Below are 140,069 nucleotides of genomic sequence, written 5' to 3'. Positions count from 1 at the left end.
ATGTGGAGGCCGTTGATTGGAAATGTGGGGTAGTGCGCAGTAGTGCGTAATAGTCAAAATCGCCATTGCGTTTCACACCTTCGACAGTTCTACAGGTTTCGCCTTTTACATTTTCCGCGAAACTTAAAACGATTAACAATAATGCACAAGAAAATGTAAAAAACCGCGCATCGAATGTAGAAGCCGGGCATGTGCCAAGTATCCAAAAGAGGGGAGATCCTTCCAAATCTTGAAAATTACGTATCGGCGTGTCATTTTTTTTCTTCTTTCATTCAGTCAGTAAACTCAGTTCATACGATTCAGCTTTGTGAAAATGCAAAAAATGATACATATATATTTACCTTTCAGACTGTTTGGCATTTGGTGCGCTTCTGGTTCTTGTATCGCAAAAATCGCGATTAGAAACGGGTCTTTAGTTCGGCCCGACTCCCCGGGGAGCCCCGTCTGTGCCCCATCAGAAAACGGATTATGTGCGGGATGCGGTGATTACCGACCACGCTGCCTTCACACGCCCACACCGATACGCTGGATGACAAGGGCTGCTCGCCTTACTTCAACAATACCTCCCATCGGCGACTGAATCATATCATATCGCGCAGCTAGGCACCCGTCCAATTCCGCACTTCTGCGCATGAAATGCACCGTATAGTATCGGAATGCCCAGGCAGACGCCAAGTCCAAGTGCTTGCTATTAAGTACAACCCCTGGGGTTCAGACTTTTACTACCGCGTTGCTGCAATGAAATGCGTCTTTAATACAGACAGCCTTCGCGATTCTACTTCCACGGCTCCAGCAGGGGCTCTGCTGCCGACGCAGACTCGGATCTCGGAGGCTCTCTGCCTGTTCGTACACGCGATGCTTTCGCAACACTATTTCTTTGCAACGCCGTCTACTGGAACGGAGGCTAGCCTATTGTTTCCCGAGTAATTCGCCACACTGAAAAACCTCGTAGGAAGCTCAAGTATGCCATCTTTCGGAGCGACATTGCAGCGCGCTGTTTTTTTCCCCATTTAAGTTTTACGTCACGAAAATATTTTGTTGGGGCTACTCGTTGTTGTAGCCAATATGCAATTTAGAACGCAGAATGCGTAATGCTCCACGTGCGGAATGCAGTGACATATTACAATGATGGCTTCAGTAAATTATCTAAAGTGACATAACCATGCTATTATTATATTTTTTTAAATGTGATTTGTAAAGAGAGTTCACTTGGGTTGATTAAAATATGACTATTTTAAATCAATACCCCTTCTAAGTTTTCTAAAAGGCCGGATTCCGTGTTTTTATATTGCCAGTAAACTGTTCACCAAAGTTCATGGATATTACTTGTTGTTCTGTGGTATTGCTGAGAAAAAAACTAGGAAGGTCTGACTTAATAATTTGACGCGCCAGTCCCCGTCAAAAGTAAAAAGTTATTTTTTCAAGATCGGACGTGATTCCAGATGGAGGGCGGGTAGCCTACGTCTTCCCGAGAGAACAAAGGGCGGAGCGGTGTGTCCGGCCGCATCACCAGCCGTGAAGCCCGCAGAACCATCGCGTTAGACACAATTCTGTACCAAAGAAGAAGAAGCGAGGTAAAACCGCTTTTATGAGCATAAAATCTGACATTTTACGCATTGGACAGTAATGGGATTAAAGGACTTAAAACTTTCCACTACAATATTGGCAAACCATAATATTGTATGTATATTGTATATAACTATCTCAAGCATGGATATGAGCTTATGGTATTCATAGGTACAGGTAAGCAGTCTTATTTATCATTTTCTTTTTCGGTATGATAAGCATTTCACAGAGAGCACGCCCATACATGTTGGGAGCACTGTATATTATTTCTTATTGTTGTATGTTGTGGGTAAACTTAGTTCACTTATTAAACACAAATGTCGCTGGTACAACAGGCAAATTATTGCAGTTAAACGGTACAATGCAATAAGACTATGAGAAAACTAAGAGTGCAATTTCATCTGTACTGGAATGGATGTGGCTTTTAAATAGGCTACTTAAAACAAAACAGAATTCAATTTGAACTAAAACCGAAACCCATAAAATGATGGACAATTTAGCACGTGTCTGTCATGATTAAAAAAAAAAAAAAACAAACAAACATTTCTGTGCAGTTCTACACATTACAATGTTTTGTGTCAGCAGTCGTATCTGTATTCATAACGTTGCATGCAAACTTCCTCATATCGTCTTTCTGTGTCGGGACTTCCTCTGTAAGAATTGTGTTCACTTCCTTTCAAGTGCTGCTCCCAGTTTGACTGGTACGAGGCATCCCAGACGAGATACACTGTACCTATACTCTTCTACATCGCTCATGATCCGATTAGAGAAGAGTTGGCCGGTGTTTGGTGAGTTTCCTTTTTTTTGTGGCTTTACTGATGAGATGTTGAATTGCCTTTTACTCACCAAGGGAAACCTGGTGCGGATACTTGTCAGTTCTGTAGCTGTCCGTGGTGAGTTTGAGAAATGCAGTTCATTCTTCTTCGGTATTCCGAAAACGCATTAAAAATGCAACTTGGCCTTCGAATTCCTCAGGCAGATGTTCTTGTCCTGTCGCAGTTGAGCGATAGGTTTTTCTACATGACATTGTATTGTTCTGTTCAAAGGGAATTCCAGTAAGGCTTTTTTTTTGTTTGTTTCTAACGATTAATTTTTTTTAAAAAAAGTTCCACCCATCTAGTGCCATGTCCTGCTGGTTGCCGCTGTCATTTTCTTTTAAGTAAGAAAACATATTTTCCAGTATGACAGAATTGTTCTTGCATTTGTCTAAAGTGACTATAACAGAATTTCGGCTCTCGGCTCATCGAATTTACCATCTCTACAGATGATTTTTTAAATTGAAATTTGGTTGTAGTATGTGTTCGATCTTTTCTACTTTCATGACGCCAATGACAAGGAATAAATCTGATTTGGCTTATTGACGATGATTTTCTCTCTTCGTTTTTTTATTTTTAATCTGTCAGTTTTAAAAGTTGAGCGGCCGGAGGGGGTGGGGGTGGGGGGGGTGGGTGTGGGCTGCGGCTGATTGCTGCTTCAGGTAGGCGGCAAGGTAAAGCGAACGCTGATTGCGCGCTGAAACAGCGGCTGACAAATGTCGCGAGTATTAGTAATACCGCTACGCGGGGGAGCGCCGCTGCCGCTAGTGACGGTGTCACGCTGCAGCTTTGCTGGTGGTTTGCGTGACTATAGCGCAACGACAGTTGGGACGATGCTGGGCGTTATTTTGTCTCCATCACAGTGTTACTCAGACAGGAGTCATTACATGATTTTGACGCGTAGCTGACGCACACCTGTGTTGCACGTACCGACAGTCATGAAGACTCTGGGCTGTCCCCGAGAGACGTTGACATTAAATGACATAATAACGTTTCAAGGACATCAGGGCAGAATCGTGAAAATAACTGCTAGCTGCCTGCTCTGGCACGCTGCTGAACCAGTGGTCATTGTTTATATATTGTGTTGCCGTACGGTAATGGCCATTGTCGTAAATCATTGTTGTAAGTCAATAGAAGACACTAGATAAATAAATAAATAAATAAATACATTTTTCTCTATACAGTACCTTTTATGCATTTATTTACTTGCGTGGAATGTTATCCATGCAACAACCTCTGTATTTTGACATAATGGGTGTTCTGAAGAGCTTTCTCTCAGTTTTGAAATGCCCTCCTGTGGAACGTCCCTCTTTGGGTAGAGCTTCAAAGACCTGTCAATCAGTGACTGTCAATCAGTGACTGGTGTTCGGCTTGTTCCAACCCGAACACCAGTCACTACAGACCTTTGCTGCTGTTAAAACAAGCACACTTTCAGTTGTCTCTTTTTTTTCTTCCACGAGGGGCTCACAGCTGGTTTGTGCTGAGCTGGGAAGTCCAGGTTAGTCTTCGACTTGTGACTCACTCCATACAGACTGCTGGAATGAACACCAGCACTGTGGGTCTCCAACACTAAATGTAAAAACTCAGTTTGTGGAGTGTGAGACGTTTCTGTTTTTTTTCTTCCATATGGGCTTGATTGAGCCATTTGATTAAATGGGTAAATGTTAAGTGGCCTATCTCCTGCACATAGTCACCTGTGCTCATTAATTCTAATAATTAATCCAATTATGAATAGAAACCGTGATACTTCTAGCTTCTTGGCATCCTGTTTCTCTGTCTTGCTTTCTCACTCTCTCTCTCTCTTTCTCTCTCTCTGTTGCAAATTCAAGATGCTTTATTGGCAGGAAATACATCACATTTGTGTATTTGTGTATTTCCAAGGCAAAGCAGAAGCATGTTTAATCATTAACAGATGAATAATCAGTAAACAATACACAACAAGATTAACTGCGATAAGTCTTGCAGTAACCCTCTCCCTCATCTGTTTCTCTCTCTCACTCCTACTGTCACTCTCACAAACACACGCACACATACATGCACACATACACACACACACACACACACACACACCGCAGTGTAGGTGGGATAAAATAAATGTTTTTTTTTTTTTAATTTGCTGGCTATATACATAATAAATTTATTGACTTTAAAACTCATCATACCCCTGAGCCTGTGCTCAGAGAACGGTCTGGATAGGCATTAAAATAGGTGCATGTGTCTGACTCTCAGTCCTGCAGGGCCACAGTATCTGCTGGGTTTGGGAGGTTTCTGCACTTGCCCACAACCGCTTAACTGAAGTCACTGATTGGCTAAAGAGTCCACACAAGGCCTACATGTGCAGCTGACCCGAAGGAAACCACGGAAACCTGCTGCCATTGAGGCTTTCTAGCATGTTGAGTTTGAGGCCCTTGTATCAAACACGGAAGTGTTGCCTCAGTTGTGTAAGAGGTAATAATCCTGTAATCTCTCTAATACTGAAAATTGGTTCTTCAGTTGACATTTATACAGCGAACCGCATAGAGCAGGGGTCTCAAACTCCAGTCCTGGAGGGTTGCAGATTTAACTCCAGTCCTGGAGGGGGGTGCAGTGTCTGCAGGTTTAACTCCAGTCCTGGAGGGGGGTGCAGTGTCTGCAGGTTTAACTCCAGTCCTGGAGGGTTGCAGGTTTAACTCCAGTCCTGAAGGGGGGTGCAGTGTCTGCAGGTTTAACTCCAGTCCTGGAGGGGGCTGCAGTGTCTGCAGGTTTAACTCCAGTCCTGGAGGGGGGTGCAGTGTCTGCAGGTTTAACTCCAGTCCCAGAGGGTTGCAGGTTTAACTCCAGTCCCAGAGGGTTGCAGGTTTAACTCCAGTCCTGGAGGGGGGTGCAGTGTCTGCAGGTTTAACTCCAGTCCTGGAGGGGGGTGCAGTGTCTGCAGGTTTAACTCCAGTCCTGGAGGGGGGTGCAGTGTCTGCAGGTTTAACTCCAGTCCCAGAGGGCAGCAGTTCACATTTTTGCTGAAATCAAAGTGAACGAGTGGCCGTGGTTTCACAAGCGCTTCAGTGAATCAGGAAGAGGACTGAGAATCTCGTTTTCTGTCAGCCTACCGGAAGTTTTGAACTCTATTGTTTCCTTTGTGTGAGGCCTTTTTATTCCTCTTTGCTTTTGGGAGGGGTCACGCACCCACTGGGAGGGTGTCACTTGGTTTTTCGCTCCTGTTTCTCTCACAATAAAACCCAGTCACTTGCAGTGAACAGAGAAGGAAACCACCATATTAATGTAAGAATGGGTTCTGGCAAGTTCTTGTTTGTGGCTGGGACTTGCTGGCACAAGTGTACACAGTACAGCTGATGTCCTAGCTCTGTGCATTTAAAATGTAATTTGCCAGTAGCATTGTACAGAAGCCCCTGGATTTGAGATGGATGGTACAGGGCGTTCCTATTGACTGAACCCCCCACCTCAACCCCCCCAAAGAACCAGCTGAGGGAGACATGATTTCTCTGTGCAGAGATAGGCTGATAAGCGTTTCAGCACAGACCAGTAGTCTGGTTAGCGATCTGCTGTCTTGCTCTTTGCTTCGTGTGCCACCCTTAGCATTGCGTTCTGCGGGGTGTGAAACCCCTCCCTGTCAGTTCGGCTCAGTCCCGCTGCAAGCCCTGTTGCCGTGGTGATGTTGTTGCAGAGCAGACATGGGCGTATCCCTTATGTTTAGAGTTATGCAGCAAAACTACCCCATGTAAATCTTTACTAAGTACATTTCTACACTGACAAGAGTACCTTTTATTCAGTGTGGACTCCTATTTAAACTCATTTGCATCGCTTTTACATGAATTCAGCAGATTTAGCCAAATTAATCTTGCAGAGAGAGACTCATGGTGTAACAGAGCGTATGCTTATTCACCAGTAGTGCCAGACCAGGCTAATGACATTGCCAGAGTATCAAACGCATGCAGGATCACTAAAGCAGCGATGCAAATGAACCAGGAACTGAGATAAAAGTCCAGTACACATCCACGTACATCCACAATAAACCTCTAAAGAAAGACAAATAAAAATAAAGACCTGGAGCGGAGTTAACACCCAAAGACTTTACTGTTAGCAAACAACAAAAAATTGTTCTCTCCGTCTCCACCTCAAGCTGATGTGTGGTGAGCTGATCTGATGTCTGATGTCTGGCGCACAGTGTCTGGTCTCAGGACAACGCTTACATGCTATTTTGTGTTTCAGCATTCTGAGGCTCTGGACCAATCAGGATGCTGAGTTTGCGTTGTGTTTGAGCAAGCTGAGGCTCTGGACCAATCAGACGGCTGTGTTTGCGTTGTGTTCTAGCATGCTGAGGCTCTAGTCCAATCAGAATGCTGAGTTTGTGTTGTGTTCCAGCATGCTGAGGCTCTGGGCCAAACGGAATGCAGAGCATTAAGTGTGTGGTGGTGGGGGACGGCGCTGTGGGGAAGACCTGCCTCCTGATCTCCTACACCACCAACGCCTTCCCCAAAGAGTACATCCCAACCGTCTTCGACAACTACAGCGCCCAGGTAACCATGACGACAACAAGATCAACCCAGTGTGATGACATTGACGGTGTTGACAATATTTGTTATTAGCTGTGCCACACTGCAATGGCTGGAAATGACGCACTATGTCATCCTTATGGCAGTGTTATGTAGGCTTTATAGCATGTAGTGTAAGTAACGTAGCGTGAAAATGTGTTGCGTGTCCAGGTGACCGTGGACAACCGCGTGGTCAGCCTGAACCTGTGGGACACGGCGGGCCAGGAGGAGTACGATCGCCTGCGCACGCTGTCCTACCCGCAGACCAACGTCTTCATCATCTGCTTCTCCGTGGCCAGCCCGCCCTCCTACGAGAACGTCAAGCACAAGTGGCACCCGGAGGTGACCCACCACTGCCCCAGCGTGCCCATCCTGCTGGTGGGCACCAAGAAGGACCTGCGGGCCGACCCGGAGGTGCTGAAGAAGCTGAAGGAGCAGAACCAGACCGCCGTCACCCAGCAGCAGGGGGCGGCGCTGGCGAGGCAGATCCACGCCCTCAAGTACCTGGAGTGCTCCGCCCTCAACCAGGAGGGGGTCAAGGAGGTGTTCGCAGAAGCCATGAGGGCCTTCCTCAACCCCCAGGCCCCCGCCTCTGGCAAAAAGACCTGTGTGCTCCTATAGAGAGAGAGAGAGGGGGAGAGAGAATGAGAGAGGGAGAGAGAGGGAGAGAGAGAGGGGGGAGAGAGAGGGAGAGAGGGGGAGAGTGGGGGAGAGAGAGAGAGAGAGAGAGAGGGGGAGAGAGAGAGGAGAGAGGGGGAGAGAGAGAGAGGGGAGAGAGAGAGAGGGGGAAGAGGAGAGAGAGGGGAAAGGGAGAGAGGAAGAGGAGAGAGAGAGGAGGAGGAGAGAGAAAGGGAGAGAAGAGGGGAGGAGAGAGAGGAGGGAGAGGGGAGAGAGAGAGGAGAGAGGGAGGAGAGGAGAGAGAGAGAGAGAGGGGAAGGAGTAGGAGAAAGTGAGAGAGAGAAAGAGAGAGAGAGGGGGTGAGGGAGAAGAGGGGGGAGGGGTGAAGGGGGGATGGTACATCTCTCTCTTATGACTCTGAAGTTGAACTGCTTTTTCTTTTTCTTTTTTAAAGAGTGATTTTGTGATTTGTTGAATCTGATTGCTGCGTGCCAAAAGAGAGCAGGAGACAGATTAAGGGAGAATGGTTCATCTCCTCTGTTTGTTGGTCTCTCTCCATCCAAGAAACTGCTTTTTTACAGGAGAGAAAGAGCGAGAGAGAGAGAGAGACTGAGGCACTGACGTGCTAACACTGAGAGACTGTCACTGCAATAATGATTGTTTTTTTTTTTTTTAAATAAAAATGAGACATATTTTTAGCAATGTAATTAAATTACGTATGTGTTTTAAAAATAGAGAGCACAGTTCTTTCAGGGCCCGGCTCATGCTGTGTTTGGGCCCCGCTTCAGAGGAGATCCGCCGACTGTTGACCTTGGACCAGGTTTCCCCCGACCTTGGCCTGACCGTGTCCACTGTGAGCCAGAAGGCCAGACTGATCCCAGATCAGTATGTGGCCCTCAGGGTGGCCTTAGTCAAACGGGCCCAGCTCACGGGCCGCAGCAGAGCGCTGGAGAGGCCCGTGTGTTTGTGTATCGGCCCAGACCCATGTGTCATATAGACGTGGGGTTCCCGCAGTCTGGGGAAGAGGGCGTCCCCCCCCCTTGGCCTGAAGCCCAGATGTGGAGGACTGCTGTGGTGCCTCTGCCTTACACAGCCCCGGTCCAGGAGAACCACAGGGTTCTGCTGGCTTTTTGTTCTCTAATCACATTCAGCAGCCAATAACGATCGCAAGAACATGCGCGATCGGTTGCTTTGATTGGTCAATTAAGTGCTAGAAAACTACAATACCTAGGTGGCCCTGCTGCTCACCTGGTCCAGGGTTGTAGAACCACATTATAAGGAAACTCTTCACATCTGAAACCTGCTCCTTTTTAGTTCTCCCTCACTGTGTTCTGTGCTACATCCTCCACCTTCTGTGTTACATCAGCTGGGGAGAGTGATCAGTAAAACTTTACTGGACCTATACGGCATAAATAAGCATGACTTAACACCTGTTGCAGCCAACCATATCAGAATGCTACAGCTCATGACAAATGCCACATTATCGTCATAATGTATGCAAGAAATAAAAAAATAAAAAAAAGATTTGAAATATATGCTGCAAAATGATTACATGCCTGGCTATGACTCGTGCTATGTCATGCTTATGACAGTGTTATGTAGACTTTATGGCATACAGGGACATATTACATGACGGACCACATGTCCGTAGCTCACTAGACAGATTCTGACACTCCTGGGCATTGAGCTTCCAGAAACGTGTGTGTGTGTGTGTGTGTGTGTGTGTGTGCTTTTTCAGGGACAGAAAAGGCAGCTCCTGAACACTGGATTGTATTCAGGCAACACTGCCCACACAAATCTTCAAAGTTCCGTTCAAATAATGGGAGCCCAACTGTTCAGTTTTATGAAAGATGTGAAGCTTTATAAAGAGCCTCTTTTTCTGCCCCTGTGACGCAAAAGCTCAGACTTTTGCATCCAGTTATTTCATTGAAATAAAGAGGCTTTTTTATAACCGTGTTTACTTTATGAGAATAGACACCATGTTGTGACCTTGCAGAATGAAAGTGATGTACCTTTTCCTGATCTGAAATGTTGCCAGTCATTGTTGCTCTTTGCAGTTTCACTTTGTGATGTTCATCCATCTTGAGCTGGAGCTGAGGCTCTTGACAGGCTTGCATTTTAGGGTGTATCTGGGTCAAAAGGAAACCTACACAACTGCGTCCTGTGCACTGCCTGTCCACAGTCAGTGTGCATAGGAAGTGTACTCATAGACTGTGTTAGAGAAAATGATCTCTGCTTTGTAAACTAGGAAGCTGTTTCTGCTCCAATATGTTATGCGGGTGAAAAAACAACCAGCAAACACACACACACACAATCACACTCTCATATGCTGTGTATCTACCGTTAGGCTCTGAACAAGCACACATTATGGGCATTATACTGTGTTTTAGTGGGTTTACCAGCGAGTCTTCTTTCTACTGCTGAATCGACACACCATCCTTCTTAATATATTTCTATGGTTCCATCTTTTTCAAAGCAGTTGCTATGCCAACGCAACAGCCAGTAAAGTAAATTCCATCCGCCTTAAACAAAGAGATAATGTTAAGTTAATTTTTGAAAAGGTTCAAAAATTGAACTTTCAGTTTGTGTTTTTGAAATAGATTTCTTTTATTTTTACGTTCCATGCCTTTTGGATTAAATAGCAGATGGTAGTGGGGCCCATCCACACTCTAAAAAAAGGCCTCAACGGAAAAAGCCATCTCTGTGTGCCATGCTCAAATACCGTTTGTCCAGATAAAATTTCATCCCCTCCTTTATTTATGATCAGAATTGAATAACACTTTGTATAGGAGGGATTGGTGGTACACTCAAATATAATTGTAAAGATATCCATATAATTATGTACATTTTTTTCATATAAACTGATAATAAACTTGTGTCTTAAACTACCCTGGGTGTTTCGTAAGGAGGAGACCTTATTGTCCCACCACCACTGTCATTTTAATAAGCATAAACTAATCCTTGCATTCTGAAGGAGCTTTTTTTGTGTCATGCGAGATTGTGAAAGCAGTGACCTAATTTTCCAGATTACCGTACTCTGCAAGTGTAAACTCTGCAGGATGTTTAAAATAAATTTTTTTTAAAAACCCCAAAGCCTGAGTGTCCCATCTGTCGTTAGCTAGAAGTCAGCAAGTCAAACAAACAAAAGAAAAAAAATTGGGAACTCAATACTAAAGAAAATCTCTACGGCTGCAACATCTGTCTTAACCGGTTGAAAAGATTCCAGCAAGATGTTTAAAGAGTGTCGAGATGGCGGCAGACTCAGTCATTTTAATGTCCTCTTGGTCCTGCCCCCTTAAAGACTTCCTGTTGGGCAGTGTGTGTTGTTACCTCCTTATGAAAAGAGCACGCTCAGTTCTGCCGAGGTGTAGGACATGGACAGAGGCGACCGGGGCGGAGGGGGGTGTTTGGGGTAAAAGCAGCTGAAGTTTAATTCAGCCGTGGATGTTTTAGCAGCTGTGGCTGTTCATGTTCAGGAGTTCACAGTATGAAAACTGGCAGGAGGAGGAAACTGCCGTCCTGGATTGTGCAGTAAATTTAGCTTCTGTCCTGCACCTCTACTTCCTCTGTGCGTCCCCTGTGCGTAAGTAAACAAATTAACTTCCCCTTCCTCCTTGCCCCCATCATTCCACCCCACCCCCCCCACCCCCCATTCCCAGTCTCAGTCCCAGTCTCAGAGGCCCCGCCCCCCTCGCATGGAGACATCTTTGATATCGACATGGAGACGCCGCCACGGCAACCATTCTCATGTGGCCCGGGCCTAACTGCCATTCAGAAGTGTCAGCACCCCGGGTGTCCATGGCGACCCACCCGATAACCCACAATTCCCTTCTGCCTCACAGCAGAAAACTGTCTCAAAGGTCCCGGGACAGCGCTTCCCAAACTGAGGGTCATGGGGACGGGGAGGGGCACAAGTCTGGCTTCAGTGCTGACCAATCGGGCGGTTTGACTCGGGCAGCCACGACGAAACAAACAAAACCCGCATCCATGGAAACGCAGTTACGTGCCTCGGAAAGATCAAAGGCTACAGCGAGACCAATAATAAAAAGAACGGAGGACGCCCGTGAGTCCACCCCCCCCACCTGGCCCCCGCCTGATTTGCCTGCGAGCAAAATTATTTGGCAGTGAAATGAGAGGGGAACGCGAGGGGGTTTGTCACTCGGACAGAGTCTGTCCCGGAACCCCGCCCCGCCCACACTGTCCCGATGGCCAGCGCACCACCGCGGGGTCCTCATTTCACTGTAAAATGAGGAACCGCTGCCCCCGCGCACCGCTACAAACGCTAACAGAGCCCTCATTGTCCCGAAGCCACAGCACAGATTCTCCACGCAACACCAGACGCTCCGCCTCTCAGCGTTCCAGCCTCCATTTTGACACTTCGTTTTTTGACATCTTTTTGAAAATTCACCAAAAGGCTTTGAAACTCCTGCTGTAGTTTAGAAACTGATAGAATTTAAGCCAGGAGCCCGGCCTCTGTAACTACCAAGTCTGTAGTGTATGTGGTTACGAAATAACATGTACCTTTATTTTGTGTCTGTGTGAAATATGCTCACCTTCCTAATTTTAGGGTATGGCTCCCTTCCTTGGCCATACATCATTGAACAGATACAATTTAATTTAATTTGCACAGTACTTTTCAGAGACCCTGTCAAAAAGACACTATAGAAAAACAGTCATGAGAACAAAATGAGGAAAGACCAAGCCCAGACCCCACCCCCCAAAAGACATCAGCAAATGTAGGGAGAAAAAAGTCCCCAGGGGGAACAAAAACATGCTCGCTCTTGTTCGTGAAGTTCTAATCCAACCAACAGCGCAAAGAATTTTCCGGAATTTGTCAGGTTGACCTTGGCCGTGCTGTGGGGGAGTAGGGTGCCGGAATTCCTGGGATTCCACTACTGGGGGGCGGTGGCATTGGGGGGGGGGGGGGGGTTACATACCCAAAACGCAATGCTGCCTTAAACGCCCCCGACCCAACAGATGAGCCCATACTGATTTACACCAGGTGGGAATAACAACATACAAACAACTCGGACTTCACAAGAGCCTGACATGGACACACACACACACACACACACACAGGGGGGTAAGGGTCTCCATGCTGACTCTGTGGAGACTCAGAGGGGGTTCTGGGTAAGGGTAAAGAAAGGACACAGCTCTCTGTAATGACACATTTATTCAGTGGCCATTACAGTCCAGGACCGTGTGAGTCTCTCAGAAACACACACCTCTACATTTAGCCAGTAGCGTTCGTTCGGCACAAACACTGTGTACAATAATTCACATTAACATACCCTTCAAAATTTCACCACTGAAGAAGCTTTAGTTCTGCGTTAGCGTAAACTCCCCATTTGGTTAAGCGTTACAGACCACACAAATTCACTGGCTGCGTTCTCAGTCTCACAAATGGCAATAATAATTAATTATTAATCAACCAGGAAGGAGCATGGAGAGCTCACTTCTCTTATTCGCTGTCCTATGGACACACAAGGTGGGTGGGGGCTACAATCAACAGCCAATCAGCTGTAAGCATTATGCTTTCTGTAAAGTTCCATGGAGTCTGTACGACCTCGGTTTAGCGTCTCATTGAAAGACAGCATCACCTACAGCACAGTATCCCCATCCCTGCACCCTGGCTTGGGCCAGTGGGAGGAGCGCCCCCTACTGGCCCACCAATCCCTCTACGGCCTGCGACCTGGTTCTCTCAGATTGTCTCTTGTCCAGGTACAAACAAAAGCCCAACTCAATGCAGACTGGCTTACAAAGAGGTATAGGGGCTGGCAATCCACACAACATAAAATCACATCCCATATTAAATGAGGAAATTCCTGGGTATTTAAAAAAAATCCATTAATCACATCTGTAAATTATGAAAAAAAAAGCACAAGCACCACTGTAAATGCTGTTTACATCAGCATAGAACATTGATAAGACTAAATTTCTGTTGAACGGAATTGCCATACTCTTCATGTACAGTCGTGTAATATGATACAATTGCAGGTCATGTAATACGATAGAGTTACAGGTGATACATGGAGGTAGAGAAGCCCATGACACTCAAATTTAGCCATGACTTCCAGCGTTGAAATCTTAGGAACTCCATCATAAATAGCTTCCGGCCAAAAACACGAAAAAAAAAACAAAAAAAAAAACTTTACACTGTACAGTGTACACTGTAGTGACTGCATCGTAAAAGTAGCAGCTACAGGTCAAGAGAACAGTTTTCAGAAAACCTCTGCTGAAATGGTAATGATAATAATAATAATAAAAATAATGGCTATGTTTTTTAAAAACGCATTTAGAACGTCAGTCAGCTTGGCATTCCACAAAGGTAAAAACGCACCTGCCTACACTGCCAGCGGAGAATGGAAACTCACGGCAACCGAACGACCGTGAGCCAACTTCACTCCTGCCCTGGACTGAAATGTAGAAACTCTTAAAATAATTTTAAAATAATGCTCACACTTCGGGATTAAAACATGGCACACAAAATGATGATAATCACAATACTAATAATAATAATAATTACAATTTCCTGAGTTTTACAGATGTGCATTAGCGCATGGCATGAGCAGAGCTGTGTTCGCGTTAGCAGTACGTCTTTACAGACACAGCGACCATTACGGTCAGTTTGACCGTAACGACAGGAGGAGATAGCGGACATTTCTGTTTTTAAAGACCAGCGCTTCAGCGGACCTGCGCGGGATAACCGAGCAGGATGGGACCTAAATGTTAGATAGAGGCATTTTTATTTTAAAAAAACGTGGAGACGCTTAAATTAATTGTGCTGAAAAACACATGAAACCAGCGGCTCTCCAGGGCAGGAGTTTGAACTACAGAAGCCACCCAAAGAAATGAAAGAGGAAGCAACAGAGCGACAGAACAGTTCCACAAAACAAACAAAGCCTGATTATTAAAACCACAGACACCAGGAGCTCTGAGAGAGAGGAAGATATGACCATGAGCCAAATCTTTCTCCCTGCCAGTCAAGACTTTAAATCGATGAGATTTCCATCAGGTCACACAGATAAAAACACGTTATCTTTGACTCAACGCTTCAGCTCCCAACGTGGAGTCACCGAGCAGCAGCCAACCTGAAATGTCACTGAAATAGCATTTTTTTTTAAACAAACAAACTGAAAAACCACATGGCATACGAAAGGATAAGATGTTTGAAACAAGGGACAGCTTTCACAGGGTGGTCCTTTATGTCCTCACAGGCCACCGTACCACTGCTTTCACAACCTTGAGATCAGGGATCTCAAACTCCAGTTTTGGAGGCCAGCAGTGTGCGATAATGGCCAGTACGTTTGAGCACTTAAGTGCTCGATACGTGTCACTGATCGAGCTGGATAACGTTTCCCCTACACATGCCCATTTGTGGCAAATATCAGCATGGTCGACGCAAAATAAAAAGTTGTTCAAAAAGAACCCAAGAAAGACTTCCAAAGTGGACTGACTCCTGGAAGAGGTGGAGTTGGAGCACTCGTTTAAGACGATCCTTTTCTTACGCTCTGGTTTTAATCCATGGAGGAGTTCCTCAGAGTTGCTTTAATAACGGGATTTATGATGAAGAGGCATGTTTGGAGTCACTCAGATAAACCTCTGCAGAATTCTGCCACATCGACATGGCAACGAAAGGTAACTGTGTAACTGTATCTTTATCAGTGATAAATAAAAAGGGTAATCTCCCCCTCCCCAGTCCACGATTCCAATCTCTCCTCCACCCCCTGGTCCATGACCGCTTTTAAAATTACACCTTCAACAAAGTGTAATGGCTATATACAACACGTCATGCTGCCACAGATGAGCTCCTAACCTTGGGGAAACACTGCTAGAATCTACACAACTTATTTTTGATTGAAAGGAAATCTTGTAAACCTGCAGACACTGTGGCCCCCCGGGACTGGAGTTCGCAAATCCTGCTCTATATCCACCCCCCAGAGGAGAACATCATTTCACCATTCCTGTCCATCCACTGCCATCCTTCCTCAGATGTACACAGGTGCTCATGACATCTCTCTAGGTGCAGTGAGGGAGGGGGTGTTTGAAATGGAATGGGACGACCCCCCCCCCCCGCCCCCAATTCACTCCTCAGGGGTAGATGTGGAACACCTGGTCTTCCACTGGCACCTTCCTCTCCGGCCCCGCCCACTCGGCCTTCCCAGGATTCCAAGGACAGGCGCGGGAGGGTGAAGAGCAGGAGGAAGAGGAGGGTGAGTAGGAGGGGCAGGGCGCATCCTCTCCCCGGCCCGCCCCTCGGTTCCCCCGTCAGAAGCGCTTGTCCTCCGGGGGCGTGGCCACCATCACCTCCTTGGTTCCGAAGTCCCAGTAGGCCGTGATGTGGAAGCCGATGTTAGAGAGGACCACAAGGTACTCAAAGAACGCAAAGAAGGTGTAGACTGGGAGAGAGGGGGAGAGAAATGGAGAGAGACGGAGAGAGACGGAAAGAAGGAGAGGGAGAGAGTGGGAGAGAGGGAGAGAAAGAGTGTGGGAGAAAGGGAGAGAGGGACAGAGAGAAGGAGGAGAAAATGAGATGGACAGAAACAGAGAGATGGAGAAAAGGAGAGGGAGAGTGGGAGAGAGAGCGATGGAGCGAATCGGAGAGATGGAGAGCGAGCGAGTGAGTGAGAAGGAGGGAGAGACAGACAGTTCTCAAGTTATTAAATCTACCTATCAAAACATTGTGATTCTTGTTATAAGTTATCATTTTTAACAGATGTACATGTTCGGGGTTTTCAGCTGCATGACTCCCGAGTCATGTCCCATTAAGTTGGCTGACCACATCAGAACAGCTAACCATCCCTCTAGCTCTACCAGCGATGGAGGGAATACCAGAGAGAGGTGCGCAGCAGAGAAAGAGACGGAAGGATAGAGAATAAGAGCCTGAGGGGCCGCACTCACTTCCTGGGTCGCAGTAGCTGTTGTGCCACCGGTAGAAGTAAGCGGCAAACAGGCAGGACATTATGTTGAAGGCGAAGAGCCATTTCTTCCACAGGTACGACGTCTGCTCCTGCGCAGAGAGACGAGGGGTGAGCCGCCTCAGTTCAAATCGCCAATAAAAACGGACAAAATCACCCATACACAAAATCACCATCTCTGTCCAAAATCACCCATACACAAAAACACCATCTCCATTCAAAATCACCCATACACAAAAACACCATCTCCATTCAAAATCACCCATACAAAAAACACCATCTCCATTCAAAATCACCCATACAAAAAAACACCAGCTCCATTGAAAATCACCCATAAACACACAAAAACACCATTCACAATTAGACATGACAGTATATTAATTTAGCAGATGCTCTTATCCAAAGCAACACAGAAGGACCAAGAAGACCAACACAAGGACTTTCTCAGCCAACGGTTCAGATGTGTGTGTGCGTGCGTGTGTAACCTGTAAGACATCTGTGTAACTTGCGAGAGATGCGTTTATCAGTGTAGAATCAGTTTGAGGCGTGGGGATCTTGGTGCATAAAAGCCATCCGTGATGCGGTTATGTCTGTTACATCATCCTCTGTGACAGGCGTGCTCAAACAGGAAGCCGCTCTTGCACTCCGACACTCAAACGCACAGCGGCTTCCTGTTCTCCTGGCTCGGAGGCCCGTCCCAGCAGGGCGCTGGCTAGCCCAGTTTCTGCAGGGGCCAGGCACGCTCTGACACTCTTACAGGTCCGGAGCCTTGAGACACGTGGTCTCGCCCCGCTCGGCTCAGACAGGAAGTCCTGCGCGCGGAGGACGCCTGCTGCAATCTGCACCCCCTTCCTCCCCGCGCCACGCTGCAAGCCTGCAGCGACCGCAACGCAGGCGGCCCGACCGCGCGTCTCCACGGGCGACTGCCGTCAATCGAAGAGCCGGGCCAATCGGGTGGAAGCCCCATCTCCTCCAGCATGCATCTGCAGCACCGGGGACTGCACAGACGCCAGATCAAAGCCAATGCCCTCCATGCACTTCCATAAACACCATAGAGTGCATGTCTCTCAGTGAGAGCTACTGAGGAAGAGTAGGTAACCCGACAAACAATAGGACTTCCTCCAGATAACATTTGTGTCAAACAAGGACCTGCAACCGCATAAACACACACAGAGACACACACACACACACACACACACACACAGGCACAAACACACATGTACACACACAAACACACACACACAGACACATGCACACATATACATACACACACACACAGGCCCAGACACACACACACGCTCACACACACACACACATGCAACACGGACCAACAGACAGACACACTTACACACACACAAACACACGCATGCGCATATACATACACACACACACGGGCACAGACACACGTGCGCACACACAAGCACAAACATGCACTCACACACACAGGTTGCTGTTATACTCATCAATTTGTCACATTTTCATCAGTTTTTATGTGGAGATTCACTGGAGAACCAAGTAGACAGAATGACCCTACTACTGTACCAAGTGGATACCCTTCAGTACTTGGAACTACACTAATTATAGTGTTAGTACACTTAGTACTAATATACTTACTACTAGGACAGCCTTATGAAACTGCTAATCTTTACATGCAAAGATAATAATGGCTATTTAAAAAAACAAAAAACAAAAAAAAAACATTTGGCCACGTTAGCATTTGCAGTAACCTTTAGACTTCAGGCACCTCAGCCTAAAGATGCAATCAGTGATAATAGCTCAATACTGCCCCCCAGTGGTGACACTACTGCCATTTACCGTGAACTTCAAAAAGCACAGCCAGCAGCTGATCCTCCAGCGCACCCGATACCTTCACCAGTGAATAAATTACATCACAGAAACACAAAGACCACAGCGGCCATTGGGATTAGTCCCTCAGAGCCAGTGCCCACAGCACACACAGGTCAGCGTGAAGCTTTGATCTGAAGCTCAACATGGCGTCTGCCCTGTTTTCAAAGGTGAATATTAAAGGGAACCAAGAGGAAGATTAAATGCGTTGTGGGGACACTACAATAGGGCGCACACAATAGCACAGGAAAGATGATGTCACCACTCCTCACAAACGTTGGGACACTGAGGGAGTTTCTGAGACCAACAGTTTTGTTTTTTTTTTGTTTTGTTTAAAAGTCATGCAAAATTACCCGTGGTTCCAAATTCCTGAGAATGCCAGGACTTTTACTTCTTTTGAATACTGGGTCAATCGATTGCTTGAAAAGCCTGGAGGCTTTGTAACGGTTTTTGCGATTACCAACCTCTGCTTTTGGTCTTTTGTGATCATTCATACTGGTTCAGCACTGGGAAGAGTTCTGGGGTTTGAAAGCAGACTGTTCACACCCTGTCCTGGTGGGATCTCAGTCCCAATTAGACAATTAGACGCACCAACAGACGAGCTCACACGGACACACATAGACACACACACACAGAGACTCACGCACACACGCATGCACACACATCCACACACAGACTCACGTAGACACACACACACACACAGATGCACGTACACATATATGCACACACACACACACACCCACACACAGACTCACGTAGACACACACACACACAGATGCACGTACACATATATGCACACACACACACCCACACACAGACTCACGTAGACACACACACACACACAGACTCATGTACACACACGTACATACACAAACACACACATGCACACAAACAGACGCACATACACACACGCATACACACACAAAAATGCACACACACACAGATGGTAGATTACTGTACCTCAGGACTAAATGAGTACTTCTTAATGACCTGCCAGAGCCTGCAGGTGACGGCCATGTGCACAAGCGCGCAGGCGATGAAGATGATGAAGCCGTTCTTGTGCACATCTGGGGACGACGCAGCAGAGCACACACACGTGAGTGACATCACCGTAAAGTCAGCAGCCAATACACACCCAAAAATCAACTTCGGATGAGCCGACTGTGTAATGACCTTATTCAGTGCCGAGTAACAGTAGGGTCTCGTTGGAGGAGACGTAGGTGAGCAGTAGTGTAAACTCACCGTAGGTCTAGTTGGAGGAGACGTAGGTGAGCAGTAGTGTAAACTCACCGTAGGTCTCGTTGGAGGAGACGTAGGTGAGCAGTAGTGTAAACTCACCGTAGGTCTCGTTGGAGGAGACGTAGGTGAGCAGTAGTGTAAACTCACCGTAGGTCTCGTTGGAGGAGACGTAGGTGAGCAGGAGTGTAAACTCACCGTAGGTCTCGTTGGAGGAGACGTAGGTGAGCAGCAGCAGGCCCAGGTTCTCCCCCAGGGCGCTGGCCAGGGTGAGGCAGCTGAGCAGCCACTCGGCCCAGCGCTTGGCGAAGCGTCCGCGGTAGAAGTTGAAGTAGGCGATGGCCACCAGGAACCTCGGGGCGGAGTGCAGGCCGATGCACACCCGCCAGATGTAGCGCTCGGGCGTCTGGCTGATGGAGGCGCTGATGGAGGGGAGGTAGTTTGGGACCTGAGGGGGATAAGAACACACAAGCTTCAGGCCTGAAACCTCCCTTCATTTTCCCCCCCAATACCAGAGTGCCCCAGGAGGTGGGCCGGCATCAGATAACAGGAGTTTACAGGATTATTATTCTCAAAAACACTGTCCAACTCCTCGCTAATCTAAACCCCCCCCCCACCGCCATGCAAAATGGCTGCCGTGCATCAACCTGGTGTGTGGTCGTCACCCTTCTCATGAAAGGTACTATATAAAGGCAATGTATTATCACCATTTGTCAGGGCGGGGCGTGGGAATGGACCCAAAAGCAGAGAGCCAAAAACACAGAACTCCAAAATGGGGAAAACTAGACTTTAATAAGTAAAAAGGGAACAAAGGGAACAGAGAGCCTCGCAGGGCGATACTTACAAAGAAAATCCTACAAAAAAGCGGGAAAACAAAAATACAAAAATCCCCAAAAACGTAGGGAACAGAACAGGCAGAGAACAGGCAACGGGCAGGCAAGCAACAGGTAACAGGCGACGCACAAACAGGTATCAAAACCGCAAACAGGTACAGAACCACAAACAGGCAGGTACAGCATCACAAACAGGCAGGAACAGAACCACAAACAGGCAGGAACAGAACCACAAACAGGCAGGAACAGAACCACAAACAGGTAACAAAGCCACAAACATGCGCAAGAATCCAGCGCCTGAGTCGGGGAAGAGGGGGAGACTTAAATAGAAGTGACGCAGACGAGACACAGGAGGGCACAATGAACAATCAGGCCACAGAGGGGGAAGGGAACACGAGACAATTAGTAACTAATAATGGGATAATGGGAAACAATAAAACAATTAACCGGACACAAAGCAGGGGTGCCGCCATCTGGCGGCCCAACCAGGAATAACAAGGGGGGGAAGACACAGAACCCTGACACTATTATTATTAGTAGTAGTAGCAGCAGCAGCAGCATTTATGTTATTTTCTACTAAAGTGTTACACTAGCCCTTCTGGTTTTTAAATATTTGCCATGCATGCTTGTCAAATGAGTATCAATTGTGTCTGATATCAGGCATTTGAAGTGTAATAGTAGCATTATAACTATAAACTGTCAAATCCTCTCGCAGGCAGATTGGATTCAGATGCCATACTCCGGATAGGCTTATGCTTATGGGGGAGACCAACTAAAGCAATAAGTTACGTTAAAATATAATTAGCTAATGACACGTTATCTCAGGTCGGCAGTCAGGTGAGCTCTCTTAGGACTCTCTTTGCGCGTGTTCACCTGGCAGTGGGTAGCGGTCGACTCCTCGAAATGGTAAAGCAACGAGATGAGGATGCAGGAGACCAACCCGCCGAGCGCCAGGAAGACGGTGGCCACAGCGAAGATCGTGAAAGGCAGTCTGAACAGAGGTTTGTCTCGGTCCAGACCATACGGCCCTTGTAGCATCCTGCCAGCAACGCAAACGCACGGCAGGCATTAGAACGGGTTTTGGACATCGTTACATCAAGGTAGAATCACAGACAACACGAGGAAGACAAAGACTATTCTCAGTCTGGAACATCGGACCACTTAATCAAATGTGTCACCTAATGACATAAATCCGCATGCTATTCTGAAATCTACATCTATCATTAAAGAATACTACTATACGCAAGAGTAGCAAGTTACTGAAATAACCACAGACTTTTTTTTCTTTTGTGACATGACATTTCTCTGTCAGAAGTTAAAGGCTTTGCGGAGAAGTGACTAAGAAATCATGGCAGCTATCCAACACATCTGAGACTGGAGATCAAATCGTTCGTAACCACATGTGAACAGCAAAAGGCCTGATATTGTAGTGAGCCTGTCCGTTGACTCTGCTGGTCAAAAGCTATGACATTTGCCTTGCTATTCTGAATAACAGTTAACATTAGCTGCTAACGCTAACAATACGTTATGTTACCATGTTGACCATCTAGCTTGCTACTAGACTACCAGCTAGTCCAGAGCAACGTAGTCTTACGTTGCTCTGGTTTCCAAGAGTGGTTAAGCATCCATCCATATTATTATTTTTTCCGTTAGTTTAAGTGTTTATTCTAACGTCAGCCAACCGCGACTTAGCAACAGACAATCCCTCGCTGTGTAACTACAGCCAAGTTAGCCAGCGACACGCAGCACAGGTAGGTTCGTTGGCCGTTTGAATAAACGTTAGTGCGGGGTCTTGGCTAACGTTAGCTTGTAGTTCCGTGTAACTTCACTTTTAAAAGAACGTACCACCGAACGGTACATATGCCGGCTAAAAACGAACAGAGCTTGCACTTCATCCAATCGAATAGAGGTCACAGACAGACCGTTACTTCATTTATACCAGTTTGTGTTCTGCGGTATAGGTTCATTAAATTCATAACGTTGTTTAATAGCCCACCACGATGGGCCTGAACGCTAGAGTTACTTATCGTAACCAGCCATGGCTGGACTTACCTTCCCACGGACTGCCAAGCTACGCAATGGGACGAAGATGGGTTAAGACGCAGCTACAAGGGTGTTCCCGGCTGCAGTCTAAGAATATAGCCGAGCTAGCTAGCGATCAAAATCAATAACAGAATGTAAGATAGCATTACACGAAGCAAAGATAGCCTGGTTGCTAGCTGAGGCAGCTGAAAATTAAATATATGCTACATAGGTAACGGTTACCGTTAGCTAATGTTAGTCATGCGAACAGCTAACAGTTTGACCATGCAGCAACAGCTGTTAACTGTGCCAGCTGCAAAACCCGTCATTGAAAGCATTTAACAACTAGCTGGCAAGAAAAATGAATTTTAAAAAATGCTAAGAAACTATGGCATATTTCTGAAAAGGTAGCTGGTACATTGATATTAATGTCCAATTACTGACTTTCTGCTGCAGTCTTCGTGCCGTTACATACCCGGAAGAGAACTGAATAGGGACACATGTAGTAGCCTAGTAACTACCGTTAGGTTTACGATCATCATATTAACCCTTTGAAGTCTAGTTTTTTTTCTTCTCAAAATTCTAAGCCAGTGTTCTAAAACTCCGTTGCTTTCCGTTAACAGTCGTTATACATTCTAACCACATATCTGTGATCTAAAACCTTAAAGGGTTAAACGGGACAGTGTTAAAGAAACAAAGGGAGAATGTAGCCAGAATGTAACCAGTGCGTCCAAAAATAACCCAGCAAAATGAACAAACTACACGTCTTTTCACCATTGCTTTTTGGGAAAAGCAGTGGGCTGCAGCTTCAAATCATGGATGCTACACTGCTATTCTCCTGAGCAGTGAACATTCTCTCACGATGGCTTCAGAATACATGTGAAATCAGTAATGTGCCATAATAAACTGTGTGTTTAAATAGAAAATTGTGTGTTGTCTCCAAATTATTTTCATTTTTATTCAAATGATAAAAGATGCCATTTTGCTGGCCTAAAGCCAATTTTCACATAAAATTTAGACATCAGATGGCATTACACTCTATGACAAACTTTCTCTGGTATGTAAAGCAGTGGTACATGACCAACCTTAAATCATCATAACCCTGATCAATCTAGTGCATTGCATTTTTGTATGGGAATATATATATATATATATATATATATATATGACACATCCCCCATTTCCCTCCAATATGCCTCTTTTTTTGTCATTTCATCCTCCCTGTCCCACATGAGCAAACTATCCTAAGCATCAATATTCAATTGAGGAATGGTCCTTCGGTCTGGATCTAGTGATTAGGTGACTGTGTAACAAAACAGAGCCCCGATCACTTGTAACCCCCAGACAAGAGCACTGATGCCTTGGTTATTTATGTACCACAGGGCAGCAGCTATCCTCCAGGGCAGCTGTCGATTCTCCAGGCTTATGCTCATGGTAGTCCACATGAATCCACAAGAATGCCATCAATAATGCCATCAATAGCATTTTGTTTGAAACAAATGCAATTATGCAATACATGAATAGAGACATTTAGCTTTACTCCCAACTAAATGTGATTTGCTGTCAAGTCAATAATGAAAAGGATTTTGATTAAAAATAGATTCCAATACGGCTGGGTAAAGGTCAACCTTGCATTACTCAGATATTATCAAATATATATGTTTTATGTACAGCAGTGGAGACATGGAAGGATGTAGTTCAAGTCTTAGTTAAACCCACTCAGAAAATCATCTTGCCTGTTTTAATGTGGGTGTGATTCATTGTGACTCACCCACTGGGTAGAAAGATGTGAGTCGTGACTTTCCAGTTAAGACAAAGACATTTGCAAGGGGTTGCTAGCATGAAAGTACTTAGGTGTCCAGCAGAAGGGAAATTTCCTCAGAGATAAAAAAAAAAACGTCAGGATCATAGGTTCCAATCAACACCCCGAAACTGGTCTAAACTGAAACACACCTGTAGTGTCAGAATTGGGGAACATGAAGGCGAGCAAAGATCATAGTTGCCAGGGTTTGTTTTTTTTGAGCGAAGGCTGAATTGACCAATCATGGGCGACGTTTCATGCCTCGCGTAAATTTTGCAAGTCTCGCGTGATTATGTTCCTTAACTGTTCGCTCCTGGCGTCACGAACGAAAGTGAATTACGCAGTTTTCCTCCTCGCGTTACTGCGGGCGAGAAACGAGTACCAGAGAGCTAAGTTGACGTTTCATACAGTTTCTTTGCATTTCGCAAGAGTATACGGAATATTCTCAGCGGAGAATTAACCTGGGACATCAACTGATCATCCAAACACTAGCTACAGTAAGTTAAGCCGGTTGCACGTCGCCGTGGTTGTCTAGCTAGCTGTGTAGCTAATGTATTTAGCCTGATTGTATGCTAAGCGAGTGTGGTTGAAGCTTCATTAGCTTTCAAAACTTAGCTGGCCAGTTTAGGCTGTATTCATTTTAATTAGTTTACTCTCTTGACGTGGTGTCGCAGGTTGTCTGTATGCTCCTAAACATTGCTAACCAGCTAGGTGGCTGTAGCTTCGTAGCTAGTTAATGTATTATGTGTTAGTTAGACGAGCTAGTCTACACCAGCTGTAATGATAATTACATTTTCCGGTTAACGCCAAGTTACTCCAACTTGGCTGGACATTTCCGTATATTTTCACGAATGTTGGCTTGTTAAGTTGGGTAACTGTTGACATTTAACGTTACAGCTCCACAATTGGAATTGTATCTAAGTCTCTAAAATAATCAAATAAAGACGACTAACGTTGGCTCTAAGCATGTAATTTTGCAGCTAACGTTAGCGCCTAGCTAGCTTCTGGTCGCTAACGCTAGCTGTGTTTATCTTTAGCAGTGGATTGGATCACGTTGGCTAAGCTAGCCAGCGTCAGTCCTCTGTTCAGGATAGCTAGCTAGCTAGATTTTTTTAAACCGGTTCTGCCCGGTTTGCTCCAGCTTGACCCGAAATGCACTGGTATAACTAGTTTGGTATTTGTTTTGTGTTTTTGTTAATGGAAATAGCATTTTGTAATTTTCCGTACCAAGTTGCTGCCGTTTTACGTTTCGCTTTATGGCCGATGTTGATCTCGTAAGGCCGCCCGCCTGCATTCTGGCGCCTCTTCTGCCCACTTGCTTGGTCTTTGCTGTCTGGCTAACGATAGCTTATCACGTTTATATACCTGGGGAAAATGTGACAACATGATGAGCTACCTTATATTCTAGTCTTTAAAAGCAGTCTGCTAGACTAACTGTATTTAAATTGTCTTCGGAATTTGCCTGTTTTCCGGTATAAATGTGTAATTGTCTAGATGTCTGCACGTTTGAGAGTGACTGGGATTGTGTGACGTTAGCTTAGCAACCAGCACATGCATGACACGGTGTCATCACACCTGGTCTGCCAGACTAATCCGTTTAGCATGATGAGTAACTGGTCAGCTAAACAACTCGCCATGTTTAGACCGATGACGACGGTTTCAGTGTTTCTGAATAGGTTTTAGGTAAGTCGGCACAAGTCAATATCTCTTGCACGCCTTTTTGTATCCGTCTTTTCAACTTGTTGTCGTATTTGTTGTTGCAGTATATTCTTTCGTATATAGCTAGTAGAATGTAGAATCATTGACTGCTAACATTTTCGGTGAATGTCAGTGACCAATGTATAGCAACAGGCATAATCGGCTATCGGGGGTTGCGTCAAATTAACACCGCTCAAGAAGGTGTTAAAGATTCTGGATGTGAATCGATAAACCGTTACGTACCGACTAATATTATATTTACCATTGTGGTAACTCGGGATCACGTAAAATGTAATTTAGTATTTCTGTTTCCCCATAAACAAAACGCGGCTTAGATTGGATCTTGGCATGTGTGTATATATTGGTTAGACATTAGGGTGGTCTTCCTGTCTGGTTCCCTTGGAAATTGTTAACCTCATATGACCCCCCCCTCCTTTTTTCCCCCCATAGACGCATGCAGTCCGGATAGTGAAAACAGAAGATGTTCAACAAATCTTTCGGCGCCCCGTTCGGGGGCGGCACCGGGGCGTTCGGCACTTCGTCCACGTTTGGTCAACAGAGTAAGTCCGCTTTGAAACAAATGACGTTTGCTAATTAAAGTTACTGTTGCCTGTGGGTTTGTTAGACAGACGGCTTGCTTCTAGAGAACAGCGGCTTTGGACCCAGGAATTCTCCCGAAATCTTTGCTCGATTGCCGTGTTGCAGCCAGAACAGGCAGATTTCCTGCGGCTGCGTTTAAAATTGGAATGGGTCTGGGTCTCCAGCCAACTGTCTCTCGCTTCTTTTAGCTGCGATTTAAAAAGGCAGTTGGTGGCCACCCTGCACTGTCTTGTCGTGTGCCTCTCTTGCAGACACTGGTTTCGGAGCCACGGGTGGTTTTGGGGCCTCTGCCTTTGGGGCCACTAACAGCACCGGGGGACTGTTTGGTGCCGCGCAGAACAAGCCAGGTTTGCCTCTTTCCTCCCCCTCCGGCCAGCAGTCCTGCCAGACGCTCTGCCGAAAGCCGCCATTGTTTTTTAACATTTTTTAAAGGGGGCGGGGCCAGGGCAGCTGCCCGCGTGCAGCCTCTCTACACCTGATGTACCTGCCCTTACGCCTGCCCCGCCCCCAAACCTAGGCCCTAAACCAAGCTGTGTTTTAATTGGCTGCGGCAGCGGCTTTTGGCACAAGCCTGGTGACAAAGGACCAAACCGGCCTTCTGTCAACATCATCTCTTCACCTTCTGTCCCTTCCTTCTGGTTTTATTCGTTTCATCGCTCAAGTTCGGTCTGAGAATTAAGAGTTTTGCCCAGTGGTTGGCGATGGTTGGTTGTTGTTATCATGCTGATCAAAGGAAAAAATCAGTTCTGTTGTTATTAACTGCCTTCTTGTGGGATAGAAAGATGTCAAAAGATTGTCAACAACTTATTTCTGCACTAGATTGTTCAAACAGCCCTTGTGGCCCGATAAATATGGAAAAAGAATAGGCATATATTGTATGAAAAGGCATCTGTTATTTTAGTTGCTAAGGCAAAGCTTAGTGTTCCATTATAAAAATGCCAGTGCTCTTGTAATGAAACTTGACCAGATATTTTACACTTGCTTTGTATTGTCTGAAGCTGGATGCTATACAGGTGTATGATCTGTCATATGCCCATGGTATTTGTGTCTTGTTATCACAGTGTTGGTTTCCTCCCAGACCTGGAGGTGCTGGTTGTCCACATGGCTGTTGCTTTGGCGAAGGAGTGCAGTTCTTTGTGTGCGGCATTGTTTACATGTTATGTATGTTGACTCATTGTGCTCAGTGCATTGAGGTACATTGTGTTGTTTAATGCCAGGTAGCTTTTTATGTGTGTAATTTCCACGTTTGCATTACTCGACAAATTGCGCAGACCTTTCCTTTGTGCAGTTTTGAAGTCGATCTCTGTAGTAGCTTCACAGGGAATTTCAGGTCGCGAATCAGAGGAAACAATGCAAAACCCTTCAGGGCTTTCCCAGGATGCACTGCAAGTGGTTGCTAGGTAAAATAGTGTGGTAAGTCCAGCAAGCTTTCCTGATTGGCTATTGCACTGGGGAATGCACTCATGGAAAACTGCGAAGTCAGGAGGTGCCCCGAGGACAGCAGGAAGCCTAGTTCTGTCTGTAAGGAGTTTTTGGAGTAGCAGCCGATGTGCTACATGCTACGTGTACGCCGCCAAGTAGTTTGCAGAGCCTGTGTTGTGCCTGGACAAGTGGAGGTTTTAGTGACAGACTGTTTGCTCTCCCTGTTTGATCTGTGAAATTTCTGTGTAGCGGGTTTGGCTGCGTACGCTAGCTTTGCTCTCGTTGTGACACGCCCGGGCGAAGCGTTTTGGCGAAGGAGCTGACGGTGCCTTAAAACCAGAAGTTGCAGGCCCCTACCCAATAATTTTTCACTCTGTTGCCTTATTAATAAACACAGCCTTCTGGGGTCAGCACTGCATGGTGTCTCCACATTCTACGGTCGGCCAGTTGAATGAGAAATGGGGTCGAGGTTGGGAATGTTTTGGGTGTTCTGTACTGAAAGAGCGCCCCTGTTGAATGAGGAATGGGGTCGAGGTTGGGAATGTTTTGGGTGTTCTGCACTGAAAGAGCGCCCCTGTTGAATGAGGAATGGGGTCGAGGTTGGGAATGTTTTGGGTGTTCTGTACTGAAAGAGCGCCCCTGTTGAATGAGGAATGGGGCCGAAGTTGGGAATGTTTTGGGTGTTCTGTACTGAAAGAGCGCCCCTGTTGAATGAGGAATGGGGTCGAGGTTGGGAATGTTTTGGGTGTTCTGTACTGAAAGAGCGCCCCTGTTGAATGAGGAATGGGACCGAAGTTGGGAATGTTTTGGGTGTTTTGTGCTTAAGGGACGTGGCGGTTGTGTGATGTGTGACGTGTGGTGTGGCACGAGCCACACGCTGATGTCTCTAACCACCCCTGTAATGCTTTACTTTCCTGAAAGTGGTGACAGCAAACCCTCAGCCCAGCTTCACTGGAGCGGGTCGAGGAGGTAAGCACGGGCTGCCACGCGGGTCACCATGGGGGTGTTCTGGAATGAGCGAGAGAGCGAAAGAAAGAAAGATAGATGGAGGGAGGGAGGGGGGAGGTCTGGGGGAGTGATCATGTAGGCCGGCACAGGCCGCAGAGGCGAACCCTCAAAGCAAAATTCTGCCAGTGTGGGTGAAGTGATGCCAGGCAGATTTTTGATGACCTCCACAACACCTGGTAGCCGTTTGCACACAAGCGATACTGTAGGGCAAGTGCTGCTGGGTAATGTAGTTTTTTGGGTTACTTGGATTTCCCTCACCCGCAAAACCATACTCTGTTCGGGAGCACCTTAATATAGTGAATTAATTGCCGCTTTAACATCACAGGCTTGTGGAAAAACCAGCCAGCTGCTGAGTTCTGTTCACTCGGCAAGTAGGAATAACTGACTTGTTGTAGGAATAACTAAACTTGTTACAGCTACGCTAGCAGGTCAGCCAGTATAACACAGTAGCATAGCTGGTATCGCTCATTTCATTTTATTTTCTTTTGAATCAGTTAGGATTAGTTTGCCTTCATGCTGAAATATAAAGAAAATAAGTGCTCTGCTAGGACATTAGCTGCCCCCCCCCCCCCTTTCTGTCTCCACTGTGTCTACCGTCATAAAACACGTCTTTCCTTTGGTTGCCTTGGCCACAGCCTTTATTCCATGCTATTTTTAGTCCATTGCACGTAAACAAATTTCAGTTTCTGACGTCATCTGCAACAGTTGGCCTCCCCTGCTGAGGATTGATCCAAAAATATGAAATAACGTCCGGAAACCCACTTTGAGAAATTAGAAAATAATATAATTCAGAAGCATTTTCCATTCGTTTGTAAAAAAAAAAAAAAAAACACCGAATCTCACTGCTGTTGGTAGACGCAGCTATGTTCCTTAGGTCCAAATCCAGATGTTTAATGAGCAGGCCAGAAGGAGAAGTGTGCCAGGTTTAGCTGAGTCGTGTCTGAAAGAGAACAGCATCCTTCCTCGGCAGCACACTGGCGTTTATAGACTCCTGTGCCCCTGACCCCTCCCGCTCTCCTCCTCTCCCCGACCCCCCCAGGCGGCCTCTTCGGCTCCAGCACCTTCAGCCAGCCGGTGACCTCGTCCACCAGCACCGGGTTCGGGTTCGGGGCGGCCGGCGGGACGACCAACAGCCTGTTCGGCAGCGCCGGCGCCGGGGGCGGCCTCTTCTCCCAGCAGAACAATGCCTTCGCCGCCAACAAGCCCGCCTCCTTCGGCAGTGAGTTTCCCGCCCGTTTTCACATTTGCATTGCGTGCGCGCGCGCCTGCGGGGTTCCGGATCAGCGCGTCAGACATGCGTCCGGCCCCTTACGCCAGGGGTGGGGAAACCCCGTTTCTCCAGGGGCTGCACACACATTTACATGATCACGTGATGCCGCTGCCTGAATTGCGTGCTGTCATTTCTCCTGAATGACAGCTGAAGGCTCGTTGCGTGTGCCAGCGGGAAGGGTTTTAATGGGGTGGTCTGTGTTGCTAAGTGAGCCGGGGGCGATCGGTGGAAGCAAAGCCCAGAATCCCGTTTGGTCTTCCAGTAAGAGCGTTCCGCACACCCGCTTTAGACACTGGGGAAACTCCTTCAGGGGGCAAATGAGAGGGTTACAGTATTAGAAGAGGAATCTGTTTTCAGGGACTTGCAGTGTTTTTGGGTTTTTACTGGTGCTGAGTAAAGTTAGGAGTGTTTAGACTGTGTCTGTGTCTGTGTCTGTGTCTGTGTCTCTGTCTCTGTCTGTGTCTGTGTCTGTGTCTGTGTCTGTGTCTGTGTCTGTGTCTGTGTCTGTGTCTGTGTCTGTGTCTGTGTCTGTGTCTGTGTCTCTGTCTCTGTCTCTGTCTCTGTCTCTGTCTCTGTCTCTGTCTCTGTCTCTGTCTCTGTCTCTGTCTCTGTCTCTGTCTCTGTCTCTGTCTCTGTCTCTGTGTGTGTCTCTGTGTGTGTCTGTGTGTGTGTCTGTGCGCCCAGCTGGGCTCTTCTGCATCGGCTCACATTGAGACTTTGTTTAGCAGCCTTTGGCACCAGCACCAGCAGTGGGGGCCTGTTTGGGACGACCAACACCAACTCCAACCCCTTCGGCGGGGCGTCAGCGTCCCTGTTCGGGCCCTCGGGCTTCACCGCCACGCAGTCGGGGACGACGCTCAAGTTCAACGTGAGTTAGCGCGCCTTTTCATTCTCAATTTTTTTGGTTCTTGTGGGTTCCCTCGTTCCTGTCAGTAATTTGTCGTGTCGCACCTGTGTCCCAGGGGTTTTCAGTCAACTCTGTTGCTGTTGTCTTAACCCATTAAGGTGTGAGGTCACAAATATGTGATTAGAATGATCTTAGCTGAACATTCTAATGCTGATGTCACAGTCGCTACTGGTAACTGAAGGCAAAGTTCTGGAACACTGGCTTAGAACTTTGAAGAAACATTCTCCTTCAAGGGGTGGCTGGTGTTTATTGTTACTAAGCCTGTGCCTTGCCCCTCCTGCAGCCTCCCTCAGGAAGTGACACGATGGTGAAAGGGGGAGTGACCACCAGCATCAACACCAAGCACCAGTGCATCACGGCCATGAAGGAGTACGAGAACAAGTCTCTGGAGGTTCGTGCTGTAGAGACGCTGGACATGCCGTTGACGGACGGGCCATGATTTTACGCCTTCTCCTTTTTTATACGTTACTTACTAAGTGATAATTTAAAAAATAATAATAATCCTTTTGAAGTACACACAAGTATCTCCCCCAATTAGAGGGCTCAAGTGTGAGAAGGTGAGTGAGAGGGGGACTGAGTGAGTGAGTGAGAGTGAAAGCGTGGGAGGGGCAGTGAGAGAGGGGCACAGGTCATCCTGTTCCTGGGCTGGCAGTGAGACCGCAGAGCCCTGCGAGCTGATTGGCCCTCTCCCTGCTGCAGGAGCTGCGGCTGGAGGACTACCAGGCGGGGCGGAAGGGCCCCTCCAACCCCATGGCCGCCGGCACCGGCGTGCTTTTCGGGGGCGCCGCCGCGGCCACGCCCAGCACCGCCGCCGGCCTCTTCGGCTCGTCCGCCACTAACACGGGCTTCTCCTTCGGCCAGAACAAGACCTCCTTCGGAACCAGTGAGCGCACCTCTCAGTTCCTCTTTGTCAAAGCGATTTTCCTGTTTGAATTTTTAGTTGAATCCACTAAAAGGGGATATTGCGTGACTCGTACTGCCTTTTTCGGGGTTGTCCATGATGCCGGCAGGCTCTTGCTTCGTGTTTGGTCTCGTATCAGTAATGATCTCATATTTGGTATTGCGGGAAGGCAAAACCCCCACGCAAATTGTACAGACGCGTGACCATAAGGGCCAGGAGTCTTCGCCATTCCCTAGGGTTAATGGCGGATGATGATGTCTGATGATGATGGTGGATAAAAATGGCGGATGCGGATGATATTGGCGGATGCTAATGACGATTGTTAATGGTGGACAACGATGGCGGATGCTAATGGCGGACGATGTTGGCGGATGATGATGGCGATGCTAATGTCAGATGACGATGGCGGATTCTGTTGGCGGATGGTGATGGCGGATGATGATGGCGGATGTGTTTCTCTCCCCTCAGGTACGGGCGCGTTCGGCACGGCCACCGGCAGCCTGTTTGGCGCGCAGCCGCAGCCGGCCCAGCAGGCCTCCAGCCTCTTCAGCAAGCCCTTCGGCCAGCCCACCACCACCCCCAACACCGGCTTCTCCTTCGGCAACACCAACACCATGGGCCAGCCCAACACCAACAGCATGGTGAGGGTCCGGAGCATGTGGCGTAATGAGTGGGGAGCACACGTAAGGTGTAAAGTTAGCCATGGGGAGGTGTAAAGTTAGCCAGCGCAAGGTGTAAAGTTAGCCATGGGGAGGTGTAAAGTTAGCCAGCGCAAGGTGTAAAGTTAACCATGGGGAGGTGTAAAGTTAGCCAGTGTAAGGTGTAAAGTTAGCCAGCGTAAGGTGTAAAGTTAGCTAGGGTAAGGTGTAAAGTTAGCCATGGAGGGGTGTAAAGTTAGCCAGTGTGAGATGTAAATTTTGACTGCTAAAGGTTCTTTCCTCACAGATTTGACTTGGGCGGATGTGACCGTACCTCTGACAGCTGTAGGCACCTCTAGTACGGGCTGAGAGAGAGGACAGAGAAGAAATAATTTTAACTAAGACACTCGTTTTGGGAGGAGGAAGTGTTTGCAACATTGGGCTTCAAACCTCTGGTCCCGAATTTTTCTAAAAAAAAAGTTTTATCTTCAGGTCTCTCCAGCTTAGAAATGACCTCCCCTATATCATGCAAGCCAGGTGAAGGCGCATAAAAATGGAAAATTACTTTATGGCCCTCTGGCTGCTGAGTGATTGGATTCATTGGAGCAAAGGGGACACGTCTCTTGATATGGGGAAAGTCAAACTGAGGCAGTTTGTCATAGAGATTTATTTTGTGGCCTGTGAGCTTAGCAGACATGTTTGTGAGCTCGTACCTGATGAGGCCACATCAACCTGTGGTTGTTCGGTAGTTCCTGTGGGAGGGACTGTGCTGGATGTTTGGTTAGCTCATGTTAAGGGACTGTACGGGATGTTTGGTTGGTTCCTGTTGAAGGGACTGTGTTGGTTGTTTTGTTAGTTCCTGTTGAATGTACTGTGGTCTGGATGTTGGGTAGTTCCTGTTAAGGGACTGTACTGGATGCTTGGGTAATTCCTGTGTTGTGTAGTTCCTGTTAAGGGACTGTACTGGATGTTTGGGTAGTTGCTGTGTTGGGTACTTCCTGTTGAAGAGAGCCTCTTCCTGTGTTGCAGGGTCTGTTTGGAAACACGGTGGCGTCCCAGGCGGGGGGTCTGTTTGGGAACACGGCCAACACCAGCACGGCCACCGCCTTCGGCACCGGCACCGGGCTGTTCGGCCAAACCAACACCGCCTTCGCCACCGGCACACCGGTAACCGCAACACACAGCCCGCTTTTTCCACTCCCAAACTTCCCAATTAGACCCACCCACTCTCCCTTTTACACCCACCCACTCTCCCTTTTACAAACACCCACTCTCCCTTTTCAGTCAAAAGCTTCTTTTTTTTGGACTGTGGTACAACACCATGTCCCCCTGCAATTAAAATCCGTTACATAATTAGGGTTGAGGTGTTCATGGGCCAAAGTCACCAGGCTAACTGTGATGTTCTATGCAACGCCATGCTTGCAAATGGCATTCTGTACAAAAACATTTTGATTGGTTGACTGATCAGTCACTGATCTGTACCGAGTTCCTGAGTGTTGGACACCTGGCTCCTCGGGCTCCTGAGGTGCGATTTGGCGTGTGGAATGAGCGTCTCTCTCGTTCCCCAGAACCTGTTCGGCAACAAGACGGCCGGGTTCGGCACCACCACCACCAGCGCCCCGTCCTTCGGCACCGGCACCGGCCTGTTTGGGAACAAGCCCACCCTCACCCTGGGCACCAACACCAACACCTCCAACTTCGGTAAGAGTTTGCCTCCATGTTGACCCATCTCATCAGGAAGCCTCTTGTTTCCCCAACCCCCCCCCCCCACCCCCCAGCACTACCATCCTGAAATAATTCAGGTCATGGTATTTTTACGTTATATTTTAGCGGTTTTGTTTTTCTCTTCTTACAGCATGTTTTTTGTTGTAGACTGCGTTCCTCTAGAATTTGAACTTTGCTTCCTGGTTAGCGCAGTTATCTTGCTGTTTGGCTTTTGGTGAGGTTTCCATCTTTACTCGCTCGTCTCAAATCGGTGCTATGTTGTGGCTGGTTTAACGGGTTTAAAGTGATTGGTTGAAAGTGTCGTTGCCGGTTTTATCAGGTTTTCAAATAATTGCGAATGTGTTGTGGCTGTTCTTGCGGCTATGCTACGGCTTGTTTTAGCTAGTTTATAAAATATTCTTGTGCAGTAGCTGGTTTTGAAATGTGTGTGGATGAGTTGTGGTTGGTTTTAGCCTGTTTTAAAATAGTGGTTGTACTAGTGGTTGCAATAGCATGTTTTTATAAAGATTGTTGCTGTGCTGTGGCAAGTGTTGAAATGGTTTGAGGATGTGTTGTGGCTGTTTTCACCCTGTTTTGAAATGATTGTAGTTGTATTATCGCTTGTTTTAGCATGTTTTAAAAAGATTGTTGCTGTGCTGTGGTGGGTTTTGGCAGGTCTTGAAATGGTTAGTGGATTCGTTTTGACTGGTTTTGGCCAGTTTTGAGATTTAATGAGGCTGTGTTTTTGGATGTTTTAGGAAATTTTGATGTGTTCACAGCTGTGTATTGGCTGGTTTTAGTAGGTTCTGAAAGTGTGGCGGCTGTGATTGGCTGGTTTTAGCTGGTTTTGAAATGGCGGCTGTGATTGGCTGGTTTTAGCTGGGTTTGAAATGGCGGCTGCGATTGGCTGGTTTTAGCTGGGTTTGAAATGGCGGCTGTGATTGGTTGGTTTTAGCTGGGTTTGAAATGGCGGCTGTGATTGGCTGGTTTTAGCTGGGTCTGAAATGGCGGCTGTGATTGGCTGGTTTTAGCTGGGTCTGAAATGGCGGCTGTGATTGGCTGATTTTAGCTGGGTTTGAAATGGCTGCTGTGGTTGGATGGTTTTAGCTGGGTTTGAAATGGCTGCTGTGGTTGGATGGTTTTAGCTGGGTTTGAAATGGCTGCTGTGGTTGGATGGTTTTAGCTGGGTTTGAAATGGCTGCTGTGGTTGGATGGTTTTAGCTGGGTCTGAAATGGCTGCTGTGGTTGGATGGTTTTAGCTGGGTTTGAAATGGCGGCTGTGGTTGGATGGTTTTAGCTGGGTTTGAAATGGTGGCTGTGGTTGGATGGTTTTAGCTGGGTCTGAAATGGCGGCTGTGATTGGCTGGTTTTAGCTGGGTCTGAAATGGCGGCTGTGATTGGCTGGTTTTAGCTGGGTCTGAAATGCGGCTGTGATTGGCTGGTTTTAGCTGGGTCTGAAATGGCGGCTGTGATTGGCTGGTTTTAGCTGGGTCTGAAATGGCGGCTGTGATTGGCTGGTTTTAGCTGGGTCTGAAATGGCGGCTGTGATTGGCTGGTTTTAGCTGGGTCTGAAATGGCGGCTGTGATTGGCTGGTTTTAGCTGGGTCTGAAATGGCGGCCTCTGGTGTCTTATCGTTTCAGCAGGCTTTGGCGCTAACACGGCTGGCGGAGGCCTCTTCGGGAACAAAACGGCGACGGGAGGGCTGGGGACCGGCCTGGGGACCGGGTTTGGGGCCGGTACGTTCAGGGCCCGCCTTTTTAACACAGTAACGTACAGCGCGTGTGCAGAGGAAAAGATCCAAACGCGGCTAACGGGCGGACTCATAAATGATATTGTGCTGTGTGTGTGTGTCTGTGTGTGTGTGTGTATGTGTGTCTGTGTGTATATCTGTGTCTGTGTCTGTCTGTCCTTCTGCAGCTGTGGGCACGGGCCAGACGTCTCTGTTCGGGAACACCCAGAACAAGCTGGGCTCCGCCCTGGGCACGGTGGGGGCGTTCGGGGCCCCTGGGTTCAGCACCGGCACCAGCGGCCTGGGGTTCGGGGCCCCGCAGCAGCCTGTCGGTGAGTACTGCTGCCGACCCGCCGGGCCAGCGTGCTGTGATTATACACACACTGCACTGTAACCTGGCACAGTACTGACCGTGTGTCTGTACAGTACTGACCGTGTGTCTGTAACATGGCACAGTACTGACAGTGTGTCTGTGTGACAGTGAGCAGTACTGTCTGTAACGTTGCACAGTATTGAGGCTGTGTCTGTAGCGCTGCGCAGTACTGACGCTGTGTCTGTCGCTCAGCTCTGACAGACCCCAACGCGGCGGCCGCCCAGCAGGCTGTGATGCAGCAGCAGATCAACGCTCTGGCCTACTCGCCCTTCGGAGACTCCCCCCTCTTCAGGAACCCCCTGTCTGACCCCAAAAAGAAGGAGGAGGTGAGAGACCCTTTCACACGTGTGTGTGTGTGTGTGTGTGTGTCATTGTGGGTGTTTTCCCCCCTCATTCTCATTTTAATGCCCTCCCCACCCACAGCGTCTCAAACCCACCAATCCAGCGGCCCAGAAGGCGCTGACCACGCCCACTCACTACAAGCTGACCCCGCGGCCAGCCACCAGGGTGCGCCCTAAGGCCCTGACCTCCTCCAGCTCCTCCAAGTCCCAGCTGTTCGACGGCCTGGACGACGACGAGCCGTCCCTTAGCAACGGCTCCTTCATGCCCAGGTAAGCGCGAGACCCCGCCCACCTTTCGGCCCAGGTGTGCTGGTGTCTTTCCTTATTTTCTGGCGAGTTTGTGAATGCGGCCCTGCAGTGGAAATGAGACTGTGGACAGTGCCGTATGCCTGAGATATTGGGCCTGCAGGCTAGCAGTGTGTCGGCAGTAGAAATTAAACTGTGAAAACGGTGGAGGGTGACTGAGCTGTCTGTCTGTCTGTCTCCGTCCCCGCAGGAAGAGCATAAAGAAGCTGGTGCTGAAGAACCTGAACGGCAGCAGCCTGTACTCCGCCGTGGGCCGGGAGACGGAGGACCTGGCCTCCCCTGCGGAGTACCCCGAGAACGGGCTGAGGTGAGGCCCCGCCCACTCCCTGCCATGCCCCTCCCACTCCCTGCCATGCCCTGCCCCTCCTGCCTGCCCAGCCTCCCTGCCTTGCCCAGCACCTCCAGCCCACCTCTGCCTGCCCACTCGCATGCCCCCTGTACTTTTCCTCACGGGTACAATGGCAGTGTTCGTCCTGGGAGTCAAACCTGCAAACCCTGCAGTCAAACAGCGCAGTTCTCTCGTGGTCCTGCTGCGCAGCAAGCCGCACTGTTTTCAGGCTGCTCCTGCCTGGGCTTGAAGCTTTTACGCTGAAATCCTATCCTGGTAACCAGAAACCGGCGTGAGCTCGTGCTGACAGGAATTAGACTTCCTCCTTTTCGCTGGATTACAGGTTCAGTGTGAGTGCGGCTTGGCTTCACAGCCTGGGGAACACACCTGCCGTTTCTTGTGTTTGATTCATGGAACTTGCGTTCCTACACCTGAATATTTGCTTCGACATAGACATTATAGACAAACACACACACACACACACTCACACTCACACTCACACGCATTTCCTCGTGATAATGTCCTTGTTTGTTCTGCCTTGTGCCTCAGTGTAAATGCACTGGAGCGTTGAGTTCATCCCCATATAAATAGATTGAATGTTTAGCCTGTTCCCTCAGCAGTTGGGTGTTAATAACTCAGGTTGCACTCGCGACCCCATCATTGTTTCATATACAGAGGAGAGAGAGGGGTCTGTTCTCAATTATTGGCGTGTTGTTTTGTTTGCTGTGCACCATTTCCCGACTTCACTTGGTGCTGAAGTTATTATTGACTCATTTTTGGCCGCGTTTAATGCAGACATGTGACTCCTCTCCAGGGGGCAGTGCAGTATTGATTCACTGCTGTTCTCAGGCAGTCTGTCCTCCATATGCTGGTACAAGGAAGGCATTTTAATGTGGAAATGTGTGCCTTGGACTCTCTTAGACCATTGATTCCCCCTTCTTGGCTACGGTGATCCTTTGGCTACGGTGCTTTTTGGCTAAGGTGCTACTTTGGTCAAGTTGTTCCTTGGCTAAGGTTCTGTAGTAGTCTAGGTGGTGTGTTCTTTCTAAGCCCTGAATTGTCCTCTCTCCCCCCCCAGCGTGCCGGAAACCAGGCCCCAGGAGGAGGAGGAGGCGGAGCCCGAGAGGCCGGAGGAGGAGCTGGAGGAGGTGACCAAGTTCTACACCAACCCCATCGCCAAGCCGATCCCACACCCGCTGGAGGGCAGGCTGAGCCGGCAGAGCCAGGCCCTGCAGGACACCATCGCCGAGCTGAACGTCCGGCCCGCCGGGGCCTCCAACGGCCTGGAGCTCAGCAGCGAGGACGCCTCCCTCGCCGACGACTCCGCCCAGGAGGAGCAGGAGCCCGACGCCCCCCCGGCCCCGCAGCACCCCGCTGGTGAGCGTGACCCCTGAACCCCTCACCCATCACCCCTGAACCCTCACCCTGAACCCACTCACCCCTGAACCCTGACCTCCCCCTGACCTCCCCTGACGAACCCTGACCCCCCCCCTGACGCTCACCCTGCCTCACCCCTCCCCCTGAACCCTGACCTCTCACCCCTGAACCCTCACCCCAATCTCAATGATAAATGCCATGACAAATGGGGGGGAAAATAGCACTTGTGACTGGCAGAGACAGAGAAGTTATTCTCCCCATAAAACTGTGCATTTGGAGATTTATTTGCAGAATAAAAATAAGCATCCCTGTAGCCGGTCGTGAGTGCTTCCTTTTGTGACACTGTAAAAAAAGGTGAATGTGAGTGATGTCAGAGAGGGAGCTGGCCGTGGCTAACAGTGCGTGGAGCGGACTGTGCGTGTGATGCTGTTTAACACGTGTGGTTGTGAGGGCTGTGCTCTGAGCTGGGCGTCCGCTTGTCTCCCTGCAGGCATCGTCCTGTGCAGAGTGGGGTACTACACCATCCCGTCCCTGGAGGAGCTGGGCAGCATGCTGAACGAGAACGGGGACTGCCTGGTGGAGAACTTCACCGTGGGCCGGAAGGGTGAGGCTCTGCCATGGCGACCGGGAAAAAAACCGCCTGCGTGTGAAAGGCTCAGTGTCCGCAGGGGTCTGTGGTTTTCTTTCAGTTCGCGGTCAATTAAGGCCTTGAGAACAAGGTCTGTGTGGTCTCTTTAGCCAATCAGTGACTTTAATGAGTCACCGGTGCCGAAACGCATCAACAGCCACCAGACACTGCGGCCCTCCGGGACTGGAGTTTGACACCTGCGATTTCAGGGATCCTCTACTGGATTCTCAGCTTTTTCAGTGGTAATTTTTTGGAATGTTCTTAGCCAGTGTTCTAGAACTCCGCTGCTTTCAATCACCGGGAGTGATTGTGACATCAGCATCAGAATGTTCAGTTCAGAACATTCTAATCACACATTTTGTGACCTTACACCTTTAAGGGTTAAGTTGTTCTGTATTTGACTGTTGTTTTGTGTTCTTTGGATCTGGTGTCCTTTGAGTTCTTTGGGTTGAAGCCTTAGTGCCGGAGTGGAGTTTTTGTTTTCCCCTCGCGTGGTTAAGGCAGTGATCTAATTACACAGTTTGAAGCCATTGTAGGAGACTGAAAACAATGCTGGGTCCGGTTGCTTTAGAAACAACAAGAACAAAATTCCTATTTTTAGTCGTTGTTCTTGTCATGTGTTTGTCATTATATGAGAAACAGTTTATGTATGTGTTCAGTGCATTAGCTGCATCTTTATGGTGCGCATATAAGATATTGACAGGTAATTTTCTGCAGAATACCAAATGCAGCAGTGCATAGGCTACGCTGCCTTGACTCGCGTTGTAAATTTGCCGTTTCGCCGCTCGTTATTTGCAGTGTTCTCGGCGAATCGTTTGCAGAAGCATTTAAACATCATGAATAATTAATGAGGCTGCTGTGTTACACTCATAAATATGTAATGAGCCTCTGCTTCTGCTTAAGCAGGTCTGATCACATGGCTTATTTGTGCGCGCTCTTGGGGGCGATCCGTCTCTCCGCTCCGATTCAAATGGTCTATTTTTTGCGGTTTGTAATTAGCACGTTGGATTCCTTTGCCACAAGCTAGGATAGTGAAAAACATACATTGATAGAGGCAGTGTATGGGTATGTAAGAACAGCACAGAGTGTGCGAGCTCCCTCAGAATGAAAGGGTGAATCGAATGAAAGGGCGAATAAATTGAAGTCCTGTCAGATATGTAAGAGGCACACAGCGCACAGATAAAAACTGGCTTATCTCCGTGCTGATGGAATGGGGGTTTTGGGTGACCCTTCTGAACATCACTGTGGCTTCTGATAGGGTCTGCTGCTGACGACCAGTCTGTGTTTAATTACCTTCCATTCCAGCCTCTGAATGGCTTTACGCTCCCTTGCTTGTCTGACTGTTGTGCCAGACAGTGACGCATCCAGGCTATTAAACCTTTTAATTATGAGGCCCACTGACGCATCTAGTCGATGTGGAAGGCTGGTTATTACACTTTTTAATGTCGAGAACTGAAATGAGAAATTTAGCTCTTTCCAGGAACCCATCAAATACACGTTCTCGTGCATCCTAGTGGACTACAGACTCATACCCGCCTCGTACACTCCGCCTGCCCAGTCTGGGCCCCGACCCATAGTTTAGGAAACCCTGGTGTGGAACAGCACCTGCGTGCTGAAGCCTGCTCTGACTGTGTCCTCTGATCCCCGGTCTCTCTGTGCAGGTTACGGCTCCATTTTCTTCCCTGGGGAGGTGAACCTGACCGACCTGAACCTGGACGAGATCGTGCACTTCCGGCGGAAGGAGGTCATCGTCTACCCCGACGACAAGGCCAAGCCCGCCGTGGGAGAGGGCCTCAACAGGTAAGACGCACCCGAGACCGCACGCACTCCAAACGGATTTAGCCTGCTCGCCACACCCCCTTCGGCTCCCGGTAACGGTTCATCTGAGCCGGAGTCTGTTTATGGAGCTCCATGATGGATTTAACTGCACAGCGCCGTAGTAAATAAAGGAAACCTTCCCAGCCGTCGGCGTTGCCGGTGATCTGAGAAGATGCGGTCGGGTGAACATCGGCGCTCTCTTCTCAGCGACGGCGGTCCCTGGAGAGCCTGCGCAGCGCGAATGAGTAACAGGAGGAGACGTCTCCCTGTTTGTAGTCACAGCGCAGAGCGTTTTTATTTACGATGGCGAGCGCACGCCAGACTGTGGGGCTCGGGGTTCTGTGGCTGGAGGAAACAGGTTTGAGTGACAGCAGTGGAGGCCTTGGGTATAAGAAGACGTGCATTATGGGAAACTGTGGTGGCGTCCAGTGAGCTGGACCCTGGGCGTGCTGAATGTCTGGAGCAGGGGCCCAAAGCTTTGGCATGCCATTAGCGTACACGAGTGTCCCCCAGAGGCATTTAGGGGCTTAAAAACCAGCGTTTTTAATGATTAATCGTGTAAGATGAAATCCCATGCTTGGGCTTATTCCCCAGCGTTCTCCTCGTTGGCCCCCGACAAAACCCCTCCTCTGTCAGACCCCAGGCTGCGGAGATGAACTAGGCGTGAGAAGCTGGAGGGGGCTCTGTCGGCCCAACGCGGAAACCCCTGCACACAGTCCAAGAGCCAGACCGCCCTGGTGTGAGATGAACGCTTGAGGAGGGGCGGCTCTGGGTGAGGAGGCGGCCGCCGCCGTGTAGGTGAGGGCGGGCAGACCGGCTCCTGGGTGTTTGAGGTGAGGGGGGCCGACCGGCTCCGAGTTGGTAGACCGGCTCCTGGGTGTTTGAGGTGAGGGTGGGGGGGGCGGGCTGAGGGGGTGCCTAGTGCACGCCTCCTGCCCCGGAGAGACACGGGGTCCACCGGCATGGGTTTCCTCCTTATAATGGGCTCTACGGCGCTCCTAATTTTGGAGCCTTTCCTCCTGAGAATTGATGTTTGAAAGTTTTGGAGAGCAGCTGCTAACTGGGATGCAAACGTTCCTCTCCTCCCAGGTGGCCCATTTCTCCAAGTACGGCCTCCAGGACTCCGATGAGGAAGAGGAGGCTCCGCCCGCCAAAACGGACCCAAAGAAGCTGAAGACCGCTGCCGCAGTTCCGCCCCCCCAGCAGCAGGTGGCGCTCAATGGAAAACCCACACCACAGGTAGATGGAGGAGCTCCCTGATCTGGGTCACTGCGCACTGGGACGAATCCCCCCCAGGTTTCCTCGTACCTGCGGTGGCTGGGTGCTCTCCGATTGGTGGAACAGTGGGAGGGGGGGCGGGGCACTGAATTGTGGGCAATCGGTGTGTGTATACTGGACACATTGTTTGAGGCGGCATCACTTATCTCTAGGGTGGCTAAAAAGCACAAGGACGTTGAGGGTTCTTGTTCACACGCAGGCACACACGCACACACACAAAAACTACATTTCCCAGGATTCATTTGTGAAAATGCACATTGACTTCGGGAAAAAAAAAAAAAAAAACTTAAATTCAAGGAAGTGTTATTTGGGTAATGTAGATGCAAGGTGTCATGGGCTGTTTTGTTACAATAAATATTGTGCTTTTCTGTGTGTTTCCTTGGTAACAAACAAGCAGATCCCTGATATATGACAACAAATGATAATGCAAAAAAAGTATACAGGTTTTACAGTGAGAAATCGGTGGCCTTTTATGAGAATATATATTTATCATAATCCAGTCCTTCAGTAAGAGTTACTCTGATTTACAGAGGAAAAAGTTATCTGGGGACGTGTTTTAAATATATTAAAATAACAATGCCTTTAAAAGAAATGTACATGTATACCGTTTTGGCAAAAATTATACATTTCCCAGGAAATAAATGTTAGTCTTTTTGAATCTTAAGTGTGTAACAAATTGAATTTTTGATATGTAAAATGTGATTAAACTGATAAAGGTGTTTAACTGTCCCTGTAAAAATGAACAGAACAATGGAGAAGAACATAGTCGTTTTTCTGAATGATTTGAGCTTTTATTGTCATTCAGTTTATTGACCCTGTACACTGAATCGTGAAATGCAGTTTTGGTATGGGAATGTTCAGTCACCCGTATGGAAGATGGGAATGTTCTCTCACTCACAGGGGAAAATGGGAATGTTAGCTAATTCGCGGGGAAGATGGGAATGTTCGCTGTTTTATTTAATGTTTGTCTGTTATACTGAGTATATAGATTGTTGGATTTTCTGTTTTGCTTCTTAGTCTCAAAAAATCAGTTTATATCACAAAAAAAAGAACTTTTTATAGCTGCTAAGAAATGAAAGTTGAACATTCTGGGCTTAAGAAATGCATTATCATAAATGAATGATTACAGAATGCAATCCAAAAGCATTTTGAATATATCGCTCACTGTCTCTAGAAGGCGTGATTTTGTCATAGGGGTGAATTTGTTCTCTATGTGTGATGTAGCGACTTTAAAAGAGGAAGGAACGGCAAACTTTGGTCATTTAAATTTATCCTGCAGGCTCCGTGTTAACCCTTTGAAGGGTAGGCTGTTCTTTGGAATGTTTTTTCAAAATTCTGAGTGTTCTAGAACTCCACTGCTTTCACTTACCAGTATTGATTGTGACATCAGCATTAGAATGTTCAGTTAGGAACATTCTAATCACACATCTGTCATCTCACACCTTAAAGGGTTAATAAAGGCGCTTACCTTACCATAAGCACAAATTAGGCTTACCTCTGTGTTACCTGAGGCCTGCAGTGGTTGACGCTCCTGGGATTTAATCCAGGCCTGCTCGAATCGGCACCGCGTCATGCTAGGTGTCCACAGGTTGCCAGCTGTCAGTGGTGTTAGCAGCTGTCTGCTAGCCAGTGCTAGCTGTCCTGTAGTACTGTGCAGTGTAGACCATTGCATCTGGTGAGTGCATGCCCACCTGCTACAAGTCGGCGCAGTGGAGGGGGGAAAAAAAGTGTGATTCTAGTTTAGGGATAACAAAATCCTGAAAAGTGCGTAAAGCCGAACTCTAGTCCTGGAGGTCTGCGGTGTCTACTGGTGCATTAGAGCACCCAAGCGATTTATTTAAATCAGTGTTTGGCCTAGGAGTCCGTACGCCTCGTCTCTGAGTCCAGAATTGGCTGCTAATTTACAGGAAACCAGGGAGAACGCGCTCTTACCCAGCAGCACTCTGGGACGCGAGTGTCGCCTCCCCGCTGCAGCCCTTCGCTAAATTAAAGGCGCTTTTACACAGCATGAGGAATTCCTTCCTTTTTTTTTTTTTTTTAGAAAGATAGTCGTCTTTTTTCCATCAGTCTGGATTGATGCTGCTGCTTTAATGCTTTTGAATGCATGACCTGAATAAAGATGAGAGTCCGCAGTTTGTCTGTTAAATTGTGACATGTGCATTTATTTTGTGATAACCTTGTAATCATTGGAAACCATGCCAAAAATAAAGTTTTAAATAAAGATTTAAGCATTTTCATTTTTGTTTTCTGTCAGACTCTAAGTATAGTCAGTCCTCCTTTAGCTGCACATGTAATCTTGGATGGTGTGTTTCGGCCAAGTTAAGCAGCACTACAGCGCGCTAATTAAATATAAATATAAAGTCTTTTTGTTAAATTACCCAGCACCACCACCACTAGGTTATTTTATCTAATACAGGCAGTACTACACAAGTCACTTTGATAAAGCTAATCACTGTCGCCAGTGTATTTAGTTTGAGGGCGTGGCGGGGGACTGTTTGCCCTGTGTGTGGGGCTGTAAGTTGACGGTGTCGGCGTGTGTGTGTGTGCGTGCGTGTGTGTCCGTGTGTGTGTGTGTGTAGAGCACGGCCGTGCTGGAGCTCCTGTCTCGGGCCTCAGAGGTGGACAGCGACATGGCGGACATCACGCAGGAGCTGCCCGCAGACAGCGTGCTGGACGGGGAGGACCAGGACAGGCGGCACCCGCCCGAGGGACACGCCTGGAAACCCCGCCGAGACCACGATCCCCGAGCTCAACCAGCCTGCAGGCAACCCACGCACACCCGTCCTGCAGGTACCCCAAATACCCCACACACTCACCTGCAGGTCAACCCCCACGTCCTGCAGGTACCCCGAAATACCCCCGAATCAGCATCAACCCCCACGTCCTGCAGGTACCCCAAAATCACCCATCACACACCCCCGTCCTGCAGTACCCCAAAATACCCCAATCACATCAACCCTGTACCCAATCCTCAACCCCGTCCTGCAGGTACCCCAAAATACACCCCAAAATCACCATCAACCCCCACGTCCTGCAGGTACCCCAAATACACCCCAAAATCACCATCAACCCCGCCTGCAGGTACCCCAAAATACACCCTAAAATCACCATCAACCCCCACGTCCTGCAGGTACCCCCAAATACCCCCCAAATTCACCGTCAACCCCCACATCCTCCCGAATCACCGATCAGCCCCTAGACACTGCTGGTCCTGCCAAATCACCATCAACCACCCACGCTCTACAGGGTACCCCCAAATAACTCCTCAACCCCTCACAGATAATGAAGTCCTCCCTGTTCATGGAGGATGAGGAGGGAGAGCTCTTCCCCAGGCTGGGATTTAGCCTGTCTTCCCCGGGATTCGACCAATCAAAGGACCTGGGCTCACCTCGTCTCCTCCTGCCCCCCCAACAGGGGCGACCGTCCGGTGAGTAATCAGCCAATCGCGTTTCGGGAGGGAAATCCAGTGTCTCACCAATGCAGGTATTTTTAAACTTGGTGCTCGTCTAATTGTGCCAGGGAGTGTAATGGCAGCATTGTGATGTAACAGCATTGTTATGTAATGGAAGTTTGGGAACTGGGCTTGTGACTCAAGAGGTTGCAGGTTTGATTCCCGGGTGGGGACACTGCCATTATACCCTTGAGCAAAGTACTCAACCCAAATTACTTCAGTAAATATACATGTGTAAATGTATAATGTGTGTAAAAATAAATAGACATGTATATTTTTTAAATTCTGCATTCCCTAGATGTAATTCTGTAAAGGGGTGAATGTGGGGGTTGTGATTTAGTGTTTGTGGGTGTGTCTCTCCCTGCAGGAGGACTGCTCCAGGCCCGGTTCAGCACGGGGGCGGGGCTGTTCTCCCAGCTCCCCGAGGCCCCGTTCGGGGGCGTCCCCCAGCGGCTGTCCCGGACGTCCGCGGCGGACGCGTCGCGCCTGTCCCCCTGGCCCTCGCCGGGGCCCTCGTTTCGGCTGCCCGCCCCGGCCCCCGAGCCCTCGCTGCGCACGGTGGGCACGCAGCGCCAGCCGGACCTGGTGCCCGCGGGCAGCTCGGTGGCGCGGGACAAGGGCAAGCTGCTGATGGACGCCGCCCTGTTCATGGGCCGCTGCTTCCGCGTGGGCTGGGGGCCCAACTGGACCCTGGCGCACTGCGGGGACCCCCTCAGCGGGCCCGCCGGGGCCCCCCAGGACACCCCCGCCCAGGCCCTGGAGTTCGGCTTCCTGCCCAAACTGGCCAAGAGCGCACCGTGAGAGAGCGCGCCGACTGGACTGTCTGTCTTTTTATCTGTCTGTCTGTCTGTATCTATCTGTCTCTGTCTGTATCTGTGTATCTATACCTGTCTGTCTGTATCTGTACATCTATATCTGTCTTTTCGTCTGTCTGTCTTATCTGTCCATCTATATCTGTCTATCTTTCTGTGTATATCTGCATCTGTCTGTGTGTATATCTACCCATCTAATCCCCCAACCTGGGGCTGAGCATGTCTGATTCCCGCCCTAATGTGGAATGTCCAGTCATCTGCAACCGCAGCTGTGTTCATGAGTGAACCCTGCAGCCGATGCTTTCACGCAGAGCAGCTCACACAGCTGTGTAGCCATTTTGCACCGCTGGATGTTTTATTGAAACAGTTCAGCTTAATTGTATCACTCTAGGGTACAGCCTTAAGTGCCCCATTAGGGAGTCGAGCCTGCAAGCCCCAGAGTGACGAGCCCAGTTCCCTGAACGCTCTGCTACGCTGCTCAGTCTGGTTCCTTAAGGGAAATGATTCCAGTCGGAGTCTCGTTCGCTAGGGCTCATAACCTTACAGCGCTAACCAAACAAGCCTGGTCTTTTTAAGATTCAGAAAGGGGCTCCTGCTCTCGCTGAACTGCATGAACACTAAATGATTCAGTCTGAATTGTGACCTCATGACCTTGGGAGCCTATCGAAATCACTAATCTGTTCCTTGAAAGGAAGCTTATTTGTGCCATTGTGTTTGTGTGAGGGCGTAAGTGTATTTGAGACGTTGCGAGATCAGGCATTGCAGCCGATCCGGACTCCTCGTCGGGCCGATGGGCGAGCGATTGAGCGGACTCCCCGTCCCGTCCCCGCAGGGTTTCGGAGAGCCCCTTCCGGGTGCAGGTGGAGCGGGTGGTGGACGCGGAGCGGGGGGCGAGCGAGGAGGCGCTGGCGCTGTTGCGGCGCCCCCTGGAGATCGAGCTGAAGCACAGCAGGGTGAGCGCGGAGGGGGCGTGTCCCTTCGTCCAGCCGGCCCCCGGGGTGGACGCCCTGCACGAGTACGCCGACTGGATCAGCGAGGTCACCGCGGAGACCGGCGCTGCTGATGGTACGCTCCTGCACACATACACACCTCACACGCATGCATACACACGCCACGCACGCACACCTCACACACGCATGCGCACCCACTCAAGTGCCACGCACGCATACACACAGTCTTGCACCAAGTCCCTCACACTCACTCACACACACACACTCACTCACACACACACACACACACACACAGTACCTCACTCACACATGCATGTGCACGTACATACACATAGATCCACACACGTGCACGCAAAATACTCATGAACACAGACGTGCATATCTGTGTGTGTGTGCTCACTGCTTCTATTTGTGTGTGTGTGTGTGTTGGGTGTGTGCGTCACACGTGCAGCACTGCTGTGTGATTGTGCCGCTGTGCCTGGGGGCGGGCACAGGCGGGCCCGTGGGGGGCTACGCCGCTGGACGGAGCGGGCCGGCTGGGGGAGGCGGAGGGGAGGAGGAGGTGGGCGGGCTACGCCCACCACTGGAGCCAGCGGACGCCTCTCAGCCCTGACCGGCCGCCGCGGTGAGGGAGTGGAGGCTGCAGCTCCGCACAGGAGATCACGGTGGAGTCTTCCTCCTCCCCCCTCAGCCTGCAGGCACAGAGATCCGGTGAGTCCCCCCCCCCCCTCCTGGCACAGAGATCCGGTGAGTCCCCCCCCCCCCTCCTGGCACAGAGATCCGGTGAGTCCCCCCCCCCCCCGGCACAGAGATCCGGTGAGTCCCACCCCCCGGGAACAGAGTTCCGCCAGGTTCCCCCTTCCTTGGGCTGAGACGGAATTCGTTGTCAATTGGTCTTCTCTCATCCATGGGGGAGGAACTGGGAATATCTGGGGTGGTTTGGGGATGTGAAAATTCTTGGTGATCTGTGAAAATAGTGCCTGTCTCTAGGACAGGGAGGGCTGTGGCAGCTGGGGTCCATCAGCCGGGACTGCTGGGGTTGAACTGGGGACTGAGCGGGCTGAAGGTCTCCTCGGGGATGGCTGGAATGCATTCCCCTGTGTATCTGGTGAATGAGGCTCTGCGGCTCACTCAGGACAGGCTCACTCGTGTCCGAGCCTACTCTGTCACCAGCGTCACTCACTCGGACCTGCAGGCATCAGCTGCGGACTCCAGCCTGAGACGGACTCCTCGTCAGGAAACTCACATATTCGCCATGCAGCGGAACCGTCACGCTCTCGGCTCACTCAAGAGTAGTCACTCACTCACTCACAGTACATCACTCACTCAGTCACACAGTCAGTCACTCACTCACTCACTCACTCACTCAGTCACAGAGACACTCACTCACTCACAGAGTCACTCACTCACTATGTGTTCTTTTATAACGCACCTGTGCTGTACCTGTGAAGGTGTGGCAGACGTCGGACAGCTGTGTGAACGTGTGCTCTGAGCTGGACTGGCAGCGCTGTCTGGCTGTGCACCTGTGGTACCTGCTGCCCCCCACCGCCTCGGTCGCCGACGCGCTCAGCAAGTACCAGGCCGCCTTCCAGGTGAGGAGCTCGCGTTTACTCTCTAGCAGTGGGAACGTCAGCCATTTTAAACATGCTTTGGTCGGGCCCCACGCCTAGTCTGTTGCCATGGTAACGTGTCGATTTCCCCCCCCCCCCTTTTTGAATCAGGGCACCAGCGAGGGGCAGAAGTACGCCTGCGCCCCCCTCCCCCCGTACCTGCACCTGGAGGAGGAGCCAGAGGAGGAGGGGGAGGAGCAGAGGCCGCTCTACGACATCTGCTTCCACCTGCTGAAGCTGTACAGCGACCGGTGGGTGTGCCAGGGGGGCGGGGCCTGGGAGGGGGGTGGGTGTGCTGCCGGGGGGGTGGGGGTGGGGCGGGGCTCCAGGGCAGTGTGCAAATAATCCCTCAAAACATTAAGTGTAATTATGGCAAATGAGCTGCTTGATTAAAATCATTGACTGAAAACCAGCATACACAGGGGTCCCCCAGAACCGAGTTTGACAATTAATACAGTCCATTGACTCTACCCCATCTATTTTTATTTTTTGTAAAGCACTTTGCTATTGTGAGCCTGTGGCCTGAAAAAGACTCTGCAAAGTGAGTTGTTATTGTTCCAACAGTCTGCCTACAGATCTCTAGCTGTTTGGAGTGAGAACCTAGAACACCCTGTAACAGGACAGCTCTGAGTTACAGGGTGCATGCACTGCTTTCGTAGTTCCTGATCCTGGTCGATCCGGTTCGGGTGTTACCTCCCGCCCGCCCGTCCGGTGGGGGGCTTGTTTGATTGACGGGTGTTGTGTTGTGACCCGGTCTCAGCCACTACAGCTTGCAGCAGCTGCTGGACCCCTGCACGGTGACCAGCGACCGGCTGGACTACCGCCTGAGCTGGCACCTGTGGAACGTGCTGCAGGCGCTGCACTACACGCACCTGTCCCAGCAGCACCAGGGCCTGCTGCACGCCAGCTACGCCGCCCAGCTGGAGAGCGCGGGACTCTGGGAAATGGCCGTCTTCGTGCTGCTGCACATACCCGACCCCGCGTACGTCCTTCCCACCCCCCCTCCACCCCCCGACACGCAGACCAGACACGCAGCTTCATTCTGATCTGGGATCAGTCTTTCCCTGCTGGTGTCCCGACCCACTTCGCTACGAGCTAACGGGCTGAACCGGTCCTAGACCAGCACCTGTTACTTCATGGAAGGGACACATTGAAGCCTTTGTGAAAAGAAGTGAAGTCTTTGATTTATCTGGGAGAGGGGAAACCCCATTTGGATTTCACTTCAAGCGTTACTTCAAGTTCAGGTTTAATATGGCCGCTATAAATTTATTTAAAGGATAGACACTGTAGCATAACGGTTAGGGACTTGGGCTTGCAGCTTCAGGGTTGTAGGTTTGGTTCTCCGGTGCTGTTGTACCCTTCAGCAAGACACCTGAATTATGTCAGCACATATGAAATGGATCGCATTCAAAGCATGTAAACTATGCTAGTCTCTCTGGATTTGAGCATCATTAAGCTGTGAGGTCACAAATATGTGATTAGAGTGTTCCTAACTGAACATTCTAATGCTGATGTCACAGTCAATACTGGTGACTGAAAGCAGTGGAGTTCTAGAACACTGACTTGAAATTTTGAAAAGAAACATTTTTTTAAGAACCTACTCTTCAAAGGGTTAAATGTCTTGAATGTGTACAACCGCAGGCATCGTGAGAGGGCGGTCCGAGCGATGCTGGACCTGCACTGCCCCCTGGTGGAGACGGAGGACTCTGCGGAACGGGAGCACTTCCTGACGGAGAAGCTGCTGGTTCCGGTGCAGTGGATCCACGAGGCCAAGGCCACGCGGGCCCACCGGGAGGGAGACCGGCACCGGGAGGCCCTGCACCTCTACAAGGCGGGGCACTGGAACCAGTGCCACAGGCTGGTCATCCAGCACCTGGCCTCAGGTAAGACCGCCCGGCTGCCCCTGGAGCCAGTGCCACAGGCTGGTCATCCCTATAACAGCTGCTCAGTGCAGTGGATGCGTGTGAGGAGAAGGTGTTCCGATAGGTGACCTGTGCCTGACCCTGCCCCCCCCCCCGCCCTACTCAGATTGCATCATCAACGAGAACCACGACTACCTGCTGGAGTTCCTGGAGGGCCTGTCTGCTCCGGAGCGCTGCGTGCAGATCCAGGACTGGCCCACGGTCGGCCGCGTGTTCCTGGACTACATCCACGTCATCCAGACCCTGCGGGCCATACAGCAGGTACCTGCGGGGTCACATTGTGATTATATAGCGCCTTTTGTGGTCTCCAAGTGCCCCCACGCCCCCGGGGAAAGGGGGCCTTATCGCTTAACTCTGCTTATCCACCAGTTTCCAGTTCGTAGTTCAGGAGGTGTGGTCTGCAGGAGGGGTAAAGGCCAAAAAGGAGGGGGGGGGGCTGGTATTCCCCAGAGCCAAAGACAGGCTGGTATGAGTGTAAATACAGGCCTCGGTAACGGCGTGTGTGTGTTTGTGTGTGTGTGTGTGTGTGTGTGTGCGTGTGCGTGTGTTTGTGCGTGTGTGTGCGTGTGTGTTTGTGTGTGTGTGTGTGTGTGTGTGCGCTTGTGTGTTGTTTCCGTGTAGTTCGGTGTGGTCTGGGTGTGCTGTGGTGTGTGTGTGGGTGTGTGTGTGGTGTAATTGTGTGTGCGTGTGTGTGTTTGTGTTTGTGCGTGCTTGTGTGTGTGCGTGCGTGCGTGCGTGTGTGTGTGTTTGTGCGCGCTTGCAGCTGGAGAGCCCCGGGTACGAGCTGGAGAGGCTGCACATGGAGGTCACGTCGCTCTGCAGCAGGATAGAGCTCATCCCCTGCAGCACGGCCAAGGACCGGCTGGCCCAGTCAGGTGAGCCCCCCCTCCCCCACGGCACCCTGGGATACGTACCCTGTGCTGCTAACGGCCGTCTGCTTGCACTGCTCTGTTATTTAACCCTTTGTAGAGCAGATTTTTCTATAATGTTTTTTTTTCAATAGGTAGTGATTGTGACATCAGCATTAGAATGTTCAGTTAAGAACATTCTAATCACATAGTTGTGATCTCAGAACTTGAAGGGTTAATAAACGACACTGGTCAGTGTCTCAAAATGAATGTTTTATTGCAAATTTAATGTTCAGTTTTTGTAATAACCTCGTCCTCCGTCATTGGTGGACTTCAGGGAGAAAAGCAATATACAGTGACTTTTACGAGCCCATATGATCTGGGCATCCTTGCACGCAAGCCCCTGGCACTTAAAGCCAGTCTGTAAATATACTGTGTGAGTTACTGGAGGGAGTCCCTGCGGTCTCTGACGCGTGGCGTCCGTGTCCCCCCCCCAGAGATGGCGAAGCGCGTGGCGAACATCCTCCGCGCGGTGCTGAGCCTCCAGCAGGGCGGCGACTCTGCCTCGGGGCGGCCCCACGTGCCCCTCCGCCACCTGGCCCCCCACATCGGCCGCCTGCCCATGCCCGAGGACTACGCCCTGGAGGAGCTGCGCGGCCTCACCCAATCCTACCTGCGCGAGCTCGTCGTCGGCCAATGAGACGCTTCGCTTCGAGGAAGGGGCGGACCGGTGGGAGGGGCCTCCTGCTTAAGCGGGAAAGCTGATTGGTTGGGTCTAGCTGTATCCTGCCCTGGAGGGATTGACGGTATTGATGGACTGGGATGGCTGGGTCTTTAGACCCCGCCCCTTCTGACACGCCTCTTGTAGTTACCTGCGGACGTTCAGTAGATAAAGCATTCCTTTATGTTTTGTTTTGTTGTTTTTTTGTACTTTTTAGTTGCCTAAAGATGTGTGTTTAATAATTAAACTATATTTTGCAGATTTGTCGGATGTTACTTGACCAGTCATTTTAACCCTATTTAAAGGGAAGGTGTCAGCTTATGTTATGGTCTATGATTTATTATTATTGTTATTTTTTCATTTTTTTCATGAATGCAGAAAGCACAAATCTCGCTGAATGAGCTTCACCCTGGTGGCCCACACTTTGTTCTCCAGTGGACTGGCGTCCTGTGTCCCGGCGCAGTTCCTTGTCTGGTCTCACTCTGTCTTATTTTAGGCAGGAGAGGGTCGGGGGGTGAGGTTCCGTGTTTCGTACCTTTAAAGGTTTTTCTCTGGTCCGTTAGCAGGCGCTCGACTGTCTGGCCTCAGGCTTCCGCTCGCTAAACTTGTACGTCGGAGGAATCGGCCCCTCATTTACGGAAGATTAACTCCAGCTCTGTTAAACACGGGAACGGAACAAAAACCAGGCCGGTGAACCAATCCGAATCTTCACAGAACAGAATGCCAAAATAAATCTACGAGGGAGGGGCGGGGAGGGGATAAGATATATTTTTGTAGTGTTTTACAGTTTTACCCTCTTGAGGTGAAAAGATCTTCCTCTTGTAGGGGAGTTGGTTGAGGGTGACACTAGAGAACAGAGAGGAACTGAAATTGAATGGGTTGAAGGGGTCCCTGTTTGTCTCTACCATCTCCAAACAGGCCCTTGAATGAGGAAGGGGGGAAAACCCTGCCTTTCAAGATCAGTTTCTGATGTGCATATATATATATTGCTTGTGTGGAAGGAGGGGGAAAAAACACTGCTCCAGACTGAATGCGTTTTTTTTTGTTTTTTTTTTTTTTAATATCTCAGATGAAGTTTTTGCATTATAGCAGCCTTTCAACGCTCTGGGTCTGTGTTCTGGGTGGGGTAGAACCGAGCAAATAGGGTCTCTCCTCCATAAATCTGTACAACTTCCTCACCCGTAGACCGAAGGATACACCTGAGCTCATCTCCCATCATTGTGACGTACTGCCGACTCTGATGACGTGTTCGCATTTTTTTGTTTTGTTATTTTAAGTCCATGTTTGTAATAAATGGTCACTGGTTTGCGGACGTTATTGTTGAAAAGCCGCGAATAGATGCTTAATTTTCTTTCTTTTTTTGTATATTATATTTAATAATTTTGCTCAATTTATTATGGCCAGAAGAGAAGACCTCCGTCTGGCTCCGTGCCTTTCTAAAAAAAGGATCTTGTCTTTCTATGGCCGTTGGACTGTATGCATGGTTGTGCTAACGATGTTTTTTTATTAAATAATGAATAAAAATGAATTATTCTATTTTTTTCTCCTCCGGGGTTGTCGATTTACATTATCCCAAGTGTATTTTTTCATTGAAAATAAAGGAAAAACAAGTTATCTTCCTAACTTATTGGTGACTAAGAAAAATAAAGTGTGTCTGCATTTTGAAAAGATGCAGGACGACTATAAAAGTAGTCACGCGCTGCATTTCATTTCGCCTTTTCGTTATCAGACTGGCCTGGTGGGGATTTAACTTGATGGCGCTGTAAACAATTTAAAGCGCGGTAAAGGAACACGTGTAAGTACTGTGGACTTATCCCCGTATAATGACGTTAACTGAGCATATGGATCAGTGTCAAGTGGACGTCTGTGTTGATGGATGTATTCGCACACCGTCGCCCAGCGTGTGACCGAAACAAGTCCTTTTTGGCTACTGTTACACTGGAATTTACCAATACCTTCCCCTTCTCAATTATTCAGAGGACTCTTCTCCCTGCTTCATTATTTAAAACCCTGTCAGCTGTGTTACTCTTAAAGAATATCTCCTGACACCTCCTTTCCCCGTTTTTTTTTTATTTTTCTAGATGCAAATTCCCCAATGTGGACAGAAAACCCCCCGCCGCCTCCCCCGTTCTGCCTCCTCATTCTTGTGTTCCCGCATTCCACGCCGTACATTATGCCCAGATAGCTGCTAATCCCAGTGCGTCAAAAGCAAAATACAACCGCCGCGCGCACGTGCGCCGTGTGATGAAAATGATATAATGCTGACTTTGGGTGCGCAAACATTAATAGCGCGTGCCCCGGGTAGCTGTCGAAGGCGGCAATGCCACCCGCGAGGCGATGTGCGTCCAGTAGTCCGCACTGTGGTCCGTCTCCTTCATTCGTTTTAAACGCAGCGCGCTGTTCCGGACTAACCCATTACATCGACCGCATGAAGCCCGCACATCTTCTGTTTGATCTTACCTCGCCGGCTTCGAGTCTTCGAATTACCCTTACCTTTTAGGCACGGGGGTTTATCTTCTCACTTTTCGACCTTGAAATATAATTTAGATGTTTAACTCCTACTTGAATATTCTTGACTCGCCGCCTCTATAGGGAACAAACTTATTTTTCCAGCTAAGAGAAAGATGCATGTATGGAGGATCCAAGTTTCCCTCTGGTTCCTGCTCTACATCAATTTTCTGCCAGGTATAGTTCCCTTTTATTACTGATTAGGCTACTCGGTCGGATTATTAAGATTTCATGCTTGGACCTTTTTAATCGAGGTAGATTTCTGTGATAGCTGGTGTCCAATTCGCCGAATAAAGCGGTTTTGTGGTGCGATATGCCGTTATTACGCACTGAAACACGCTCGGCTGTGTAGGTTTTGGGATTCCCTTTTAAGAACGTTTCATACGTTTCGTATGTCCATATACACATTTTGCCCGTTTTTTAAATTTATTTATTCCGCGCTTAACATGTAATTTGGAGTGCTCAATATCTCTTATGTTGTCAATCATTCTTCGTTTGTCGTAATGAGTACACCGTGCGAGTCCGTGGTCCGTGCAATGTGAGTATTATTGCAAATAAGACCGCAAAACGCCTAAATATATTTCTATATATATTATGTGAACTGAATGGCGGGTTGTCATATTGCAAATAGGCTGGATGTAGACTGATATCGGCCTAAAATATGCTGCAATAAAAGTTAATTACCTGCTGTGATAGACACTGAGACTACTACAATGAAGAGGGGTTGCGCAATATAGGCTAATGCATTTAGCTGCACAAGTTTTTCCAAATATTTTTACTTCCTGAATGGTCTCGATTAAAATCCATAGCGGCACAATACAGTTGTTTGAATTTATCTTTTCGTCCGTTGATGCTTTAACCCCCACGTCAAGCTGATTCTCCGGTTCCTCTATCCCCTATCATCCCACTTAAATCCCCAGCATTTTAGGATTAAGACATGTTAAACGTGCTCTTACATGACACACTGGCCGGTGGTGGGAGGCGACGGCGTTCAAGCTGTCCCGTGGGGAGGCCTCGGCTTTCTAGGGGTTAAAACTCCTCGCGGTCAAGAGGTTGATTGCGCGTGGTCAAGGCTACGTATCCACATGACCAACGCATCACAGGCACAGAAGAAGCGCATTAGCGTCGCTACATTAAGCATGATAATGTTTGCATTCTAGGAAAAAAAAGCCAACGTTTTGACTTGCATAAGCCAACGAAGTCGCCGACCCACAATCTAAATGATTCATGCTTACAACCTTTAGTGGTTTTGTAGACACAGACTGACGGTTGTGACAACCGGAGGAGTTTCCATTCGGTTACGTCTTCTGATGAATAAGTAAAGTAGGCTATTGGGGCAGTCTCAGCGTGTCCTCGCTAACCCATATCCTAGAAAAAAATGATACTTTTTTCAACCACTGTGAAATATGGGCCTATTGAATTTTGACCAAAGTTGATGAAGCTTCGATTGTGATTGGAAACTTGGAACTTTTTCAGTAAAGTATTATTTTGGTGGACACACTCAAACTCAGCTTATTTCGAGACCTGCTTCACAATTAAACACCTAGCCTGCTTTTAGAAAGTTGTGAGGCTTGCCATCTAAAGAGGTGCTCACCTGTGGCACCAGAGTGGATCTGTGATCATTAAAAGAGACGCTTGGGAAAAGCTTTGCTTGTCTTAGACGTGAGATGAGTCAGAATATGTGGTGTGGTGTGGTGTGGTGTAATGTTTCCTTGTAAAAACAGGTGGCAATGGCAAAAATGATGTAGCCTTGTGATAAATGTAGTTTGATGAGTGGTAAATAATTTAACTAGCCACTCTCCAGGTCCTTGTTGCTGCAGCAGCGATCAGTTTAGAGCGCCAGGTTGAGTGGATTTTGTCGTCCCTGTTTACGTGTTCCAGGAGCTGTTATGGTTTTAGTGTTTGACCGATGTCATCGTGACGGGATTAAACGCAGAGGTCCTCCAATCGCTGCCGTTTTCTGTGAAGCCTGAGTATCTGTGACCACCGGGGGTGGGGGTGGGGGTGGGGGTGTTGAGGGGGGCGGGAATGGAGGGGGATGGGGGGGAGGGGTTGCCCTCTGATAATCCACCCTGCCTTCATCGCATCCTATCTCACAGTGGACATCTGGTTGAGCTTGACAGTTGGGGCTTGAGAGTGGTAATATTTGGAAAAAGTGTATGATTTCCCCCCCCCCCAGATTTAGTTTTGGTGTAGAAATCCAGGATGGCTTATTAAATGCTGGTTAATGTAGCTGTGTAAGATGGTGATGATAGCTTTTTGGTCTATGGTGTTAGGCATGCACAGAGCGTCACACACACACACACACACACACACACACACACACAGTCTGCCCTTCTGTGCCCCTGGTCTGCATGTGGAGCTTTTCATCCGGTTTCTGACATGAACGGCTTTCATTTCATCTGTCACTGGCTAAAGCTTACCTTAGTGTGTGTGTGTGCGCGTGTGTGTGTGTGTGTGTGAGTGTGTGTGTGTGCGCGCGTGTGAGTGTGTGTGTGTGTGTGTGTGTGTGTGAGAGTGTGTGTGTGTGTGTGTGTGTGTGCGTGTGTGAGTGTGTGTGTGTGTGTGCGTGTGTGTGTGTGTATCTGCGTGAGTGTGTGTGTGTGTGTGAGTGTGCATATGTGTGTGCGAGTGTGTGTGTGCGCGTGTGAGTGTGTGTATCTGCAGCAGTGTGTGTATGCGCGTGCGTGTGTGTGCGCGTGTGAGTGTGTATCTGTGTGAGTGTGTGTGCGTGTGTGAGTGTGTATCTGCGTGAGTGTGTGTATCTGCAGCAATGTGTGTGAGCGCATGCGCTCAGGCTCTCCCTGCTGCTGCACTGCAGTCAGCACACGCTGCAGGTCGACGTGTGAACGTCCTCACAAGCCTCGCAGTGCCTGCCTCTCTCCAGCCTGACGCCTCCCTGGCAACGTGGTGACAGAGCAGTGCCTGCCTCTCTCCAGCCTGACGCCTCCCTGGCAACGTGGTGACAGAGCAGTGCCTGCCTCTCTACAGCCTGACGCCTCCCTGGCAACGTGGTGACAGAGCAGTGCCTGCCTCTCTCCAGCCTGACGCCTCCCTGGCAACGTGGTGACAGAGCCCTGCACGAGCTCCAGGGGTCTGTGAATGGCCAGAGAGAAAGCCCGCCACTTAATTTACAACCGCCCTGCCTCCTACCCCCTGCCCCCCCTGCACGCACACTCACACACACTCACACTCACACACAGGGAGCTTCTTTGTCTAATTCTCTTACATGGTGCCTGTCTTTGGGCTTCGGCCAGATAGACTCCCATCAGCCACTGCAGCATCCACAGTGCACCGAGCGGGTAGGGGAGGCGATCAAGTGGGTCAAAGGTCACACTGGGATGGTTGTAGCCCTCTACAGCTCTGCTTGTGCATTCAGTGGGGTGGTAACTCAACCCTTTTCTCATATTTTACTGCTACCTTTTGGCATATGGTATCTCAGTCATTTCTAAGCCCCGGTGATTTCAATAGATTAGAGCTGTGGGATTGGTTTGGGGAATTCCTGAACTGCTTTGGGTGAAGTTCCTGACTTGACAACATAAAAGTGTCATTACAGAAGGCATGCATTTGCACTTATAGTTTTAGTCGAAGTAGTAGAGTAGACTATCTTTAGAGTATACTATTTTTCGTTGAGATGAAGGGTGGTTGATTTGATTCCAGCTCATTCCTCAACCCACGGTCTACTGGAGAGCTGCAGGGTCTGCTGGTTTCTGTTGTTACTCGGCACTTGATTGGTCAGTTATAGAGGTTGATTACAGATGACTCATCACCTGGGTTCTTGGGTCTAAATCTGTGTTGATTTTAAGGCGGAAAACTAGAATCATTAGACCCTATGACACTCCAAGACATGGGCTGACCCTCCTTAGGGTCAATGCTACTTTTTTGATCAACCATAATCCAGGAAAATGTGTTATATTTAAAGACAAGACCAGATAATTGTGATAAGAATGACCCCTGAAGTATTTCAGTGAGATGTTTCCCCTGATCAGGAAGGCAGTTGTCTTGAATTTAGTCTCCAGGGTCTCAGTCTTTACAGTGGAAAAGCTGAACTGAGGCTGAACTGATTTAGTCTGGGCGGGATCCAGACTCCACTTACTTTATTACCGAGAACATGGGGGTCCTCCTCTGGTGCCTTGGGCCAGTTCCCAAAATCCGCTCTTTCAGCCGGGTCGTCTAATCACCCTCCGTATAATTAGCTAATGAATTCCTGCCTGCTCTACTTAAAATAGTGTGCTGTGTGTGTGCTGCTTATTTTAATAATATAAACTACTTTGATTAGTGGTTGGCTCGTGAATTCTCAGTTTAATGCTGGAGTACGTTTGGGTCGTGATTGGATGGAGTGATTTTTAAGGAGGCTTTACAGCGTGGGTCACCAGACCCGGGTCCCGAGCGCCTCACGCTCTGTCGGTTTTCATCGTCGTTCAGAAAGAAATCGATCAGGCTAAAGCAGTTTATTACACAGTCGGCTCGGTTCACCTGGCTGCTCGTGTGTACTGTACTTTGGGTTGTTGATTTATGCTGAAAACTAAAACAAAAAAAAAGTTGGGGGCCAACTTTAATTTAGAGAGCTGACTGACTGAAAGGGGCCAGCTGCCGTGATGTATGTTATTACTCAGCTCTGAATTGATCAGGTAAAGCAGTCGATCACACGGTCACCTCACCGAGTTGCTTAGATCTGACTTGGCGGCTTTTATTTTAAGGCGAAAGAAGGAACCAGCCGTTCCTGTGGCCACCTGTGATTTAGACACCGAGGTGGGAAAGGGGGGTGATGTCCGTTTCTGGTTTCCATGCCGACATCTGGCGTTAATTACTCAATTAGCCTTGACATTGACGTGCAAAAATCTGGCATTCTAGCGACGTTTCTTGATAAACGCACAAATCACAGCCAGGAACTGTTGTTGTGTCCCTGTATGGAGCGTTTGGCTGTGATCTGATACAGGACTGAACCAGTGTTGGTGCATACGGAGCGCATTCAGAAAGGGCAGATGGTAGGTCTGAAAATCGCCCACCCCTGATCTAGGGCAGAGGGAGGCGCTCCTGATCCTGCTAGTGCCAGAGATGGTCCTGGTTTTCGCTCCACCCTTTAACCACGTAGCCGGATTTGTTTGAATTCATCGGGTTTAATGAATGCCGGTGACCGTGTGCTGGAGGCGCTCAGCGTTTCACCATTCAGCGTATTGAGCCTCAGACTCTCAATCGTCCATCAGGCTCCCGTGGTCAAGCTCAGCCGGAACGAAACCCAGGAATATCCCCTGGCGCCTCCTGGGCCAGAATCACCCAGCTCTGATTCAGAGAGTTATTAGTTTCTCCCGGGTTAATAAGAGTCGCTGCGGATTGTAAGACATCGAGGTTTTACTGCAGGGATGCGCCAGGACAGTTGTAATCCGGAAGATTTCCAGCTTTTTCTAAACTGCTTACACAAGGGGTCTTCACCTCCGGCGCAATATCCAGTAAATCCCATAAACCAATATTACAAACTATAAATTGCTATCGTCGATGCTGGATCACGTTTTGCGTTTTGTCCTCGGATGGTGGGGTGGGGGGGAGGCGGCGGTTGGATCCGCTTAAATTCAGTTAACGATTCAAAATTTACTGAAAATGTCCATTATGTTCTAGGAGGAGTCCGCGATAAATTGACTTTCATTTAATTTCCTGAACTGGCTGAATTGAAATGGGATTAACCCCTTAGTGTGGTGTTCCCGCTGCGAAAGCCTGTGAGGCAACACATTCTTCCCATGGGAAACACACAGTGCACTATAATGATTGCATAGGATGTATCACTGGAAATAGTATGTTATAAAATGCTAGTTTAAATTGTCATACTTGTTATCTCACTCATTTGCACACTTTTGACAGTTTAGGCTTCTTGGACCGTTTGGAGTTCTTGTTACAGCTGCCCTTCCGAGTGTGCACTAAGAGGCTGCTGGACTATGCGGCTGTGTTAGTGTACTATTGTGTAGTGTGTACTAGGAGAATGTTGGATTGGGCAGCTCCCTGTTAGTGTACTATTGTGTAGTGTGTACTAGGAGAATGTTGGATTGGGCAGCTTCATGTTAGTGTACTGTTGTGTAGTGTACGCTCACAGGGTGCTGGATTGTGCAGCTCTGTGTTAGTGTACTGTTGTGTAGTGTGCACTAGGAGGGTGCTGGATTGGGCAGCTCTGTGTTAGTGTACTGTTGTGTAGTGTGCACTCACAGGGTGCTGGATTGGGCAGCTCTGTGTTAGTGTACTGTTGTGTAGTGTGCACTAGGAGGGTGCTGTATTGGGCAGCTCTGTGTTAGTACTTAGTACTGAGAGTGTGATGCATATCGGTTTTCCTCCTTATTTAATGGGCAGAAGAGGGGACGTTGATTGACAGCCAGAGACACCTGAGCGCGGAGGTGACTCGGGGGCAGTGGTGAGGAACGCAGTGTCCCTGGCTGCTCCGGCACGCGGGAACACCCCCGACTGTCAATCACTCACCCAATCAGCCAATCAGATTGTGTTTATCTTAACACCCCCCTTTATGAGGAAATTGCGGCAGTGCCTCCAACATTAAAAGAGATAAAGTGACAACGTTTTTTATTGCCAAAAATGGGAGGAAAACTGGACTAGCTATATGACCATATTATCATATTGTAGTTGCTTTTCTTTATTTAAATGGAACCATTTCCTTCTTTTGTCATTGTTTGAACAAACACGCTTACACACACACATTCAAACACACCCACACACATTCAGACAGAAACACACACACACACACACACACTCACACAATCCATTCATATTATCATATTAACACACAATCGGATCTCGTTTGAAATTATGTTTTGTCCTAGGCAGAACATGAGCGTGGAGCTTGAGCCAGGCCCAAATTCTTCTCTGACCCACTGCTCACGAAATGACCCTGTTTTTCCTTGCTCCCTCCCTCCATCCATTCCTTGCTCATCACTCATCCGCTCACATGGATGAGATCCAACCATCTTAATCCACAGACACTGCAGAGACTGGGCTCCCCCCCCCCCCTTCTCCACCCACCCCACCCTGTTCCACCCTAGGCAACATCACAGCCCTTTCCTGCAGGTTTATACCCATAATGCCACAGTAGGGACAGGATGAGATTAGCTTGTGGGTAGACCATGAGACAGAGACAAGAAGACAAAAATCCTGTCGGTAAAATACCTGAGGACTGAATTATAATCAACAAATTCTCTCACTCTTTCCCTCTCTCTCCCTTTCATTCTTTTCCTCTCTTCCTCTCTCCCCTTACTCCCTCTCCCACTTCCTCCCTCTCTCTCTCTCTCCCTCAGTGTGTTGGTGCGCTCAGGGGAAGTACGCGCAGAAGCTGCTCACCGATCTGTTCTCCAACTACACCAACGCCCTGCGGCCTGTGCAGGACACGGACAACATCATGAACGTCACCCTGCAGATCACCCTCTCGCAGATCATCGACATGGTGAGGGCCGGCGGCCTGCGCGACCTTTAACCTTTCACCTTTGACCCACGGCAGGGGCACTGGCCATTGAGTGCAAGTCAAGGGCTGCCCAACCCTGTTCCTGGAGATCTGCCATCCTGTGGGTTTTCATTTCTACCCTAAGTTGGCACACCTGACTCCACTAATTAGCAGCTCAATGAGGCCTCTAGCTGTTGAATGAGGTGTGCTTTGTTAGGGTTGGTGTGAAAACCTACAGGATGGTAGATCTCCTGGAACAGGGTTGGGCAGCCCTGCTCTAGCTGTTGAATGAGGTGTGCTTTGTTAGGGTTGGGGCGAAAACCTACAGGATGGTAGATCTCCTGGAACAGGGTTGGGCAGCCCTGCTCTAGCTGTTGAATGAGGTGTGCTTTGTTAGGGTTGGAGTGAAAGCCTACAGGATGGTAGATCTCCTGGAACAGGGTTGGGCAGCCCTGCTCTAGCTGTTGAATGAGGTGTGCTTTGTTAGGGTTGGAGTGAAAGCCTACAGGATGGTAGATCTCCTGGAACAGGGTTGGGCAGCCCTGCTCTAGCTGTTGAATGGGGTGAGCTTTGTTAGGGTTGGAGTGAAAGCCTACAGGATGGTAGATCTCCTGGAACAGGGTTGGGCAGCCCTGCCCTAGCTGTTGAATGAGGTGTGCTTTGTTAGGGTTGGGGCGAAAACCTACCGGACGGTAGATCTCCAGGAACAGGGTTGGGCAGCCCTGTTGCAAGACTACTATTGTTAATCTGTAAGACATTTTACATTGATTGTTAGCTGGCTGACTGGACAAATTGCAAGTGGATGTGTTCCGATCATGATTAGACTCCAGCTACCGAGACTGTGAGCGAGGCTGAGGAGGAAGACTATCGATTTTCCTGACACTCGGTCCTGGAAGGACATTCTTCGTTTAGACAGCCTTTCATGGATTTTCAGTTAAGAATTGGGGAAATATTGCCGGACCCTTGTATTTGTTTTGAGCTTCTTGTGTGGTTACAGCGGGAGTGTATTCTTCATTGGTCAAATGAAGAATGATACCACCCTCTCTGTTCATTCAGAGCATAAATATAACCAAACCCTCCTCCTAATAATGTCTCATTCCTAACTAAAAGTTTGTTTCAGTGTGATTGTAAGGATGCCATTTGTACTGCTTTCAGGTAAGAATGATTTCTGGGTCTGAGACCCTTCTTAAGGTCTTAAGTCTTTTTTCTCAGAATTTTTTTGCTTATCTGACCAGGTCACCAATCTGACTGGATATGATGAGGTCTTATCTGTCAATGTGGGGGGTGGGGGGGAGGGGGTGCTTGCATATTTTTAGCATCTCTGGTCTGTTTCAGGACGAGCGTAACCAGATCCTCACCTCCTACCTGTGGATCCGCCAGGTGTGGATCGATGCCTTCCTCACCTGGGACAAAAATGACTATGATGGGCTTGATACCATCCGCATACCTAGTAGTTATGTATGGAAACCTGATATTGTCCTATATAACAAGTAGGTCGGAGTGGTATTGAAATCATCTGTACCAGCTCTCCCTCTCCCTCCCTTCTTCTCTATCCCCCTCTCTCTCGCTCTCTCTCCCCCGTCTCTCACTCTCCCTCACTCTTTCCCTCCCTCCCTTCCCCCTCACCCTTCTCTTCCTCACTCTCTTCCCCCCTCACTCCTTCCTCCTCTCCCTCTCTCTTCCCCCCTCTCTTCCTCCTCCCCCTCTCTCTCCTGTCCTCCTCCTCTAACTCTCCTCCCTCCTCCTCCTCTCTCTCTCTGTCTCTCTCCCTCCTCCTCTCCTCTCTCTCTCTCTCTCTCTCTCATTCCCTTGAATAGGCACAAGCCGGTTGCTCTCTCTATTTGCTTGTCCGAGGGAGCAGCCGGGCATCTGGCCGTTTCTGCGTTTCATCACTGAGAGCCCCCACAGCACCCAGCCGACCTTGGGAACAGTTCACAGAGTTAATTTACTAAACAGAGTAGATAAGACGTCCAAATGTCAGGTAGTAGAGGATGAAGCCATCGAGCAGTCCAAGTCTGGGCTGCTGCAAACTCTTTAGTCAAAATGATAAGCCTTGACGGGCTGAACGGTCTGTTTTCCTCATTATGTAAATGGACTGCATTTATATAGCGCTTTTATCCAAAGCACTTTACAATTGATGTCTCTCGTTCACCCATACCAACGGTAAAAGGCTGCCATGCAAGGTACCAATCAGCTCATTGGGAGCAATTAGGAGTTAGGTGTCTTGCTCAGGGACACTTTGACACGCCCAGGGCAGGGGATCGAACCGGCAACCCTCCAACTGCCAGACAAATGCTCTTACCTCCTGAGCTATGTATTATTATGTTCTTATGTTATTTAAGCATAGTTGAATATACGTGGAAATTAAAGGTGAATTTTGCACTGAAATCAGGAAATAATTTTTGTTATTGTTGTAGAAGCACAGACTCCTGGCCTGTTCAATACTTTGCGAGTATTAATCTTGTTTTTATGCGCGCGATGAGCCTTGATGAAGTTAGATGCATTGATTATGCCTAAAACAAATGAATATTTCACGATTCATTAGGAAAATAACTGCCAGGGTGACCTTTGAGAGCTTGTGCTTATTTGCTGCTTGATTGAGTTCCTGCTGTAAAATTTATGGACGTGACCTATAAGCTGCTTGGAACAGACGCTGTTCTATTTGCTCATTAAATACAGATAATCCCATCACTGAGTGCATAAAATACCATTCTGTCCATTTACTCACTCAGTTTGGTGCATCACAGGAAAGAGAAAATGAAGGCTACTGCTTTTTTTCCTTTAATTGACATTGAGGAAGCGATTGCCTGAGGACTATGCAGAAGCATGCGCAAATGGCCGAATGGCTGAAAATAAAAACATTGGTTGACATGCCGCCTTGGGGGCAGCTCCTTTTTGCTTCTCATTAGTGAGTTATGTTTTTGGGTACAATAAATATGGTTGTGAACACATTGATGAGGCATGTTAATTAGATCAAACCAACCATATAATGGTACCTCCGCCTCGCCCCCCTTAAATTACGTCCTTACTTTGATTAGTTGTAAATCACTGACTTGTTTGAACCAATCAATGGAGTTTTACTCTCCATTGGTTCAAATCGGTGGAAATTGATAGGATACCTCCACCCGTTCTGGGTGTCAGGGTTGCACAATCTCCCACTGTGAGTTGGGACAGTCGCTGGTGGGTTGTTTTTAGCTCACAGCTCCAGGAAAGGATAGGGGAAAAGTGATAAAATGCAGAAACATGGTTCAGCCTGAACAGGGAGCAGATGGAGGGATGGTTCACTCTTTCTTTTTGGAGAGTCCTCTCTTCCTCCCTCGCTTTCCTTGTGCCTTTGCCATACCTCTCCTTCTTTTCTCTTTTCACTTCTTCTCCTCTGTCCCAATGGATACTGACTCTCTATCGCGACGTGAGTATCTTTCTTTGTCTTTTCTTATATCTACAACAAATACCTACACGCACAGATTCCTTCGGGTTCTTGTTCACAGACAACATACAAAATATGTTATAATGTAATACACAGTGCAGTTTGTTGGTGTTTGGATAGTGACACTTTTGATTTGAAATCTAACAATAATTTGAAATGTATTATTAATTCATGTGAAAAGCAGAAACAAATATAACCGTCCTCGTCCCCCCACCCTCACCTCTCACCCCCCGATGTAAGGTGTGGAGCATTAACAGTTGAGTTAAACTCCTTGGTTTACTGCAAAGGCTGTTTTTCAGCATTCTCAGAATTGGGGAGGGGGGGATCCAGCAGGTGGCGCTGTCTAAAATCCCAGCCCTCGTTGCCGGCCTCGCTCCGCAGCCAGGCGGTCGTTCTGACCTCCTCTGTGTTCCAGCGCCGACGACCAGTTCTCGGGCTCCATGGCGACCAATGTGGTGATCCGCCACGACGGGCAGATCATGTGGGACTCGCCGGCCATCACCAAGAGCTCCTGCAAGGTGGACGTGTCCTTCTTCCCCTTCGACGCCCAGCAGTGCCGGCTGACCTTCGGCTCCTGGACGCACAACGGCAACCAGATGGACATACACAACGCGCTGGACAGCGCCGACCTGGCCGACTTCGTGGAGAACGTGGAGTGGGAGGTGCTGGGCATGCCGGCCAAGAAGAACGTGATCCTGTACGGCTGCTGCTCGGACCCGTACCCGGACATCACCTACACGCTGCACCTGAAGAGGAAGGCCTCCTTCTACATCTTCAACCTGCTCATCCCCTGCATGATGATCTCCTTCCTGGCGCCGCTGGGCTTCTACCTGCCGGCCGACTCCGGGGAGAAGGTGTCCCTGGGCGTGACCGTGCTCCTGGCCCTCACCGTCTTCCAGCTGCTGGTGGCCGAGAGCATGCCGCCTTCCGAGAACGTCCCGCTCATTGGTGAGGGCGCTGCGGGTTTGGGGGGGGGTGAGGGAGGGAGGGGAGGGAGGGAGGAGGGGAGGGGAAATGAGGTGAGGATTAGGGGGCAGGTAAGGAGGCACTAGGGGAGGGGGCCAGGGAGGGAGGGTGGGAGGGGGAGCAGGTGGAGGATAGGAGAGGTGGGGCGAGGTGAGGGGAGGGCGGGGACGAGGTGGCGGGGCAAGGGGAGGTGGGGCCGAGGGGAGGGGAAGGATCTGCACACAATCCATCTGTCCATCCATTATCTACCCCAGTTATCCTGGGCAGGGTCACACGTGGTGCTGGAGCCTATCCAAGCATGCTTTGGCCGAGAGGCAGGAATACATACACCCTGGACAGGTCGCAACACAGTCCATCGCAGGGCACACACACACACACACACACACGCACACACCATTCACTGGCTCTGAAAAACAAACTGGGACAAAAACTGCTCCCTTATAACGGATCATATAGTAAAGAGTTTCTGAAAATGACGTCCACAATCTGGCCTCTGGCTTCTTATATTTCAAATCGAGCACATTGATGCCAGATGAAATAATGTGCTGTAAAAGTAACGGCATCTCGCTGCCAGAGTTGCGCCATAATTTCATTCGGGGGGGAAGAATGAGTAGTGGCTTAAAATACGCTTTTTCCCCTGTTATTTGGCACATTGATTGATCTGCAATCAATAGAAACTTGCAGCTGAAGTCCTGCCAAACTGGGGCTGCAGAATCGTTAAATAAGGCTTAAATACGACACTGAGCATGTCAAAAGCAGATGTTTTAGTTCAGAAGGTAGAAAACAAGAGAACATCTTGGGCCCTTATTTAACCTTTATTTATGGGACCTTCGATCTGAATTCATGACTGGATTCAGTAAACATTTGTCCTTAACTACAAACAGATGCAAGGGTACCGTTTTCCCCCCTCACAAGCACAGTTTGCCAAGTTAATTTTGCTGATTGCTATACTCCCCAATGTTTGTTTATAAAAAAGCTAATTTGATTGAGTCAAAGGGTGAAAAAAAAAAATGTTGACTAAATTCCATTATAATTTTGTGGAATCCATTGCTCCTTTTTGGGGGTACAGTGTCACCCTCACTGCAGACCAGCAGGTACAGTAGGGCTGCCACCCTTAATTGATGAGTTAATCGATTGATGAATTAATTGATGCAGCCAATTAGACGGTTGAGTCTGATCACCCGGGGTCTCTGTTCTGAGTCGGTTGCTGACTTTAAGATAAGACGGAAAAGCCAGCAGACCCTGCAGCTCTCCAGGCCCAGGGTTATCGAGCCTCGTGCCAGCCTTGGTTAGCGCACGTTTCTCAGACAACAGACACAAGATCACATCGCTGGAAAATATGCCGGGCGTGATTTATTGCAGTACGGTGTTTTTAATCGTGGTGGTTTTCGACAGAGCTGTTCTGACAGAGATTCAGCTGGGCTTCGCTAATTTATATTCCCTCTATTATGTCGGTATTCAAATGCTGAGTTTGCTCCCTGAAAACCTTAGAATCTATCACAATACTTACAAGTGTGTTTTTCACCATTCAAGGATTGTTCTGGCTCAATAGCTTGCTTGAAGGGCAGGATAATAGAGGCTGATTATTGGTTAAATCCTCCGGCCCTGCTGGTTCGATAAGCCGATAGCTCCCTAATTAATCAGTGTTCTGCATGTCTGGCTACAGGAATGGCTGTAAATTCCTGTTCCGGAGAAGTCCATCCTGATGAATCAATAAAGCTCATCGAGGTTTAGATAAGTTTTTTTCCAGTTGGTCTATAATGGTAAACATAAAAATAATTTCAAGATGCCAGAATTGTTTATCTATATTTAAGGTCAAGGGTGCCATCAAGGATTTTGGGCTTCGTGAAAAGATCTCGCATTGGGCCCCACTACCCCAGGCCACCTCGTCCCTGCAGAATCACAGCACAGTTTTTGAGGGCCCTTGTCAGTCAGGGCCCTTTTTTTGAGGGCCCCCCCTCCGCAAGCAGTGCCGCTGTTTATAATCTCAGCCAGCATGTCTCTGTGCTCTTGTATGTACTCTGTTTGCCTTTGCTGTTCTGATTCTCCCTGATATTTTCCCCCCCCCTCCTCCCCATCCCCCTCCCCTTATGCAGGGAAGTACTACATCGCCACCATGACCATGATAACGGCCTCCACAGCGCTGACCATCTTCATCATGAACATCCACTACTGCGGCCCGGAGGCCAAGCCGGTGCCCGAGTGGGCCCGCAAGTTCATCCTGCACTACCTGGCCCGCGTCTGCTTCGTCTACGAGGTGGGCGAGAACTGCATGAGCGTCCTGCCCGAGCGGGTCGACCCGCAGGCCCCGCGGGGGGGCGCCAACTGGGCCGCCAACGGCCGCGCCCCCAGGGAGGACCCGGGCAGGACGGAGGCGCCGGCGCCGACGGAGAAGGAGGACGCGGAGCGAGACGCCGCCAGTCCGCCGGGGAACAACACCGCCCCCTTCTGGCGGGAGGGGGTACACGCCGGCTCGGACCACGGGGTGGCAGGGGGAGCGGCTGGAGGTGGAGGTGGAGGAGGAGGAGGGACAGGGCGCGAGGTCTGCAAGGCCCAGTGCATATGCCACCACCAGCTGCTCCTGAGACACCTGGAGTACATCGCCAACTGCTACCGCGACCAGAGGACCACGCAGAAGCGCACGGGCGAGTGGAGGAAGGTGGCCAAGGTCATGGACCGCTTCTTCATGTGGATCTTCTTCATCATGGTCTTCCTCATGAGCCTGCTGATCATGGGCAAAGCCATCTGAGGTGAGAGACAGAAAGAGAGGGAGGGATGGAGAGAGAGAGAGATGGAAACAGAGGGAGCTGGAAATAAAGAGAGATGGAGAGGGAGATGGAGAGAGGGAGATGGAAAGAGAGGGAGATGGAGAGAGGGAGATGAGGGAGGGAGATGGAGAGAGAGGGAGATGGAGAGAGGGAGATGAGGGAGGGAGATGGAGAGAGAGGGAGAGGGAGAGAGGGAGATGGAGAGAGGGAGATGAGGGAGGGAGATGGAGAGAGAGGGAAATGGAGAGAGATGTACACAGAATCACATCAGAGAACAAAAATGCATTGGCCTGCTCTCCTGGGTATTTTTCGGGCCCTTTTCTGGCACCCAGGGAGTGGCTCTTCACAGCGCTCAGAGTCAGCGGTTCTCCAACGCGTAACAGATCGGAAAGAGAACCGACGACAAAGACAACGAGCGCTTGATTCACAGCGCACACCGCAGTCAAGTGTAACCTACAAGGCATGAAGAGACTAAAACTAGAGACTCTTTTTTTTTTTTTTAATAAAAGACTGAGTTTATAGATGATAAATGTGCACTGCAGTAGGCGTATGTGCTTGGGTTTCCAATGAGACTGTCCCAACCAAGGCAGCCGTCTGAACACCAGGAGAAACTGTAAAAAATCTGCCGCTATTTCTCTGGAGGGATGATGAGGAGGCACACAGACTGCTGAGCGGCGGACACAAGATCAAAACTGACTAAAACTGACTAAAACGTGACCAAAAGCCAAAAATCACGGTCCCATTCCCACCCTTCCCAGGAGCAAATATGAGCGGAAACTGGCCAGTCAGCATTTACAGTGCATGCTTGTACAGAGCACTCTAATATTAAATATTTCTGTATCCTTTTTTTAGAAAAAAAAGAAGAAAAAAACAATCAAAAACACTTCTGAACACTTTATCTGGTTTTCTTGATGTCTGTCTAATGTAAATGGTGCTTTTTACATCAGATGAAACGAGGCGTTAGATGATTCATCTGTGCTCCCCTGAAACCACCAGGTATCGCATGATGACCACACTGCTTGATAATTTCAGAATCTGACGTTATCGATTACTTGGTTTGTGCGATCATTGGAAAAAAAGAAGAAAAATAAAGTACATGGACCTTGTGAGTCAAAATGTGTGTAGTATTTAGCACATTAATATAACGCATTTAAAATACATTAGATATTATATATTGTTTATATTTAATGTGTTTCCGTACTGTGCAATATTCAGAACACGTGGTGTGATTTATTTTATCAGAGTTAAGAAACGTACAGCAAGCATCCCATGCTACATGCTAATGCTAATAATAGCTATAAAAGTTTTTGCTTGCCAAAAGTATGCTCAGGTGGTGCCAAACCTGAAGAAGTACAGTACAAATTAACATCTCTCAGGCTAAACTTGAGTGAATATGGTAGAAGCCTATTCTGCCAAAAAACAAGTGTGTACAGGGTCTATACATCATTGTATAGTTCATTGCTGGAATTTAGTAGACATTTAACAAATGAATGCCGCATTCTTTGGCCACACTTTGCTTGTGAGACAATATTAATTTAAATTCTGGTGTATGTAAAAAACAAAAAAAAAACAAAACAAACAACAACAAGAACAACAACAAAAAAGCCAAAGCCCTCATGTACTGTGGCCAAAGTGAGGTCAAAGGTCAAAGTCATCGCTAGTGGGTTGAAAGGTGGTGAAGATTTAAGGGGCGCACAGCTTGGGGGGACCCACAGCAAAAAAAAAAAAAAAAATCAAGTTGTTTTATTATTATTATTATTTTTTAAAGGGAGGGGGGGCTCAGAGCAATATTCTTTCCAGGGGCCCTGAACTCCTGGCTCTGCCCCTGACTGTGGCGATTGATCAGGTGCAGTGAGTTCTGGGTCCAACAGCGTTGGCGTGTATTTCATGAGGTGCGTCAGTGTCAGTCCATGAGGTGTATTTTCCACCCCAGCACGCCCTTTTTTGACCGAGGGGCCACCGTAATTGGACTGTCTGGTCCGCTTGTCGCAGTCCGCTGAGACTGATTGCATTTTAAATGGGACTGGGCAAGCTGCTGAACTGCTGGGAAGACTAGACACCAACCACCCCCCTCCCCCACCCCGCCCACATGGGTGAATATCCACCTGTGGTTCATTGCTTCTGTGGGAGTCACTGTGACCCATTTCAAGGATGCGCAAGACGGTCGGCAAAATGCAAACTGTTATGCAAATGAAAATAGTCATTTAGCTGCATATCCTTTGCATGCAATGACTGCAATGTAGTCACTGGAGAAAAAAAACAAACCTAAATGGTATTGAGGTCACATTGAAGCAACAAAAACAAAACTGTCCTTTAGTCAGGAATTTACATGCAAAAATAGTATCTGCAAGACTTTATCTGCCATTATTGGATGCTTTTTAAGTTTGAGTGTTTATGTGGACCAACTGAATCACAATGAATGTTTGCACCAGCTGTGTTTAAATCGCGTCTGAAGGTCATTTTTTTAAAGGTGCGTCCCACTCACAATAATCCAATTTCTACAGCATCATTGATGTTTTTTGATAGGCTGAATGGGGGGGCAGGGGCGGGGGGGATATAATTAATTCCAGAACTTTAAGAGGTTTTTCCTACTTTTTTTATGGACTGAACATGAAGTGGATAATCCCTTTCATCATGTCTGTTAATCCAACTCACCGTTCTCATTCACACGCACGAAGGCATGCTTGCACGCATGCACATGCCAACACGCGCGCACAGGCATGCACGCACACACACGCACGGGCACACACACACACACACCTCGTGTGCGTGCGCGGGTGCGGGTGTGTGTGTGTGTGTATGTGCATGCCTGTGTGTGCCTGAACAATCGCGTAGAAAACGCTATTTGCGCCCTGTGAATACCGAACAGTTGAAAATGTGTTATAAAATATATTTTTAAACATTTAGAAACCTGAGCGTTTACACCCTTTGTCGGCTCAACAGCAAACCACAACCTTTTCTGGTCTTTACCCTTTGTGTTCCAGGGACTGTCCGCTTGTATAAATACTGCTGTTTGTCAAATTATTCAGCAGCTCATCTTGCCCAGTCTCTCTTGCAAAAGAGACTTTAATCTCAATGAGATTAACCTGGTTAAATAGTTTTTTTTTTTTTTTTAAATACCCTTCGACAACTTAATCTGAATTGCTTCAGTAAAGATATCCAATATTCGACCTTATAACATTCTAAATTGATTATATGCAGAAAATATAATCTGTTTACGTTGCTCTGAATAGGAGTGTCTGCAAAATAATGGCTTTTATTTTCAGGTTTAAAAATTTTTTTTTTTTTGTATAATCATGTACACGTCAAAGGAAATATGCTGTTAGAAATCTCACAACCCCCCACATTCACCTTCATTTCATATTTCTGTGTACTTGTCTAGAAAGATTTGGCTCCCATGGGTGACGTTATAACTGGATATGCTTATGATTTATGAGGCAGAGATGAAACAAGCCCACAGGACGCACCTCATTGGTGCAGTCGTAAGCCCTCTCACACCTCATTGGTGCAGTCGGAAGCCCTCACACCTCATTGGTGCAGTCGTAAGCCCTCTCACACCTCATTGGTGCAGTCATGTGTGCATGCTATAAGCCCGCTGACTGCATCACAAGGAGCATCAGCTCCACTCAGAGTCGTTAAATCCGTGGAATGAGTCCGACTAATGGCACTTTGAGATCAACTGCAAGCCAGTAATGGACGGACGGACGGGCACGGGCACGGGCACACGCACACACGTTTTTCCTCTCACACACTACTGCATCACAATAAGGTTTTAGGAGCCCGTTAATATGTAAACCCAGCAATAAAATGAAAGAGCAGTTCTATATTTTCCAATTGTGTGGGTACAAATTAATATCTCCCGATCAGAAGTGTGTTCTATGTCAGATGGCTCAGTGTCTGGACACCAGGTGACCCACCTCTCCAATGAGACTCACAGATAATTGGGCCCCCTGGGTATATGTGTACAAACCAATTGAACACTGGGGGGAACAACTAGGAAGAAACGACACAGGACGGAGCATGATCAGTGTTAAATCAGCCCCGACAGAGTAAATACGGCCCCAGATGGACTCACGTGTACTCTGTTAGAGAGTTGAATTAACTAATTTAACTTGACATTTCACCGTTTGGACACAAGCAAACATTCAGCTGGAAAAATGCACAAACAATCACCAAGACCAAGTGAAGAATAACTGAGAACAAAGAACTTGCATATACTGACAAACTGGCGAGCTAAATGAACTATAGAACACAGGTGCAAACAATGATTCAAGCAATACAAGGAGGAAACAAACCAGAAAAGACCAATTTAGACAAATGCGAACACCCTGTGATTTGGGAACTGGCGGCCTCTGGCGATCAGAAACAGGAACTGTATTAGCAGAAAGATAAGAAAGCATATATTCTCTTATATGCTAAATGAATCTACGTAATGCAAGTATAAAAGCTACAACAGGCTTGTGGATTACCGGTCATGTGTGGCGGTAATTAACCATGATGGTTTAGCAGAAATTTAGCCTGCAGTTATTTAGGTTTTAAAGCCCGTTGGGTTTTGTCTGAACTGAAAATGAGCCGGTTAGATTGGCAGCGAGTCTGCGGAAGTCAGCTAGCGCGTTAACAACCTCGTTAAAAGTGACGAGTGATTAATTGGCAGGAGGCAGCAGAAGCGGAACGCCGCATCCTGTGTCTGAAGCGCGTGAATACTTATTGCATTAAATACCCAGAACCCTACGGAACGTCTCAGCAGCCATTACGCTAATGAGGTCCTGGGAGAGGGGCTAACCTTTCTTTTGACAACTGCCCATTTGCGCGCGGCATGCGTGTCTCTCATTACTACGACCCTGCAGGGTTGTTGCTTTATTTGCTCAGAAAGACAGGGAGATGCTGCCTTCCTCGTCCCCGTCCTTCTCAACCCGAAAGTACAGTAATTAATGTAGTGGGATGGCAGGTATGCTATCCAGCCAAGTTAGGCCTTGGCGGGGCATGCCCAATATTTATTTTCCGAGTCAAAGTGCATTAAATTGATTGCAATTCATTAGCTTTGCACTGAAAGCTAGCTACAAAAAAAATGGTAAAAGAAAAAAAAAAAAAAAAAAAAAGTGCGCTATTCTCATTTTAAAAGTTTGCTCCTCAAAGGGTTAAGAACTTGTAATACTTAAACCTTCTAAGATTTTCTAAAACAGACTCTTCTCTTACTCATTCACATTATGGCAATATCAATAATATTCCTAATAATGAATAAAAAATTACATTTCAAAAGCATCATTCAATGAACACCACAAGCAGATGTAATACCAATTCACAGCATTAAAGTCACAATGAGATTCATGACTGTCAGGATGCATGGGGGGGTTGGACCCAAACGCAGAGGTCAAAAACACAAAACTTCAAATGAAGGGAAACAGACTTTACTAAATGAACAGGGAACAAACAAAAGGCCACGAGGGGCAAAACCACAAACACAAAAAGATAAAGAACCTAAAAAAAAAAAAAAAAACAGAACACAGGCAGGGCGGAACACTGGCAGGACAGAAAACACACAAGGCACAAGCGGAACCGAAGCAAGCAGAATACATACATTCAGGAGAGAACACAAGTGGAAACAAACACAAGGAAACCAGAACATAGACAGGAACGCATGGAGCAGATTTGAGGAGGGGAGCACAGAACACCCAGACATACCGCAAGAATCCAACACCTGAGTCAAGGAAGAGGGCAACTTAAATAGAACACACTGACGAGACACAGGAGGGTACCATGAACAATCAGGCCACGGAAGGGGAAGGGAAAACGAGACAGCCAGAAAACAATGATTAGACAATTGGAAACAATGATACAATTAACACAGGGGGAGCAGGACACGAAACAGAAGTGCCGCCATCTGGCGGCCCAACAGGGAAAACGCAGACAGGAACACAGGACCATGACAATGACATTCAGTTGTCAATAATGGAAGATTTTTGCCTCTTTTCATAAAAGTCAAAGTCAGCAGTTATTCTGTCCATGAGTTTGAAAGGCCTTCTTGTGTTCATTTTAATTACAATGTAAATGCCACTTCATCAGTCTCCAGTCAGTTGACCTTGACACAAAATGGAGCCACCTGACTAGACATGTCCTTTCTTACTGATCCATAATGCTCTTGCCAGTGTTCAGCGAAGTGGTTCGCCTTGTAATCCTGCGATGATGGAATTGCTTCCTTTTGCTGTTTTCGCTGACTCAAAGTCCACGTTGAGCTATCTCAGTCTGCACATATGAGAAATAACCTTGGCTCACTCTCTGTTAACACCCTCTCCAAACTCTCTGCTGATGTGTGCTAAGCATTTTAGACCAAAATGGCTGCTGTGCATCACTCAGGTGGGGCCTAGACTGGAGGTGGGTATGGTGAGCCCCCCCATTTACAGTGTTATATAATAATAATAATAATAATAATAATATATTATTATTATTATTATTATTGAGGTATTGCAGTGCCAACAAGTGAAATGTAGCCTTCTTGCAGAGAACAGTGTAATTTTCTAAGGGATATCTAGTTGCCTTAATTAAGATGTCCCCAGGCTTATGAGTGATGTAATGGACACAATGGTGCCACACATCCATTCCTGAAACCCTTTGAGGTGTGAGGTCACAAATGTGTGGCTAGAATGTTCTTATGTGAACATTCTACTGCTGCTGTAACAGTCAAGACTGGTAATTGAAAGCAACGCAGTTCTAGAACACTGACATAAAAATATTCCAAAAAAACCTACTCCAGAGGTGGTTTGCATTATAAACTTGTGAAGATAAACTACTGACTAGCAGCAGATAATTACCTTTTTTCATGTAGTGGAATGATATAGACAGAATAAACTAATAAACAGGCTATGCACTCCGAGCCTAGATTCTGAGATTATTCCTCACTGTACTACCGCTATATAACTCAAGGTGGCGCCAAAACAGCGCCAGTGCCAGAGACATAACGTGCATTTTGAAAATGGCTGGTTGAAATTAATATTATCAGGTGCCAAATCTAAATTAAAACACATGTGTTTCTCTCTCTCTCTGATTTAGCCCAAATATGGCATTTCCCCAAAGATTTATGCTAAAAAAGATTTTTTAAAACAGACATGATAAATAAATATTTTAGTTCATAACTGCAGATTTAATTAGCATCTCAAAATATTCAGGCAAATTATATTACTTAAATATTAAATCTGATTTAAAAAAAAAATAATAATAATAAATTAACCTGCATTGCTTCAGTATATATCCAGCTGTATACATGGATGCAATGTAAATAAGAGTGTCTGCTAAATACTTGTTATGTAATGTAGTCACGATTGCTATTGAAACTCTAGCCAGTTGAGCAGTCATTATGACTGAAGCTCCAGCCATCCATGCCCCAGTAATGAACCCTCTTTCAAAGTCACTTAGATCTTTTCCTCTGGCCATCTTTTGTACATGCCACAGAGCATGATATGATGTTAATTGCTTAATTGTATCATGCAGTATACCTGTAAGGAATCCTTTACATTTTTTATTTGTCTTGTCACTCATCTGTGTGTGTGTGTATATATAGATATATATCTTATATCTTAAATCTTATTTTTTCAAACCAAGATTTGAAACACACACACACACACACACACACACACACACCAAGAAGCAAGAGCCAAGGCATAAAACTGTTTGTTTACTCCGGAATGGGGTGGAATTAATTGCATAGCTGTTGTATAGTCACTGCACACGGCGCAATTAAAATGAAATAAACGAGCATGCTGATAATGAGGTTTTACGTCATTCAGGTTCAGTGGATCATAAACATTTGTTCCTTGGGGATGTTTCAATTGAGAACGTTTCTTTTATTTAATTGCCAAGGAAAAGTTTTTAATTGACGCAAAAGTACGAAAATCCCCTCGGAGCGCCTCATCCAGCAGATAAACAATTATTTTTTAATTCATAAAATGCAAACACCTATACTTAAGTTCTTACCACACTGAACTCTCAAAGAGTGCAAGACTTCAGCTTCTGCAACTGGTAAGGAATTTCACACAACGGGTCAGTGTGTAGCCTACAGACTGTTCGTTCACATATTATATTTTAAATTATGCTGAACTGTAGCCTATAGTCTTTTCGGGTTCCAGTGTCGCTAAAGTTTTACTTGAACATGATTCAAGTAACATGATTGTGCATGAGAAAAGATATTATTCAAAATAACTGTAAGCCTATAAATCAATATAAAATTGCGTTATAAATCATGTTATTTAATGGGACGACCGCTAAATAACGACTTAGTGTCGTTTAGTCTACATTACTTTGACACAGTCGTCAATGCCGTCCAAGTAAAAGCAAACTAATAAAAGAAAAACTCGTTTTTGGGAAGTTTTACACAATATGTTCAAATAATCCAAAGAACATATGAAATGTATAATTTTAAAAATGGCAACTCCGTTAAAAATAGTTTAATTGACATTACAGGCATTTTTACAGGCATGAAACTTAGACTTTCTGTATCTTCTACAACTGAATTAAAAGTAGGCTACGCGAGGTTTACGTTGCATTAGAATGAGTTAGCAGAGGCTAGACTTGGTTGTAACGACTTTAGAAACGAATTGCATTTGTGCATTCATCAAATGGTTTAAATGAAACAATTATTGAAAGGGGAAGACAACGATATATTACGCCTGGTGGGTAGGCTAATTTCAAAGGGGTAAATGAAAAAAATTGATTAGCCAAATTTGACCAAATGTAGTCTGCTCATTATTAGCTATTTATTCACTTAAAACATCCATGGAACTTAAACGTAAGTCCTACACATGTATTTATATAATATGTTTTTCTTGAATTTTCCCTCAAATCGAGTGTATTGCTGTTTGTGATTTAACAGACAGAATACATGCCTATCTTAATAACTATGTAATCGAATTAAACTGCATTTAGGATGACTGCGGATTCGTATACACACACCCCACATCTTTAATGGTTTAAGTAATCGAGTGTACCCATGTGCTAATGAACTAACCACGATGTGCAATTATGTTGCGTCTCGGTGTTTGTGCAGTTTAGCGGATTCTCCACAGTATGAACACGTCCGAGACCATCTCCGAGTTTGTAATCGTGGGCTTGTCAGAGTTCAAGGACAACAAAACGCTGCTGTTTGTTCTCTTTCTGTTGGCCTACATGACCATTCTGGGAGGGAACACCATGATAATATACCTGGTGCGGACGGACGCCAAGCTCAGTTCGCCCATGTACTTCTTTCTGCACAACCTGTCCTTCGTGGACATCGTCTACACGTCAGTGACCATCCCCAACATGCTGTCGGGCTTGCTGACGGGGACCAATACCATCTCAGTGCCGGGCTGCTTCCTGCAGATGTACTGGTTCATCTCCATGGCGGTGACCGGGCGCAGCCTTTTGACCGTGATGGCGTTCGACCGCTACGTGGCCATCTGCAACCCACTGCGCTACACCGCCATCATGACGCAGAAGGTTTGGTTTGCGTTCTTCTTTTTAAAAAAAAAATTGCAGCAAACAAAAACAAGGCACTGGCCAAACCGTTTGTGTTTACTTTGCACTTTCCTTTATAAAGTCAAAGCCACTCTTTCATCTCTGTGGGGAAGTTTTAATATCCAACATACTGTTTGTGTTACTACTTGTTACTGTCAACACCCTTTTCTCTTCCCCTGCCTCCCTCACAACCCCATCCTAGGGGAACACACAGACCAAATATTAAATGTAATACTAATCAAACTATGGGAGGTAAAAAAAAGGGCATAATTAGTAGTATTTGGGATGTGGCCATGGTGCACCGTCTTATCCAAGTAAGGCCAGTGTGGGTGCAGACTTTTGTTACAAGTAAGCAGTTGCACACCTGATTTTAGGAATCAACTTTTCTAACCACATTCATGAATAGAAGCTGGGGCGTTACTGCTTGATTGAGGACCCCCCAGGGCAGGCTTTTGTTTAATCTCCTCTCCATGGAACCTGATTTAACCAATCATGGTCTTTGCTGATTTAACCAATCAAGGTCTTCGTGGAATACCATGACCAGTTGATCAAAACGGCTGAACCGTGCCTGTAAACGTATCTGCATGGTAACGGTGGGCAGTGCGGTCATATTGAGATGCCTGTGCTGTCTGTGCTGTGTCCGGTGCGTTTGCGTGCAGGTCCGCCTGCTCCTCATCTGCGGGGCCTGGGGGTTCGGCATGGCCTGCACCCTTCCCGCCATCTCCGCCGTGAGCCGGCTGCCCTTCTGCGGCGCCAACCGCGTGCGCCACTGCTTCTGCGACCCGTCCTCCGTCATGCGGCTGGCCTGCGCCGACGTGGCCGCCGTCAGCCGCCTGTCGCTGGCGTCCGCCATGGTGGCGCTGCTCGGCACGCTGGCGCTCGTCCTCTCGTCCTACGCCGCCATCGGCGCCTCCATCGGCCGGATGGGCTCCTGGGAGGTGCGGCGGAAGGCCTTCGCCACCTGCGCCTCCCACCTGACCGTGGTCTCCCTCTCCTACGGCTCGGCCGCCTTCGTGTACACCTCGTACCGCGTGGGCGACTTCTCCGCCGACGTGCGCATCATCGTGGCCATCCTGTACTCCGCCCTGACGCCGCTGCTCAACCCCGTGATCTACAGCCTGAGGAACCGGGAGCTCAGGGACGCGGTGAGGCGGGCGTTCTGTTGCCGCCGCCGAGACGTGTCGCCGCGGGCCAGGAAAACCGCCGCCGCGCCAGCCTGAGCGTGCGCCGTAACCTTGGTAACGCACGTACGGCGGCCCCTAAACGTGCTTCCTAACCTTGGTAACGCATGTACAGCAGCCCTGAGCATGCTTTGTAACCTTGGTAACGCATGTACAGCAGCCCTGAGCGTGCTTTGTAACCTTGGTAACGCAGGTTCATTTAAAATAAAAAAAAATCTAATAATTTTTTATAAATCAGTCAAAGGTCTCTTCCATGCCCAAAAATGATTAAAGGAAACGCTGAAAAGTGATGCCAAGATGTTCATTATTTGAATGTTTTTATTATGAGGTCAGGTGTCAATCCCTGTTTTGAAAATGTTTAAAAACCAAAAAGACATAATTACAGGAATATGAAAAAATGGCAATTTATTTAAAATGACCATATTTGGATGTTTTCATGTAATATTTAACAGGACTAAGTGTAAATATCTCAAAATATGTGATGTGCATGTGGTCATAATGTACCTATCAGATGAGTATATGACCCAAATGGACATTTTGCACTATTTGTCAGTCCTTTTTGATTTAGTATCATCATTACTTTTCTGTAAAATTAATATTTAATACCTTTCTCATGCTTAGATGTAATCGATGTAAATATGGAATTTGTGAGATTTTGATGGAAATTCATCACAATAAAAAAGTTTCCTAAGCAAGACACAAGTCAAATGGGAAAAATAGTGCCTGTTTATGTGATTTCAAAACATTTACACTAGGGGGCGCCAAATCTGTGTCAAATGTCCCGCACACTCGCCATGGGGCGCACACTGTTGTGGGCAGGAGAAAACAGGCCCCGGCCTGGGCCAGGAACGCCGAGGTCGCTCTCCTCCACACTGTTGTGGGCAGGAGAGAACGGGCCCCGGCCTGGGCCAGGAACGCCGAGGTCGCTCTCCTCCACACTGTTGTGGGCAGGAGAGAACGGGCCCCGGCCTGGGCCAGGAACGCCGAGGTCGCTCTCCTCCACACTGTTGTGGGCAGGAGAAAACGGGCCCCGGCCTGGGCCAGGAACGCCGAGGTCGCTCTCCTCCACACTGTTGAATGCTTCTTCAAAAGATGCGCACTTCTCAGAGTCTGATGCAACCGGGTTTATTGTTAGTGAATCAAAGATCACATACAAGAACCCGGGCTGAGCTGCGCAGTTCAGTACAACTAACGGTCACTCACAAAGTAAAGACAATACATCCAATCGCACTCCTAGCACTCTCCAAGCATTCCCAAGACACACACTAAAATCCCCTGGGGCCAAATGCTTCTTTTATCCATTTTTGCTAACTCCTCCTGTTGTGGAGCTTAAATTTAGTACTTCCCACTTATTTCTTTTTGTTAGTCATGTCCTGTTTTTGACACCATTATTTATGGGCCCTTTCCTTCTTTATTTTTAAAAAATGCTAGTGCTCATCTCCCACCTGAATCTCCCTCCCCTCTTTTATCACAAATCATATATTCCGACGACACATTTGCGACACAAAAGGCAGAAGCTTGCGTTCATTCTACGTATATACTTGCATAAAATGCTTAATTTGCATGGCAGAAACTACGTGTGTATTACGTGTTTGTTCTGACTGCACATGTTTTTAGTATGAAGCACTCACTGCTGCAGGTTGTTAATCTCATGGCTCAGGTTGACCTTTGTCCACTCTGCATCCTCCCTCCTTTGCTAGCCGTATGATACATCATGGAGGTGGCGGCTGGTGCTCTTGAATACATTCCTTTCCCGTATAAATTGGGCCTGTGCTCTCTGACTACATGTCTTTCCCAATACATTGGGCTTGTGCTTTTTTGATTACATATATATTTATTTCCCACACTGTACACATTGTGGTTAAACCAATGATTTGTTTGTCATGTTGTAAAACATTTTCAAGTTCATAATTGTGGTACATTTTGAATTTCAACACATGATTTTAAACAAGGGAAAACTCAACAAATAAACAACAGGGTTCTTTGTGTGACTCTGTATCCTAATACACCAAGATCAAATATAATCTACCGGTAAAATAAAAAATATTTTTGTTGATCTACTGCAGTTTACCGTTAGGAATGGCAAAGGCTTTGATGATGTAATTACATATTATACAATATATTTCCAGAGAAAGCCAAACTGCAGGACTGGAGGATGCCTGTAGGCTTTCTTTCCTCTTCATTAAGTAGGGTTGGCGCTGTCAATCAGAGCAGGTGTACGGAAGCAGTGTTACACGGAATCTGTAGTGTTGAATGGTTTTCATTGTTATGGTATAATGTTTTGGTTTTGACTCACTTTTAACTAACTAATAAAAAAATGACAAACAACAACAAAATTACAAACTAGATTGCAATCATTCTGCTTTATTTAAAAAAGTACATGGCTTCTTATTTGTTTTAAAAATGTAGATGTGCTTTTTATAATGCAAAACATTCATAAGGAAAAAAAGATGGAGGATGGTTCACATTGCCAGAACAAGACAGGAAATGAGCATCCTCATCAGCAAAGAAAATCCAGTGTAGGACTTCACCTCAAGTGTCCTCTGCCCAGCTGGCACTAAACTTTATTGAGACTCTTTACAATGATACAGTGAACTTTTGGAAGGGTGTGGAGAATAACAGTGCTGTAGCAAGTTTTGCACAGTGATAATTGTTTTGACCAGCCTTTATTTTACTGCTGTTTGAAAAAAGGTCCACCTGAGACTTATTTCTGTAGGGAAATGTTTTAGAGACACCATTGCGATGAAAAGAAAACATTTAAACTTTCCTCAACCTAAAAAAAAATATTTTAAAAATGTTATGTAGATAACTGGGTGATACTTGCCAGATTCCCTATTTTCGGCGAGACTGTGGATTTGAAAAGCTTCACAATGCTTGTGCGAATGTCTGTCGTGGCGATGCCATAGATGATTGGGTTGATCGTGGGGGGCACGATGAACGTAATAATGGCGCAGAACTTCCTGGCATTGGGGCTGATCTCTTGCAGCCTGTAGGCCAAGACAATGATGAACCCGGAGACCTCAAAGAGGATATAAATGGTCAGATGGGAGGCGCACGTCTGTATGGCCTTGCTCCGACTGTTTTTCTCCCTTTTGATGACACACGTTTGGAGGATCTTTGCATAGGAAAAGGCTATAATTAAGAAGCAGCCCGATCTTAAGAACCAAATCGAACACATTTCGTAGATGTTGATGATGGGGGTGGGTATGCACGCCAGCCTCAGAATGGCTCCATTACTGCAGTAGACATGTGTGATCAACGTCCCACACAGTGGTGTTGCCCCATTCAGAATGAGGAGGATCGCGACCAGACAGAACACGATGAACCAGACCAGGAAACACAGTGAAACCAGCCTCCTAGTGGTCATGATGGTGTGGTAGTGCAGCGGCTGACAGATGGCTACATATCGGTCGTACGCCATGATTGCCAGGATGTTGGTGACGGCCATGCCGTACGTTTGCACACAGAAGGCCTGTAAAATGGCCTTTGGGTAGCTGATGGCCTTGTCCCCTGTCAGAAAGTATGACATCAGCTGGGTCAGGACTACAGTGCCCCCGAGCAGATCGCATGCTGCCAGGTTGCACATCATCACATACATGGGCTTGTGGAGCTTGGCATTCCTGGCGATCACTGTAACCATGGTGATGTTTCCCAGCAGCATCACGGCGTACACGATGAGCGAGGCCACAAACAGGGGGTACCCCTGCTGCCTGGTTATGATGAAGCCTTCCACTGTGAACACAATGGGCTGCTTCAGAGGTACATACGACACATTTTCCATCTCTGCCATCAGTGCCTGAGACCAGACCCTGAAATCAGGAAGAAATTCACGAGTGATCAGCGAAATCCGATAATAGCTGTAATAACATCTTTAGTTCTCAGGTCTGCTTGAATGATCTGCATTCTTACCAGTACTCACACAGTGTTGTTAATAGAACATATGCTATGGCTGTACTTTGAGGGGTGTAAAGGCGAGGTCATACCTGTCTCAGGTTTCAGGTTGGCAGTCCTCTCTTCCTGATGGGCTTTCAGGCTTTATCCTGCATGGGTCCTCCCCTCTCTGTCCTGTCACTCATTTTGGAGGCAGGACCGGACCGCCTCTGGACTCTGTGATGATGTAATGCACTGAAAGACGGGTGGCAGATGCTGCTGCTTTTGACATATTACTGCAGAGTCACTTGCAGCCTAGGGAATCAGGCCCACAGGTGCAGTCTCCCTCTGAGATGCATTATTACTGTGATATTGTGCCACTTCCGTTCTTTGCCTGTGTCCAATCAACATTTGCCATGAATGTTCACTTCAATGAGAAAATACTTGTGTTTTCTCCACAAATGGTGCAATGATTATCTTGGGTTTCTGAAATATCTTTTTGTTTTTCTTTTCTTCCCATTCTAACAGAGCTAAAAAAAAAACAAAAAACAAAACAACACATGATTTCACTGCAATGTGCAATAACCTGAACTGCCCCTCAATGAATTGATCACAAATCATTATATGGAGTTCTGAAACTGAATACATTCTCAGGTGTAGAATCCTTCGATTTAATATGAAACTTGTTTTGTTGCAATGTGTTTCGAGAAAAGGTTAACAATGGAACGTCCAAATACAAGTGACAAAGTGCATTTATATGAAATTACATAATGTCCATTACAGTCACAACTGAAAGGCAATCGTGTTGGTAAACACGTACCATGCGCACACACACAAATTCAACACAGCTGAACTGATTTATGACTTTCACCTAAAACATAAAAAAACAACCCATATATATTAAAAATATGTTCTTCATTTTGATTAAGGAAAGTTGCCTCCCATTGAAACAAGTGGATTCTGTTTTTCAGAATCTTGCTCCCCCAACTTGCTCAGTTTCTGAATGAATCAGCTTATTATTTCTCTTTCCAAGATGGAACTTTTTCCCATCTGAATCTATGTCCACCTGATCTCACCGCAGTCCTAATTAAATAGTAAAGATGAGACCTCCCAACCAGCTATTCCTAAGGCGCTATTTGGTACTGTTTGTCAGTTTGAAATGTTTTATTGGATCAGGACCGTGCAGATTTATGGAGGGCAGTGGCTCAAGCTGATAAATTACACCCTACCGAGCACGCGGTCCCATGCAAGTCTCTTCAAAGAGCATTTCACCTCAGACTCCCTGCTTGCGCATGTTATAAATCAATTAAGACACCTTAATCTTCAATATATTGTATCTTTATTAAAGGAATTAACTGTATGCATTTACATAAAAATGTAAATGCATAATCAATAAAAGTAATAGCCTAATAATGATCATGGCAGGACACGTGTTTTTACATATCTCTGTGAAGCAGCACTCCTGAAATAGCAATTTTCTGTCATTTTCCTTCATTATCAACACAGCGATTAATTTGCAAAATACTCAGTACCATGAGATAGCCTATAGCACTGCCAGTTCTCTTGAATTAGGCGTATAGGCAAATGATAGTGCATACCCCATAAGTCAAATAAGCAAAATAGTGCCTGTTGATGTGAATTCAAAACATTTACACTAGGAGGTGCCAAAGCAGTGTCTAATGTCCAACACACTTGTCATGGGGCGCACACTGCACATTATTGTTAAACCAAGAATTTTTTTGTCATGTGGTAAAACATTTTCAGGTTTATAGTTATAGTACATAGTGAATTTCAGTACATAATTTCAAACAAGGGAAGGCCTTTCTATTGGTGTCTGCATGTTATTCCCATTGGTATGAGTGTGTGAGTGAAGAGTGTGTGTGGTCTGCTACTGATTAATAACCTGTGCAGGGGCGTGTTCCTTTGTCTTGCTCAGTGCATGCTGGGATAGCCCCCATCTGGCCTGCAACCCTGTCCAGGAATAAGCATATTAGGTAAAAACCAGATTTTTGTTGATCTCATGCTGTTTACCATCAGGAATAGCTGAGGCTTTAATGATGTAATTACATATTATTACACTATATATTTTTGGAGAAAGCCAAACTGCAGGACTGCATGGTGCCTGTAGGCTTACCTTCCTCTTCATTAGGTAGTGTTGGAGCTGTCAGTCAACAGGTATACAGATGTAGTGTTACACAAAATCTGTTGTGTTAAATGGTTTTTATTATTGTATTATCATTTTAATAACTGTAAATATATAAAGGTTTGTAAGTCACACTAATGAGAAATTGCAAACAACAACAGAACTACAAACTAGATTACAATTATACTGCTTTGTTTAAAAAAGTGCAATGCTTCTTATTAGTTTAGATGTGCTTTTTATAATGCAAAAGATTCATAGGGGAAAAAAGATGGAGGATGGTTCAAATTGTGCCAGAACAAGACAGGAAATGATCATCCTCATCAGCAAAGGAAATCCAGCGTAGGACTTCACCTCAAGTGTCGTCTGCCCAGCTGGCACTAAACTTTATTGAGACTCTTTACAATGAAACAATGAAGTTCTGAAGGGTGTGGAGAATAACAGTGCTGTAGCAAGGTTTTTACAATGATCGTTGTTTTGACCAGCCTACAAACCGTAATTTTTCCACTGTTGGTGGAAAAATTGTCCATATGACACTTTTTCTGTAGGAAAACGTTTTAGAAACACAATTGTGATTACATGAAAACATTTACCAACTTTCTTCAACCAAAAAAATGCATTTTATAAATGTTATTTGCATATTTGAGTGGTACTTGCTGGATTCCCTTTTTTTGGCGAGACAGTATTTTAAAAACTTCACAATGCTTGTGCGAATGTCTGTCGTGACGATGCCATAGATGATTGGGTAGACCGTGGGGGGCACGATGAGTCAAAATGGTGCAGAACTTCTTGGTGTTGGGGCTGATCTCTTGCAGCGTGTAGGTCAAGATAATGATGAACCCGGAGATCTCAAAGAGGATATAAATGGTGAGATGGGAGGCGCACGTCTGTATGGCCTTGCTCCGACTGTTTTTCTCTCTTTTGATGACACACGTTTTGAAGATATTTGCATAGGAAAATGCTATAACTAAGAAGCAGCCTGATCTTAAGAACCAAACCGAACACATTTCGTAGATGTTGATGGTGGGGGTGGGTATGCACGCCAGCCTCAGTATGGCTCCATTACTGCAGTAGACGTGTGAGATGAACGTCCCACACAGTGGCGTTGCCCCTCTCAGGACGAGGAGGCCCACGACCAGGCAGACCATGACGAACCAGACCAGGAAGCACAGTGAAACCAGCCTCCTAGTGGTCATGATGGCGTGGTAGTGCATTTACAAAGTACATTTTATATTTTTTTTCTCACAATAATAAAAATGTGACCTTCCTAGTCAGTAATTTATAAGGTGCTTTTTATAAATTACTGGCTTATAAAAAGTAAGCTAGTTGACTTTTACAGTGGCTCAAGCTGAAAAAGGGCCACCCTGCTGCTCACGCGGTCGCTTGCAAGTCTCTTCAAATGGCATTTCACCATAGGCCCCCTGCTCGCACACATTATAATTTAATTAAGACACTTTAATCTTCAGTATATTTGACCTTTATTAAAGGAATGAGCTTTACATAAACATTAAAATCTAATTGCAGAATCATTAAAAATATATAAATGTGATAGCCTATTAATGATTGCCGATTAATGATTGTGAAAGGAATGTGATCGTGAATGTGTTTTACATATCTCTGAGATCAACTTCCCTGCAAACTGCTCATTTGTCTCAACCTATTTTCAATCATTTTCCTTAACTATCAGCACAGCGATTAATTCACAAAATACTCAGTACCCTCAGATACAGCCGTGCCAGTTCTCCTGAATTAGGCAAATAGGCAAGTGATAGAATTCTTTTTACTTGCTTCGAAAGATTGTGCACATTTTGTTGACATTATCTGAAGTTATGGAAATGTGGGGTACACTTCGTTGTCTGCACCCACACTCTAAGAATAGGCTGTTCATGTCAAAATATATACAATGCGCATGTTTCCTAAGTTAAATTGTCTTGAACCGCATCTGTATCCTTTATAATCAAAGAAACCAAAATGTGTTGTATGCAAAGCCATCTTTATTTTAGCAGATTTCAGGCTGCCATAGAAAGGAAACAGTAATTTTGTTAAAATAAAAAAAATAAAAAAAGGCCACGGTCACGATGGGGGAAAACAATCGGTTGTGCTCCAGAGTTTATATTAAAAGTTGGTGGGTTATCAAGACTATAAAAATGCAGAAACGTTGTTGTGTGGTGGGCTGTACGAAAAACGAGGACAGGAACCCAGATCCGAAGTTTTCTGCGCTCCCTTGCAAACGTTATTATGACAGCTGCCTTTAAGTAACGTTGGCATTAGTTAAAAGCAGCTATAGTAGGTCTATCATAGGTAATCGGGTTTTGCGCTGTCAATCATCCTCTCCAAGACTTTGGTCTGCTACAGTGTAACAGTGTGCTGAAATGCTAACTGCCTCTAGCTCCTTTGTAGGAGATGAAATGGTCTGTATTTGTATTAGATCTGCATAGAACACGATCTTCAAAGTGCTTGCAGAAGAAAAAAATTACATAAAAGAAAAATGTACAAGTCGATTAACAAAATACAGCCATTAATACAGTAGCAAGAAAGGGTGGGTAGGTCTGGATGCAGTCATTCTGTAGTGTCAACTGGTTTTTCTTGTTACTTGTCACAGAATCACACTAATAAAATATGAGGACAGCTACAAACTAGATTGCAATTTATAAAATGTAGGCTAGATATGCTTTTTATAATGCAAAAGCTTCATGGGGAAAAAAAGATGGAGAATGGTTCAAATTGTTTGAAAAGAAAAACCATCTGATCAGCTGGCACAAAACTTTATTGAGAATGATGCAGTGAAGTTGTGGAAGGATGTGTAGAATAACAGTGCTGTGCCAAGGTTTTTACCATGGTCACTATTTTTACCAGCCTGCAAATCATGACTTTACAGCTATGTTTGGGGGAAAAAAAGCCCATCTGACTTTTTCTGTAGGAAAATGTTGTGATGAGAAGATAACACTTTAGCTCTTTCCTCACCATAAGAAATACATCTAAATAATGTTATTTTGTTAACAGGGTGGTACTGGCTGGTTTCCCTATTTTGGTGAGACAGAGGATTTGAAAAACTTCACAATGTTTGTTCGAATATTTTTTGTGGCGATACCATAGATGATTGGGTTGACTGTGGGGGGCACGATGATAAAAAAAATGGCGCAAAACTTCTTGGCATTGGGGTTAATGTTTTTCATACTGTAGGTCATCACAATGAGGAACAAGGAGATCGCAAAGAGGAGATAAATGGTGAGATGGGAGGCACATGTATGTATGGCCTTGCTCCAACTGTTTTTCTCCTTTTTGACAATGCATGCTTTGAGGATCTTCGCATAGGAAAAGACAATGCCAAAGAAGCAGCCCGTACTTATGGTATAAATCGAACAATTACCGAACAAGTCGTTGATGGGGGTGGGGAGGCATGCCAGACTCATAATGGATCCATGACTGCAGTAGACGTGTGTGATTAACGTCCCACACAATGGTATTCCCACGTTCATAATGAGGCGAGCGACGACCAGGCAGAGCACGAAGAACCAGGCCGAGAAACACAGTAAAACCAGCCTCCTAGTGGTCATGATGGCATGGTAGTGCAGCGGCTGGCAGATGGCCACGTAGCGGTCGTACGCCATGGCCGTCAGAATGGTGGCGACGACCGAGTGGTACGTGTGCACAGAGGCGGCCTGTACAAAGGCCCCCACGTAGCTGACGGTCCTGTCCCCAGTCAGGAAGTGGGTCATCAGCTGGGTCATGATTACAGTGCCCCCGAGCAGGTCGCTCACTGCCAGGTTGCACATCATCACGTACATGGGCTTGTGGAGCTTGGCATTCCTGGCGATCACCGTAACCACGGTGATGTTTCCGAGCAGCATCAAGGCGTACACGATCAACAAGAGCACGAACAGGGGGTACCCCTGCTGCCTGGTTACGTTGAAACCTTCTACTATGAGCACAATGGGCTGCTTCAAAGGTACGTACGACAAATTTTTCATCTCAGCCATCAGTGCCAAAGTCCAGACCCTGTAATCAGTAAGAAAAACCTGAGTGGTCAGAAAAATCTCATTATAGCTGTAGTAATTTAACACCTTTATTTTTCAGGTCTGCAGGAGTGATCTACATTCTTATCAGTGCTCACACAGTATTGTTAATAGAACATATTCTATTGCTCTACTTTGTGTGGTGAAGGCGAGGTCATACCTGTCTCAGCTTTCAGGTTGGCAGTTTTCTCTTCCTGATGGGCTTCCAGGCTTTATCCTGCATGAGCCCTCCCCTTTCTGTGCTGTCACTCATTTTGGAGGCAGGAGAGGACCGCCCTCAGACTCAATGATGATGTAATACGCTGGAAGATGGGTAGCAGATGCTGCTGCTTTTGACATATTACTGCAGATTCACATGCAGCCTAGGGAATCAGGCCCACAGGTGCAGCCCTCTTCTGAGATGCATTATTACTGTGGTATTGTGCCACTTCTGTTCTTCGCCTGTGTCCATTTGCCATGAATGTTCACTTTAATGAGAAAGGACTGTTGTTTTTCTTTGCAAACATAGTGCAGTAATTATCTCAGATGACTTTTGAAATAACTTTGTTTTGCTTTACTTTACATTCTTACAGGGCAAAAAACACGATTACACTGCAATCTGCAATAACCTGAACTCACCCTCAATGTATAGATTAAAAGAAATGAGTATCACTTGTAAAGTACTATGTGCAGTTCTGGCACTGAACACATTCACAGGTGAAGAATCCTTAGATTTTCTGTAATAGCCTACTTGTTTTGTAGCAGTGTGGTTTGACAGGAGGGTTACAATGGAACGACCAAATGGACATGACAATGCATGTACATGAAATTGTCCATTGCAGTCACAATTGAAAGACAATGCTGTTAATCATACCATGCATATACACATAAATTCACCTTAGTTAAACAGATTTTTTTTGTTTTCAGACGTAGTGTCCATATTTAACATAGATGGTTATTAGTTCATATAAAAGTGATATTGCCTAGGGTGTTTACATTTATGTTGATCTTGCAATATCTAAAGCAAGGCATAAGCATTTATTTTCAGCAAAACCATCAAAGAGCAGCCTTGCTATATTTTTTAAAACAAAAATTTTACTCAGTTTGATGAAAGTTTGATTCCCATTGATAGGCACGGCCACTGGTTTATACAAAGACCCCCAATGTGCTATATTTCTGAGTTAATCAATGTATTATTTCCACGGAAGGCCTTGTTCTATATATATATATATAGCCTTGTCTACCTGATCTGACTAGAGTCCTTCCATTAAATTGTGAAGAAAGACTGTAAAGTGCTATTTGGTAGTGTTCATCATGTTGAAATGTTAAAGGGGCGATATAGCTCAGGAGGTAAGACCGATTGTCTGGCAGTCAGAGGGTTGCCGGTTCAAACCCCGCCCTGGGCATGTCGAAGTGTCCTTGAGCAAGACACCTAACCCCTAACCTCTAACTGCTCTGGCGAATGAGAGGCATCAATTGTAAAGCGCTTTGGATAAAAGCGCTATATAAATGCAGTCCATTTACCATCCATTTACCAAATGTTGCGTGGGGTCAGGGCCGTGCGCAGGCTTGAAGGGCAGTCTCAAGCTGAAAAAAGCACAGTCTATTGCGCCACTGTATTGCGCTATACCACTGTATGTTGCCTATATGTTTGTTGGGTAACCCTACAGGAACAAATCATTTGGTGAATTGTATCCTAAAATTGTCACTTCTACCAATCAGTGAAAATGTATTGTCCTGTGAGTCAATTCATTCTTCTTTCAGAGATTGGTTATTGATGTTTAGTGACATGACCTTAGTGCAGAGTAGAGGCACTACCCATAGCTGTACATTTTGCTTTCAACATGATATGATTTTATGCAAAAGATACTCGATTTGTTCGTTTTATTTATGTACCTAGCAAGCCAGAGTCATGCTAGGATTGCTGGCACTCGCGTAACGGAGTAGAAATTCGATCTGAGGTCACATGTTCTCACAGTATGTTTTATGTCATGGATAGTTAGCTAGCCATCAAAACTTCTACTATACCATCATAGCAAAATTGTCACAAAGCTTTCTTCATTCAGTTGAGGGCATGTGATCAGTAAGGAGCCAGCGTAGCCATCAGGCCATTAATGACATGTCAGCACATACTCAATGGACACTTGCGAAATTTAATGAATATTGCACATGTACAGGTCTAGCCGCTTAGCTAGCTCAGTGTTGATGTAACAATATTCAATGTAAAATTAGTGTTCTTTATCGTACATTTTCATCATCTATATAATATACAATCTCAAGTTGATGTGATATGAATGGTAGCCAGGATATGAATTTAGAACCGTGATCCATGCAGTCATTCAGATTGAGTATTTACCCAGACCGTAGTTAACTAGTCCTGCAGGGGCTCGGTTAAGTTACTGCACCATTTTCAGTAAGGTCCGACACACTTGTTAGTTGAGGTTTAAATAAATGGAAATGCTATGCAGTATTACACCTTGCAACATGCAATATTTCAGTTTGTCGTACGGTAGTTTTTCATGCACCTATTCTACTCATTGTTTTGTGGATATTTAGGCTAGTTTAAGAGATTGGATGTTCCACCCATGTTTGCAGCATTTGCCTGCAGGCCCTTTTGGTGTCAGAACAATGTGAATCATACTACGTTGTGCTTTCATGCTTTTCAGATTTGTGGATTAATGCCCATCCTTAAAGGGAGAGAGTCGTGGATCTGCACAGGCTCATAATAGTGGTGAGTTAACAGGAACTTAACTTCACATTTGCTAGCTAATGGGATGTTTTAACTATACCAGAGGAAAATTAATTGGATGTGGGCTACATGATGTTGGGTGGCTCTTCATTGCTTGTTATGGTTTTTACAGTAGACAGTTAAAAAAAAAAAAAAATCTGTCAGATTTCAAACGTCAGTTAATCTGTGTGTAGCATTGCCCAATTCTCCACTCATTCCAATTGTCCACATGCTCAGGGCATTGCTCTTCTCTTAGAGATGAAATCGATCAGAGATTAGAGCTTGGGTATTACTCGATTTTCAGGTTCATTGTGCAGAACGACAAACTATATTGCAAGTATTGTACTTTATTTAAACAAGCACAAATCCGCAATAGCTGCAACCGCACACGCGCATGCCTCCATGTGTGCATGCATCAACGCACACACCCTCACACAAACAAGTGACCTCTTCTTTGGCTCATGACCAATCTTTCCACAAAATCTTGTGCAAATCCGTGAATCCATGTAGGAGTTATGCACCTTTTTGTGATAGGCCACGCCCATTGCCACGCCCCCTCTTGGTCAATCGGCCTGAAAGTTACTCAGCTCTACCTTTGGTCATGCACAACGTCCATGCCAAATTTCAGCCTCCTGGGGCGAAAACTGTGGCTGCTTCAGGGTGGGACACTTTTGTGGACCAACCGACCAACCGATCGACCGACAGTCAGAGCTATAGAACTGCGGTCGCAGCTAATAAAAAGCAAATAGCTTCTTATTAGTTCATAAAATGTAGGCTAGATATGCTTTTTATAATGCAAAAGCTTCATGGGGAAAAAAAGATGGAGGATGGTTCAAATTGTTTAAAAAGAAAAACCATCTGCCCAACTGGCACAAAACTTTATTGAGATTTTTTACAATGATGCTGTGAAGTTGTGGAAGGATGTGTAAAATAACAATGCTGTAACAAGGTTTTCACAATGATGATTGTTTTTACCAGCCTGCAAACCATGACTTTACGGCTATGTTTGCGGGGAAAAAAGCCCATCTGACTTTTTCTGTGGGAAAATGTGATGAGAAGATTCCTCACCCTAAACAATATATTTAAAAAATGTTATTTTGTTAACAGGATGGTACTGGCTTCCCCTGGTTTCCCTATTTTGGTGAGACAGAGGATTTGAAAAACTTCAGAATGTTTGTTCTAATATTTTTTGTGGCGATGCCATAGATGATTGGGTTGACTGTGGGGGGCACGATGATAAAAAGAATGGCGCAAAACTTCTTGGTGTCAGGGTTGACGTCTTTCCTACCGTAGGTCATGACAATGAGATACAAGGAGATCTCAAAGAAGATATAAATGGAAAGATGGGAGGCGCATGTCTGTATGGCCTTGCGCCGACTATTTTTCTCCTGCTTGACGATGCACGCTTTGAGGATCATCGCATAGGAAGAGGCAATGACTAAGAAGCAGACTGCACTTAGGGAATAAATTGAATACACTTGGAACATGGAGCTGGTAGGGGTGGGGAGGCATGCCAGACTAATAATGGATCCATGACTGCAGTAGACATGTGTGATTAACGTCCCACACAATGGCGTTCCCACGTTCAGAATGAGGCGGGTCGAGACCAGGCACAACGCGATGAACCAGGCAAGACAACACAGTAAAACCAGCCTCCTAGTGGTCATGATGGCATGGTAGTGCAGCGGCTGGCAGATGGCCACGTAGCGGTCGTACGCCATGGCCGTCAGAATGGTGGCGACAGCTGAGTGGTATGTGTGCACAGAGGCGGCCTGTACAAAGGCCCCCACGTAGCTGACGGTCCTGTCCCCAGTCAGGAAGTGGGTCATCAGCTGGGTCATGATTACAGTGCCCCCGAGCAGGTCGCTCACTGCCAGGTTGCACATCATCACGTACATGGGCTTGTGGAGCTTGGCATTCCTGGCGATCACCATAACCACGGTGATGTTTCCGAGCAGCATCACGGCGTACACGATCAACGTGAGCACGAACAGGGGGTACCCCTGCTGCCTGGTTACGTTGAAGCCTTCCACTGTAAACACGATGGGCTGCTTCAGAGGTACATACGACCCATTTTCCATCTCAGCCATCAGTGCCAAAGTCCAGACCCTGTAATCAGTAAGAAATACCCAGGTGATCGGAAAAATCTCATTATAGCTGTAGTAACTTAACACCTTTAGTTCTCAGGTCTGCTTGAATGATCTTCATTCTTACCAGTACTCACACAGTATTGTTAATAGAACATATGCTATGGCTGTACTTTGAGTGGTGCAAAGGCGAGGTCATACCTGTCTCAGGTTTCAGGTTTGCAGTCTTCTCTTCCTGATGGGCTGTCAGGTTTTATCCTGCATGAGCCCTCCCCTCTCTGTCCTGTCACTAATTTTGGAGGCAGGAGAGGACCGCCCCTGGACTCAGTGATGATGTAATGCACTGGAAGACGGGTGGCAGATGCTGCTGCTTTTGACATATTACTGCTGTGTCACATGCAGCCTAGGGAATCAGGCCCACAGGTGCAGCCTTTTTCTGAGATGCATTATTACTGTGGTATTGCGCCACTTCTGTGTCCAGTCATTATTTGCCAGAAATGTTCACTTTAACGAGAGAACAGTTTTTTTTCTTCGCAAACGCAGTGCAGTGATTACTGACTGAAATCACTTTTTTGCTTTACTTTCCATTCTTACAGGGCAAAAAACACGATTATACTGCAATAACCTGAACTCGCCCGCAATTGATCAAAATGAATTAATCTTGTTTGTAAAGTACTGTGTTCAGTTCTGGCACTGAACACGTTCACAGGTGAAGAATCCTTAGATTTACTGTAAAACTTGTTCTGTAGCAATGCTTAGTTGATCTGATTTTTTTTGTCTTGAAACATTGTGCCCATATTTAACATAGATGATTATTAATTCATATAAACGTGATATTGCATAGGGGTATATTAATCGTGCAGTATATAAATCAATCAAAGCACAAGTATTACTTTAATCTAAAAAAAATTTAATATTAAAAAAAATTCTTTCCTCAGTTTGATGAATGAACGTTTGATTCCCATTGAAAGGCGTGGCCACGGGTTTATATAAAGACCACCAACATGCTCAATTTCTGAATGAATCAATTTCTTTTTTCCTTGACAGAACTTTTTCAATCTATATCCATGGCCACCTGATCTGACTAGAGTCCTTTCATTAAATTGTTAAGATTAAACCTCCCACCCAGTATTTCATAAGGTGCTATTTAGTGGGTTCTAAATGTTTTATAGGATCAGGGCCATGCACAGACTTGAGGAGCAGCCTCAAGCTGATAAATGGGCACTGTATTGCGCTCATGGTCGCATGCAAGTCTGTTCAATTAGCGTTTCCCTATATACCCCCTCCTCGTGCACATTAAAATTGAATGAAGACACCTTAGTATTCAACATATGTTATTTTTATTCAAGGAATGAACTTCAAATAAAATCAATAAAAGTAATAGCCTAAAGAAATAAGAAATAGGGTTAAGATACTTTTCCTTATGTGCACCATTCTTGATGCTTTCCCAAAAGGAACCCACGCATTGTGCACCTTCTTTATTTTATTTCTTAACAACAGCACATCATTAACTTTGCATCACATTTACATAAGTATTTAGACCCTTTGTTATGACACTCAAAATTGAGCTCAGGTGCATCCTTTTTCCATTCATCATACTTGAGATGTTTCTACAACTTGATTGGAGTCCACCTGTGGTAAATTCAATTGATTGGACATAATTTTTAAAGGCACACACCTGTATATATAAGGCCCCACAGTCGACAGTGCATGTCAGAGGAAAAGCCAAGCCATGAAGTCGAAGGAATTGTCCGTAGACTTCCGAGACAGGATTATGTGGAGGTACAGATCTGGGGAAGGGTACAAAAAAATGTGTGCACCATTGAAGGTCCCAAAGAACACAATGGCTTCCATCATTCTTAAATGGAAGAAGTTTGGAACCACCTAGAACTGGCCGCCCCACCAAACTGAGCAATCGGGGAAGAAGGGCTTTGGTAAGGGAGGTGACCAATAACCCGATGGCCACTCTGACAGAGCTCCAGAGTTCCTCTGTGGGGATGGGAGAACCTCCCAGAAGGACAAAAATCTCTGCATCACTCCACCAATCAGCCTTTTATGGTAGAGTGGCCAGATGGAAGCCACTCCTCAGTAAAAGGCACACGATAGCCCGCTTGGAGTTTGCTAAAAGGTACCTAAAGGACTCTCAGACCATGAGAAAGAAGATTCTCTGGTCTGATGAAACCAAGTTTGAACTCTTTCGCTCATCACCTATGCTGAAACGTGGTAGCAGCATCATACTGTTGGGGATGTTTTTCAGCTGCAGGAACTGGGAAACTAGTCAGGATCGAGGGAAGGATGAGCAGAGTACAGAGAGATCCTTGATGAAAACCTGCACCAGAGCGCTCAGGACCTCAGACTGGGGCGAAGGTTCACCTTCTAACAGAACAACGACCCTATGTTACACAGCCAAGACAACAAGGCTTCGAGACAAGTCTGTGAATGTCCTTGAGTGGCCCAGCCAGAGCCCGGACTTGAACGCGATCAAACATCTCTGGAGAGACCTGAAAATAGCTGTGCAGCAACCCTCCCCATCCAATCTGATGGAGCTTGAGAGGATCTGCAGAGAAGAATGGGACAAATAACCCAAATACAGGTGTGCCAAGCTTGTAGGATCATACCCAAGAAGACTCGAGGCTGTAATCGCTGACAAAGGTGCCTCAACAAAGTACTGAGTAATGGGCTTGAATACTTATGTAAATGTGATATTCCAGTTTTTTATTTTTAATAAATATGCAAAAATTTCTAAACCTGTTTTCACTTTGTCATTATGGGGTATTGTGTGTAAATTGATGAGAATGAATTGAATCCATTTTATAATAAGGCTGTAACTTTACAAAATTTGGGAAAAGTGAGGGGTCTGAATATTTTCCGAAGGCACTTTTATATACACTTACATACACTTTTTATACTTGTATATTGTTACCCCATGAATTAATTTGTCATGTAAAACATTTTCACAGTTTCATAATTATGGTACGTATTGGATTTCAGTACATAATTGCAAACAAGGGGAAACTCTGCAAACAACAGGGTTCTCTACAGATCTGCTTACTGATACACCAAGATCAAATATACATGACTTCAGTAAGTTAAAATTAAGTGAAAAATCTTCTGTTTTTAATGAGTAACACATCACCTTCTCAGACACATCACTCTAGATAAGCGCATATTTTTAACTTGAACGGAGAAGAATGCATTTTCATCCTTGTCATTCAGGACTTCTAAAATGACATGATTACCTTCTAGGAAGGCCCACATGGGAAGCACGGTGGTGCTATGGATAGCACTGTTGCTTCACCGCAAGAACATCCCAGGTTCGAATCCTGGCCCGGGCCTTAATGAAAGGAGTCTGCATGTTCTTGCCGTAGATGGAAGTGAATTATGTTTGTGGCCTGCAATGAATTAGTCACCTGTCTAGGGTTTATCACTGCATTTTGCCCAGTCTTGACAGTGGTTTGCAGAAAAAACAGAAATGACATAAAAGAAAAATACTCAAGTACTAGCAAGAATGGGCAATCAGAGCATATATCTGGATTCTGTCTTACATGTAGTGTTGAATGATTTTTATTTTTGTCGTATTATGTCCTCATAACAAAGGACAACAGAACTAAAAACTCGATTGCAATTTTTGTGCTTTATTTAAAAAAGTACATAGCTTTTTATTAGTTTTTAAAACCAGGCTAGATATATTTTTTCTAATGCAAAAGCTTCATGGGGGAGGATGGTTCAAATCGTGCCAGAAGTGATCATCCTTATCACTGCGAAGAAAAACCATCTACCCATCTGGCAAAAACTTTATTGAGACTTTTTTTTATGGTGATGCAGTTAAGTTGTGTAAGGGTGTGGAGAATATCGATGCTGTGCCAAGGTTTTAACCATGATCATTGTTCTGACTAGTCTGCAAACCACGACTTCACAGCTATGTTTAAACAAAATAAAGTCCTGACGCTTTTTTCTGTAGGAAAATGTTTTAGAGATGCAGTTGTGATGAGAAGATAACACTACCAACTTTCCTCAACCAAAAAAAAAAAAGTTATTTAGATAACTGAGTACTGGCTGGTTTCCCTATTTCGGTGAAATAGTGGATTTGAAAAACTTCACGATGTTTGTGCGAATATCTTTTGTGGCGATGCCATAGATGATTGGGTTGACTGTGGGGGGCACAATGATGAAAAAAATGGCCCAGAACTTCTTGGCGTTGGGGCTGATCTCTTGCAATCTGTAGGTGATGACAATGATTAAAATGGAGATCTCAAAGAGGATATAAATGGTGAGATGGGAGGCGCACGTCTGTATGGCCTTGCTCCAACTGTTTTTCTCCTGTTTGATGATGCATGCTTTGAGGATCTTGACATAGGAAAAAGCAATGATTAAGAAGCACCCGGATCTTAGGGACCAAATTGTACACAAATCGTAGATGTTGTTGATGGGGGTGGGTATGCACGCCAGCCTCAGAATGGCTCCATTACTGCAGTAGACATGCATTATTAATGTCCCACACAGTGGCGTTTGCACAGTTAGAATGACGAGGATCACGACTTTGCAGACAGCGACAAACCAGGCAAGACAACACAGTGAAACCAGCCTCCTAGTGGTCATGATGGCGTGGTAGTGCAGCGGCTGGCAGATGGCCACATAGCGGTCGTACGCCATGGCCGACAGAATGGTGGCGACGGCCAAGCCATACGTGTGGACAACGAAGACCTGGAAAATGGCCGCTGTGTAGCCGATGGTGTTGTACCCTGTTAAGAATTGTGGCATCAGCTGGGCCATGACTGTCGTGCCCCCGAGCAGATCGCATGCTGCCAGGTTGCACATCATCATGTACATGGGCTTGTGGAGTTTGGCATCCGCTACTATCACCATAACCACGGTGATGTTTCCCAGCAACATCACAGCATACACGATGAGAGAGACAAAAAACAGAAGGTACCCCTGCTGCCTGGTTATGATGAAGCCTTCCACTGTGAACACGATGGGCTGCTTCAAAGGTACATACGACACATTTTCCATCTCTGCCATCAGTGCCTGAGACCAGACCCTGAAAACAGAAAAAAATTCAAACATGTGATGAGAGAAATCCGATTACAGCTGTAATATCTGTAGTACTCAGGTCTGGTAGAATGATCTGCATTGTTACCTGTGCTCACACAGTATTGTCTAATAGCTGCTCTGGGCTTGAAACGAAGTTACAGTCTATGGCTGTACTTTGAGTGGTGTAACGGCGAGGTCATACCTGTCTCAGGTTTCTGGTTGGCAGTCCTCCCTTCCTGACACAATTTCTAGCTTTATCCTGCATGGGCCCTCCCCTCTTTGTGCTGTCACTCATTTTAGAGGCAGGAGAGGACCGCCCCCGGACTCTGAAAGACGGGTGGCAGATGCTGCTGCTTTTGACGTATTACTGCAGAGTCACTTGCAGCCTAGGGAATCAGGCCCACAGGTGCAGCCTTTTTCTGAGATGCATTATTACTGTGATATTGTGCTACTTCTGTTCTTTGCCTGTGTCCAATCAACATTTGCCATGAATGTTCACTTCAATGAGGAAATACTTGTGTTTTCTCCACAAATGGTGCAATGATTATCTTTGGTTTCTGAAATATCTTTTTGTTTTGCTTTTCTTCCCATTCTAACAGAGCTAAAAAAAAACAAAAAACAAAACAAAACATGATTTCTGAATGAATCAGCTTATTATTTCTCTTTCCAAGATGGAACTTTTTCCCATCTGAATCTATGTCCACCTGATCTCACCACAGTCCTAATTAAATAGTAAAGATGAGACCTCCCAACCAGACATTCCTAAGGCGCTATTTGGTACCGTTCGTCAGTTTGAAATGTTTTATTGGATCAGGACCGTGCAGATTTATGGAGGGCAGTGGCTCAAGCTGATAAATTACACCCTACCGAGCACGCGGTCCCATGCAAGTCTCTTCAAAGAGCATTTCACCTCAGACTCCCTGCTTGCGCATGTTATAAATCAATTAAGACACCTTAATCTTCAATATATTGTATTTTTATTAAAGGAATTAACTGTACACACACATAAAAATGTAAATACATAATCAATAAAAGTAATAGCCTAATAATGATCATGGCAGGACACGTGTTTTTACATATCTCTGTGAAGCAGCACTCCTGAAATAGCAATTTTCTGTCATTTTCCTTCATTATCAACACAGCGATTAATTTGCAAAATACTCAGTACCATGAGATAGCCTATAGCACTGCCAGTTCTCTTGAATTAGGCGTATAGGCAAATGATAAAATTAATTTTAGCTGAATCGCTAAATTGCGCACATTTTATTGACATTATTTTAAACTGTGCATATTTAGCCTACTCTTCGATCTTCGCACCCACACTCGAACAATAGGCTGTTCATGACAAAGATCTACAATGCGCATATTTTATAGGTTAAATTGTCTTGAACCGCAGCCGTAGATTTCATAATAAGGCTGATGAAGGTTGTGCCCTGGGCTGCATCATTGCCTGTAGAGGGCGCATGCGCGTTCTTTCTCAATAAACGACCGTTGAAGCTGAGGTAAGGAGCGCGAACTCCAGGAAAAAAGCGGATTTTAATCGCGAAAAATGTACACGCAATACACTGACATTCTCTATAATTTCACTGTAACCCATGTTAATAAGCATTGTTTTCGTCAGCTGCCATATTATTACGGTGAAAAAGGTCTGTTTCCCATTATTTATCATCCTTTCTTCCTCGAGCTCAGGTGAGTTCCATTGCGAGAACCACAGTTAGCATCTTGCTACAACCCTGAATAGGAGTGTTTTTGAGGAAGCAATAATTAAGAGCGAGTCAATGAATATCTGGATTATAATAATTTAAAACCAATCAAGCATTGTTTAATAATGTTTAGAGTGTTGACTACCAGCATTTGTTACTGTAGTGTGGCAAATCGTAATTGTCAGAAAGACGACGTTGAAAAGTGAGTACTTTGCTCAAGCTAAATTGAGATTAGCTTGTTCTGTACAACTAAGTGACGTTAATGTTATAGCCGTTTGCTTTATTAAAACTAGTACTAAATTCATAGTCTAACAGGCTAATAAACTTTTAAGATATGTGCAATGTTGCACTATATAGCTAGCTAGCTATTGTCATGGGTCACTGGTTCTGTAAGGCTATATTTTATCTTGGATCTTGTTGAATGGTGAAACGAGATCGCATTTGAAACGGGAATTAACATTAGAAACAATTGGAATAGATTTTAACTTAAATTTGTAGTTTTTTCTCGCTTATGCCTCAATGGTTCAAGATGGCTAGCCTGTGGCCGGCTACTTCATGTTCGCTGCAGTCTCTGAATTCAGGTAGGAGAGATCTCGCGAGTTTTAGTTTTGTTCATACTACCCGGGTACTGAATTAATGTAAAGTGACTCTTTAAAAAATAATAATTTTGATAAATATACTTTTTGATACACATAAACACCAAACAGTTTTTGTTGGCAATTTTATTTCATACTTTTGCCACACCAACTTGCAAAATTGAATAAATATTGCACGGTTATACATCTAGTAGCTAGTGCAGTGTTATAATCACCACTGTAAAACAAATGTTCTTGATCTTACATTTCAACTTCTGCATAATATACAATCACAAGTTGATATTGTGTCAACGGTAGTCAGCATATGAATTTAGAACTGTGATCAGGTCAGACATCCTGTCATGCAGTGTTCACGCAGACCATGGTTAACTACTCCTGCAGGAACTAGGTTACTGCACTATTTTCAGGCAGGTCTGACTCACTTGTTAGTTGAGGTTTCAATGAATAAATAGTAATTTTATGCAATATTAGACCAACTTGAAGTATTTTTGTTTGATTTATGGCAGTTTTCCATGCACCTGTTTGACTCGTTTTCTTTGTGGATATTTAGGCTAGTTTATGAGATCGGATGTTCCACTAAAGTTTACAGTGTTTGCCTGCAGGTCCTTTTGGTGTCACAGCAATGTGAAAGATACTAAGTTACATGTGCTTATATGCTTTTCAGATTTGCGGGTTAATGCCCACCCTTTAAAGGGAGAGAGTCCGGTTTATCTTGTTACTATGGCGGAATACACATTTTTTGGTGGTGAAAGAATATTTTATGAATGGCCAGATGGACACTATTGTCCAGTGTGTCATGCTTGAAGGTCTAGTTGCAGATGAGACTGCAGGGAGGGGGTACTTGTTAAATGGACAAACTATGCGATTATAGTGGCACTTAGAATCTCTGTATTTGGCATAGTTGTTGTGTATCATTTACTAATTAGTCTAGAACACAGAGTGTGTTGTTTCAACTCATAGTTTGGTTACAGGAGCACTGATGCCCGAAGACCAAAAATGTTGAGCGTTTTATTTTAATATTTAGATTTATTTCTATTTCTATTTTATTTTAACATGTTTCTGTATATTCCACTCCTATGAGCAAAGGTTATTTGACTGATCGTAGTTGATATGAACAAAAGCATTCCCTTGATGTAGGGCCTCTGTAAATTTGCTCTGTTCAGTTTGCTGAAAACTAAAACTAGACCTGCATGTGACCAGCCCATATAGTCAGACATTTGAAATATTAAAAAAACACTTTTTAATATATAGCACTAAAGAAAATCTTTAAATATTAAATACATTTAAAAAATTAACTGTGTGATGTGCATGTGGTCTTAATGTACCTATCAGATGTATATATGACCCAAACTGACATTTTGCAACATTAGTCCTTTTTGCTCTAGTATCACCGTTACTTTTATGCAAAGTTAATATTTAATACCTTTCTCATACTTAATGGGAAAATAGATGTAAATATGGAATTCATGAGGTTTTGTTAGAAATTCATCACAATGAACGTGTTTCCTAAGCAAGCTTAGTTACCACACTTGCACCACAGTGCATACCCCATAAGTCAAATAGGCAAAATAGTGCCTGTTGATGTGAATTCAAAACATTTACACTAGGAGGTGCCAAAGCAGTGTCTAATGTCCAACACACTTGTCGCACACTGTACATTATTGTTAAACTAAGAATTTTTTTGTCATGTTGTAAAACATTTTCAGGTTTATAGTTATAGTACATATTGAATTTTAGTACATAATTGCAAACAAGGGAAGGCCTTTCTATTGGTGTCTGCATGTTATTCCCATTGGTATGAGTGTGTGAGTGAATAGTGTGTGTGGTCTGCTACTGATTAATAACCTGTGCAGGGGCGTGTTCCTTTGTCTTGCTCAGTGCATGCTGGGATAGCCCCCATCTGGCCTGCAACCCTGTCCAGGAATAAGCATATTAGGTAAAAAACAGATTTTTGTTGATCTCATGCTGTTTAACATTAGGAATAGCTGAGGCTTTAATGATGTAATTAATTATTACACTATATTTTTGGAGAAAGCCAAACTGCAGGACTGGATGGTGCCTGTAGGCTTAGCTTCCTCTTCATTAGGTAGTGTTGGAGCTGTCAATCAACAGGTAGGCTATACAGATGTAGTGTTACACAAAATCTGTCGTGTTGAATGGTTTTTATTGTTATTGTATTATAATTTTAATAACTAAATATATAAAGGTTTGTAAGTCACACTAATGAACTACAAACTAGATTACAATTATACTGCTTTGTTTAAAAAAGTACATTGCTTCTTATTAGTTTAGATGTGCTTTTTATAATGAAAAACATTCATAAGGAAAAAAAGATGGAGGATGGTTCAAATTGTGCCAGAACTATACAGGAAACCTCCGAGACAGGATTATGTGGAGGTACAGATCTGGGGAAGGGTACAAAAAAATTTGTGCACCATTGAAGGTCCCAAAGAACACAATGGCTTCCATCATTCTTAAATGGAAGAAGTTTGGAACCACCTAGAACTGGCCGCCCCACCAAACTGAGCAATCGGGGAAGAAGGGCTTTGGTCAGGGAGGTGACCAATAACCCGATGGCCACTCTGACAGAGCTCCAGAGTTCCTCTGTGGGGATGGGAGAACCTTCCAGAAGGACAACAATCTCTGCATCACTCCACCAATCAGCCTTTTATGGTAGAGTGGCCAGATGGAAGCCACTCCTCAGTTTAAGGCACACGATAGCCCGCTTGGAGTTTGCTAAAAGGTACCTAAAGGACTCTCAGACCATGAGAAAGAAGATTCTCTGGTCTGATGAAACCAAGTTTGAACTCTTTCGCTCATCACCTGGCCAGTACCATCCCTACGCTGAAACGTGGTAGCAGCATCATACTGTTGGGGATGTTTTTCAGCTGCAGGAACTGGGAAACTAGTCAGGATCGAGGGAAGGATGAGCGGAGTACAGAGAGATCCTTGATGAAAACCTGCACCAGAGCGCTCAGGACCTCAGACTGGGGTGAAGGTTCACCTTCTAACAGGACAACGACCCTAAGTTACACAGCCAAGACAACAAGGCTTCGAGACAAGTCTGTGAATGTCCTTGAGTGGCCCAGCCAGAGCCCGGACTTGAACGCGATCAAACATCTCTGGAGAGACCTGAAAATAGCTGTGCAGCAACCCTCCCCATCCAATCTGATGGAGCTTGAGAGGATCTGCAGAGAAGAATGGGACAAATAACCCAAATACAGGTGTACCAAGCTTGTAGGATCATACCCAAGAAGACTCGAGGCTGTAATCGCTGACAGAGGTGCCTCAACAAAGTACTGAGTAATGGGCTTGAATACTTATGTAAATGTGATATTCCAGTTTTAAAAAAAATAATAAATTTGTAAAATTTCTAAACTTGTTTTCACTTTGCCATTATGGGGTATTGTGTGTATTTTGATGAGAATGAATTGAATCAATTTTATAATAAGGCTATAACTTTACAAAATGTGGAAAAAGTGAGGGGTCTGAATATTTTCCGAAGGCACTTTTATATACACTTATATACAATTTTTATACTTGTATATTGTTACCCCATGAATTAATTTGTCATGTAAAACATTTTCACAGTTTCATAATTATGGTACGTATTGGATTTCAATACATAATTGCAAACAAGGGGAACTCAGCAAACAGGGTTCTCTGCAGCTCTGCTTACTGATACACCAATATCAAATGTACAATCTATATGTAAATAATATAAATGGTTGTGCAATATGACTTCAGTAAGTTAAAATGAAGTGAAAAATGTTCTGTTTTTAATGGGTGTTCGACACATCACGTTCTCAGACACATCACTCTAGATAAGCACAGATTTTTAATTTGGACGGAGGAGAATGTATTTACTTGTCATTCGGGACTTCTAAAATGACATGATTACCTTCTAGGAAGGCCCACATGGGAAGCACGGTGGTGCTATGGATAGCACTATTGCTTCACCGCAAGAACATCCCAGGTTCGAATCCTGGCCCGGGCCTTAATGAAAGGAGTCTGCATGTTCTCGCCGTAGATGGAAGTGAATGATGTTTGTGGCCTGCAATGAATTAGTCACCTGTCCAGGGTTTATCACTGCATTTTGCCCAATCTTGACAGTGGTTTGCAGAAAAAACAGAAATTTCATAGAAGAAAAATACTCAAGTACTAGCAAGAATGGGCAATCAGAGCATATATCTGGATTCAGTCTTACATGTAGTGTTGAATGATTTTTTATTTTTGGCATATTATGTCCTTAGAACAAAGGACAGCAGAACTAAAAACTTGATTGCAATTTTTGTGCTTCATTTAAAAAAGTAAATAGCTTTTTATTAGTATTTTAAACCAGGCTAGATATGTTTTTTCTAATGCAAAAGCTTCATGGGGGAGGATGGTTCAAATCGTGCCAGAAGTGATCATCCTTATCACTGCAAAGAAAAACCATCTACCCATCTGGCAAAAACTTTATTGAGACTTTTTTTTACGGTGATGCAGTTAAGTTGTGTAAGGGTGTGGAGAATAACCATGCTGTGCCAAGGTTTTAACCATGATCATTGTTCTGACTAGTCTGCAAACCACGACTTCACAGCTATGTTTAAACAAAATAAAGTCCTGACACTTTTTTCTGTAGGAAAATGTTTTAGAGATGCAGTTGTGATGAGAAGATAACACTACCAACTTTCCTCAACCAAAAAAAAAATACTTAAAAAAAAAGTTATTTAGATAACTGAGTGGTACTGGCTGGTTTCCCTATTTCGGTGAAATAGTGGATTTGAAAAACTTCACGATGTTTGTGCGAATATCTTTTGTGGCGATGCCATAGATGATTGGGTTGACTGTGGGGGGCACAATGATGAAAAAAATGGCGCAGAACTTCTTGGCGTTGGGGCTGATCTCTTGCAATCTGTAGGTGATGACAATGATTAAAATGGAGATCTCAAAGAGGATATAAATGGTGAGATGGGAGGCGCACGTCTGTATGGCCTTGCTCCGACTGTTTTTCTCCTGTTTGATGATGCATGCTTTGAGGATCTTGACATAGGAAAAAGCAATGATTAAGAAGCACCCGGATCTTAGGGACCAAAGTGAACACAAATCGTAGATGTTGTTGATGGGGGTGGGTATGCACGCCAGCCTCAGAATGGCTCCATTACTGCAGTAGACATGCATTATTAATGTCCCACACAGTGGTGTTTGCACAGTTAGAATGATGAGGATCACGACTCTGCAGACAGTGACAAACCAGGCAAAACAACACAGTGAAACCAGCCTCCTAGTGGTCATGATGGTGTGGTAGTGCAGCGGCTGACAGATGGCCACATAGCGGTCATATGCCATGGCTGACAGAATGGTGGCGACGGCCAAGCTGTATGTGTGCACAACGAAGGCCTGGAAAATGGCCGCTGTGTAGCCGATGGTGTTGTACCCTGTTAAGAAGTGTGGCATCAGCTGGGCCATGACTGTCGTGCCCCCGAGCAGATCGCACGCTGCCAGGTTGCACATCATCATGTACATGGGCTTGTGGAGTTTGGCATCCGCTACTATCACCGTAACCACGGTGATGTTTCCCAGCAGCATCATAGCATACACGATGAGGGAGACCAAAAACAGGGGGTACCCCTGCTGCCTGGTTATGATGAAGCCTTCCACTGTGAACACGATGGGCTGCTTCAAAGGTACATACGACACATTTTCCATCTCTTCCATCAGTGCCTAAGACCAGACCCTGAAAACAGAAAAAAATTCAAACGTGTGATGAGAGAAATCCAATTACAGCTGTAGTATCTGTAGTACTCAGGTCTGGTAGAATGATCTGCATTGTTACCAGTGCTCACACAGTATTGTCTAATAGCTGCTCTGGGCTTGAAACGAAGTTACAGTCTATGGCTGTACTTTGAGTGGTGTAAAGGCAAGGTCATACCTGTCTCAGGTTTCTGGTTGGCAATCCTCCCTTCCTGACACAATTTCTGGCTTTATCCTGCATGGGCCCTCCCCTCTTTGTGCTGTCACTCATTTTAGAGGCAGGAGAGGACCGCCCCCGGACTCTGAAAGACAGGTGGCAGATGCTGCTGCTTTTGACATATTACTGCTGAGTCACATGCAGCCTAGGGAATCAGGCCCACAGGTGTAGTATCCCTCTGAGATTCTGTGCTATTGTGTTATTACTGTACTATTGTTCCACTTCTGTTCTTTGCCTGTGTCCAATCAGCATTTGCCATTAATGCTCACTACAACAAGAAAAAAACTTTTTTTCCCCCTCACAGAGCGCAGTAATTATCTCAAATGACTCTGAAATCACTTTTTGTTTTGCTTTACTGCCCATTCTAACAGGGCAAAAAAAAATGATTGTACTGCGGTGTGCAACGAGCTGAACTGCCCCTCAATGTATAGATCAAAAAATGAAATTAATATTGTTTGTAAGGCGCTATATGCAGTTCAGAGACCTAATGCATTCACAGGTGTAGGGAATGGGTTGAACATCTTGTGCAAATACACATAAATTCAACACAGTTGAACTGATTTTTTTTTTAACATAGTGTTCATATTTAACAGACAATCATTAGTTCATATAAAAGTAATATTGCATATTGTTGTTCATGTAATATCTAAATCAAAACATTTATTTTCACCAAAAACATCAAAGAACAACCCTGATGTATTTGAAATATTTATTCAGTTTGATGAAGTAAAGTTTGCGAAAATAAATATTTAAACATTTAAAAATAACACTTTTGCATCACATTGAAATGAGTGGCTTCTGGTTGATACAAAGACTCCAACTTGCTCCATTTCTGAATTCATGTATAATTTCTCTTTCCATGATAGGACTTTTTCAATCTATCTCCATGTCCACCTTGTATCACTAGAGTACTACCATTATAAATAGGAAAGAGGAGACCTCCCAGCCAGTTATTCATAAGGTGTAATGTAATGTGTACTAAATTTGAAATGTTGCATGAGGTCAGAGCCATACACAAACTTTCGGAGGGCAGACACAAGGTCCAAAACCACCTCACTGTAGACACTACTGCACGCAAGTCTCTTCAAATTGCATTTCCCCATAGACCCCGTGCATGCACACGTAATTTAATACAGTCACCTTGGTGCCTGACATATCTCTGACAAACTTTCCCTTAAACTGTTTATTCTTATTCTTTCCCTTAAACTGTTTATTTTCAGTCATTTCTATTATCAACACAGCAATTCACAAGTCACATAGTCGATACTATTAGATATAGTCGGGCCAGTTCTTCGCAGTAAGGATATTAGGCAAGTAATAACATTGCTTTTACTTGCCTTGCAAAATTGAGCACATTTCATTGAAATTCTTTGAAATTGCAGATATGTTGACTGTTTTTCTTTCACAGCACGCACACTCTGTGAATTGGCTATTCGTGATTAAGATCTACAGTGTACATATTTAACGTATCTTCAGCTCAAGTTTTGGTTGACAGCCTTTATAATAAGGCTTTATTGCAGGTTGTGCTTAACGCTAATTCAGTAGTTAAACGAGAGGCAGGAATACACCCGGCATGGGCTGCCAATCTATCGCAGGGCACACACAGCATTCACTGACATATGGGAAATTTCGAGTTTCCAATCGGCCTACCTGCATGTGTTTGGACTGTGGGAGGAAACCGGAGTACCTGGAGGAGACATAAGCGGACACGGGGACAACATGAAAACTCCACACAGAAAGGCCCCGAGCCGAGATTCGAACCCACAACCTTCTTGCTGTGAGGCGACAGTGATTCCCACCGCACCACCGTGCCACCCTGCTGAGCATTATGATACTGTGAAATTATTATAGGTCTACTGTTTGTTTCTGTGACTGGCAATTAATTGTGGGTAACCATTTGACATGGGATAAGGTAGGCTACTATTTGTTGTTCTGTTAAACCATACACGGCAAATGTTTTGACCACGAAAAACTGAATAATAACAAAAAGAAAAGTTTATTTGAAAAGCTGAAGACTGAAGAGGCTAGAGGTTTGAACTTCAGAAAGTTGGATTCCACACCTGTTTGGCGAGTATGTTCTTTGGTGAGTAGACTATATTAATTTAAGCTACTTGAATTATTTTCTGAATTTAAATTTACTTAAATATTGGCAAAGTGAAGCCAAGTTGAAATGAGTTTATTCCGTTTAACTGAAGTAACATTTATAGCAGTTAGCTTTATTTAAGGTCGTAACATTGCTAGTTAGACAGCCTTATATACTTTTAAGCGTCACGTGATGTTTCTCCGTAAAGCTAGCTAGCAAGATACAGCTGTGGGCTATAACTGTTTTTTGTTTAAAGGCTATATTTAATCAGCATTTTCGAAGTTGAATAAAAAATTAGTTCTCATTAGAAACTGAAATGAACATTAGAAACAATTGGAATAGGTTTTAACTTAAATTTGCACTGCTGTGTGCAGATTTAGTTTTCTTTACTTGGTTATGCGTCAATGTTTCAACCCCTGGACAAAGATGGCCTGTTAAAGAGCATGTCCCAATGAGAACACTCAAGGGAAGAGAGACTTGAAGCGGTGGGGCTGGCTGCATCATGTTTGGCCAAACCTCGGGTTGACTGAAATTTTTATGTCACAATTTCTGAATTACAACAGGAGAGCTGTCGAGGGTTTTAGTTTTGTTTATACAACCCGGGTAGTAAATTATTGTAAAGAGACTCTTTAAAAAATATTTTATTTTGATAAACATATAGTGTGGGCAAAAAGTATTAGGGCACCTGTGCTTATTTTTTGTTGTTTTTTTTAAAGAACACTAGGTAGAGAAGAATTCAGTTAATTTATGAGTGTATAGTGAAAATAAACCTTTTTGAATATAATCTTTTTTTTCAATTTCTACTTAGAATAACAAATAGATGAGTTTAACTAAAACGTTATCATAAACACAACTTTCCTCAAAATAACCTCCTTTGGCTTTAAATACTGTTAAACAAATTTTTGGACGTCTATCCAATCATTTTGCAAAGTGGGAGGTGGATGGGTGGGAGGGACGTGGAGAAAAAAGGTTGCATCATTAATTCCACCCGAATTTGGAATGTCCAGTTCATGAACTATGTTCACTCGTGCTCATATACTGGCCCTGCTGCTGGCTCTGGAGAATGAAGGCGATCCGCTGTTCTCTGAATGACACGACTGCCAGCTAGCCGCTTCTTTTCACACAGCAGCCGCACGCCGTGCCCACGCAGAACAGGCACGGAGGAGACCCCTTCACAAGCCTGCGCAGCAAGAAAGCCGTGGGCTCTCCTTGACAGCCAGCAGGAGGCCCTCGAGCAGTGAACATTGCTATTTCCCTTCCGACTGTATCTCTCCCATATCCCTGAGCAAGGTAAAGCCAGCTGTGCGTTGGCCCTGTGGGGGTACCACGGGTTGGATTCGATCATGCGCTGCAAGCGGCGCTTTTACTGATGGAAAATAACTTATTTTGAGGTTTCCTTCTTGCGTACTGCTTAGCAGAAGGGTTTATAGGCAGCTGGGATTTACAGGCCGTATGCATTCACATCTATGATGGTTTTTATTGTATAATTTTCTCTTTTAAACTCACATTAATAAAATGTGACAAAGGACAACAGAACAAAAAACTTGATTGCAATCATTGTGCTTTATTTAAAAAAGTAAATTTCTTCTTGGGGAGCAAAAAAGGTAGAGATGGTTCATATTGTGCAAGAAATGATAATCCTCATCAGCAAAGGGAATCCAGTGTAGGACTTCACCTCAATTGTCCTCTGACCAGCTGGCACTAAACTCTATGGCCACTTTTTACTATGATACAGTGAACTTGTGGAAGGGTGTGGAGAATAACAGTACCGTAGCAAGGCTTTTACAATGATCATTGGGCCTCATTCACATAAATTATTCTTATTTTTGTTCTTAAAAATGTTCCTATGAAAAACCAAAATGGGATTCTTTACACATGTGCAGACTTCTTGTTTCTGTGCATAAACCAGGTGTATGAATGCTGACTGTTAATGTGCAGTCTTGTTCATGTGATTAGCATAAGGAAACCGCCATGGACAAATACAAATATGAAAAAAAATTATGAATGCCGAAATGTTTGTGGAAACGTTCTTACACACACTTTACAATCAAAGGTAATTGTATGCATGTTTCGTGAATGAGGCCCATTGTTTTTACCAGCCTGTGAACCATAATCTTTTGGCCAGTTGGATAAAAAATCCTCTGACACTTTTCTATGGGGCATTGTTGGGATGAGAAGATAACACTTTGCCCACTTTCCTCAATGTGAATAAATTACATTACATTACAGGCATTTAGCAGACGCTCTTATCCAGAGCGACTTACACAACTTTTTACATAGCACTTTACATTGTATCCATTTATACAGCTGGATATATACTGAAGCAATGCAGGTTAAGTACCTTGCTCAAGGGTACAACAGCAGTGTCCTTACCCGGGAATCGAACCTGCGACCTTTTGGTTACAAGCCCAGTTCCTTACCCACTGTGCCACACTCCGTCCATACATTTTAAAAATGTTATTTGGATAACTGGATGGCACTGGCTGGTTTTCCTATTTCGGCGAGACAGTTGATTTGAAAAACTTCACAATTTTTTTGCGAATGTCTTTCATGGCAATGCCATAGATGATTGGGTTGACTGTCGGGGGCATGATGAAAGTAAGAATGGCGCAGACTTTCTTGGCATTGGGGCTGATCTCTTGCAGCCTGTAGGTCATGACAATGATTAAAATTGAGACCTCAAAGAGGATATAAATGGTGAGATGGGAGGCGCATGTCTGTATGGCCTTGCTCCGACAGTTTTTCTCCTGTTTGATGATGCACGCTTTGAGGATCTTCAGATAGGAAAAGGCAATGACTAAGATGCCGCCCGTTCTTATGATCCAGAGTGAAGACATTTCGTAGATGTTGATGATGGGGGTGGCGATGCACGCCAGCCTCAGAATGGCTCCATTACTGCAGTAGACATGTGTGATTAACGTCCCACACAATGGCGTTTGCACATTCAGAATGAGGAGTATCACGACCAGGCAGACCGTAATGAACCAGACCAGGAAACACAGTGAAACCAGCCGCCTATTAGTCATGATGGTGTGGTAGTACAGCGGCTGACAGATGGCCACATAGCGGTCATACGCCATGACTGCCAGAATGGTGGCGACGGCCAAGCCGTATGTGTGCACACAGAAGGCTTGGAAAATGGCTGCAGCGTAGGCGGTGGTGTTGTTCCCTGTTACGAAGTGTGACATCAGCGGGGTCATGACTGTCGTGCATCCGAGCAGATCGCACACTGCCAGGTTGCACACCATCACATACATGGGCTTGTGGAGTTTGGCATCCGTGGCTATCACCGTAACCACGGTGATGTTTCCGAGCAGCATCACGGCGTACACAATGAGCGAGGCCACAAACAGGGGGTACCCCTGCTGCCTGGTTATGATGAAGCCTTCCACTGTGAACACGATGGGCTGCTTCAAAGGTACATACGACACATTTTCCGTCTCTGCCATCAGTGCCTGAGACGAGACCCTGAAATCAGGAAGAAATTCACGAGTAATCAGAGAAATTTCAATATCGTTGTATTAATATAATATCTTTCATTCTCCGGTCTCATAAAATGATCTGCATTGTTCCAGTGCTCACACAGTATTGTCTAATAGCTGCTCTCGACTTAAAACAAAGTAAGATTCTATTGCTGTACTTAGAGTGGTGTGAAGGCGAGATCATACCTGTCTCAGGTTTCAGGTTGGCAGTCCTCTCTTCCTGATGTGCTTTTTACACGTGTTCAGAGATATCCAACTACTGCTGTAATAACATCTTTAGTTCTCAGGTCTGCTACGATTATCTACTTCGTTAGCTGTGCTCACAGTATTATCTAATATCTGCTCGCTAAGTACCTGAAACATATTCTATGGCTGTACTTTGCGTGGTATAAAGGCGAGGTCATACCTGTCAGGTTTCAGGTTGGCAGTCCTCTCTTCCTGATCGGTTTTCAGACTTTATCCTGCATGAGCCCTCCCCTTTCTGTCATGTCACTCTCTGTCCTGTCACTCATTTTAGAGACAGGATAGAACCACCCCCGGATACAATGATGATGTAATGCAGTGAAACACGGATTGCAGATGCAGCTGCTCACGGATTGCAGATGCAGCTGCTTTTGAAATAATACTGCAGTGTCACATGCAGCCTGGGGAATCAGGCCCTTCAACAAGAAAAAAAAAAAACTTTTCTTCACAAATACAGTGCTGTAATGATCTCGAGCGACTCCTGAAAACACTTTTTTACTTTACTTCCCATTCTAACAGTGCAAAAAACATGATTACACTGTAATATAACCGTGAACTACCTCTCAATGTATTGATTCAAAAATGAAATGAATATTGTTCATAAAGAATTATATTCAGTTCAGAAATTGAATACATTCACTTGTGTAGAATCTTTCAGTTTATTGAAACTTGTTTTGTAGGAATGTGTTTTGAGCAATGGGTTACGATGGGGGGGAGGCGGGGGGGGGAGGGGGGGGTGCTAGACATAAAGCTCTACTGGGGCACCGGCCCCCCATTACTCAAATCACACAATCTTTTTCTTGAATGCCTGCTGCGTGTATGAAATGTGCTATGCAATGTGCTGTATGAACTTCCCTTGCTTAGCCTGCTATTACTGTACTGGATTATTACAGGAGTCAATAATGTTTGAGTCAAATCGAAATCAAAACAAGATCATCGGTATTATTTCAAAACTTACTCTAGTCCCGTCATGCTATCATTCCTCAATCCCGATTCTTGTTTCGCGTGCCGATACACGGATTGGTGCGTGCGCACGGCGGTGCACCAGCTACAACATGCGGCTAAATCATGAAGGGTGTTCCCCAGGGTTCTCTTTTGGGACTGGTATACTTTTTTTCCAATTTATATGAATGACATTGTATCTCCATTGGATTCATGCAAATTCCAGGTACAATTTTGTATTGTTCTGCAAATTCCATACAAGCAGCCATTGAAAACCTGCAACACTTTTTTAATACGCTTTAATATCAACTATTCAACTTCAAGCTAGTTCTAAATTCCAAAAAAAAACAAATGGATATTGTTCTCAAAGGCTAAGTGTACTGATTCCAATCATTCATTCTTTTCGATGGCACACATATTGAGAGAGTCCCTCAATATAAATATCTAGGAATCTGGGTTGATGAAAAACTCAGTTTTAAATTTTATGTTACCAAACTAGTTACAAAATTGCAGACAAAACTAGGCTTTCTAGAAATAAGTGTTGTTTTCCTAGGCTCCACTGAAATAAAATAGAATCACTATTTTAATCTGTACTGGATTATGGAGATAAAATATGCGTTTGAGCGTTGCTACTACTCTGAAGTAATTAGATGCTGTTTCCCACTTAACACTAAGATTTATCACCTGTGACGGCAATAACACACACCATTGTCCCCTGTATGCACAGGTTGGGTGGTCATCTCTATCAGTAAGAAGAGAGCATAATTAAAATTTATTTATAAAGCATTATTGAATGAACAACCACTATATATCTCACCTTTTTTGAATCCAGTACACTAAATATCATAGTGCGCGTTCTCAAAATAGGCTTACCCTACATGTATGACCAGTGAGAACTGACCTTATAAAAATTGCCTTCAGTTATTGTGCCCCATACATTTGAAATAAAATACAGAGCACTTTAAATCTAAAATCATTGCTGCCACTTGACCAGGTTAGAACTCTGATCTCTGAGCTTAAGTCAGAGTGTAACTGTTTTTAATTTCTGTTTGAATTTTTAACGATTTCTAATTCTTAGTCCTTAAATTCTGTTGCACTTACTAACTTGCGATTGTTTTTATACTAAATGTTTTACATTTTTTCTTTTTATCACACTTTTTTAATATATGTTTTTCAAATTTGTCTGTGTTTCAATCTCAGTAACTTGACACCATTGTAAATGAGGATTCTTCCTCAATGGTTTCTCACGCTGAAATAAAGGTTGATTGATTGATCTGCAAACTGCAGAGATGCCACCCCTATGTCCCAAAACCAGACACCCTCCAGAACTTGGTGGCACCTTGGGGCCTTGTTCATGAATACCAGGAACAGTAGGGGAGACTAGGCACATCCTTGGCAGAGTCCAACACCTGCATTGTACGAGCTTGGCTTAATGCCAAACATGCAAACGCAGCTGTTGCTCTCAGTGTACATGGATTGAATGGTTGGCAGTAGTGTCCCTGGCACTCGATACACCCACAGCACCACCTACAAGATACCCAGAGGAATCCGGTCATTATGCTTTCTCCAAATCCACAAAACACATGTTGACTGGATAAGAAAATTCCAATTCCCCCTCATATATTTGTGAGAGAGTATTTCAAGTGTTCCTCCTGAATCTGAGTTTCAGGTATCTGGTTGCAGTCTTACATACAATCTGTAATGCTGAATGCTTTTTATTGTTCTGTAATATTCTGTTTTAAACTCACACTAATAAAATGACAAAGAACAAAACTAAAAACTAGAATGCAATTATTATGCTTTATTTAAAAAAGTTAATAGCTTTTTAGTTTGCAAAATTAGGTCATGGGGAAAAAACAGATGGAGGATGATTCAGATTGTGCCAGAAATTATTATCCTTTGCCCAGCTGGCACATAACTTCATTGAGACGTTTTACCTGAATGCCGTGAATTTATGAAAGGGTGTTGTAAGAAACACCTCAGATACACAAAATGCTGGTTCAGGGTCACCAACGGTAAGAAACCAAAACTTGTCAATGATGCACTTCTCTCATATACAAGAAAAACCCCAACATCAAATAAAGACACAATCATGACAAAACAGTATAACGAATTCCTGTGTGTGCTGTCTCTGTAACCATATCACACACAGGTTTAACCTTTGGTTTAACCACAGGTAAATTACAGTGTAGAGAATAACAGTGCTATAGCAAGGTTTTTTTAAAATGATAATTGTTTTTACCAACCTGTGAACCGTAACTTTACGACTGTTTGAAAAAAGATCCATCTGACACTTTTTTGTTGGAAAATATTTTAGAGACACAGTTGTGATGTGAAGATAACACTTTACCTACTTTCCTCAACCAAAAAAATACATTGTAAAAATGTTATTTGGATAACTGGGTGGTACTGGCTGGTTACCCTATTTTTGTTGAGACAGTGGATTTGAAAAACTGAACAATATTTGTGCGAATATCTTTCGTGGCGATGCCATAGATGATTGGGTTGATGATGGGGGGCACGATGAAAATAAAAATGGTGCAGAACTTCTTGGTGTTGGGGCTGATCTCTTGCAGCTTGTAGGTCAAGAAGATGATTAAACCGGAGATCTCAAAGAGGACATAAATGGTGAGGTGGGAGGTGCACGTCTGTATGGCCTTGCTCCGACTGTTTTTCTCCTGTTTGATGATGCACACTTTGAGGATCTTCAGATAGGAAAATGCAATGACTAAGAAGCAGCCTATTCTTATGGACCAAAGTGAACACAAATCGTAGATGTTGTTGATGGGGGTGGGTATGCATGCCAGCCTCAGAATGGCTCCATTACTGCAGTAGACGTGCATGATTAATGTCCCACACAATGGAGTTCCCACGTTCAGAATGAGGAGGATCACGACTAAGCAGACTGCGATGAACCAGGCCAGAAAACACAGTGAAACCAGCCTCGTAGTGGTCATGATGGTGTGGTAGTGCAGCGGCTGGCATATGGCAACGTAGCGGTCATACGCCATGGCCGATAGAATAGTGGTAACGGCCGAGCCATACGTGTGCACACAGAAGACCTGGACTATTGCCGCCACGTAGCCGATGGTCTTGTCTCCTGTCAGGAAGTGTGGCATCAGCTGGGCCATGACTGTCGTGCCCCCGAGCAGATCGCATACTGCCAGGTTGCACATCATCATGTACATGGGCTTGTGGAGTTTGGCATCCGTGGCTATCACCGTAACCACGGTGATGTTTCCCAGCAGCATCACAGCGTATACGATGAGCGAGGCCACAAACAGGGGGTACCCCTGCTGCCTGGTTATGATGAAACCTTCTACTATGAACACTATGGGCTGCTTCAAAGGTACATACGACACATTTTCCATCTCTGCCATCAGTGCCTAAGACCAGAGCCTGAAAACAGTAAGAAGTTCACATGCGATTACGGCTGTAATATAATGTCTTTCGTTCTTAGGTCAAGTAGAATGATCAGCATTAACAGTGCTCACACAGTATTGTCTAATAGCTGCTGTCAACTTGAAACAAAGTAAGATTCTATTGCTGTACTTAGAGTAGTGTAAATACGAGGTCATACTTGTCTCAGGTTTCAGGTTGGCAGTCCTCTCTTCCTGATGGGCTTTCAGGCTTTATCTTGCATGGGCCCTCCCCTTTCTGTCCTGTCACTCATTTTAGAGACAGGATAGAACCACCCCCGGATACAATGATGATGTAATGCAGTGAAACACGGATTGCAGATGCAGCTGCTTTTGAAATAATACTGCAGTGTCACATGCAGCCTGGGGAATCAGGCCCTTCAACAAGAAAAAAAAAAAACTTTTCTTCACAAATACAGTGCTGTAATGATCTCGAATGACTCCTGAAAACACTTTTTTACTTTACTTCCCATTCTAACAGTGCAAAAAACATGACTACACTGTAATATAACCTTGAACTACCTCTCAATGTATTGATTCAAAAATGAAATGAATATTGTTCATAAAGAATTATATTCAGTTCAGAAATTGAATACATTCACTTGTGTAGAATCTTTCAGTTTATTGAAACTTGTTTTGTAGGAATTTGTTTTGAGCAATGGGTTACGATGGGGGGGGGGGGGGGGGGGGGGGGGTGCTAGACTTAAAGCTCTACTGGGGCCCCCCATTACTCAAATCACACAATCTTTTTCTTGAATGCCTGCTGCGTGTATGAAATGTGCTATGCAATGTGCTGTATGAACTTCCCTTGCTTAGCCCGCTATTACTGTACTGGATTATTACAGGAGTCAATAATGTTTGAGTCAAATCGAAATCAAAACAAGATCATCGGTATTATTTCAAAACTTACTCTAGTCCCGTCGTGTTGCCATTCCTCAATCCTGATTCTTGTTTCGCGTGCCGATACACGGATTGGTGCGTGCGCACGGCGGTTCACCAGCTACAACATGCAAACTGCCGTGCACTGACGGTAATGGATATATTTTATATATATATATATATATATATATATATGTATATATAAAATATATCTAAATCATGAAGGGTGTTCCCCAGGGTTCTCTTGTGGGACTGGTATACTTTTTTCCAATTTATATGAATGACATTGTATCTTCATTGGATTCATGCAAATTCCAGGTACAATTTTGTATTGTTCTGCAAATTCCATACAAGCAGCCATTGAAAACCTGCAACACTTTTTTAATACGCTTTAATATCAACTATTCAACTTCAAGCTAGTTCTAAATTCCAAAAAAAAAAAACGAATGGATATTGTTCTCAAAGGCTAAGTGTACTGATTCCAATCATTCATTCTTTTCGATGGAACACATATTGAGAGAGTCCCTCAATATAAATATCTAGGAATCTGGGTTGATGAAAAACTCAGTTTTAAATTTCATGTTACCAAACTAGTTACAAAATTGCAGACAAAACTAGGCTTTCTATTTAAAAATAAGTGTTGTTTTCCTAGGCTCCACTGAAATAAAATAGAATCACTATTTTAATCTGTACTGGATTATGGAGATAAAATATGCGTTTGAGCGTTGCTACTACTCTGAAGTAATTAGATGCTGTTTCCCACTTAACACTAAGATTTATCACCTGTGACGGCAATAACACACACCATTGTCCCCTGTATGCACAGGTTGGGTGGTCATCTCTATCAGTTAGAAGAGGGCATAATTAAAATTTATTTATAAAGCATTATTAAATGAACAACCGCTATATATCTCACCTTTTTTGAATCCAGTACACTAAATATCATAGTGCGCGTTCTCAAAATAGGCTTACCCTACATGTATGACCAGTGAGAACTGACCTTATAAAAATTGTCTTCAGTTATTGTGCCCCATACATTTGAAATAAAATACAGAGCACTTTAAATCTAAAATCATTGCTGCCACTTCACAGGTCAGAACTCTGATCTCTGAGCTTAAGTCAGAGTGTAACTGTTTTTAATTTCTGTTTGAATTTTTAACGATTTCTAATTCTTAGTCCTTAAATTCTGTTGCACTTACTAACTTGCGATTGTTTTTATACTAAATGTTTTACATTTTTTCTTTTTATCACACTTTTGTAATATATGTTTTTCAAATTTGTCTGTGTTTCAATCTCAGTAACTTGACACCATTGTAAATGAGGATTCTTCCTCAATGGTTTCTCACGCTGAAATAAAGGTTGATTGATTGATCTGCAAACTGCAGAGATGCCACCCCTATGTCCCAAAACCAGACACCCTCCAGAACTTGGTGGCACCTTGGGGCCTTGTTCATGAACACCAGGAACAGTAGGGGAGACTAGGCACATCCTTGGCAGAGTCCAACACCTGCATTGTACGAGCTTGGCTTAATGCCAAACATGCAAACGCAGCTGTTGCTCTCAGTGTACATGGATTGAATGGTTTGCAGTAGTGTCCCTGGCACTCAATACACCCGCAGCACCACCTACAAGATACCCAGAGGAATCCGGTCATTGTGCTTTCTCCAAATCCACAAAACACATGTTGACTGGATAAGAAAATTCCAATTCCCCCTCATATATTTGTGAGAGAGTATTTCAAGTGTTCCTCCTGAATCTGAGTTTCAGGTATCTGGTTGCAGTCTTACATACAATCTGTAATGCTGAATGCTTTTTATTGTTCTGTAATATTCTCTTTTAAACTCACACTAATAAAATGACAAGAACAAAACTAAAAACTAGAATGCAATTATTATGCTTTATTTAAAAAAGTTAATAGCTTTTTAGTTTGCAAAATTAGGCAAAGGTCATGGGGAAAAAACAGATGGAGGATGATTCAGATTGTGCCAGAAATTATTATCCTTTGCCCAGCTGGCACATAACTTCATTGAGACGTTTTGCCTGAATGCCGTGAATTTATGAAAGGGTGTTGTAAGAAACACCTCAGATACACAAAATGCTGGTTCAGGGTCACCAACGGTAAGAAACCAAAACTTGTCAATGATGCACTTCTCTCATATACAAGAAAAACCCCAACATCAAATAAAGACACAATCATGACAAAACAGTATAACAAATTCCTGTGTGTGCTGTCTCTGTAACCATATCACACACAGGTTTAACCTTTGGTTTAACCACAGGTAAATTACAGTGTAGAGAATAACAGTGCTATAGCAAGGTTTTTTTTAAATGATAATTGTTTTTACCAACCTGTGAACCGTAACTTTACGACTGTTTGAAAAAAGATCCATCTGACACTTTTTTGTTGGAAAATATTTTAGAGACACAGTTGTGATGTGAAGATAACACTTTACCTACTTTCCTCAACCAAAAAAATACATTGTAAAAATGTTATTTGGATAACTGGGTGGTACTGGCTGGTTACCCTATTTTTGTTGAGACAGTGGATTTGAAAAACTGAACAATATTTGTGCGAATATCTTTCGTGGTGATGCCATAGATGATTGGGTTGATGATGGGGGGCACGATGAAAATAAAAATGGTGCAGAACTTCTTGGTGTTGGGGCTGATCTCTTGCAGCTTGTAGGTCAAGAAGATGATTAAACCGGAGATCTCAAAGAGGACATAAATGGTGAGGTGGGAGGTGCACGTCTGTATGGCCTTGCTCCGACTGTTTTTCTCCTGTTTGATGATGCACACTTTGAGGATCTTCAGATAGGAAAATGCAATGACTAAGAAGCAGCCTATTCTTAAGGACGAAAGTGAACACAAATCGTAGATGTTGTTGATGGGGGTGGGTATGCATGCCAGCCTCAGAATGGCTCCATTACTGCAGTAGACGTGCATGATTAATGTCCCACACAATGGAGTTCCCACGTTCAGAATGAGGAGGATCACGACTAAGCAGACTGCGATGAACCAGGCCAGAAAACACAGTGAAACCAGCCTCGTAGTTGTCATGATGGTGTGGTAGTGCAGCGGCTGGCAGATGGCAACGTAGCGGTCATACGCCATGGCAGATAGAATAGTGGTAACGGCTGAGCCATATGTGTGCACACAGAAGGCCTGGACTATTGCTGCCACGTAGCCAATGGTCTTGTCTCCTGTCAGGAACTGTGGCATCAGCTGGGCCATGACTGTCGTGCCCCCGAGCAGATCGCACACTGCCAGGTTGCACATCATCATGTACATGGGCTTGTGGAGCTTGGCATCCGTGGCTATCACTGTAACCACGGTGATGTTTCCCAGCAGCATCATGGCGTATACGATGAGACAGGCTACAAACAAGGGGTACCCCTGCTGCCTGGTTATGATGAAACCTTCTACTATGAACACTATGGGCTGCTTCAAAGGTACATACGACACATTTTCCATCTCTGCCATCAGTGCCTAAGACCAGAGCCTGAAAACAGTAAGAAGTTCCCACGTGATTACGGCTGTCATATAATGTCTTTCGTTCTTAGGTCAAGTAGAATGATCAGCATTACCAGTGCTCACACAGTATTGTCCAATAGCTGCTGTCAACTTGAAACAAAGTAAGATTCTATTGCTGTACTTAGAGTAGTGTAAATACGAGGTCATACTTGTCTCAGGTTTCAGGTTGGCAGTCTTCTCTTCCTGATGGGCTTTCAGACTTTATCCTGCATGAGCCCTCCCCTTTCTGTCATGTCACTCTCTGTCCTGTCACTCATTTTAGAGACAGGATAGGACCACCCCCGGATACAATGATGATGTAATGCAGTGAAACACGGATTGCAGATGCAGCTGCTTTTGAAATAATACTGCAGTGTCACATGCAGCCTGGGGAATCAGGCCCTTCAACAAGAAAAAAAAAAAACTTTTCTTCGCAAATACAGTGCTGTAATGATCTCGAGCGACTCCTGAAAACACTTTTTTACTTTACTTCCCATTCTAACAGTGCAAAAAACATGACTACACTGTAATATAACCTTGAACTACCTCTCAATGTATTGATTCAAAAATGAAATGAATATTGTTCATAAAGAATTATATTCAGTTCAGAAATTGAATACATTCACTTGTGTAGAATCTTTCAGTTTATTGAAACTTGTTTTGTAGGAATGTGTTTTGAGCAATGGGTTACGATGGGGGGGGGGCGGGGGGGGGGGGGGGGAGTTGCTAGACATAAAGCTCTACTGGGGCACCGGCCCCCCATTACTCAAATCACACAATCTTTTTCTTGAATGCCTGCTGCGTGTATGAAATGTGCTATGCAATGTGCTGTATGAACTTCCCTTGCTTAGCCCGCTTTTACTGTCCTGGATTATTACAGGAGTCAATAATGTTTGAGTCAAATCGAAATCAAAACAAGATCATCGGTATTATTTCAAAACTTACTCTAGTCCCGTCGTGTTGCCATTCCTCAATCCTGATTCTTGTTTCGCGTGCCGATACACGGATTGGTGCGTGCGCACGGCGGTGCACCAGCTACAACATGCAAACACTGCCGTGCACCGACAGTAATGGATATATTTTATATATATATATATATATATATATATATATATATGTATATAGAAAATATATCTAAATAATGAAGGGTGTTCCCCAGTGTTCTCTTTTGGGACTGGTATACTTTTTTCCAATTTATATGAATGACATTGTATCTCCATTGGATTCATGCAAATTCCAGGTACAATTTTGTATTGTTCTGCAAATTCCATACAAGCAGCCATTGAAAACCTGCAACACTTTTTTTAATACGCTTTAATATTAACTATTCAACTTCAAGCTAGTTCTAAATTCCAAAAAAAAAAACCAAGTGGATATTGTTCTCAAAGGCTAAGTGTACTGATTCCAATCATTCATTCTTTTCGATGGCACACATATTGAGAGAGTCCCTCAATATAAATATCTAGGAATCTGGGTTGATGAAAAACTCAGTTTTAAATTTTATGTTACCAAACTAGTTACAAAATTGCAGACAAAACTAGGCTTTCTATTTAGAAATAAGTGTTGTTTTCCTAGGCTCCACTGAAATAAAATAGAATCACTATTTTAATCTGTACTGGATTATGGAGATAAAATATGCGTTTGAGCGTTGCTACTACTCTGAAGTAATTAGATGCTGTTTCCCACTTAACACTAAGATTTATCACCTGTGACGGCAATAACACACACCATTGTCCCCTGTATGCACAGGTTGGGTGGTCATCTCTATCAGTAAGAAGAGAGCATAATTAACATTTATTTATAAAGCATTATTAAATGAACAACCACTATATATCTCACCTTTTTTGAATCCAGTACACTAAATATCATAGTGCGCGTTCTCAAAATAGGCTTACCCTACATGTATGACCAGTGAGAACTGACCTTATAAAAATTGTCTTCAGTTATTGTGCCCCATACATTTGAAATAAAATACAGAGCACTTTAAATCTAAAATCATTGCTGCCACTTCACAGGTCAGAACTCTGATCTCTGAGCTTAAGTCAGAGTGTAACTGTTTTTAATTTCTGTTTGAATTTTTAACGATTTCTAATTCTTAGTCCTTAAATTCTGTTGCACTTACTAACTTGCGATTGTTTTTATACTAAATGTTTTACATTTTTTCTTTTTATCACACTTTTTTAATATATGTTTTTCAAATTTGTCTGTGTTTCAATCTCAGTAACTTGACACCATTGTAAATGAGGATTCTTCCTCAATGGTTTCTCACGCTGAAATAAAGGTTGATTGATTGATCTGCAAACTGCAGAGATGCCACCCCTATGTCCCAAAACCAGACACCCTCCAGAACTTGGTGGCACCTTGGGGCCTTGTTCATGAACACCAGGAACAGTAGGGGAGACTAGGCACATCCTTGGCAGAGTCCAACACCTGCATTGTACGAGCTTGGCTTAATGCCAAACATGCAAACGCAGCTGTTGCTCTCAGTGTACATGGATTGAATGGTTTGCAGTAGTGTCCCTGGCACCCGATACACCCACAGCACCACCTACAAGATACCCAGAGGAATCCGGTCATTATGCTTTCTCCAAATCCACAAAACACATGTTGACTGGATAAGAAAATTCCAATTCCCCCTCATATATTTGTGAGAGAGTATTTCAAGTGTTTCTCCTGAATCTGAGTTTCAGGTATGTGGTTGCAGTCTTACATACCATCTGTAATGTTGAATGGTTTTTATTGTTCTGTAATATTCTGTTTTAAACTCACACTAATAAAATGACAAAGAACAAAACTAAAAACTAGAATGCAATTATTATGCTTTATTTAAAAAAGTTAATAGCTTTTTAGTTTGCAAAATTAGGCAAAGGTCATGGGGAAAAAACAGATGGAGGATGATTCAGATTGTGCCAGAAATTATTATCCTTTGCCCAGCTGGCACATAACTTCATTGAGACGTTTTACCTGAATGCCGTGAATTTACGAAAGGGTGTTGTAAGAAATACCTCAGATACACAAAATGCTGGTTCAGGGTCACCAACGGTAAGAAACCAAAACTTGTCAATGATGCACTTCTCTCATATACAAGAAAAACCCCAACATCAAATAAAGACACAATCATGACAAAACAGTATAATGAATTCCTGTGTGTGCTGTCTCTGTAACCATATCACACACAGGTTTAACCTTTGGTTTAACCACAGGTAAATTACAGTGTAGAGAATAACAGTGCTATAGCAAGGTTTTTTTAAAATGATAATTGTTTTTACCAACCTGTGAACCGTAACTTTACGACTGTTTGAAAAAAGATCCATCTGACACTTTTTTGTTGGAAAATATTTTAGAGACAGAGTTGTGATGTGAAGATAACACTTTACCTACTTTCCTCAACCAAAAAAATACATTTTTAAAATATTATTTGGATAACTGGGTGGTACTGGCTGGTTACCCTATTTTTGTTGAGACAGTGGATTTGAAAAACTGAACAATATTTGTGCGAATATCTTTCGTGGCGATGCCATAGATGATTGGGTTGATGATGGGGGGCACGATGAAAATAAAAATGGTGCAGAACTTCTTGGCGTTGGGGCTGATCTCTTGCAGCCTGTAGGTCAAGATGATGATTAAACCGGAGATCTCAAAGAGGACATAAATGGTGAGGTGGGAGGTGCACGTCTGTATGGCCTTGCTCCGACTGTTTTTCTCCTGTTTGATGATGCACGTTTTGAGGATCTTCAGATAGGAAAATGCAATGACTAAGAAGCACCCTATTCTTAAGGACCAAAGTGAACACAAATCGTAGATGTTGTTGATGGGGGTGGGTATGCATGCCAGCCTCAGAATGGCTCCATTACTGCAGTAGACGTGTATGATTAATGTCCCACACAATGGAGTTCCCACGTTCAGAATGAGGAGGATCACGACTATGCAGACTGCGATGAACCAGGCCAGAAAACACAGCGAAACCAGCCTCGTAGTGGTCATGATGGCGTGGTAGTGCAGCGGCTGGCAGATGGCAACGTAGCGGTCGTACGCCATGGCGGATAGAATGGTGGCAACAGCCAAGCCGTACGTGTGAACACAGAAGGCCTGGACTATTGCTGCCACGTAGCCGATGGTTTTATCCCCTGTTAGGAAGTGTGACATCAGCTGGGCCATGACCGTCGTGCCCCCGAGCAGATCGCACACTGCCAGGTTGCACATCATCATGTACATGGGCTTGTGGAGCTTGGCATCCGTGGCTATCACTGTAACCATGGTGATATTTCCCAGCAGCATCATGGCGTATACGATGAGACAGGCTACAAACAAGGGGTACCCCTGCTGCCTGGTTATGATGAAACCTTCTACTATGAACACTATGGGCTGCTTCAAAGGTACATACGACACATTTTCCATCTCTGCCATCAGTGCCTAAAACCAGAGCCTGAAAACAGTAAGAAGTTCACACGCGTGATGAGAGAAATCCGATTACGGCTGTCATATAATGTCTTTAGTTCTTAGGTCAAGTAGAATGATCAGCATTACCAGTGCTCGCACAGTATTGTCCAATAGCTGCTGTCAACTTGAAACAAAGTAAGATTCTATTGCTGTACTTAGAGTAGTGTAAATACGAGGTCATACTTGTCTCAGGTTTCAGGTTGGCAGTCCTCTCTTCCTGATGGGCTTTCAGGCTTTATCCTGCATGGGCCCTCCCCTCTCTGTCCCGTCACTCACTTTGGAGGGAGGAGAAAACTGCCCCCGCTGCTGCTTTTGACGTATTACTGCTATGTCATATGCAGCCTAGGGAATCAGGCCCACAGGTACAGCCTCCCTCTTAGATACATTGTTTCTGTGATATAGTGCTATTTCTGTTCTTGGCTTGGGACCAATCAACATTTGCCATGATCGTTCACTTAAGCAATAATAACTTTTTTTTCTTCACAAACAGTGCAGTGTTTCTCTAGTTACCTCTGAAATCACTTGTTGTTTTGCTTTACTGCCCATTCTAACTGGGGAAAAATATAAAGTAGTGTACAATAGTGTGCAATAACCTTGAACTACCCCTCATTGTATAAATCAAAAAGTGAAATTAATATCTTTTTTTTATTCGTTATGCACGTATGGTTCAACCCCTGGATAAAGATGGTGAACCTGTCCCAGGGAGAAACATCAATGGAGGAGTGACTTGAAAATGTGTGGCTGGGTACTTAATTTTTGTCCAAACTGCGAGTGACTGAAATATTTTTAGATTTGACTATTTATGAATTGAGATCGGAGAGCTCTCGAATGTTTTGGTTTTGTCTATACTTCCTGGGTCACAAAACCCCCTGCCAGACAATAGGTAGCAGGTGCTGATACCCAGGCGTGAATGGGTTGCTATCTCCACCGGCACGCTATTCAGTCAAGTGCTCTCACACAGCCCTGTTCAGGAATAAGGTTAGATAAAAACCTGGTTTTTGTTGATCTTCTGCAGTTTACTGTTAGGCAGGGCAGAGGCATTGATGATGTAATTGCATATTATACTATATATTTTCTGAGAAACCCAAACTGCAGGGCATGATGGTGTCTGAAGACTTGATATTCCATACAACCGCGAGGCGGTATTTCTAGTTTTTTCACGAACACAGTGCAGTGATTATCTCAAATGACTTCTGAAATCACTATTTGGTTTGCCTTACTGCCCATTCTATCAGGACAAAAACATTATTACACTACAGTGTGCAACAGCCTGAACTACCCCTCAATGTATAATCCAAAATTGAAATAAATATATAGTTAATGCAGTTCTGAAACTGAGTACAGGTGGTGCTGTGAAATTATTTGCCCCCTTCCTGATTTCTTCTATTTTATTGCTTATTTGTCACACTGAATGGTTTCAGATCTTTTGACAAAATGTAATAATTAGACACAATGGAACTGAGTAAAAATGAAACACATTTTTTTCCATTTATTTAATGTAATGCAGAAAGTTATCAAACATCCATATCAACCACGTGAAAAAGTAATTGTTACTCAATCAACCGATTTAATCTGGTTATTAGATCATAATTCGATTAATTCAGCCAGGCTTGATGAAGGCAGCCCTGTTGATTCTAAACCTCTCTCATATTGACCCTTACAACCAGAGGGAAGTAGTCACCACAAAGTTCCTACAAGCATACTGCCGCGATCAAATGATATTCCAGAAGGGATGCTGAAAAGTGTTGTTGAAATACATTAGTCTGGAATGGTTACAAAGCCATTTCAAAAGCTCTGGGATTCTGCATCAATTTGGTGAGTGTTTTTTTTTTGTTGTCATTAGGCTATATTGTAACAATTTCAGCAAGAGACATATCAGGCGGATCACATTTTCAGCCATTTTCTTTAGTCATTTGTTAATTTCATTAATTATTATTTTATCATTTGGCCATTTGTCAATGCAGAATAATGGAGCTTCAAACACAAGCGTAGTGTAGAACTGGGGTGCGAATGAATGCGGGATGTCTGTTATTTGCGACTAAAGTATTCACCGGATAAACGCTTTCCCCGTGTGTGTTTTTTACCTTTTAAAAGCCATTTCTTCATGCAGGCCTCCAACGCATGTATTGCCTATTCGTAGGCATCTGGCTCTTTCTTGTGGTTATCTTTATGATGAAATATAAGCGCAACAATACAGTAAATAAAATAATCATAATAATAATAGTAATAATTCATTTTTCCCTGATTTATGATTTAACCATGCTATAGTTTGCCAACTAAATTGATCCTTGGAATACTTACACCCAGATCACCGTGGTCATCTTAGTCTATCTTTTGTCCTTCTGTATGGAAGACTTGTTTTACACCTTACCATTCAGTACCACACAGAGCAGTGCACCAGTATACATTATTATGCAGTGAAAAGTGCAATCAGAAGCAAACAGAGGATTTGTTCCATTGTAAAACAAAAATCCATCCCTCCAACCATTATCTATAGCCATTTATTCTGGGTCAGGGTCGCGGTAGGTGCTGGAGCAAGTGGTATTTGCCGGTCTCCCTATTTCGGTGAAACAGTGGATTTGAAGAACTTAACAATGTATGTTCGAATATCTTTCATGGCGATGCCATAGATGATTGGGTTTACCGTGGGGGGCACAATAATAAACAGAATGGCGCAAAATTTCCTGGTGTTGGGGCTGATGTCTTTCAAACTGTAAGTCACGCTAATGATGAGCACGGAGATCTCGAAGAGGATATAAATGGTGAGATGGGAGGCGCACGTCTGTATGGCCTTGCTTCGACTGTCTTTCTCCTGATTGATGACGCATGTTTGGATGATCTTCACATAGGAAAAGGCAATGACTAAGAAGCAGCTCGTACTTAAGGACCAAACTACACACAAACCGTAGATGTTGTTGATGGGGGTGGGGATGCACGCCAGCCTCAGAATGGATTGATCGCTGCAGTAGACATGCTTGACTAACGTCCCACACAGTGGCATTTGCACATTCAGAATGAGGAGAATCCCAATCAGTAAGAACACGATGAACCAGGCAAGACAACACAGTGAAACCAGCCTCCTAGTGGTCATGATGGAATGGTAGTGCAGCGGCTGACAGATGGCCACATAGCGGTCATATGCCATGGCCGTCAGAATGGTGGCGACGGCCAAGCTGTATGTGTGTACACAGAAGGCCTGGAAAATGGCCGCTGTGTAGCCTATGGTGTTGTTCCCTGTTAAGAAGTGTGGCATCAGCTGGGCCATGACTGTCGTGCCCCCGAGCAGATCGCACACTGCCAGGTTGCACATCATCATGTACATGGGCTTGTGGAGTTTGGCATCCACGGCGATCACCGTAATCACAGTGATGTTTCCCAGCAGCATCACGGCGTATACGATGAGACAGGCTACAAACAGGGGGTACCCCTGCTGCCTGGTTATGATGAAGCCTTCCACTGTGAACACGATGGGCTGCTTCAAAGGTACATACGACACATTTTCCATCTCAGCCATCAGTGCCTGAGACCAGACCCTGAAATCAGGAAGAAATTCACGAGTAATCAGAGAAATTTCAATATTGTTGTATTAATATAATATCTTTCATTCTCCGGTCTCCTAGAATGATCTGCATTGTTCCAGTGCTCACACAGTATTGCCTAATAGCTGCTCTCGACTTGAAACAAAGTAAGATTCTATTGCTGTACTTAGAGTGGTGTAAAGGCGAGGTCATACCTGTCTCAGGTTTGAGCTTGGCAGTCCTCTCTTCCTGATGTGCTTTCAGGCTTTATCCAGCATGGGCCCTCCCCTCTCTGTCCTGCCACTCATTTTGGAGACAGGAGAGGACCGCCCCTAGACTCAGTGATGATGTAATGTCCTGAAAGACAGATGGCAGATGCTGATGCTGTTGGCATATTACATCAGAATCACATGGAGCCGAGGGAATCGGTGGAGCCTTCCTCTGAGATACAATACTACTGTTATGTTTCCCCCTCTCTGATTTCCTCTATTATTGTTTATTTGTCACACTGAATGGTTTCAGATCTTTAGACAAAATGAACATGAATAATCAGTAAACACATTTTTTATTTTCATTTATTTAATGCACATAGCTATCAAACACCCGTTTCAACTGTGTGAAAAAGTAGTTGTCACTCAGTCAACTGATTAACCAAATTTAATTGATAATTAGTGCATATTTAGATTAACTCAGCCAGGCTTGATGAAGGCAGCCCTGTTGATTCTAAACCTCACTCATGGTGACCCTTACAACCAGAGGGGGGAAGTAGTCACCACAAAGTTTCCACAAACATAATGCCACAATCAAATGATATTCCAGAAGGGATAAGGAAGAGTGTTGTTGAAGTACATTAGTCTGGAATGGGTTACAAAGCCATTTCAAAGGCTCTGGGATTCCACATCAATTTGATTGGTGTTTTTTTTGGTCATTAGGCTATAATGTAACAATTTCAGCAAGAGACATGGCCGGCGGATGACATTTTTCAGCAATTTGTTTTATTAATTTGTTATTTTTAATACTATTATTTATTATATTATTAGTCATTTAGCCATTTGTTAATGCAGAATAATGGAGCTTCAAACACAGGCATAGTGTAGAACTGGGGTGCGAGTGCAGGTTGTGTGTTATTTGCAACTAAAATATTCGCCGGATAAATGCTTTCCGCATTTGCGTATTTAACACTTTCTCATTTTAAAGCTCATGCAGGCCTCTAACACATGTATTGCCTATTCGTAGGCATCTGGCTCTTTCTTGTGGTTAACTTTATGATGAAATAGTGCAACAATAAAGACATAAAAATAATAATAGTAATAATTTTTTTCTGATTTATCCTGCTTCACCATGGTGTAGTTTACCAACTAAATTAATCCTTGGAATACTTACACCCAGATCACCGTGGTCATCTTAGTCTATCTTTTGTCTTTCTGTACGGAAGACTTGTTTTACACCTTACTATTCAGTACCACACGGAGCAGTGCATCAGTACACATTACTATACAGTGAAAAGTGCAATCAGAAGCAAACAGAGGCAATGTTCCATTGTAAAACAGAAATCCATCCATTATCTATACCCGCTTATTCCTGGTCAGGGCCGTGGGAGGTGCTGCAGCCTATCTGAGCATTCATTGGGTGATAGACAGGAATACACCCTTGACATTTTGCCAGTCTATCAGTGGGTACACACACCATTCATTCACACTCATAACTTGGGACAATTTAAATTCTCCAATTAGCCTGTGAACTGTGAGAGGAAGTTCACGCAGACATGAGGAAACTCCACACACAAAAGCCTTGGCCACGATTCAATTCGAACTGATTCACTGCTTTATTTTCAGTATTTATTTTTGAGTGGTCTGCCACTCAGTAGTGCCACTATTTGATAGTCTACAAAATCCCATTACGTTGTCGCAGTCATAAAGTTACTCTGGTACAGTTTTAGAATGCCACATCTCTCAATTTTTTAAAATCTGGTGACAGCTGAGCAACCACACTGAAGGGTATTCATAAACTATACATTATAGTTTTATTATACTTTTTTTTTTTCAAGCTCCACTGAATTATGTAGTACAAAACACAGTTGTATTGTTAATATCTTGCTAGTGATCTTGTATCGGAGTGTTTCATATTGAATATTAAATTATTTTCAAAAATTTTAATGTGAGTCGATAAATATAATTACTAAACCAGTCTTATTGTTACATTTTTTGAGTGTTTACCAACTGTACTCTTTCACTATTCAACGCTGTTCGGTGAATAGTGAAATAAACAAGAGGAATTCTTGTGTAATTATACCATGTCATTCTACTATTAATATCTGTGATTAAATATATAACCTTACCATTGTACATAGATATTCAGGTTAGGCTGATTGGAGAGTCAAAATTGCCTGTAGGTACGAGTGTGTGAGTGAATGGTGTGCTTGGCCTGCAATGAATTAGTAACCTGTCCAGGGTGTATCCCTGTGTCTTGTCCAGTGAATGCTGGAATAGGCCCCAGAAGCCCCACAACCCTGTCCAGGAGTAATCGGATTAGATAAACTTCATTTTTGTTGATCTACTGCAGTTTACCTTTAGGCATGGCACTGATTATGTAATTGCATATTACCTGTTACGGTTGCTCTCAAGCCCCCGCAAACATAAGCGATGCCAACACCAAGGTTTCCCAAAACTAACCAATAACTTTATTTTACTACATATAAGGAATACTAAAATAAAATAACCAGATAAAATCAAGACCCGGCCGTGGTCGAGAGGTGAGGAGAAAAAGCTCCCATCTCCTGAGAAGCCGACTCCAGGCTTCTTAAGGGCACCGCCACAGGTGCTCACAATTAACTTTAAGACACGCATGTGTCCAAACGGCCAGCGCCCCCACCTGAGGCGGAGGGACGTAACACCCCCACCACCAGCTGGGGACACCAGTCCCCAAAACAAAACAAAGGGAACAAGGGGAGACAAACCAGGGGAGACAGACAGAAACGCTACAGGAATTCTACGTGCGCCGCACGCATGCAACGCCGCAGGAACTCTACGCGCGCCACACGCATGCGACGCCGCAGGAACTTTTTCACTTGCCAGCCATACAACTGATGCACATCCAGAGGCATCTAGCTGACTGAATTCAAATAGTAATTACTCGAATCCAGACTCAGCCATAGCATAGATGGCAATTCAATTAAATACTGGTAGTGAAAGGATGTTCAGTAAAAGCAAAGGACTATTATTCTATAATACCATGTGCAAGTACACAGACACTCGAGCAAACTCAACGTTACATCTCGAGGCTTGAGCAGTTTATCGGACGGTTCCGCAATATAAATAGTCTAGGACCGAAGCAGAAGCACTACCAGGCTAACACGAAACGGACGAGGTACGAGACTTAGGCTAATATTCGGAAAACGACAAATGCACGATAGTATACTCCACAATAAGGAACGAGAAAGCAATAAACGCGAAGTTAGGAAATCGGAAGACCGTCTGTGCTAAACCAGTCTAACCTGGCCGAACGCTGTCAGCAAAACACCGTGCAGGAGGATCAGCTGACAGACAATTATCACGAAGCACCGATAACAAGAGACCAACCAAAACTTTTCGTAGCCTAAATGTTTAGACGTCCATGTTACTCAGTTATCGAACTGAACAGTGCTATCAAAAAAAAAACCATACCAGTCAAACGATTCTATCCTTTTCCCAGCTCAATCGGCCCAGCTGGACGAAACAGCTGATACAAATCCAGAGTGATTAAACCAATCAGGGGCGCTACCATTCAACTATTGTTCTTTCCCGATCCTACCTAACCAAACAGAAACAAAATTCTAACTCAAACTAGTCTTCAGTGGTTTTCTGCGCTTGGGGCGACTTTGAACGCTAAACTCGTGAGCACTGTCAGCAGACCACTTAACTAGTCGACCTCAGTGCCCCGAAGCGTACCCCCACTCATATTAACCACCAAAAACAAAAAAGGAAAAACAAAGTGACAAGTCCCTTGGACCCGCCCGGCGGCTAAGCTAACCGGGCTAAGAACAGAAAATGTAAACTCTAAAGGGTAAAATCCCGGACGAGCCCCCATTTATGTTACGGTTGCTCTCAAGCCCCGCAAACATAAGCGATGCCGACACCAAGGTTTCCCAAAACTAACCAATAACTTTATTTTACTACATATAAGGAATACTAAAATAAAATAACCAGATAAAATCAAGACCCGGCCGTGGTCGAGAGCTGAGGAGAAAAAGCTCCCATCTCCTGAGAAGCCGACTCCAGGCTTCTTAAAAGGGCACCGCCACAGGTGCTCACAATTAACTTTAACAAGACACACGCGTGTCCAAACGGCCAGCGCCCCCACCTGAGGCGGAGGGACGTAACAACCACACTGTATATTTCCTGAGAAGGCCAGACTGCAAGGCTGGGAGGTGTCTGCAGAGTTGAATTGACGTTATTTTAATTATTTTATTAAATATGGTTTACGTTGAAAGTCATCCTCTCCAAGCCTTTGATCTGCTGCAGTATAACAGTGTGCTGAAATGCTAACTGCCTTTAGCTCCTTTCTGGGAGTTGAAATGGTCTGTATTTGTCTGTATCTTTATAGAGCACAGAGTGTTGACATTGCTTTACAGAAAGAAAGAAAAAAATATATCATAGAAAAATACAGAAGTCGATTTTAAAAATAGAGTCATGAATGCAGTAATAGCAAGAAAGGACAGGTATCTGGGTGCAGTCATAGACAATTTGTAGTGTTGAATGGTTTTTATTGTTATTGTATAATATTCATTATAATTAATTTTTTAATTCACACTGTTGAAATATAACAAAGGACAACAGAACTAATAACTAGATTACAATCATTGTGCTTTAAAATGTTGCTGTGCTTTTTATAAAGCAAAAGGTTTTATATTTTGGGTGGGGTGAGGGTGGGGGGGGGGGGGGGGGGGGGGGGGAGATGGTTGAAATTGTGCCCGAAATAATCATCCTCAGCAAAGCTAAGTAAAACCAATGTAGGATTTCACCTCAAGTTTCCTCTGCTGAGCTGGCATAAAACTTTATTTCGACTTTTTACAATGCAGTGACGTTGTGGATGGGTGTGGAGAATAACAATGCTGTACCAAGGTTTTTACAATGATAATTCTTCTTACCTGCACCCGAACCATAAGTTTACAGCTATGTTTGGAAAAAAGGTTCAATAAGGTTTGTCACTTTTTTTGTAGGAAAATGTTTTAGAGATACGGTTGTGATGAAAACATAACACTTAACCAACTTTCCTCAACCTAAATAAACATTTTTTAAATGGCATTTGGAAAACTGGAGGGTAGTCGCTCGTTTTCCTATTTCGGCAAGGCAGCGGATTTGAAAAACTTCACAATGTTTTTGCGAATATCTTTCATGGCCACACCATAAATAATCGGGTTGACCATGGGGGGCACAATAATAAACAGAATGGCGCAGAACTTTTTGGCATTGGAGCTAATCTCTTGGAAACTGTAGGTCACGACAATGATGAAGCTAGAGATCTCAAAGAGGATATAAATGGTGAGATGGGAGGCGCACGTCTGTATGGCCTTGCCCCGACTGTTCTTCTCCTGTTTCATGACACATGCTTGGAGGATCTTCAGATAGGAAAAAGCAATGATTAGGAAGCAGCCTGTTCTTATGAACCAAAATGAACACAAAGTATAGGTGTTGCTGATGGGGTTGGGGATGCAGGCCAGACTCAGAATAGATTGATGGCTGCAGTAGACGTGCATGATTAATGTCCTACACAGCGGCGTTTGCACATTCAGAATGAGGAGGCCTGCTACCAAACAGAACACGATGAACCAGGCCAGGAAACACAGTGAAACCAGCCTTCTAGTGGTCATGATGGCGTGGTAGTGCAGTGGCTGGCAGATGGCTACATAGCGGTCGTACGCCATGGCGGACAGGATGGTGGTGACGGCCAAACCGTACGTGTGCACACTGAAGACCTGGAAAATGGCCGCAGCATAGCCGATGTTCTTTTCCCCTGTCAAAAAGTGTGACATCAGCTGGGTCAGGACTACAGTGCCCCCCAATAGGTCACACGCTGCCAGGTTGCACATCATCACGTACATGGGCTTGTGGAGCTTGGTGTTCGCGGCGATCACCGTAACCACGGTGATGTTTCCCAGCAGCATCACGGCGTACATGCTGAGGGAGACCACAAACAGGGGGTACCCCTGCTGCTTGGTTATGATGAAGCCTTCCAATGTGAACACGATGGGCTGCTTCAAAGGTACATACGACACATTTTCCATCTCTGCCCTCTGTGCCTGAGACCAGACCCTGAAATCAGGAAGGAATTAACGAGTGATCAGAGAAATCTCATTATAGCTGTAATAACATAGCATCTATAGTTTGCAGGTCCGCTAGAATGATGTGTACTGTTACTAGTGCTCACACAGTATTGTCTAGTAGCTGCTCTCAACTTGAAACAAAGTACCTGAAACATTCGATGGCTGTACTTGGCTGTACATTCGATGGCTGAGGGGTGTAAAGGCAAGGTCATACCTGTCTCAGGTTTCAGGTTTGCAGTCTTCTCTTCCTGATGGGCTTTCAGGCTTTATCCTACATGGTCCCTCCCCTTTCTGTCCTGTCACACAGGCAGGGGAGGACCACCCCCAGTGATGATGTGATGCGCTGAAAACAGGTGGCAGATACTGCTGCTTTTGACATATTACTGCAGTGTCACATGCAGCCTAGGGAATCAGGCCCACAAGTGCAGCCTACCTCTTAGATAGAATATTACTGTGATATTGGGGCTGTTATTTCTGTTCTTGGCTTGGATCTAATGCACATTTTTCATGAATGTTCACTTTTAACAAGAAAAAACTTTGCAGTGATTTCCTCATGTGAATTCTGGAATCACTTTTTGTTTTGCTTTACTGCCTATTATAACTTATTGCACTGCAGTGTGCAATAATAGAATCCTTCGATTTAATATGAAACTTGTTCTGTAGCAATGCATTTTGAGAAAAGGGTAACAGTGGAACTACCAAAGAGATACAAGTGACAAAAGTGCATTTATATGAAAATACAAAATTACAGTCACAGTTGAAAGGCAATCGTATTTTATTACGTGTACAATGCAAATTCACATAAATTCAACAGTCTGACTAGAGTCCTACCATATAAATAATAAAGGTGAGACATCCCGGCCAACTATTTATAAGGTGCTACTTGGTAGTGTTCATCAATTCAAAATGTTGTTTGGGATCATGGCTGTGCACAGAAATGCCCATCTCAGCCAAAGTGGAGATGAGTAGTTTGTGGTTGACTGTGTCGAATGCTACAGACAGGTCTAGCAGGATCTGTGCCTCAGTGTACAGGGCCAATGAGTGTTAGGATTTTAGAATGTTTTCACAACATTGCTACTGTTGAGAAAGTTGCCTTTTGCAAACTTTTCAGTGTTATTTTCTTTATGCCTACATTTATGCGCAGCAAAACTTTAAGCTAGACATACCATTCCAACTTTATAATATTCACCTTGGTTCAAAGTAGATTGCTTGTATTAAAGCTGCCATTTCTGTACACCAGTCAATGGCTGAAATATTCAACATTTAATTTGGTTGTTTTTCAGGATGGTTGGAAGTGGTAAAAAAAAAAAAAAAGGCGCAATAGAGTGTTACAGTGATAGCATCTTTTTGTTGACCGACTTGAAAGTTTCTTCCGCCATGGGTTCCCTCAGTAGTTTTCCAGTGCTTTGTTCTCACAGGGATTTGGATTTCTGCTGAAAATACGGTCTGGGGTTAACGTAAGCCTAATAGAGTTTCACGTTTTGTTCTATGAGATAAATTACACCCTTTAATATCTCGACTGTGAATTTCAAAGCTGTTATGTGCTTTTAAAAAGTAAATTGCTAACTAGTTGCTATATTGAAACTACAAGGGTTGTCACGTGCAGGTGGGCTAATATGGAAACTTGAGTGGCAGTTACCAGAATATGACCGTTGTTGCAAAACCAATTGTATTGCACAACGCAAGTATCTGAGTAAGTAGAAAAGCCAATCACATTCCACAATGCAAGTGGCTGAGTTAGTAGCAAAACCAATCGCAGCTCCCGAAGCAAGTAGCAAAACCAGTTGCATTGTAAGATGCAAATGTTAAAGTTTCTTGCCCTGACCACCCCCCATAATTGCCAGGAGGTAGAAGTGGCACGAGGCTCAGGAGACTGCAGTGTTTTTACAGAGAAATTTCTCACACGTGTTTGTTGAAGCAGGACATGCATTTTTCATGTATGATGCATAACTGCCTATTGGACATTCATATTTTATTATTTCAGTTATGATATTTCCATCATAGTTTAAGTTGCTGTACCGCAATGTTTTGAACATTTGAATATAATGTTAGCAGGGTAGTAGTACCCACCACCACCCTGCTAACATTGTAATCAAATGTTCATTGTTGTTCTATTTTCAAATATTTTTCATTAATGTTGTCAGAGGCTGCTAAATTTACCTGATTAGGTACTTTTTAGGATTTAAAAAACAACAACAAAAAAAACTCAGAATGCTTACATTTGGTCCTCAAACTTAAAGTCTGTTTATCTGATATACAGCGAGATCGCTGAAACAATAGCATGAATGGGCAATTAGAGCAGGTATATGGATGCAGTTTTACACGTAATCTATAGTGTTGAATGGTTTTTATTGTTATAGAAGTAAAAGCTGGACTGCAATTGTGCTTTATTTTAAGAAGTAAAGTGCTTCTTAATAGTTTTAGGCTTAATAAATGGAAGCAAGATGTGCTTTTTATAAAGCAAAAGATGCGTGGGGGAAAAGATGGAAGATGATTCAAATGGTGCCCGAAATGATAATCCTCAGCCCTGCAAAGAAAAACCATTGTAAACTTC

The 140,069-nt window shown here is 45.0% G+C and overlaps 15 protein-coding genes across 21 annotated transcripts in view; 4 read left to right on the top strand and 11 right to left on the bottom strand.

Annotated features, from left to right (window-relative positions):
• Positions 1-862, bottom strand: part of stim1b (stromal interaction molecule 1b) — a 34,089-nt gene extending 33,227 nt beyond the window's left edge. For both annotated transcript variants that reach the window (XM_064352788.1, XM_064352789.1), the window contains exon 1: positions 342-862. The gene's annotated coding sequence lies outside the window, so the exon portion shown is untranslated. The remainder of the gene's footprint in view (positions 1-341) is intronic.
• Positions 863-1,253: 391 nt separating this feature from the next.
• On the top strand, positions 1,254-7,597 carry rhogb (ras homolog family member Gb). The gene is made up of 4 exons (XM_064352797.1): positions 1,254-1,574; positions 2,248-2,354; positions 6,738-6,892; positions 7,079-7,597. Exons 3-4 carry the CDS (start codon positions 6,764-6,766, stop codon positions 7,526-7,528), a joined length of 579 nt encoding a protein of 192 aa, XP_064208867.1. The 5' UTR covers positions 1,254-1,574; positions 2,248-2,354; positions 6,738-6,763; the 3' UTR covers positions 7,529-7,597.
• Positions 7,598-12,681: 5,084 nt separating this feature from the next.
• On the bottom strand, positions 12,682-22,887 carry pgap2 (post-GPI attachment to proteins 2). Of its 4 annotated transcripts, XM_064352794.1 has the most exons (7): positions 22,824-22,844; positions 22,410-22,508; positions 21,231-21,396; positions 19,579-19,972; positions 19,249-19,355; positions 16,427-16,535; positions 12,682-15,924 (listed from the first exon to the last, which is right to left on the bottom strand). In XM_064352794.1, the coding sequence occupies exons 3-7, from the start codon at positions 21,393-21,395 to the stop codon at positions 15,794-15,796; spliced, it is 906 nt and encodes a 301-aa protein (XP_064208864.1). In that variant the 5' UTR covers position 21,396; positions 22,410-22,508; positions 22,824-22,844; the 3' UTR covers positions 12,682-15,793. The 4 variants fall into 4 exon arrangements, with proteins under 4 accessions (XP_064208864.1, XP_064208863.1, XP_064208866.1 ...); XM_064352793.1 differs by having other exon boundaries at positions 22,410-22,887; XM_064352796.1 differs by having other exon boundaries at positions 19,723-19,972; positions 22,410-22,879.
• A 1,596-nt stretch (positions 22,888-24,483) lies between these two features.
• Positions 24,484-54,357, top strand: nup98 (nucleoporin 98 and 96 precursor). The gene is made up of 35 exons (XM_064353185.1): positions 24,484-24,677; positions 26,329-26,438; positions 26,730-26,825; positions 28,822-28,869; positions 29,948-30,127; positions 30,907-31,046; positions 31,369-31,476; positions 31,785-31,968; positions 32,455-32,627; positions 33,654-33,791; positions 34,193-34,325; positions 35,973-36,065; positions 36,247-36,390; positions 36,624-36,757; positions 36,855-37,042; positions 37,269-37,385; positions 38,485-38,783; positions 39,274-39,387; positions 41,073-41,212; positions 42,095-42,115; positions 42,319-42,468; positions 45,087-45,297; positions 45,351-45,637; positions 45,787-45,934; positions 46,326-46,755; positions 47,603-48,065; positions 48,215-48,345; positions 48,711-48,952; positions 49,158-49,312; positions 49,442-49,581; positions 50,091-50,312; positions 50,972-51,213; positions 51,359-51,513; positions 52,016-52,127; positions 52,598-54,357. Exons 2-35 carry the CDS (start codon positions 26,360-26,362, stop codon positions 52,798-52,800), a joined length of 5,820 nt encoding a protein of 1,939 aa, XP_064209255.1. The 5' UTR covers positions 24,484-24,677; positions 26,329-26,359; the 3' UTR covers positions 52,801-54,357.
• A 662-nt stretch (positions 54,358-55,019) lies between these two features.
• LOC135264120 (neuronal acetylcholine receptor subunit alpha-10-like) lies at positions 55,020-70,416 on the top strand. Of its 2 annotated transcripts, none has more exons than XM_064352786.1 (5): positions 55,020-55,506; positions 62,619-62,764; positions 64,097-64,251; positions 66,604-67,136; positions 69,251-70,416. In XM_064352786.1, the coding sequence occupies exons 1-5, from the start codon at positions 55,446-55,448 to the stop codon at positions 69,901-69,903; spliced, it is 1,548 nt and encodes a 515-aa protein (XP_064208856.1). In that variant the 5' UTR covers positions 55,020-55,445; the 3' UTR covers positions 69,904-70,416. The 2 variants fall into 2 exon arrangements, with proteins under 2 accessions (XP_064208856.1, XP_064208857.1); XM_064352787.1 differs by lacking the exon at positions 55,020-55,506 and adding an exon at positions 60,476-60,779.
• Positions 70,417-77,719: 7,303 nt separating this feature from the next.
• or6at1 (odorant receptor, family 6, subfamily AT, member 1) lies at positions 77,720-81,295 on the top strand. Of its 2 annotated transcripts, XM_064352784.1 has the most exons (3): positions 77,720-77,935; positions 78,960-79,390; positions 80,068-81,295. In XM_064352784.1, the coding sequence occupies exons 2-3, from the start codon at positions 78,980-78,982 to the stop codon at positions 80,626-80,628; spliced, it is 972 nt and encodes a 323-aa protein (XP_064208854.1). In that variant the 5' UTR covers positions 77,720-77,935; positions 78,960-78,979; the 3' UTR covers positions 80,629-81,295. The 2 variants fall into 2 exon arrangements, with proteins under 2 accessions (XP_064208854.1, XP_064208855.1); XM_064352785.1 differs by lacking the exon at positions 77,720-77,935 and having other exon boundaries at positions 78,901-79,390.
• Positions 81,296-99,464: 18,169 nt separating this feature from the next.
• On the bottom strand, positions 99,465-101,038 carry LOC135262515 (olfactory receptor 52K2-like). The gene is made up of 2 exons (XM_064349533.1): positions 100,646-101,038; positions 99,465-100,450 (listed from the first exon to the last, which is right to left on the bottom strand). Exon 2 carries the CDS (start codon positions 100,429-100,431, stop codon positions 99,475-99,477), a length of 957 nt encoding a protein of 318 aa, XP_064205603.1. The 5' UTR covers positions 100,432-100,450; positions 100,646-101,038; the 3' UTR covers positions 99,465-99,474.
• Positions 101,039-106,313: 5,275 nt separating this feature from the next.
• Positions 106,314-108,493, bottom strand: LOC135262514 (olfactory receptor 52K2-like). Its single transcript, XM_064349532.1, has one exon. It carries the CDS (start codon positions 108,440-108,442, stop codon positions 107,486-107,488), a length of 957 nt encoding a protein of 318 aa, XP_064205602.1. The 5' UTR covers positions 108,443-108,493; the 3' UTR covers positions 106,314-107,485.
• Positions 108,494-113,270: 4,777 nt separating this feature from the next.
• On the bottom strand, positions 113,271-114,227 carry LOC135264321 (olfactory receptor 52K2-like). Its single transcript, XM_064353184.1, has one exon. The coding sequence runs from the start codon at positions 114,225-114,227 to the stop codon at positions 113,271-113,273; it is 957 nt and encodes a 318-aa protein (XP_064209254.1).
• Positions 114,228-117,301: 3,074 nt separating this feature from the next.
• On the bottom strand, positions 117,302-120,689 carry LOC135264320 (olfactory receptor 52K2-like). The gene is made up of 2 exons (XM_064353183.1): positions 120,660-120,689; positions 117,302-118,831 (listed from the first exon to the last, which is right to left on the bottom strand). The coding sequence occupies exons 1-2, from the start codon at positions 120,687-120,689 to the stop codon at positions 117,863-117,865; spliced, it is 999 nt and encodes a 332-aa protein (XP_064209253.1). The 3' UTR covers positions 117,302-117,862.
• A 990-nt stretch (positions 120,690-121,679) lies between these two features.
• On the bottom strand, positions 121,680-125,125 carry LOC135264319 (olfactory receptor 52K2-like). The gene is made up of 2 exons (XM_064353182.1): positions 125,096-125,125; positions 121,680-123,232 (listed from the first exon to the last, which is right to left on the bottom strand). Exons 1-2 carry the CDS (start codon positions 125,123-125,125, stop codon positions 122,264-122,266), a joined length of 999 nt encoding a protein of 332 aa, XP_064209252.1. The 3' UTR covers positions 121,680-122,263.
• Positions 125,126-126,689: 1,564 nt separating this feature from the next.
• On the bottom strand, positions 126,690-127,834 carry LOC135262513 (olfactory receptor 52K2-like). Its single transcript, XM_064349531.1, has one exon. It carries the CDS (start codon positions 127,661-127,663, stop codon positions 126,701-126,703), a length of 963 nt encoding a protein of 320 aa, XP_064205601.1. The 5' UTR covers positions 127,664-127,834; the 3' UTR covers positions 126,690-126,700.
• A 1,325-nt stretch (positions 127,835-129,159) lies between these two features.
• LOC135264118 (olfactory receptor 52K1-like) lies at positions 129,160-135,574 on the bottom strand. Its single transcript, XM_064352782.1, has 3 exons — positions 134,877-135,574; positions 131,430-131,571; positions 129,160-131,229 (listed from the first exon to the last, which is right to left on the bottom strand). The coding sequence occupies exon 3, from the start codon at positions 131,208-131,210 to the stop codon at positions 130,254-130,256; it is 957 nt and encodes a 318-aa protein (XP_064208852.1). The 5' UTR covers positions 131,211-131,229; positions 131,430-131,571; positions 134,877-135,574; the 3' UTR covers positions 129,160-130,253.
• A 602-nt stretch (positions 135,575-136,176) lies between these two features.
• Positions 136,177-137,557, bottom strand: LOC135262512 (olfactory receptor 52K2-like). Its single transcript, XM_064349530.1, has one exon. The coding sequence runs from the start codon at positions 137,474-137,476 to the stop codon at positions 136,529-136,531; it is 948 nt and encodes a 315-aa protein (XP_064205600.1). The 5' UTR covers positions 137,477-137,557; the 3' UTR covers positions 136,177-136,528.
• A 2,333-nt stretch (positions 137,558-139,890) lies between these two features.
• The window catches only part of LOC135262511 (olfactory receptor 52K2-like), a 1,481-nt gene continuing 1,302 nt past the window's right edge, over positions 139,891-140,069 (bottom strand). The window contains exon 1 of the mRNA XM_064349529.1: positions 139,891-140,069. This exon is cut by the window's right edge and continues 1,302 nt beyond it. The gene's annotated coding sequence lies outside the window, so the exon portion shown is untranslated.

The sequence above is a fragment of the Anguilla rostrata genome, chromosome 9, assembly GCF_018555375.3.
Source record: "Anguilla rostrata isolate EN2019 chromosome 9, ASM1855537v3, whole genome shotgun sequence".
NCBI lineage: Eukaryota > Metazoa > Chordata > Actinopteri > Anguilliformes > Anguillidae > Anguilla > Anguilla rostrata.
Note: the sequence above shows the minus strand (reverse complement) of the source record. Positions and strands in the feature narration are given on the sequence as shown.

What these genes read in the sequence shown, in the direction of transcription:
- rhogb (XM_064352797.1), top strand. Translation starts at nt 6,764, where the DNA reads ATGCAGAGCATTAAGTGTGTGGTGGTGGGGGACGGCGCTGTGGGGAAG. An exon ending in TCGACAACTACAGCGCCCAG is followed by an intron (nt 6,893 to 7,078) that starts GTAACCATGACG and finishes TTGCGTGTCCAG; the next exon opens with GTGACCGTGGACAACCGCGT.
- pgap2 (XM_064352793.1), bottom strand. Translation starts at nt 21,395, where the DNA reads ATGCTACAAGGGCCGTATGGTCTGGACCGAGACAAACCTCTGTTCAGA. An exon ending in CTCCTCCAACGAGACCTACG is followed by an intron (nt 19,356 to 19,578) that starts GTGAGTTTACAC and finishes CGTCGTCCCCAG; the next exon opens with ATGTGCACAAGAACGGCTTC. An exon ending in CAGCTACTGCGACCCAGGAA is followed by an intron (nt 15,925 to 16,426) that starts GTGAGTGCGGCC and finishes CCTCTCTCCCAG; the next exon opens with TCTACACCTTCTTTGCGTTC.
- nup98 (XM_064353185.1), top strand. Translation starts at nt 26,360, where the DNA reads ATGTTCAACAAATCTTTCGGCGCCCCGTTCGGGGGCGGCACCGGGGCG. An exon ending in GTCCACGTTTGGTCAACAGA is followed by an intron (nt 26,439 to 26,729) that starts GTAAGTCCGCTT and finishes CCTCTCTTGCAG; the next exon opens with ACACTGGTTTCGGAGCCACG. An exon ending in AGCCCAACACCAACAGCATG is followed by an intron (nt 32,628 to 33,653) that starts GTGAGGGTCCGG and finishes CCTGTGTTGCAG; the next exon opens with GGTCTGTTTGGAAACACGGT.
- LOC135264120 (XM_064352786.1), top strand. Translation starts at nt 55,446, where the DNA reads ATGCATGTATGGAGGATCCAAGTTTCCCTCTGGTTCCTGCTCTACATC. An exon ending in CTACATCAATTTTCTGCCAG is followed by an intron (nt 55,507 to 62,618) that starts GTATAGTTCCCT and finishes TCTCTCCCTCAG; the next exon opens with TGTGTTGGTGCGCTCAGGGG. An exon ending in CGAGAACGTCCCGCTCATTG is followed by an intron (nt 67,137 to 69,250) that starts GTGAGGGCGCTG and finishes CCCCTTATGCAG; the next exon opens with GGAAGTACTACATCGCCACC.
- or6at1 (XM_064352784.1), top strand. Translation starts at nt 78,980, where the DNA reads ATGAACACGTCCGAGACCATCTCCGAGTTTGTAATCGTGGGCTTGTCA. An exon ending in CCGCCATCATGACGCAGAAG is followed by an intron (nt 79,391 to 80,067) that starts GTTTGGTTTGCG and finishes GTTTGCGTGCAG; the next exon opens with GTCCGCCTGCTCCTCATCTG.
- LOC135262515 (XM_064349533.1), bottom strand. Translation starts at nt 100,431, where the DNA reads ATGGCAGAGATGGAAAATGTGTCGTATGTACCTTTGAAGCAGCCCATC.
- LOC135262514 (XM_064349532.1), bottom strand. Translation starts at nt 108,442, where the DNA reads ATGGAAGAGATGGAAAATGTGTCGTATGTACCTTTGAAGCAGCCCATC.
- LOC135264321 (XM_064353184.1), bottom strand. Translation starts at nt 114,227, where the DNA reads ATGGCAGAGACGGAAAATGTGTCGTATGTACCTTTGAAGCAGCCCATC.
- LOC135264320 (XM_064353183.1), bottom strand. Translation starts at nt 120,689, where the DNA reads ATGATATTTAGTGTACTGGATTCAAAAAAG. An exon ending in GTGTACTGGATTCAAAAAAG is followed by an intron (nt 118,832 to 120,659) that starts GTGAGATATATA and finishes CTCTGGTCTTAG; the next exon opens with GCACTGATGGCAGAGATGGA.
- LOC135264319 (XM_064353182.1), bottom strand. Translation starts at nt 125,125, where the DNA reads ATGATATTTAGTGTACTGGATTCAAAAAAG. An exon ending in GTGTACTGGATTCAAAAAAG is followed by an intron (nt 123,233 to 125,095) that starts GTGAGATATATA and finishes CTCTGGTCTTAG; the next exon opens with GCACTGATGGCAGAGATGGA.
- LOC135262513 (XM_064349531.1), bottom strand. Translation starts at nt 127,663, where the DNA reads ATGGCAGAGATGGAAAATGTGTCGTATGTACCTTTGAAGCAGCCCATA.
- LOC135264118 (XM_064352782.1), bottom strand. Translation starts at nt 131,210, where the DNA reads ATGGCTGAGATGGAAAATGTGTCGTATGTACCTTTGAAGCAGCCCATC.
- LOC135262512 (XM_064349530.1), bottom strand. Translation starts at nt 137,476, where the DNA reads ATGGAAAATGTGTCGTATGTACCTTTGAAGCAGCCCATCGTGTTCACA.